Raw genomic sequence first — 126290 nt, forward strand, 5'->3', positions numbered from 1 at the left:
TGAGGGGCAGGAAAGAATCAGAGGCACAGGGACACCCCGGCCCAAACCATCACCACTGAAGCTCCTGGGTTATGTTCCTAAATCATTTTAAACCAGTCAAACCTGCATGGATCCACTAAACTGCCAATTCCACCCCAAAAGAGGTGCTTGGACACCTGCTGGAGCCTCTGACCCCAACCAGGGCAAGTGTGGAGACCCTCCAGGGTTCAGCTTTTCCTTGGATCTGCACTTGCAGGGGTGTGTTTCTACTTTGCACATCAAACACCTACACAAGTCAGGCTAATGGCATTTGAGTTTTAACTCCATGAATAACAACTCCATGGAACACAACACTTCAGTGGCCACAGCTGGAGACCAGGGGTAGCTCCTGCTGTGAGGAAACCACATTTTCCAGGTTTTTTTCACAGCTCTCAGCAGGACTTGGCATGATCCACATCACTGGAACCATGTAAGGAAGAGGCTTCTTTACCTCCTGCCTGATGAAGGCCAACTATTAACTGAAAAACAGCACAGAGGGGAGTGTGAACAGCCCAGGGGGAGCAGTTTGATCTGTTTCACCTCTGCAATTAACCCCCAATTAACGACTGACCCCTGTTTTATCACCTTCCCTCAGATAATCACATCCTCAAGCGTTCTAAAAAACCAAACCACCCCTAACCCTGCCCACTGCAGAATCAGGACTGAGAGGTTCCTCAAAGATACAGAGGAGGGGGCATCTGATCTCCCCACACCCCCAGCAGAACCCCTGGCCCATCAGAGACCCTCCCCACGCTTGTTCCCAACAAAGCACAAGGTAACAGAGCATCCAAACCCTCTCCCAGAACTTCTTCAGATGGACACACTGCTCACCACTGGCTTTGCCACATCCAGTGTTTCCAGCTGTTCCTCCCCCTGGCACTCCCTGACCTTTCCCAAAGACAACACGTGGCACAGAACCACAATTTACACAGCACTTTGATAGGGATTTCTTGTGTTTTTTAAAATCTGGTGCCTCCTCCTCTGCCCAAAACCAAGCACAGCCTGATGCTCATTTTGGGGAGGGGAGAGGTGGAAACCTCACCTGAGTCATCCAAACTGACTTGAAAGAAGAGAGCAGGAACACCTTGAATAATAGCATCCCTTTATTTGCTGACACCATTACAAAAACTGATTACATTAGCAACCCAAAAAAAAAGAAAAAAAAAAAAAAGAAAAAAAAAAAGGAGTGTTTACTTGAGGTTGAAGTCAGAGGCAGCTAATCCCAAAAATGTAATTAAGTAAAACAGTGTACAACATCAGTATTAAAATGTCATTTCCCATCGGTGACTTTACCACGTTGGAGTTTTCTGAACAAGTTTTATTGAGCAAAATAAGATAAAAGATTATGTGTTTACTGTCTCTCCAGGAATGTAAAGGTCTAATTATCCAAACAGGTTTGTTTTTATTATAAAACTAAACTCTGGAGGTGTCTACAGAGTTGGGGTTTTTTTCTTTAAATCAGTAGTCTAACAAGGATTAGAAAAGACAAAACTCTGTTCAGTGTTTCTGACAAAGTAGAAAGGGTGAAAACATAAATAAGGCTTTAATTTGGCAAAATATAATACAATGCCTTCTGCTATCCTCAAATGAACGATTCCCCCGTGATTTCACTCTGCAAGAGAAACACAAATCACCAGGTCAGAGGAGCAGCCTCCCAAGGAGGGTTACAGCAGTTCCTCACTCCAGCACCTTGCCTGCATTTCCTTGGTGCCAGCCCATGAGGAAGCCCAGGGGAATGAGCCTGGGGGGTGGAGGCTGAGCAGGAACAGCCTCCCAGAGCAGAGGCCAAGGTGCAGCAGCCCCTCCCTCCCTCCCTCCTGGACACCCAGGTGCCCTCTGCCAGCTCTGCTGCCCCTGCTTTACAAAGGCAGGAGCACAAAAAGCTCCTGAATCAGGAATGCAACAAATCCCAACCTCAGCAGATGAAAGGGAGCTCTGACACTCCTCAGTGCTGCTTCCCAAGAGAAACAGCTCCCAGTTCAGACCCAAATCTGCATCAGCTTCCTTAAAAAGTTCAGTGTTTGAGCCTATCCATCCTTCAGCTGACTCTGGGTTATTTAACTTTATCTACAACTCCCTGAAAGGTGGCTGTGCTCAGCTGGGGCTGGGCTCTTTCTCCAGGCAGCACAGACAGAACCAGAGCACACAGCCTCGAGCTGCACCAAGGGAATACAGGTTGGATATCAGCAAAGTGTTTCACAGAAAGGGTGATAAAGTTCTGGAATGGCTGCCCAGGGAGGTGGTGGAGTCCCCATCCCTGGGTGTGTTTAACAAAGCCTGGATGTGGCACTGGGGGCCAGGGTTCAGCTGAGGTGTTGGGGCTGGGATGGGCTGGATGATCCTGAAGGTCTCTCCCAACCCAGGGATTCTGGGAATTCTGTGAATCACCAGGTTTCCAAGCTGGCTGAGTACTAAAATTAAAGCCTTGTCCACGTGTCTGTAACTGCTCAAGAGCTCATGGCAGGCTGGTGCTCAGACACTCCCAGCCACTGCTGTGGGTTATTTTATATCCTCCATCCCAAAGCAATCAGAGCAATGGCTGGTGGAGCAAACAAAGAGGAAAAAAGGCTCTGGGAGAACAAAACTTGGGGCATCCTGCTGCAGGAAGTAGCAGGGAGGGGTGGAATTACCTCCTACAAGAGGGACAGAAGATCAGTCTCAGCTAACTGACATGTGCATGCAGAGAGGAACGAATCCAGGGCCTACCAGGAGCTTTTTATGATTTGCATGTGGAGTTTGGATGAGTATTAGGAAAAGATTCTTCACTGCAAGTGTTAGCAGGGTCAGGCATTAGAACAGGGCAGTGATGGAATCTCCATCCCTGGATGTGGCACATGGGGACATGGACAGTGCTGGCCTTGGGAGAACTGGGGAAAGGCTGCACTCAGTCTCAGAAGGCTTTTCCAACCATAGCAATTCACTGATTGTAAAAAGTCTCATATTCTGACATGGGAGTTGTTCATTTGAACAAAGTCCCACCATAACACACCAGTGGCCTTCCCAGCAGCTGAACTGGGGGGGCACTGTCCACACCCACCTGGCTGTAGTGTCCTCATCCCTTTGACAGCATTTGGCTTACTGACACAAGCAGCTTCTTGAGGTGACCCACATCCTGGGTAAGATTCACCACCACATTTCTCCTTTTATCACTCAAATCCTGAAAGAAGGAAAAAAAAAAAAGAAAATCATCAAAAACTCATTTACAATCTAATTACCAAGAAAGCCCAGAATTAGATCCTCTGTATAAAATTACAACTCGTGGTGCAGAAGGGAACAATTCTTGTCAGGCAGAGGGTTATGGCCACATTTAAGGAGAACATGGTTCAAAGTCAAGGAGTCCTTTCCTGTTCCAGGGAACCACCTGCACATCCAGCTCCTACCCTCCCTGCCTGGGGCTCCAGCCCTCCCTGCTCCCAGGAGCTGTGCAGAGATCCTCAGCTGATCCAGCCTCACCTCAAAGGTTATTTCCCCACCAGCCTGGCTGAACCCCCACAGATGTGGTTTATCACACAGGCCAGGGTGCACAGCTGATGCCTCAGGTTTGAGCTTTTCTGTTTTTCACATTCTGTGCTGCTTTAGTGTGGGGGTCTGGGCTTCATATTATGGGATGGTGAGCTCTGTGCACAGAGCAGGGAGACAAAACAATTCCTGCTCCAGCTGGGCACCAAGGACAAATGATCCAAATCTCAGCCCAGGAGCACAAACCCCGTGGGCTGGAGAAGGATGGGACTGCCTGGGCTAAAGCTGGGCTGGGACAATGAACTGCAAGGTGCAAATGGAGCAGAACTGATCAAAGTGAGAGACCCTGTGACCAGTTGTCCATTTTGTGACCATTTTGATTCATCCTGGGTGCAGCCCTGGCTGGGCTCTGGTGCTGCCCAGGGTGGATCCATGGAGGCCTTTTAATAAATCCCTGCTTTATTCTTTAGCTCAGTCCAGTCTCTGCTCTAGCTCAGCCCCCACAAGGCATCACAGGCACAACTCCTGAGCCCAGAGCTGGAGCAGCAGAACTCCTGCACCACCAGGCCTGGGTGTGACTGAGGAGCTGAGGGATGTGTCCTCAGCAGTGCCCAACAGCCCAGCCCAAGGCAGCTCCAGCTGTGACACAGCATTTGGAACAGCTGCCTGGAGATCCACACCCTTCCCCACCCACAGCCATCCCATGGATTCACCCTCTGCTCCAAACCTCTGGGAAATTCCCACTTGGCTTCACACAACAGTCCAAGCACCAGAAAACACAGAGAAAAGGAAAAATGAAAGCTACCAGGAGCTAGAAAGTTTCCTGTGCTGAAATGAAAATGCTGAGCTTGTGTTTTGAAACAAAAATAAAAGCCTTTTGTTTTTTTCCTAAGAATTCAACAGTTTCTTAATCAGGAAGTGTCACAGCTGAAGATGGACTCTCCCCCTCCTGCCTCCCTGCCTGTCAGCCTGGGCTAACAGTGCTGTGTAATCCCTGTTTTATTCTATATTTATTGATTAATTAACCCCTGTTTTATTATATTTATTGATTAACTCCTCCAGAGATGCACAGAGCACTCCACATCCAACACACCCACCTTACTGCTCCTTATTCAGCTCAGAACACAGACATGCAGATCACCTGCAGGAGAGCTTTTCCTTGAAATTGAACAGCCCAAAATCAGCAACTGTGCCATGGTGTCAGCAATGCAGAAGTACCCAATTCTCCACAGGGGCACAGAGGGGTTTGCAGGCTCTCAGCATCCACCAGCCCAGCTCTGGTGTTACCCACAGAATGAGACTGATGCATAATGGGGGTGCAAATCTCTCCCCAGAGCTCCAGGGAAATTAGAGGGAGTTCAGAGAGGGCCATTTTCCCTGCTCCCATTTGGCTGGAAATGCAAAATGAGCAGTAAATCAAACTCAAGCACCTGCACCATTACAGGAACAACTCCAGGCTCAGACAAGAGAACAAAACAATCTACAGCAAAGCTCTTACTCCTCTGCAACTGGTAAACATTTTTCTACTGTAAAAAAATCATTGGGATCTGCATTAGGGTCGCCTTAACCTGTTTTACCCTTATTAAAGAAGAAAATCAGGTCTGTCAGGGCTGAGACTTGGCTTAGCAGTCTCACACTGACTGGTGGAAGTGGAAAGGTAAAGGCAATTAGCAGCCCAAGAGATGAATTAATCCAGCTCTGAGCAGCAGTGAGGCTGCCTGGGCAGCAGCACAGAAGCAGCAGGAGCAAGGAAGGACCCAGAGCATTCCAGCCCCCCTCTGGGAACAGCTCCTCCCTCCCTCCCTCCCTCATTTACTGCATCTCCCTTCTGTTCTGTGACCTCACTAATCTCAGGCAGTGCTCACTCATGAATTATAGACACATCCCCAATCCTCCTGGGGCCAATCCTGACTAGATCCCAATGGATCTGGGCTCAGCACAGTCCTCCAGCAGCTCCTGCTAACCCAGAGTGCACAGCTGCCTCCCACTGCTGAGCCCCAGCCCTGTGCTCGCCATGACTTGGGGGAAAGAGGGGGAATTTAGGTCACATAAACAGAATAAATCCTTCCCTGGGAGGGTGGGGAGGCCCTGGCACAGGGTGCCCAGAGAAGCTGTGGCTGCCCCTGGATCCCTGGAAGTGTTCCAGGCCAGGCTGGACAGGGCTTGGAACAACCTGGGACAGTGGCAGGTGTCCCCACCTCCAGCAGGGGGTGGAACTGGAAGGTCCCTTCCAACCCAAACCATTCTGGGATTCTGTGATCCACTTCTCTGGGAGATGAGGATGAGGAGAGGAAGAGGATGGTAGTGGGGAAGGCCCTGTGATTTCAGACCCAGCAGCTACAAGAGGAGCTGAACAGTCTGGACAGATTCCCCTTGGCTGTTTGACACATCTGGCATTCCCAGTTCCCAGAGATGGACTGCTCTGCACTGAGATTTGGGGGGAGAAGCACATCAGATTGCACATAAGCCTCAGATCAAGCTCAGTGCCTAAGCAAGCTGCTGAATATAAATGACTTCCTTAAAGCACACTAAAAGCCCCCTTTAGTCATCAGCTGGTCCCAGAAGTGACAAAGCAGCTGATTAGAAACCCCAAATGCTCTATTTTTAAACAGAAAGCAAAGCAGGCTAAAGAAAACACTCTGAGTGTGTTTGAGGGTTTATGCAAGTATCATTTCTCAATTTTGTGGGTTGGTTCCAGCACCCAGAAGGAACAAATATGTTCATTTTCGAGCATGTGTTTTCAGGTCCTTAGTGAAAAAGAAAAAAAGAAAGAGGCACTGTTGCTAGGTGGAAGTGGCTGGAAGACTTTCTTTTTTGATCTCAGAGCTATTTTCAGCTGGGTTTTTAGGTTTCTGGGGAGACAGTTTCCTTTTCTCCCCTCAAAAAGAGGAAAAAAAAAAAAAGCAGCAGAAAAGGCTTGGAGAAAAGATAATGTTCTAATTCCAGCCTCTGCCAATGGCTACCTGTCAAGAGTGCTGCTTAGACAATTAATGTATTTTTACTAATGAAGGCTTAATTGCAGGTTTATTAGGACTGTTTTTCCACACTCCTCTTTAGAACAAAGCCATGGATATTCTGGCAGAAACCTGGGCTCCACCATGTGCAGCAAGAGCAGAGCAATGGGAGAGCCACAGGGGTTTTGGGAGGTAAGGCAATTAACCCAAACAAGCACTTTTGGGCCACCACAGGGCACATCTAGTGACAGCCCAGCTCAGGAGGGCTGCCAGAGCCACCAGCCACAGATGCCATGGCTGATGGCACTGCTGTCCCCATGCAGCACAGGGATAAGCCATGAAGGGACAGCACAGAGAGCTGGGGAGTGGCTTGAGGAGGGCTTTTCTCCAGCCTGCTGCAGACAGGGACACAGCACCTGACTGGCACTGATGCCTCAGGTTTAGCTTTTCTGTTTTTCACATTCTGTGCTGCTTTAGTGTGAGAGTCTGGGCTTCTCATCAGGGGATGGTGAGCTCTGTGCACAGAGCAGGGAGACAAAACAATTCCTGCTCCAGCTGGGCACCAAGGACAAATGAGCCAAATCTCAGCCCAGGAGCACAAACCCCGTGGGCTGGAGAAGGATGGGACTGCCTGGGCTAAAGCTGGGATGGGACAATGAACTGCAAGGTGCAAATGGAGCAGAGCTGATCCCAGGGAGAGACCCCGTAACCAGCTGTGCATTTTGGGGCCATTTTGGTTCATCTTGGGTGCAGCCCTGGCTGGACTCTGGTGCTGCCCAAGGTGGATCCATGGAGGCCTTTCAATAAATCTCTTCTTTATTCTTTAGCTCAGTCCAGGCTCTGCTCTAGGTCAGCCTTCTCAAGGCATCAGCACCAAAACCCCTGGTCTCCCCTGGGAGCACAGGGAGGGCTCAGCAGCCTCCCATCCTCCAGGAATCAGCTCCCAGGGTTGGCACATCTGAAATCTCACAGGCCCAGCTGCATCTCTGGCTCAGCCACAGCAAGCCCAGCACAGGGGTCCATCAGCATCCATGAGTGATGAGCCTGGAAAAGCCATTCCATTCCTCCTAATGACTACAAAGGCTTTCCTGCAGCTCTCCTCAGAGCACCCCGAGCTTCCTCTCACAGCAGATGAAGCCACTTAGGTTCAGCAGCTAAAAGGAGCAGATATCAATTATTTGTGCTATCAGCAAGAGCTCCTCTGCCCCTCAAATGACAGCAGGTCCTTCCACTCAGAAGAAAATGGGGAATGAGCTCCACTGACACCACTGAGCTGGGAAAGAATCTCCTTCAGCCTTCCCAACTGCCCTCTGGAAAGCTGTTCCAGGGCTGGTGTGAAAGCTCCTTTGGCCAGAGATGAAAAAAGCCACTGCCAAAGCCCCAGGCCAGCCCCCTGTGCAGGTGGTGTCTTTAGGGCAATGCTCTGAGGACCAGCTCCACAGCCAGCCATGCTCACAGCACCCCACAGGCTCAGGGGAGCCAGCTGCCCCAGTTCCAGACCCTAAAGGTGGAATGTCACTGCTGGAGGATCCAGGAACACCAGCAGCCTGCAGAATCACCCACCCACAGCACTCAGGCCTGAAGCTCATCTTAGCAACATTTTGCTGCTGGGCCACATCAAGGTCAACACAAATTCCCAGGAGCAGCTGAAATCAAGTTCTGGCTCTTGGCCACAGCTGCAGAGGAGCAGAAGGAACCATGTTCTGGCAAGAGAATCTCTGCCTGAGTGTTACAGGTTGTGCAAGACTGCCTTTCTTTGGCATTACTGATATCAGAAGGGCCAACCCAACAGTGTTTTCAGCCCAGTTAGTCATCAGCTGAGTTATTTTTGGCTTCCCTTTTCCCTTCTTGAAGGGACAAGTCTGGGGATCTCCCCACTTTTGCCCAAACCAAACCAAAAACCCAGCAAAAGCCCAGAATACCTCCCCTCCCTCCTTGTAAATCTGAGGCACAGGAAGGAGGGCACGATCCAGACAGCAGCAAAATTCCCAGTGAATCCTTGACACCCTGGCAAGCTGGAGCACTGGATAAAGCCCCAATCACCCAAACATCCTGTTCCTCTGCTGGGCCTCACTTCCCAAAGTTGCCACTTGGAGATTTGAGTGGCCCCTGAGCACGAGCTCCAGGAATCACTCACCGAGTCTGTGCAAACGTCGCTGTTTTCAATAACATTGGCATCCCCAAAAACCTTCCCAATTTCTCTCTCCAGAGCTGCCAAAGACTCCTGGGCCTGTAAGGGAAAGACAGGATAAAAAAAAGACATATTAAAAAAAAAAAAAAGGAAGAATCAGGATGGCACAACAATTAGCAAAGCCCCATCTCCCTGAGAGCACCAGAGACACAGGAAATCACTGCTCAGGAGGAAATCTCTTTTATGCCAGATTTGCTCCAGGGACCAGCCCATTTGCCAAGACTGACATGTCTCCTCACAATCAGCATGCTGCATTGTCAGCCTGTCTGCATCTGAGAGCAATCCTACAGGGAAGCTTTAACAGTCTCACATCAGGTTATTAGGTAAAAAATCATGCAGTAAATTTCACAAGAGCAGGAGTGCAGGTCTCCAAAATCCTAACCCCAGCTCTGTATTTATGTAGGATACACCATGAACCATGGACATCAGCACAGCTGGCTTTGTATGTCAACACCCAACACAACCACCCAGAGCAAAATGTTTTAAATTCTTTATTTCAGCAGGTTTTCTTTAGCTTCTCACCTCCTCCAGTGCTTTTGTGATCACCTATCCCTGTCCAGGACAAAATATGCTCCCCCAACAGCATCTCCCACTCCAGCCCTGGAAGAACTCAGCCCAGTTTGATACTATGCTGGAGGAACAAGGTGCTGCAGAGCCTGGAGCCAGAGCCCAGCACTCCACAGGCTACTCCTGACTCCATTTACCAATTCTCCCATGACACCTTTGCTTCTGGAGTGACAGCACTGAGACCTCTCATGCTTCAAGATTTTCCACTCCAACCCATCTTGTCATTGAGGAAAAGCACAGGAAACCCACCTGTTTGTCCCATCACACTTGCACAGATCCAGCTTTCAGGATTTGCAGTCTCCTGGGTTACAGTGGCTATGTCACCACATGCAAAGGGGCAGATGCTCTGTAAAGCAGTTTGCAGCCCTCTGCCATCTGAGACTGGATTTAAAAACCTGCAGTGTGGGTGGAGGGCTGTGGGATGGGCTTTTTGTTAGGCTGGGGTTTCTTTTAAATAAAGAATTATTTGTCAGCCCCAAATCCCCACTTGTACCTATTGGCATAAAATTATCAGGAACAGGGGAGTCTCTCAAGAAGGATGATTAAACAGAGCTTTTAGCTGCAGGTTTATCCTCTCATTTTATCATTATCATTTTAGCTGCAGTTTCATGCATTTCTGACCTGCAGGTAGAGCTCTTACAGTCCCTGCCAGTGGAGCAAGACACCCCACCAGCTCCAATCAAGTTCCAAATCATCATTTCCAGCACTGCAAAACTACAGACATTGAGGGGTTCTGCTAACATTTATATGTGCAACTGCTAAGGGTCTCTGCTTACCTTGGGCAAGTCACCAGCTACTTTTTCTCTCTCATTTTGATCAACTTTGAGTTTTGATAGTGTTTCATTTAGCTGTGTTTTCAGCTGCAAAAGAGTAACCAAGCAAATCAGTTCCACTCACACACACAGATCTCCTCTGTCTGTCCCAGGGATTAACCCAGTGCACATGGACTGCAAAGGGAGTCAGAGTTACTAACAATTACTGCACACAGGGGATTAGTGGACATGTATGATGAGGTTTACCAGGACAGTCAAGGAAGAGAGACTCCATCTGTAAAGATAAAGGTAAAGAATGGAAACTGCAGAAGACAAAAACGTGGTTGGCATTGGCTTCCTTAGGAGTGGTTTCAACTTTGCACCTCCATTCCAGGGGGAGCATCAGCCTCTCCAGCATCCTTATCAAGGGAGTCAGCCCAGACTCCAACTTAATTCACAGCAAATATGCAAAAATGAAGATTGTCATCTTGCTAGAGCAGGCTAAACAGTCTCTCTACTGCTGAATAAACTAAAAAGCTCTACTTATCATCTTAATAAAGCACCACTTACTACAACTCTGTTGACTTAACCAGTCTGTTAATGGCACATCAAGGCATGAATCACTGACAGGGGGATATTAACTTGTCGATTGTGTTTAGATTCAATCCAAAACAGTGAAACTATTTCAGTCAAGAGGGATGAATACTTTGTACTGGCTGCAGTCAGTACTTAAACTGCAGCCTTTCCAAAGGATACACAGTTTTTTAAAGGATATTTTGATTGCTCTTCAATACAGCACACAGAACCAGCCAGAGCACTTGAGGCTTGAGCCTCAAACAGAAGTGCTAACAAGGAGCTCGAGTGCCAATTTTGTTGGATTTGTGCCTCTGAAGTGTGCTGTGCTAATGTTCACTATTCCTGCTGTCAATCTTCCTGGAAGCCAGCAGGAGATTAAAGGAGGGAACAATGGGCTACTCAGAGCCCTGGATTTTTACTGACTCCAAACCTACACACTGTGTTTGTCTCACCCTTGCAAGGCTTCCCCCTTTGGAGCACCTGGGCTGGTGAATGCTGGGCTTACCCATTTTGAGGAAGCTCCTCTACAGTTTCACTTTTTCCTTGCTTCCCTTTTAAATAGTGGGGAACCCATTCTGAAATGCCACAATTTCTACTCCTCAGCCTCCTGCAGAAGCCACTCACACACACTCAGGACAGCATTCCTGAGCCAGCTGCATGGAGGTGGCTCTTTAACACATCCTCTCACTCCCACCAGCACAGCACCATCACATTGCACTCAAGCTGCCCTAGCAGGGAGCTCAGCTTTTTAAGCTTTTGTTGTGCAAAGACATAATAAATTGTTGCCTCAAAGAGGTTGGTGTTTACTGATTAACTCCCAGATATGCATTCAATTCCCATTTTCCCTGCTTTCAGAAGGAGAGGCTTTGCTTGCTGAGGGTACCATTAACTTAAGCACATTGTTACTGTGGTGGTGGTGGTGATTTAGAAAAATCAACTATTTCAGCCCAGCTACATCAGTGGCAGCAGCCTGGTTGTCCCATCATCCCACAGACACGGTGACAGGGAGAACCCTCCCTAATTCTGGCTCAAAAGCAGGAAAGCACTGGCCAAACACAAGCAGAGGAAGGCTCTGACTGCTCCTGCAGCCTTAAAAAACAGGTCACTGAAACAAGTGAGAAGGGAAAGGGCTCAAAATGGAAAACCATGCATCCTTAGGTCTATGCTGTTAATCCAAGTCCTTCTTGAGAAAGCTGCTAGAGGAGCATTATTGGCTGGAAGCATTTCTAGCCAAACAGGCTGTAACACATGCAAGCACCAAGCCAGCACAGCCATTCAGCCACAGCAGGGTGTCAGCAGCTGAATGGCTGAATACTCTGAATTCATCCAACTTTGGGTCTGGCCAATTTCTGTTCATACAGAGCAGGATGGAAAAGGCTCTGCAGAGTCAGAGCAGGGATAGCACTGCTGCATCCTCAAAAGCTTTGGGTGGAAAAAAAAACCACCAGAAGAGAATAATCCTTCAGTTAAACTGATGAGAGCACCACTTTTGTTGCTCCAAGGACATTACACTTGCTGCTGCAGATGCCTACACTGCAAATCTTCTCAAGAAGTTTCAGGGATGAAAGTCTTACAGACTTTGGGAAAAAGTCTTAAGAACCAGACATGCTATTGTTAGGAGCAGAGAAAAGAGACAAATTGTAAAAGTCAGACTACATAAATGATTTCAATGGACAAAAATATCAGGCTGAAGAGGTTAGCAGAACAGACAGGATTTGAAATAAGTCTCCACTTCAGACGTATGCTGGGAGCCTCGTTTGTGCCCAACAAGCTTCTTACCAAATTTAACTCTTCATTCTGTCTTACTGCTTCAGAATATGAATCATCAAGTTTTTTCTGCAATTCAGTCAAGAGATCTTTGAGCTGAAATGAAGTTTAGAGTTTTAGGATTTGTCTCCTTAGTATGCCCGTTCTCTTCTGCTCAGTTATTAGTGTGCTGCTCTACCCTAAGGTCACAAGCACACAAATTCCTCAGCCACAGGGGCTAAGCACTAGGTTAGTTTGCCAGCCAACTGGTAACCAAAAGAAAAAAAAAAAAAATAGTACAGCTTGGACAATGATGTTTACCTCTCTGACTTCTGAAACATAAGTGGATCGTTCTATTTCTGCCTTTTCTAGTTCACTTTCCAAATGTTCTCTCTCTTTTTTAAGCTAGAAACAGAAAAACAGAGTTAAAACAGATGTTTCCAGTGCTTTCTTGCAGTATCATTTGCTTGATTTATAATTGGCTGTAAATTCCTATCAGATACTCCACGATGCTTTGAGAGCATTTCAAGCCCAGCGATCGCACAGATTTAAACGTCAGATTGCAGATTTAAACATCAAAAATAAGATAAAAAGAGAAAGAATCAAGCCCATGATTGTCAACAAGCAGTGAACTGTCTCCCAAGAAAGAGCCCCAGTGGGTGAGTACAGAAGTAAAAACCAGAACAACTTTCCAGCTTCTCTGCTTTTTAAAAACCCTGCCCCAAAGGCTCAGCTTAAACTGCAGCACGGGCTGGGAGAAGTTCAGATTTACAGCACAAGCCCAAACTGTATTTCAACAACCTAAAGCTTCAAAGACAAGAAGAAAAAACCACCTGCACCTACAGTTTCAACTTCTTTGTTTTCTTCCTTTAACCTCTCCACCTCGTGCTGCAAAGAAGTGACCACGGAACGCACCTGCAGTTTGGGGGAAAAATAAAGATATTTAGTTGGGTTGGTCTGAGACAAACTCTGCATCAATACACAAGGTTGTAGAAATGATCTATAATCCTTTATCCTAAATATCTAAACATTTTATCCTAAAAATACGAGGGATGAAATCAGAGTGGCTGAATAAAATAAGATGCTCACTGAAATAATTCAATTTACTGAGTCTACACCATTCCTACCTATTCCCAGCCCAAGTTCTTTGACATACTTAGAGCCCACGTGCCTGAAAGATTTGAAATAGAAGCACTAATCCAGCTGTCCATTAGCCATGGTAAGGAAAATATCCTTCCCAGACTGGAAGTATTCAGCATCCATGTACCCAAACCCAGCATTTTTAGCCTTTTTTGGGGCTGTGTAAGTGCAGCAGATGGCAGCACATCTATAGTTCCAGATCTGACAGCCTTTATAAGCCCCTCAAACAAAATGTTTATAAATCATCTGTTTGCTGCCAGGCTCACACAGTGCCACTCAAATTTACTAAACAGAGATACTTTAGAAATTACTTAAAAAAAAAAAAAGCTGTTTGACCTACTTTATTTCTAGATTAGAAAATAAACATAAAAGCTCTTTTTCTTCCCATTTTTGCTATCAACAGAGCCTTCCTAAAAGGAAAGCTTTGCAGGCAATTTCAAGTGTAATTAGTTGACCATAATGGATTGGGCAGCACTTTAACAGCTTTCAGAAAACTGTTATGACTCTATGATACTTCAATTTTAGCACAGAGTCCATGTCTGCTCACAAATATACTCAGAAAAAAACCCTATGTGCTCAATAAAAACAGAGTCCAAGTTACCAGGGTCAGAAAAATATATATTCTTAGGCACATTAATGGGACACTTGTACAGTCAATCTTTGGCTTCCTATCCCATCAGCATTAATATTATTATTTATTATTTGGCTGCTTCCTGCAGCATCTGCAAAGGACTCCCCATCCCTGGAATTATCCAAGGCCAGGCTGGACAGGGCTTGGAGCAGCCTGGGATAGTGGAAGGTGTCCCTGCCATGGCAGGGGGTGGAACTGGATGAGCTTTAAGGTCCTTCCAACCCAAACCATTCTGGGATTCTGTGACTGTGACACAGATTTATCATAATGGTCAAAGACTTTATACCTGTGCTGTTTGTTTTTCTTGCTTCTGTAAAAATGGCAGCAGAAATAGTGACATAAATCTAAAGATATCAACAAATCCTCCATTTTTCAGTCTCCTTAGTGGAAATACATTCCTTCAAAAGAGAAAACCCAGCCTTTACATGAAGCTAAGTATCACAGCACCAAAAATACCACTGATGTGAGGAATCACTCCTATTATACTTGTTGCAGGCTTCACCTTTTTCATCCCCTGGCCATGCACACATCAAACCAGGCAGCCAGGGCTGTTCCACACCTGCCTTCACAGAGCTCAGACACTCTCTGTGACTTCAAGCAGAGCCTGCCTGGCTGCTGAGGGAAAAAAAAAACAACTTCAGAAATACCTGTTTAAGTTCCTTCTGTGATTCTTCAACTTTTATCTTCCATTTGCTTTCTTCCTCTTCCACACTCCTCTGTAGCCTTTGTAAAATCCCCTCCTAAGAAGAGAGAGGGATTTGAAAGCTCAGAGCAGAAGAAAGGCAGCTGGAACATCACAGAGGTGACCAGGCATCCCACTTACTGTCTCTGCCAGAACAGATTTGTATTTCTCACACTCCAGCTGCAGCAGGATGTGCATTTCCTCAGCCTCCTTCAACTTCTGCTCCATAGCCTGGCAAAGGAGGAAAGGCACCACAAGAGTCACATCTCAGTGGATGCATTTCAGTTCTATCCATCTTATTTCAACAAGCTGCTATCACTCCTGGGCAGGTCTGTCTTTCCAACCCATGAAAAAACAACAGCAAGTGCAGTGTTCACCTACAACTCTCAATACTCAGTCACAAACTTTGAGTTAGTGTAAAAAAACCCCATTACTTAAAAAAAAAAGAGAATGGGGATCTTCATGATCAACTCACAATTCCACAAGGTACTTAGCAAAGATGCAAATACATTTCTGTAAATATCTGAACAGCAGGATGCCCAGAGAAGCTGTGGCTGACTCAACTCTGGAAGTGTTCAAGGCCAGGCTGGATGAGGCTTGAAGAACTTGGGCTAGTGACTGGCAACCCTGGCCAAGGCACAGGGGCTGCAACTGGATGATCTTTAACCCAAACCATTCTAGAATTAATATAAAGCAATTTTCTTGTGCCTTGTCTGAGAACCTGAATTTCCCAACCCACAGCACAATTTGTAAGATTTATCCTGGACAAATCCTTTATGCCACACACCAGCTGTCCATCTTTTGTGCCTACCTTGACATCTTCAGATCCTGAAGCCTCTCTTAGGTATTCTTTAGCCATCTTTTCAAACCCACATATCCACTCACTGTGGCTCTGTTGGGAAATCATTCAGTTAAGGCTGAGAGAGCTCTCCCCAGGCCATGTCCCTCCCCACTGCTGAGGGAGCAGGGTCCCAGTGTCCCAGGAGCTCACACACAGCCCCATGGTTGTTGTTCAGCCAGTGCCACACAGAGCTGGCAGCAGCCCAGGAGCACGAGGTGATGAGACACACACACAGCTCAGGGGGGCCTGGATGAGCTGAAATGCAGCTGGGTGACAGAGGACTCCCTGCAAGTGTCAGGGCTCTGCAGAAGCATTTGAGGATTCAAAGGAATCTTTCCCCAAATCCCTGAGCACTTCAAGCAGCTGCTGGGTAACTCTAGGAAGGGTGTTTTATAACCTTACAGAAAGTCCTTTCATCAGGGCACGCACTTTAGCACATTTGGGAACAATTTTCAATATGAATATTCCAAACCTCTAGGGGTTATAAATGAAATGCACCCATGTTTCCAGACTCACTTGATGCCCATCTGAACCCCATGAATCCAGGGCATTTTCCCTGAAAAATCACTGAAATTCACCAAAAATCACTGAGAGCCACCAAAAATATAAAACATAAAATTGGAAATCAGTGCTTGAGAAGAAAATAAAACCCCTCTAAATTGTATTAACTGTCACTGAGGCACTGCAGCTCCTCTGGAGAGGCTGGGAATACAGAGATCCCCATTGTGCCAGTGAGCAAACACAACAGGCATTACCCACCCCTGAAAATTTACTATCTCAGTGAGACACTGAATAACACAGACAGGTAAATCAGATGTTGGGGCAGAAAAACCACAAGATAATAACCTTTATTTTGCTCTTTTAACACTTCTTGAAGCAACCCATCCACAGCTTTGCTTCCCTGTGCAAGTACAGGCATCACCAGCGAGAGACACTCTCACCCCACTGCAAAAACCTTGGGACAGAGGGGCTGTGAGCAAACACTGCAGGACTGCCCAGCCCAGCAGGAGCAGAGCTCCCTGACCCCAGCAGGAGGTTAAGAAGATCTCCTTCTCTTACCATGTTGGAAGGAAGAGAGACTTTGGGGAAGAGCTTCTGGAGGAGCTGGCGCGTCTCCACCTCGGCAGCTTCCAAGTGCTGCTGCTTCTCCTAAAGCAAGAGGAGGGCACAGGTGACACTGGGCACCACACTCACCGACCTGGCAACAGCCTCTCCTCTGCCTACAGCAATTTACTTAACCCAGGAAGTCTTTTTCTAAGTGAGAAAGGAGCTATAGTCTCTAAAATTGCAGTAAATTGCTTCAGTAATGGGCCCCAAATTGCTTCAGAATTTGGCCTTTGCATTTGTTCTCGCTTAAGCTTTTATTTTCTGAAGTTCTCCTCCAATCTAGCCTGTTTGTACAGAAATTACACCATTGTTCACTTGTCCACAACACAAACTGCACTGTGCTGAGTAACTGCACCCACAGATTGCACCAGCCCTGCCACTGAAGTTAAGTGAGCTCAAAATCAAATAGTTTAGTAAATCAACTATTTTTATTTTCTAACCTGTACTTTTAAAATAATTTTTGGTGTGAAAAAAATCACCGTAAGATAATGTCATCACTTTGGAAACAGAGAATTAAAATCAAAAGGAAACTTTGTGTTAATGCACATTTGAACCAGGCCAAGAAAGGAAGACTTCAAAACATTACTTTTAAATACTCAAGAGGAAGCCACTTACACCCTCTTTTCCCAACCCTGGATGCAATGGGAGATAATTATTAGAGCTGTGTGACAATCTCCAGGTGGTTTTTGTTAGTGCTCTGCAAATATAAATACCCAGAGCCACAGGCACCACAGATCTGCCCTTCCATGTATTTAACATCAAAAGCAGAGCAGCCACAGGACATGTGCTCACTGGGCTTGTGGCAGATTGGGTTAGTTTAGCCATACAACACTCAGGCTCTCATTGAAACTTAAATGTAGAAAGCCTGAAAGACTGCACAGAAGGGCAGCTTTGAGGCAAAATCCTCCACTGATATTTGGGGTTGTTTTTCCCTTTGACATCAGTGCTGCTGCCTGGCTGCTCTGAGTTCCTCTGCTGCAAGGGATCGGTGCTGTGAGCAGGGTGAGATTCAGAGACAGAAACAGACAGGAGACATTAGGTGGTGAGGCTGTGCTGGGTGTTAGTTGGCAGCAATTTAGGAGCCACCAGGAAGGGGCTAAAGGCTGTTTGCTGAAGTCTTCCAGCTGCAGGAGAAAGCAGGCAAGCGTTAGCACACAGTGAGAGCAGGGACAGGCTCCTGCCAGCACAGCACAGGCTCCAGAACAGACACACAACCCCAAACCAGAGCTCCTCTGCTCCTGGCTGCCTGACTGCTGCTCTTAGGGTTAGCTGGATGCTTTTTTTTTTTTTTTGAGTTCTGCACAGTGGCAATGAACACTGAATCAGGCCCATGGCAAACACAAGTTCCTGTCAGAGCAAATCACATCCCATATCATTTTGAACATTGGTCCAATGTTCCCTGTCAAGCTTCACATCTTGCTTTCAAGGAGGAAATTCACAGCTGCGGTGAGAATTTGCTGAGAAGCTCCCAGATTTTTTAATAATAATAATTTAGTCCTGGTTCTTCCCAGGTCCAACAGATTGGTTCAAGCACAGCCAAAGCCCAGTAGAAGAAAGCAGGTTGCTCACCAGCACAGCTTTTCATCTGGAGCTCCCCACAAATCAAAACCAATTCACGACAGCTCTAACAATTATGCAAACAGAAATCAAAAGTCAGCATGCCCACAAACTAACCATTAAAAAAAACAAACAACCTAAAGACAACAGGAAGAAGCAGAGGTGAAAGTATATGAATGATCACTCAGAAGAGATTATACTTAAACTGCAGTAAAAGTTAAATGTCTCCATTTCACTTAAAGAACCAGCTGCAGATCTGCTTCTAGCTTAATGCATCATTTCTAGCAGTCAACATTACAACCTTGGCAGTCTTGTTCACTTTGTCCTGCAGCAATTTTTCAGTTGATGCCAATGCTTCCATTGCTTCCCAGTTTTTCTCCCGAAGGTCCTAATCATTTTTAGAAAGAATGATTTCAGTTCAGCCAATATTCAAACTGTTTGTGCTTTTACTTCAGAGAAATATTTCACGTTACATTCCACCATTTGCATTTAAATGCTGGTTACTGCAAGGTGATTCTGCTGGGGAGTATATGACATACACTAGCAAAAACAAGTGTGATGTTCAAAGAGTCTGAATGAAAAGTGGGGGAGAAAAAAAGCCAATTTCTGCCCAACCTGTCCCCGTGTCCACAAGTGATGCAAGTGTTACTGCAGAGCATTATCACTACAGCGACCCCACACTTTGACTGCATTTGTAAGAAGAAAGAGGGAAGTTTTCAAAAGTAGTGAGGAACACAGACACCAAACCACAGATTACACAACAGAGTGTTAGGCATGTTGCAGTGCAGAACCCAGCATGGACCCAGGAGACATGGAGGTGTGCACATTTACACCCCTGATCCTGCAACCTGACCTCAGCCCAAACCCCGGCGCTGATTTCGGGAACGCACAGCTCAGGGTTTGCAGCTCTCTCCACTGCTCCCACAGAGAACTGGTTTGGTGCTCAGCAGCCCTCCTGGGAGGCTCTGGGATTTCAGAAGAGGTGAGCACATCCCAGATCCACGTGGGAAGGCCACGGTGCCACCCTCCTGTGTCTTTCTTGGCGAGGTCATCAAACGTGTACTCCACAAGATGTCAACACAAGCAGTGAGAGCCTGAGAGCTCTTCTAAGAGCAGCCTCACAGCTCCTCTCTAGGAAGGATGGTGGGGTCTTGCAGCAAGGAGATTACAGTGCTTGGGATTTAGATTTCATTTCTCCCAACCCTCAGAGCAAATCTCCTTTAGCAAAGGGTTATTTTGGAAGGGTTGCATTTTGAATTCATCAGAAGCCTAGCAAGCACCTACACTAGTTTTACTTTACCACTTCTATTAGCCCACAGTCCTAAGGGCTGTTCACAGGATATAAACACAACGTTGGATAAAACTGAGAAAAAGCTGGGACCTACAGGCCTGGTCTGCCTTTAGCAGCAGCCAGACTTTGCCTGCAGCACAAAGGGAATTGAGACCTTGTGAATCTGCAGGAAACAAACCTTCTGTTCCACCTTTCCAGCTCATCTGTCTGCTGAGACTACTTAGCCTCTTTCTCTTCACTTTGTTTCTGCTCTTAAACAGCACTCCCTGCTCAAAAGTTCTCAGTATTTTCCTTAGATTGTCTGACTATCAAAAAATAAAGCTTATTGCCTGGTATTCATTGGATTTTACAGGGTATCAAAGAGAGATAGGTGAGATAAACACCCTGTATTTTAACTTTCTTCCATATAACATAAAAGATAACACTCCCCTGCCCTGCACAGGTAATGCATTACAAGGAAGTAACTCCACAGCTCTGTGATGGAAGATACAATCTTTAATTCCATCCACAAAGAACCCAGACTGCACCATCAGCAGCTGTTGTGCAGGAAGGCTCAGTCCTTCACTTCCTTTGGAAGATCAGGATTAGCCACTCTTAGGAAAGGGAAGAGCCAGATCTGAGCACCCTGAAGGTACTGCCTGCCCCATGTCCCCACACAAGGACCAGAACTCTGTCAGAGCACAGCACCTTTCCTCCTCCCACCCTCCCTGCCCTTGGCAAAGGACATATTTCTGAACAGGGTTAACCAGGTTTGAATCCAAAGCCAAGAACTTGCTGTGGGATGTGTCCCCTAGCAAATCTCCTTCCTCTCATGCAATCAACAAATCGTCCAGGAGCTGACACAACTCTGAGCAGTGAAGTCAGGTGTGCTGAGTCACTCCCAAGAGGACAGGACACAATACAGCTGTCAGAAACACTCTCTGCAAAATGCCCCAGGCCTCAAGGAGTGCTGGGAACACAGGTTTGGTTGTTTTGGGGGGTTTTCTGGAGTGGTGAGGGAAGAATTTCCTTACGTTGTTCTTTTTCCTCTGCTGCTCAAAAGCATTTCTCTGAGAGGCGAGCTCGCTCTGGAGATTGGCAATTTCCTTCTCCTTGCCTGCAACCCTGAATTAACAAAGGGAACCACAAACAAGTCAGGAGACATTGAAGAAATTCCCAGTGAAGCACTGACACCCTTTCCCACACACTCACTTGCCTTCCCTTCCCTTTTCAGCTCTCTCTGAAAAGCTGTTTTTACTGACTTGGCAGTGAAATTTGCTTCCCACTGCTCCCTGAAGCACTCAGCCTGAGCAAACCCATTGTAAAGCTGTTGTTTGCCTACAACAGGCATCTGCACACATTTAGCAAGGCCATGGAAAGGCAACACATTAGCTGAGGGTAGAGTCAGCCAGCCCTCGCCAGTACAACACCACAGAACAGGCACTGCCTGCTGGATGAGAGTGTTCCCTTTCAAGCACCTAATCCACAATTTGTAAGTCATTTAACTTGAAAGACAAATAATTCAGCCAGCCAAAAATGCATGACAGTGGCAATTTGCTTAGCACAATATAGCATTAGCTTCCACATAGTTATTTAATGTACTTCAGCCCCAGATTAGAACACACTTTTACCCCTGAGGTTTTCCCTGGAAGAGATTTCCAGATGATTTTGTAATAGGAACAACCCTCTGCTAAGCTAAAGTTCCAAGAAAAAAGCCTGTCACTTTGCTTGAAACACCAACATTTAACTCTTCAGCCATAAGCTGAGCTGGCATGCATTCAAAATAACATCAATCAAGGCTTGCTTCTATGGTGGGCACAACATATTGCCAGCACTGTCTGTCTGCAGGAGATTACACCTGAGGATTAGCAGTGTGAGCAGAATCTCCCATGCTCAACTTCTATTAGACAGTAATTTAATTTATTTCTTTTTTTACTGGCCACTTCACATCGTCTGATATTGTACATTTGGCATTTATTTCTAAATTTCCTGAGCAATTAAGTGAACTGAATCAATTCTCTAATGCATTCAACAACCTGGCAGTACTCACACTTGTAGAAGCTCCTCGCTTTGGACAGCCAGAGATGCCTACAAAGAGATCAGAGATGTGTTAGGAGCAGAGCAGCAGCAGAGACCAGGATCTGCCTTGTTCACAGGCACTGCTGCAACACCACAAAGCTGCACTCTGGGCCTTTGAGGGAATCCTGTGCAGCCTCCTCTGGCCAGGAACACAGCAGGCATAAGAGGGCTGTAAATCCATATGATAAAAGGAAGCAGGAACAGAAATGCAACAGCCAGAAAAGCTGGCTCAGTACAACCCAACCCCACAGGTGCCCCTGGATTCCCATGGGCAGTACAACTCCTGGTTTTCCATGCAAGCTACCACCACCCACTTCTGACTTCTCTCAGTAACACTGCAATTGGAAGCTGTACCTGTTTGCAGTTCTCCTGCTTTAATTCCTGTATCTGAGCTTTGAAAGATTCATTTTCTTTTTGCACATCCTGTCGAAAGAAAAAAGGCAACATATACTCATGTATAAATAGAGATATCATATATTTAGAGATATACACTCACATATATATACTCTGTATATATATAGAGATATACACACTCCTCAAGACAAGGTGCTTCTATCAAAACTTTACCTGTAGCTGTTTTACTTGGTTTGCAATTTCTCTCTCTTTTTCTTCCACCATAGCTTTCAACTTCTTCATTTGTTCTTCTTCCCCTTTCAACCTGCAGAGATGGTTTAGAAAGTAAGGAGAAAGGGTTAAAGTAGGGGAAAAAATGCTAAAGAATTTATGCTAAAAAGGGACAGCCACTTAAGGTGGGGCAGTTTGAAGATAAATACATTTTGTGTGTTGAGGCTGCCTCAGGTACCACACACCGGCTATACCAGAGCTCTGCTGGGAGAGCAGCACAGCCCAGGAGCTGCTTTGCAGACAGATCCCTTTCTGGCACAGTCTCATACAACCTTCCTCTGACTTGCAGCAGCCAGACAAAGCAGAGGAAAGCCTGGCAGCATTTCTCCACAAAACAGGAGCTGGAGAATTGGCTATTGCATCTCAGCCTGAAAATGGCACAAACCGGATCTGTTCACTGCTGCCACCGACTGAGCCACAGGCACTGCAACCTCCAACAGCTGAACAGCAGGAGGAATTAGCACCAGACATGAGAAGCAGAGCAATTCCACTGGTTAACAGAGCCCTGGGTGCACATTCCCAGTGTGAGAGCAGCACAGCTCAGGGCAGGACACCAGGCATGGCAGCAGCCACGGGCACTAACAGCTTATTTTAGCAAAGCCCATGAAATTCCTGACAGCAATTCAAACATTCCAGCTGAAGATAAATTCAATGCATATTCCCAGCAGGCACTTGAGGAAGTGCTACTCTGCATACTCACAGGTTCTCCATGTCCTGGACTTGAGATGCAGCAGGTACCTGAAAAAGGAATTCCCAGTCTCATTTTGATGTCACAGTTTTAAAATTCACAGCACCTCTTTGCACGAGAAGGGGCAACACACAGCTTGCAAGACACTTGCCAAAGAAATACCAGGAATTTTGCATCAGGCATTGCTCCAAGAATATGTAATCACATAATGGATTTCAGAAACAGAGCTTACACCAAACTTCACACCAGCCAATTGCTCTCCATTCCCTCTTCCCCCTGGGATAAATGCCTGTGTCTAGACATCCACCCAAAGTAAAAGTTCAACTCAGTCTCCTCCTTTTACCATCAACAAAAATCCAAACTGAGCCAGAATACCACGTTATTGGAAAAATTCTTCCATTAAGTAACACTTGGCTTCGAGGTTGTCCAGTTGTCTGCTCTCAAGTCCAGTGCAGGAAATCAAAATCAAAAATATTCCAGCCCCAGGGAAAGGCAGGAAAGAGTCACAACACAGCCTGACCACTTCAAGAGATGCTGTTACATTCAGTTACAGCCAAAGCTCCTGCATCACCAGAGCCCTGCAGAGATGCTGCTTCAGCCTGGCAAGGAGGTGGCTGGGACACAGCTGGGGCTGTCTGTGAGCTCCAAGGCTTTCAGACCACCAAAGCTCCTCTTTATGCACGGTATCATCCCAGTAAAAACCTCCCAGAACTTGCTAGCCATGTAAAACCTGTTTTGGATGAACACAGCTGCACTAGTGGGCTCTCTGCATTATAAACAGCTCAGTCAAGTTGGATTTGAAACATCTCGAAGTTGAAGCCAATGCAAATCCTCTGTGTGAGGTAGAGGAGAAAAAACAGATTCCTGTTCAACCAAGCAGCACTCCCCAACCACATCCACTCTGCAGGCTGTACCTGTTGGAGTTGTTGGAGGTTCTGCTGCTCCAGCTCCTGAACCTTACTGGTTAATAGTGCAATTGTATCCTTCTGACCCTTTGGAGAGATAAAAGGCAAAGTTAGATGTGTGGCTTTATTTTTCCCAGCCAGACAAGCTGCAACAGAACTTATTTCCCTTCAGAATATTAAAGCATCTTACCTGCAGACATTCTCCTTTCTTAACAATCTCTTTCTCCTTCTCTTCCAATAAGGCCTCCATGGTTTTCACCTGCTTTTCCTTCCCCTTCAACCTGTGCCATTGAACACAGACAAACACAGCATAAACCCTTTGCTCTTTCATCCCCCTGGAAATAAAACATCCTACGATTTATAGCACCTAACAAAAGCACATCTGTGATCAAAGGCACGAGCACAATTCACCTACTAAAAAGCAATGTGGGAGCACTTCCACTTCAGCCTGGGTTAGCAGGAGATGCCCTTGATCAGTGGCACTGCTCATTAGGTGAAAGCAAACTCTGTGCTGACACATTGCAGGGGTTTCACAAATGTGTGCTCTCCTTATCCAAAAACATTTCCCTGCCCCTCCCCAGCTGGGGATACAAGGGACTGACTGCTCTTTCCCCACCCCTGCAGCTCAGGTGTTACCAAAGCAGGTTTTCCACTGTGCCTTGCCTACATCCCTCCATCCTGACTTGAATTTAAGGGGTCAGTAAGGGGTGCACAGGGCAGACCAGAATTAACAACTGCACTTACAGAGTCTGAAGTTCTTTGACTTGTGATGTTATTGTCACCTAAAGAAAACAATCAGCACTTCAGTTCAATGCACATAAAAAAGGCACACAAATGCTAAAAACTCTATGAAGAAACACAGGGGAAAACTATCAGACATTTTCAAAAGAGGCACCATTCATTGCAGTAAGCATAAATGCACTTTTTTTAATTACAAGGCACCAAGTGTCTCCAACTATTCACATTCCCCACATTGAAAATGTGACTTCCAGAGCAGCAAAGGAAACAGTGCAAATGGGAACAACAAGCAGGGCCACAGGAGACACAGAGGAAGAAGCAGAGAGTGACTGTGACCACCACCTCACTGGCAACTACAGCTCCAACCACAGAGACCATCCCTGGCCACTGAAAGCTTTGCATCAGGAAGAGCTTTTTGGGTGCTCTCTGAAAAGTCAGCACTCCTTTAAATTCCCGTTCTAAGGCTGAATATGGAGATGTAAGATTTAGTGGGAATGTTACTTTTGAATGCTGTGTGAAAGCCTGACAGTGGTTATCTGTCAATCCTCTACCACAACACAGCAGGAGTTTCAGACATTCCCAAAAATCTCTCTTCTGCTTGCAGGAGACCAAAAGGTGCACAGATACATCACCTTTGGAGCAAGACCCCTCACAGAGCAAATCTAAACTGCATTTCTGCAGTTTTTTTCTGGGCTCTGACAGTTCCAGGGAAGGAAATAAACACAAATAACTCCCTCAGTTCCTGGATATTTGCTTTGGAGGAAAAGCCCAAGACAGAAACACATTCTGTGAAGCTTTGCCTAAAAAGGACAAAACTCAAACACTGAGAAGGGGGTGACATGTTGGAATGTAGCTAGAGGGACTGAAAAGAGTGCAGCCCAAAATCACAACCCACACAAACAAGCACACTGCCTGACAGCACAATGTCAGAGCTGCCTGCAGAATGGGCTCCCTAAGGAAACGTGGGCTTCCCTTGCTTTGGATGCCAGACAGCAATCATGCCAAAAAAGCCCATTCTCCTCCATCCCTGCATTCCTGTTTGCTTAAGTAAAACTGACTGTGCCAAGATTGAACTCTTTTTGGGCACTGGGGAAAAAAAACAACACAAGTTGTTAGGTTTACCTGGGCCTGTAGTATTGCTCCAGCAACACAGAAAGACCAGAAGAGGAGCAGTAACTTCAGCACTTGAGATTTCCAAGTTGCCAGCCCCCAAGGATGCCCCAGGGTTTCATGTTTACTACAGGGACAGTGTGCCCAGGCAGAGCTGATGTTGCAATGCATTAAACTAGAGCAATTCTTGTCAAATTTCATACTAACAGCCCAAAAAGCTCAGGCTTCCAGAGGTGTGTGGTTTCTGAAGGATATCATTAATTATCCTACATTTTTATGGCTTTATATCCAAGAACAGTGTAGCTCCAGCATGAAAAAGTTCCTTACCCAAGGACATTCAGCAGTGAAACAGAACACACTAGAACAGAAACAGTGAGCAGCACATCCAAGGCAAGGCTGGTTCACACTGCTGCCACTAAAGTATTTTATATTTTACCTGTTTTTCCATCTCAAGCTGGGAATTTCCTACTTCTTCTTTCAGAGCCTCTATTTCCTGTGTCAAAGCCTTTTCAATGACAAAACAAGACAGGGTTGGACAATGGAAACACAAAAACACCACAAAAATGGATGCTACAGATTGATCACTGTAGAATGCCATGCAGTAACAGACAAATGTGGTTGTGGCACCAACACACAAAGGACTTGCAGGGATTGCACAGGGATACCTGAACAGTCTTCTCCTTGTTTGCTACTTTTAGGATTTCAGCTTGTAGGAGTTCTTCCACTGATTTTATTTTTCCATCCTTCTCGTGGATCCTTAAAAAGAGCACAGAAACAAAAGCTGGCTGAAAAAAAATGTGCTGCTTAAGCAAATAAATAAAATTTGGTTCTGCTATCACATCACATCCCATCACCAGCCTGAGGGATCCACAGTGGGACCAGGCAGGAGGAACAAATAGGGAGAATAAGACTGGGACTAGTACAGAATCAGCTGGCTTTACATGACAAGCAGTTCATGTGCTAAATCAATACTGTAACAGTCAAAAAATTCAAATTCAGATATCAAGAGTGCCTGGAATGACACACACTTAAAATCAGCCTTCACTGGACATTCCAGCAAAATATTTATCAACTTAAAACACACAGGGGACAATCCCACTCCTTTTCAAGTGCCTACTGAACAAAAATGACTATCTAACAAATCAGAGCAATTCTTCACCTAGTCAAAGCCAGGTTTATGAAATTAACTGCTCAGCAGAGCAGCAACTGGATTTCCAGCAGGTATTGATCTGGTGTGACATGTTTCAGAAATGGAAATGCTTCCTGCCACACACACACTTCACCCAGCCAAAAGCCAATTATTTCAGGGAAGCAATACACTTGTAGTCATGGAACAAAGACAGAGAGAATTAATCAGAAATTAAATCTGAGCAGTAACTTACACTTTCTGCAGTTCCTCCACCAGTGATTGGAAGGAAACCTGTTAAAAACAGAGCTTCATCTTAGGAAAAAGAGCACACAGCAAAACAATCTGTGAATGTTGAGGGGTGAGGATAGAGAGCTGGAGCTCTCTGGCTCTGGATGAACTATGGAGCAGCCTAATATTTTATTTATCTGGCTGCCCCTGAGAAAATTGAGTATCCAGCTCCTGGCAAACCAGTAATACTCAGCTTGCTGCAAGTTCCAGGAAAACAAAAGCAAACCCACACCACCTTTACCAGGAGAGGGTGAGGTTCAGGACCATCATTTCATCAGCTGCCTTTCAATACTGACACTGCTGCACATCTCTAGAGGGTCACTGGGCCTCCCCTCTTCCACACCTGATTTTCTAGGAACTAATTGCCCTCCTGAGGTGTCCAGGCAGAGCTGGATGTCAGGGAAAGGCACTTCCTGACCAGCCCATCAAAAGTGACAACACTGTGACAGTGTCACTGAGCAGACACAGGGAGAAGGGGGACAAGTGACACCTGCAGAGTGTGGATTGACACTGGGAAGCTCAAACATTCATCATGAAGATGAGGCACTACAAGCTGCCTGCCAGCCATGCCTGCTGCTCCAGGCTTCTGCAAAAGGAGATCCACAGCCCCTTCAGAGCATGGCAAACTCACAGAATTCACAGAATCACTGGGTTGGAAGAGACCTTGAAGATCACTGAGTCCAACAGCTCACTCAGCCCTGGCACCCAGTGCCACATCCAGGCTTTGTTAAACACACCCAGGGATGGGGACTCCACCACCTCCCTGGGCAGCCATTCCAGAACTTTCTCACCCTTTCTGTGAAAAACTTTCTCCTGCCATCCAACCTGGATTTCCCTTGGTGCAGCTCAAGGCTGTGTGCTCTGGTTGTGTCAGTGCTGCCTGGAGAAAGAGCCCAGCCCCAGCTGAGCACAGCCACCTTTCAGGAGCTGCAGAGTGATGAGGGCACCCCTGAGTCTCCTTTCCTCCAGGCTGAGCACCCCCAGCTCCCTCAGCTGTTCCTCACAGGGTTTGTGTTCCAAGCTCCTCACCAGCCCAGCTGCCCTCAGACTCAAACCAACCCCAGGCAGCACTGACTGGATCCTGAACATCTGCCCTGCTTCTGCCACTTCTGCAAAGGGAAGATTTGACAGAAGCATCAGCTCCCAGACCAACGCTGAAAGAAAACAGGATGCTTTGCCAACAGGCTTCAAAGGCATCTCCACCTTCTTCCCTTGACTTTTGCAACCACAGCAAGATTCTTTCAGATTTAGTTTAGGTGTAATAAAAGTTTTAGATGAAAAGTACTACCTGCTCTGATTGCTGAATTTGCAGGCTTTGAAGTTCTTTTCTCAGAGATGAATTCTCCGTTCTCAGGGCCTTTGAAAGCAGACACAGAGATAATGAAAGCCTCATTTGTGGGGGAAAAAAGTGTTAAGCTTGACAGAAAAGTAATTTCTTTTAGAATAAGTGAAAGACTTTGAAAGTCTGGAAGAGACCCCCCTCTGCAGGTGTTGGAGCCAAAGTATTCAACAGAATAATTATTCACCATGGATAACTTGGAGTGGACACCAATTTATAGGAAATTGGGGCAAGGTGGGAGTGCTCTAAGTGAGCAGAGAGGTCAGAAAAACAAATGTAACAAATCATATTACAGCCCATCTTTTGTACAGCCCATTTATTTATTTGTATTTCCATAATACTGGGATTCTCCCACAGACAGGCTTCTCACCCCTCTGGGAATATAAATAAAAATTATATAACACCATGAGCTTTAACAGTCTAGATCCTACTCTAGAGTCAATAATAACATCCAAAATATGTCAGAATTCAAAGATGCCTTTGTACAAAACAGCACTGCAAGAATAAAAATCACATCATCTAAACATCACTGCTTAGCATTATTAAAAAATTGTAAAATATTATTTCAAACAAATAACTTGCAAAATTCCACCATCCCTGGAGGGATTTCAAAGCCACGTGGGTGTGGCACTTGGGGATGTGGTTTGGCAGTGCTGGGGATGGCTGGACTGGATCTCAGAGGGTTTTTCAGCCTCAAGGAGTCTCTGGGGTGCTCACAGCTTTGGCTGCTCTGTAACCTCAGAGTTTACAACCCCTCCCCAGCACAGGGCTGGCAGCAATGCCCCTGGAATTCAAACACCTTAAGGAAGGGAACATTGTCTTGGCTGTGCCCAGGTGGACACAGCTTTCCAGCAAGAGCCAGCTCCAAACAGACAGGGATTTCTGTACTGCCTCTCCAGGCTTTTCATCACTGCCTTCTTTATAAATCAACAGGAAGGAAATAACTTTATCACCATCCCAGAAATGTCACTAGTTCATAATCCACTTAACCCTTCAGATTATCAACTAAAACCAAACAAAAAGGAGATTTATAATACCAAGTTTTTACAAAACACCCTTACCCAAGGGGAGATTTGTTGGAGATTAAACCAAATGTACACCTCTAGAAATATACTCCCATTATTCCAAAGGGCATTTTAGCAAAATCTGCCCTAGACTAAGCAGAGAGAAGCTTTATTTACTTATATTTCACTTATTTATTTATTCTACTCCACTGATGCTCGTGCTTAGTCTGTCTTACAGAAAAGGTTTCAACCTCATCTTCACAAGGTGCTTTTCCTGTTCAGAAGGAATTCAGACTCAACTATGAGCACTCCAACATTCACTTTGCACAAGAGCACTTAATCTCTGTTTCCCCATCAAAAGATAATAAAGAGGGATTTTACCTTCAGCTCCTCCTCTTTAGTAGCCACCTGGATGAGTCCTGCCTCAAGCAGTTCTTCAACTGTCTTGATTTTATCATCCCTCTCTCTCATGCTGAAAAAGCAAGAGTGAAAATTAAGGAAAAAGTGAGTTTAACTTTGAAGGCAGTTAGCTAGCAACAGTAACCTTACTGCCACCAAAATAATTATTTTAGCTTTGGATTCAAAACCAAGTTTCTTACCTTTTTTCCATCTGCTCTATCAAGTCTTTATTTGTCTATGAAGAAGAAAAAAAATAAGGCCATGATTAATTGGATCAATAATGGTTTGGGATTTAAAAACCAAATAATTGGAAAGCACCAACTCAACCAGAAGCTTGTTACAACACTAATCCAGAAAAGAAAACAAAGTAGGGAGAGAAAGTCCTCATGGCATGGGTCTAATACTAATGCTGGGAAAAAAAAAAATCAATCTTTCAGTGGAGGGACAGATCCAGCCCAAATGCCTTGATGGTTTTACACTGCTGGACTTGCAGCCAGCTCAGTACCTGAGAAATCTGCCCCTTCTGAGCATTGATCAGAACCACAAGCTCCACCTGAGGCTCACTCAGCAGAACATTTATCATTCCTCAACACCACACTGTGAGAAACCAGGTGGGAAACATAAACCAGCCTGCAAGCAAAATCACCTCCAGTCCTTCAGCCAGGACAGCAGATCAGGCAGAGCCAGGGGAGCAGGGGCTGCAGGTCTGGGTCTCCACCAGGGGAAAGGGAGCAGTTCCAGAAGGGAGCTCCTGACTAGCAGGAGTACAGGAGAAGTTTCCTGTCCTGCCAGTGTTTTTCCAGTGTTTCAGGAATTTTCTCATTCCACAATGTGCAAAGTCAGGGATGTTCATATGGATCTCCCAGAGAACACCCCAAAGGAGATGGAGCTGAACAACACAACAGCTTTGAACCTGCAGCATCCTGTGACCACCACTGCAGCAGGTGAGTCACAGGAAAAAACAGAGCAGGAGGCAAAAGACATCACAAGGTAAAGAGTTTTCTACTTCCAAGGGTCAGAGTGGTTGCAGAAAAAAGTTCTTGCTTGTGTTAAGCTATATGAGTCTTCAGGAGTGGGGAAAAAAAAAAAATCCAGATTTTGTTTGGACACTATTGACTAGGTCTACAAGGCAGCCACAACTGCCTTACTTGACTCTCCACAGAAGAGAAAATACCTAAATAAGCATCAGGTTTTGCCATCAACCAGCTCGGCCTACAGCCAGGTTAAGAAAAAAACACTGAAGAAATTAAAAGGACTGAAGATATTTGATAAAAGCTCAGCAAACACTGGCTGTACCTGCTCAGACAGGAGAGTCTGCAGCTTCTGAACTTCAGCTTGCAGAGCTGTGTTTTGATCCTTCAGAACCTGGAAGAAAATTGAGGCATTTTATCAGTTCAGAACTGCAGAGCCTAAATACAGCTTTTCAATAATGGAAAGAGGCAATTAAATAGCACAGAAGTCATTACAGAGAGTTCTGTGGAAGCTTCAAGACTACAAAGAGTCCTTTCCTTCTCTGTCTTGCTTTTCTGTATTAAGGACAAAAGTATTGTCCTTGTGTCCCATGAGAAATTCAGCTGTTACCATCTTTACTCCCTGGCAGAGAATCAGACAGTACCAAATGTGAGAAGCTCAGAAAAAACACATTTTCCTCCTAAAGCAGCACCAGCATTGTGTCAAGATTTAATAACTACCTCTTACAAAACCCTCAGCTGCTGAAGCAAATCATGCAAGATCCCTTTTCTGAGTTCCCTTCAGCTGCCTCAGTGCACAGCAAGGACTTGGCAGTCCAGCAGCAGAGAGGTTTGCACAGCTCCCACACCTGGTCCCACTGGGAAGAGGTGGATGGGCAGGACAAACAGACTCTGCCTCTCCTCCTGCATTCCTGCTCCATACAATGGTCACAGCAGCCCTTAACAGACAATGTTTTAAAATCCTCCTCTATTATTGCTTTTTGTCTTTTTGAAGATCTGCTTGGTGCTGCTTTACAAAAGTGAAAAGCAGGACATGCTCTGCACTCCAACCCTAAAATCTTACAGGGAAAACACAAGCAGGAAAGGACAGCAACAGTGAGGATGAAATGCATTGCTCTGGTTGGAACTTGGCTTTTCCCTCTTTCATGTGCCTGGGAAAAAAGCAGCACTTCCTTAGGTGGAAGCATTTAGAACAGCACTGGTCTGGTTTCTGTTTGGGATCAAAGAGAGGAGGAAGGAGAGAGCAGCAGGGCACATAATCTTCATGCTGAGAGCACACTGTGGATTTCTGCACCATCACAATGCTGATGATCTGCATTCAGCTCTCTATTCACCTCCCAGGAACTGCTAGAACTGCCTGCAGGTGATTTTTGCCATTACTTTAGCACTGAACTGATTACAGCACATAACCATTCACCACACCTCTAAGGCCTTTTTCCTGGGAACAGTTACTACAGAAACCATCACACTAAAAGGATGCTCCTATTCCTTCTCACATTCATTTTCACCTCTCCTTCCATTTATAATGTTCCACCACACAAAGCCCTGAGAGTGGCACTAACTTGAGACTTGCCCACTTCCCCCAGCCTGCACCTCTTCCCACACTGCTTATGCACCTGTGACCCAGCACACAAGAGTCAGTCAACAGCTTTATTCCAAAAATCAACTGAAATTGTACTTTGTTTCCTATTTCATTAACTGAACAAACTCCTTCCCTCTTCTCCTCTGACAGCTTAGAGAAACTACAGAGCCTTGGCAAGGGACTCTCATCAAAACCTCTTTGAAAGTGGCACTTAAATACAAGAATCAAGTTTACTGCCTGCTTCAAAGAGCCCCAGGAGATTCCAGAGGCTTCTCCAACAAAAGCATCCTGCCTCTGCCACTGCCCACTCACTCTGCTCCTCACCAGCAAACTCACCAAGGTGACAGTGGCAGCTTCAGAAGGAGTGACCTCACACCAGAAACATCAGAGGAGCAGCAGCACCCACCACTGGCTTTAAAGCAGTTCAAGGGATGGAGTCAGCACCTCTCTCTCTGTTTCTAACAGCCCAGGTTCAGAAGAAAAAGGCCAAGGTGGCAGAGGGCAAGGAGGAATTAAGCTGCTCTCTGCACACACCACCCAGAAACAAGCAGCAGCTTTGCTGTGCAGACCCCAGATGTCAGAACAAAAGCTTCAGCAGCTGAGCTGCAGCCTTATGAGAAAATGTGCAAAGAGGCAGAGTTAAAATAAACATTTTCACATCTGCCTGGCAGAAAACAGAGGCTTGGCATGATCATCCAAGCAGCAGAAGCTCCAAACAAAAGCACCAAGGCCTTGAAAGGCACATTTGCAGGTGGAATGCAGGGAAATCACAACAGTTTTTACAGTCCAACCTCCTCTTGCAGAATTCAAAGCCCTCTCTCTCCACAACTCAGACACTGCACTTAACTTGTGCTGTCCCACCTCTCACTCTGCTGTGACATCCCACATTGCTCCTGCCTTACATACACAACACCGTAATTTACCTCAGCACCCAAAGGTCAGTTTAATTTCATTGTTCTGCAGCTGCTCCACAATCTCTGAAGACTGCAAAACTTACTGAAAACCAGCACAAAAACACCTGTTCTGTATCTTACCTTGAATTCTTCCTTTGTGTTTGAAATCTGAGCAAGTTCTTCTCGAAGCTGATCTTCAAGAGTTCTTATTTTGTCATCTTTTATGTGAATGCTGAGACACAGAAGAACAGTTAAACATGTTTCCCCATCCAAGTCTTACAAAAAGCAAGACTGAAAAGAACATAAAAGACTGATAAACATTGTTTATCAAATCCCAGAGCTATTTACCTTTTCTGCATCCTTTCCAGCTCATGTGCAGCAGCAGCCTAGATTATAAAGAGGATTAACACAGACTTAGGATACATCACATGATTCAATCAACCTTTCATTCCACAATATTAAAAAGCTAGAACAAGTCATTTGGCCTCCCAGCACATGACTGAAATCAAGAGTGAAAGGGGTAAGCTTGTCTTCATGTACTTTTACAGCACCAATCTACAAGCATGCAATTATACAAAGGGAAAACCATCTCCAAGAGATTCATTTGACAACTGGGATTATCTCTAATTAAACACTTCATTTCCACTTCTGTAATGAACAGGCCACAGAGCAGCAATACAGGGACAGCATTTTGTTTGGCTCTAAAAACATCTCTGTGGTGAGGCAGGGGGAGGTGTGGGCTTTGGGGTTTTTTTGGGGGGGATGTTTGTGAATCTTGTATGCCAATGCCAGGCCTGCATATTCACAGGCAGCTGTGCTCACTCCTGTGAAGTGTCCTGCACTCTGCATGCCTGAAAATCTGAACCAACCAAGCCAAATGCTTCAGTAACTTGGATATCCAAGTACAAGACTCTGCTGGTGAAGGAGGGGGAAGAATTAGGCCGGCCAGCAGCTCTAAGAACTGCAGGGAATCAGATCTGAGCCCAATCCGGAAGCCTCACACCATTAAGGTGCTTAAGCAGAGCTTGCTTAAAGCCAACAGATCTGCATTTGCATTTATGACAGAACAGGTACTGGGAGGGAGGAAAAACAAACCAACTGTTTTACCTGTTCATTTGTCAGAGCCTGTAACTTCTGTACTTCTGATTTCAGGGACAGGTTCATGTTCTGTAAGACCTGAAGGAAGGGAAAAAAAGAAATGTATTTTCAGTTCATACACAGAGTGTCTTTCACTCTCCAGGGTGAAGTTTCAGGGGATCTTTTGAAGGAAAATCCTCAAGTTTCCTTATCAATAGTTTTCCCAGCATCTAGCATTGGCCTTGCCTAGCAGAGCAGACTTGTTTCTAGAGGCTGTTTCCAGACCCAAGGACAGCAGCCTTGGGGGCTTCATTTTGTCCATGCAGCCAGATCAGCTGGCATTTGCACAGGATTTTACTGTACCTTGAGCTCTTCCTCCTTGCTGGTTAAGTTGGCACGTTCATTGCCCAATGAGTCCTCCATCTGCTTGATCTGTTTGTCCTTCTCTGCAATCCTGCACAAGGAGGGAACAGTGACAGATCAGCACAGAAGATGTGGATGGAAGTGGTGCAGGAAGCATCAGGCTAAACCCAAAAACCACCCTGGCCCTTCAGTCCAGCTCCTGCTCCAAATCCTGCTGACTGTACACTTTGGGTCCAAAAGCTTTTCCATTTTAAATGCTGTCTGCTTGCCAAAAAATTTATGAGACATTTCCTAGCTCTGAAACACAACCAGTACCCCATCTCCCAGAGGGAGAAGCCTCCTGGCACAGCCCCACAGCCCAAATAACAACAATTCCCAGAGTCACGCACATTCCTGCACGCTGCACTGACCCTGCACACCGGCAGGGATCCACAACAGAGGAGATGCTGCTTTCTCTGGAGCTCAGGGCTACAGCAAAACTCCAAACCTGAGGCCAGGCAGGGAAGGGAAATCTGTAGGAAGCTGTTTCCCAGCTCCCAAGGTGGTCTCATGAGTTAAAAGCTCAGACAGCAACATTTCCTTCAGCAGTGCCTCCCATACGCTCTGCACAGGAGCAGAGGGAAGGTGGCAGCAACACCTCCCAAATCCCAAAATCCCAGAGGAAATGGATGCTCACACTTTGTGAAGTTCTTCTGCCAGGACTGAAGCTGAGGTCTGCAGGAGGGAAAAAAAAGAAAAGAAAAATAAGTGGAAGTAAAGCAAATCAAAGAATCCCCAACTGCACTGAGGCAGGAATAGCAATTGTCTGGTTCTTTTAAAATGGCACAGGATGCTTCCAAATATTTCCTGGCTAAGGAACACTGAAGGAACACCAGCACACAGCAATGGTCCTTCCCCTCTGGCCTGGTGCAACATGAAGGGAAAAATGACCCCTGTATTTGTCCTTCACTAGATTCAAACAAGCCATGGGGCTCAACAGCACTTCCCTCCCAGGAACTGAGTGATTTATGGGATATTCTGCTGACAAACCACTCAAATGAAAAAAAAAAAAAAAAAAAAAAGTTTAAAAATAGGGAAAAAAAGGGGAAAAAAAGAAAAAATAGGAAAATAGGAAAAATAGGAAAAAATAAATAAATAGGAGAAAAAATAAATAGGAAAAATTAGAAAAAATAAGGGGAAAAAGGGAAAAATAAATAGGAAAAAAAATAGGAAAAAAAGGGAAAAAAACAGGAAAAAAATAATAGGGAAAAAAATAATAGGGAAAAAAATAATAGGGAAAAAAATAATAGGGAAAAAATAATAGGGAAAAAAATAATAGGGAAAAAAATAATAGGGAAAAAATAATAGGGAAAAAAATAATAGGGAAAAAATAATAGGGAAAAAAATAATAGGGAAAAAAATACGAAAATAGGAAAAAATTAGGAAAAAATAATAAAAAAAGGAAAAAACAATTAAAAACAATAAAAACCAATAGGAAAAAACAGTAGGGAAAAAATAGGAAAAAACAATAGAAAAAAACAATAGGAAAAAAACAATATGAAAAAACAATAGGAAAATAACAATAGAAAAAAAACAGAAAAAAACCAGGAAAAAAACCAGGAAAAAAAAAAAACAGGAAAAAAAAAAACCAGGAAAAAAAAAAACAGGAAAAAATAATAAAAAATAATAGGAAAAAATAATAATAGGAAAAAATAATAATAGGAAAAAATAATAATAGGAAAAAATAATAATAGGAAAAAATAATAATAGGAAAAAATAATAATAGGAAAAAATAATAATAGGAAAAAATAATAATAGGAAAAATAATAATAGGAAAAAATAATAATAGGAAAAAATAATAATAGGAAAAAAATAACAATAGGAAAAAAATAACAATAGGAAAAAAATAATAATAGGAAAAAAATAATAGGAAATCATGCACAGTGCATCAGGAGCTGTGTTGTGGACAGAAACAACACCACAAATTCAGCAGGTGGCATTTTTCCCTCTGGAAAAAGCCTGTCCCTAGCTGTCACACACCACAGGGCAAGAGAGACCCATCACACTGGTTTTGAAGGGACCTCTGCAGACTGTGGTAGCCCTTCCATGCTCACAATTCCAGTCCCTGTTCATAACAAAGAGTTTCATCACCCCTGATATCCAGAGCAGGATGCAGCCCCAACTCCCTTCTCCAAAGTGTTATTTTCACCCCCACTGTGCATGGTGGAAAAACATCCCTGAGTTTTCATGGCCAGGTGAGGCTACCTGGGGAAAGCACACACTGCCAGCACCCTCCCTGTGTAACTCACAGCTAAAAAGTCAAATTTCCCTAGGAATTTATTTCCAAAGCCCTTGAAGGGATGAGAGGAGCAGGCCAGGAAGATGCAGGAAATCTACAGTGGCTCTTCCCTCACTGCTCTCCCCACCCAATGGGTTAAAGCACTTCAAGCAAAGCCAGATTTTCAGCCTGATGTTGAATTTAATCAAATTCCATCAAGCACATCCACAATTAAAAGAAGGCAGCATCCAGCAGCATCCAACTGCAGGAACAGCCTCCACTTGTGCCCCCAAAGCCTTTCTGAGCTGATTTCTGTGACCTTCTTCTACATGGAGGCAACTCCAGTGATCCTGAGGCTTTACATAGTGTTTACAACAGAAATAATGTCTCAAAGAAACTAATCAAACCAAAATGTTAAAGATTAAATAACTGAGAAAGGCATTGTGCAGGTTTGGTGGGGTTTTGGTGTGATTTTTATTTTTTCTTTTTTTCTTCTGCACAGAAATCAGCACTAAAATGAAGAGACAGCTTGATACAGGAGCTACCACAAGGGAAAAAGCACAATCAGGTGGTTCACAGGAGGACTGCAGACAGAAAAGACCACAAGAACCACCAGACAGAACTGTAGACATGCAAAGCTACAGGACAAAAAACACTGAAAAAAGGTACTATACCCTTTGGTTATAAATGAAAGCCATTATGGGAGGAAATAAGTGGATTCCCTCCCCCCCCCCCAAAAAAAAAAAGCCTAAAGTTTTAAAACAGTTTAAAGAACATTAGAAAAGAGGATGCTAACAAGTCTCTGCTTTCAGCATTACATCTCATACCCAGCTAGAAAAAGTCTTACTTTGAATGAAAGTTCACAAGTCATGACTACAAAAGAGAGTCTGAGAACATGCTGTACCTGGGCTGCCATTTGTGAATGAAACTTCTGAAGCTGAGCATTCAAAGCATCATTCTGCTCTATCAGCTCCTTGTAAGAGAGCACAGAAAGAAAAGCAGGCTGAGATCTGCAGCTACTCCACTTCTGCTAGGATTAGCTTTTAGCCATGATTATGTTAGTAAGAACAGTTCAGCATTTACATGTCAGACACTTTACAAAAGATGCTCTTTCTTCTCCCCACTACAACCAACCAGTTGGAGTGGAAGCCCCAGAACCTGCTCTGTATCAAGGAAAAACATTCCCTGCTCCACCATAACCCATCTGGTTTCCCTGAAGCCCTCAAAGGTGATGTCCACCATGCCTCCCACCACCTGATGTCAGGAGGAGGGAGATCACACAAAAATTCAAGGTTTGCTGCTGTGCCAGGGTGCTCCCCACACCATGGATCATTTCACAGCTTGGCAAATGGGGTCAGCACCTTTTCTTGACTTGCCCCAAGTGTGAGGTGGCCCCACACCTCCTCAAATCACCACACACAACGTCTCACTCCATAAACAGAATTTTTTCATCCTTTATTCAGTGGGAAAGCTTCACTAAAGCAACATTTCAGGGATATTTCTGTGTTTCCACAGACACAAAGTGAAAGGGAAAACCCCAAACCCTTGAAACACTTGAGGAATAGTACCTGCACCTGCATTTGCATGGAGTCCTCCTCAGAAGCTCTCTTTTGCTCAGCCTCCAATAACTGCAGCATCCTCTGCTCCAGCTGCTGTTTTGACACCATTGTATCAGTAAGTTTACTGTGCAAGCTCTGGATTTCATTGTCTTTGGCCACAAGCTTATTCTGCACATCTGTAGCAGAAATGTCAGGATTTTAATTCAGAAGTCAATATTTAACTCTGGGGGAAATCATTTTCACTGTAAATGGGGAGGCTGATTAGGAGCCTCACTCCAAGGCTCAGCTCCCCCATCAGCATTCAGACTCCCTGGGATCCCAAAACACCTTCCCCAGGGGTGCTGAAGCAGGGCTGAGCTTTATTTAAGACATTTACCCAATAATGCCCTTTTTTCACAAATGGCAACAGCCAGTTCACTGCAGTAAGCATTATTTGGGAATTTTGTGATACTTGCCTTGTTGTGCTGCTTCATGTTCTGCTGTTCTTTTCCTGAGATAAGCCTGGATTTCTTCCCATCTTCTCTCTGCTTCCTGCTGCTGGACCTTCACATTGAAGAAAGAGTTGATGAGAAGAATTTAATTAATTTCTTAACCTTTAATTTCTTTTTGAAGCATTCAGAGTGCATCTACTCAGTGCAAGTCCCAAAACATATGGCAATGAAGTGAAATTGTTTCTTGTTTCCATAAGGGCACATCAGAGAGACAGAGTGCTCTGTAATCCTCCTCCTAGACTAGTTCAGCCTATTAATTTGAAAGGCAAATTGTGAACAGGATTTCATTACAGGCTCTTAACAGAATGGTTTCTGTAATATGAAAATGCAGCATCTTTGCCCTGATAGCTCAGAATTAACACCAGAAGCCAGACCAGCCAAGCATCACATAAATCTGCATTCAGTAATTAAAACATCTCAACTCTAGGTACCAATTCTCCACCTGCCAGGGCAAAAGGCAGGGAGAACTTCTGGTATGTAAGATTTAATTGCAAATATTAAAGAAATCATGAGCTCTGGATAGACATTCTCACCTGAAAACACTTTCTCTTCTAAAAAAAAAAATCAAAATACCTTTTTTCCCAAAGAAACAGAAAGAGATTTATCTAGAAGCCTGTCCACTTACATTTTAACTCTTTAAAAAGTATATCTATTTTAATAATTAGGCATACATTTAATCAAAAGCATGTAGTTTCAAATTAAAACCACACAAGGACAGTGCCATCTGGATGGATGGCTCTGAAGCACCAACTCCTGTTGGAACTGCACTCTCACAGAAAGCAAAGTAAAAAGCTTAACTGGTGATGCTGAAAAGATATTTACCTGGGAGGTAAGTTTCACTTCCCAGGGCTGTCTGTAATCACTCAAAACCCAGTGCACTGAATAAAACCACTAAACAAAGCCCTAGGCTGGCTGAGCCCAGCTGAAACAAGCAGCTCAAGCAATTCCCACCCGCCTCACATCCCAGCTCAGATAAAACCCTGAGCACAGCCTGACAGGCAGAGCCAACCCCAGGCACCTTGAGCTGAGCCACTGCCTGCTCTGCATTCTTCTTCTGGAGCTCCTCTTGCTGCAGTTTGCTGCTCTTCTCCCCCAGCTCGTTCATCAGCCTGGCGTAGTCCTGGCGCAGCTTGTTCAGCTCTGCCGACTGCCTGCAAACAAACAAACAAACATTGCCACACGTTTGCTACTCAAATGTCAACAGCAAGACACTCATTTGCAACCAAAGGGGGGGTTTGGGGTGTTTTCCCCCTCTGAAATGGTTTTATCCTAGGAAAGGGATGAGGGTCAGGTACTCCTGGCCACAGCAGCATAACCATCCAGGTGAGCAGCACAAGGCAGGGTCAGGAATTAAAGGTCAGCAATGAGCCACAAGCAGCAGCACAAGTCAGTAGGCACAAGGCAGGGTCAGGAATTAAAGGTCAGCAATGAGCCACAAGCAGCAGCTCCTGGAAGAGCTCTGCAAGCTGCCTGGCAAGATTTGGGCAGGCTGATGTCAACTAAAGTGGCTCAGCATGAGAAAAGGTCTCACATTGAAATTCACACTCTTTTCCTCTTCCCATAAAGGATTATTGATCCTTGCTGGCTGAGGACTGTTCCTCCTGGACTAACTGCACACTTTTCTTCAGAATATTTGTTGCTTCCTGGCCTTGACCTGACTATTAACTTATGGAGGTTATCTGATGCACTTTCTCAGCTGGGAGAGAAGATGAATTTGTTCAGCCCAAGGGAAGAATTTTAAGAGGTTCACCTTTGTGCCTAAGCAAGTAAAAAGCATTTCATTTTTATCTCAGGTTTGCTTGAATTAAACCCTTTTCAGGATAACTGTCTGAAAGATAATGATGCTTCATTTAAATGAACAGGACACATAAAATGAAGGGGTTCCACACCCTTCTCTGAGCACTTGACATTCAGTAATAAATAGCTGAGAGAGGAGAAACTGTGTCAGTTTTGTCTTCTACACTACACACCTTAACCAGGGTGCTCAGCTTTTACCTGCACAATGCACAAACTCCTCCCTGCCAGCTCAGGGGCAGCCCAAGTCATAACCCCCAAAAGACAATCTTTGTTTCTCCAAACATTTGCAACACCAGCAAATAAACCCAAGTGCCACCCCAGCAGCATCAGTACCTGCAGGGTATTGATATGTAAGTTTAGAGCTGCTGTTCTCCCAAGAGGCCACAACCAGCACCTCTCTCCCAAAGCCCCAGGGGAAGGATACACACCCTGCCAAAAACACCAGAGGTGTCTGAGCACTGCTGCACTTCTTTCTCTTAAAGCCTCAGCAGCACAGCCTAAAAGCTCAGGCTTCAAGTTGGGGAAAAAAAAAAAAAAGCAATTATTTGTTCTGAAAGCCCTGGCTCAATGCAAACACCAGCAGCTACCTGTCCAGCCCAAAATATTTGTGTTCCCAGCTTAACCACTCATTCAGAGACAGCCAAGGACTTGGAAACAAAAGAAGCAGAAGCCAGAACAACTCTTCAGGGGAGGCTCAAAAACACACAGAGCTCCAAAGAGCTGCCAACATACTTGCTCTCCATTTGATTGGTGGAAGTGCTGACAGCATCTCTCAGGATACCATTTTCCTGCTTCAGGTGGCTTATTTCTGCCTCCATCTGCTCACGGAGCTGCTGGAACTGATGGGGAAAAGAAAGATCAATTCTGGAAAAGATTAAGCTAAGGAGCAATAAAAACAAAAGAAACCAGCTTGTACAAGTAGGGAAGATATCACAATAATTTCAGTAAATAAAACTAAGTGGATTTTTTGGGAGAGGGGGAGCTTTGCTCCCTCCTCACACACCAGTTCTTAAATTAAACTGTGCTACTGAGACCCTCATGCTCATATCAAAGCAAAGGTTTCCTTTTATATCAGTGCATCAATCTATTTATCAAGGCCTTTTTTATTGTTTAAAAGGCTACATAAGTGTTACTCTGAATACCAATTGTTCAGCTACATAACCTGAGATATTTATCAATAACTGGATACCAATATATCACTTTTCCAAAGGGAAATAAAACAAACATGCTGTGAATTACCATTAGACAATCCTCCTTTGCTGTTCCTTTCAAAAAACCAGGAAAAGTAAAAAGAAACTAACAATACACAGATTACAGCATGCAAACTGCAAAAGGCTAGTCCTCATCTAATATTCTGATTTTCAGCAAGGTTCCAAAGCTGAGGCAGAAAGAAGCCCTGATAATCTAAGGTTCAGAATAGTGTCAACAAAGTCAAAAGACAGGATTTAAAGAGAAAAAATGGACTCTGCATATGCAGACACAGCAAAGCTGGTCTTGGAGCCCAAAGGTCTGCTCTGAAAATCCTTGAGCACACACAACACTCTTCCTTTATCAGTGCCAGTCTGTAGATATGTAGATATGGCTGACACCATTCCAGGAGCCAGTTTCATCAAGTGGATGATTCATCAGTGAGCCTTTCTCACACTAGAAAATCCAAATAAATGTTTGTGTAACAACCCAGCAGCAGGGAGCAGTCCCTCGTAGGGCAGCCACCTCCAGTTCTGCCCCAACAAACATGACAAGCTGAGCCTTGGACATTTATTGGGGGGTTTCTTTCCCCTGCCTGTTTTGTTTTTTAAGGCCAACAAGATCCCAAGAGAAGCAGGGGCACAAACCCCACCCAGCTGGAAGCTGTGACCATTTTCAGCTCCTCTGCCATGCTGCAGCACATCAGCAGAGGGAGCAGGACCAGAGCACTGGATCTTTTGTATTTCCTTTCTCCAGCTCAGCCTGGGACAGCAGTTTTTGCTGAAGTCTCCCAGGTGTGCCCAGGGATCCTTCCCCCCTTTCCCAGCCAGCAGCAAGACCCTCTCCTTGTCCAATTATCTACACAGAGATGCTGCTCTCCAAAGGGCCATGACAGAAGATACAATTCTGAAGTTGGGAAGTTCACATGTTGAGCTTAATGCTGTGACATTGATACAGCAAGAACAACTAGAATGAAATCTAAGCATAAGATGGGCCATTTTCCTTAGAAAAATCTCAGTTAAACTTTTAAATCTGATGAAACAAACCCTTCTAAGGTCACTCTACTATAAAGCAACTACAATGGAAAGTAACAAGGGTCTTAAAAAAACACAAGTGGCTGCTCTGCAAATATTTCAAGCAAAGCACTCCCTCAGGCAAAGATATTTCATGTGTATTATGCCATGTTGTCACTCTGTACTATTATCTTAGAGACATTTATCTGCTGGTAAATGATCATCAGCATTAGTGGCTCCCTTAAGCTGAGTATTTCAATTAGACCTTACATTTTAATTGAATAACATTTCAGCAGAACACCAGGAAGGAAAAGTCACCAGATCAGGGAGCAGCTGCCTGGCCAGTGCTGGGCTTTACACACCTCAAAAGCCACCTGTGAGAACTCCCTTTCCTTCAAAGCAGGAATCCACCCCAAAGTTGTGCAGTCATTTCTCAGCAGTTGTGCATGAGCACCAACTCCAGGAGTTTCTGCAAAGCATTTACCTTTATCTTCATCTGCTGAGACTCCTGGTAGCTGACGTGGATCTTGCTCTGGAAGGTTCCGTGCTCCTTCTCCAGCGCGTTGATGCGCTCGCGCATCTTGGCCGTGAGCAAACCACTCCTCTCCTTCTCTGCCACCAGCTCCTGGGGTGGGAAGTGACAGCAAAAGGGAAACAAGTCACCCACAGCTGCTTTCTTAAGGCTAAGAGTCTTTAAGATCACTAAAAATAGAGCAAGTGTGCATCAAACAGAAGTTGTTGGAGTTCTGGATGCCGAGAATTTCAGACTCGCTGGGCTGACAGACTGACTCCCAGGAGAGCACTACAAAATTTGACCTGAGGCTGTGGAGAAGGCTTCCAAAATTGATTGATAAAACTGGGATTATGGGTGTGGAGTTAGGTTAGAAGTGTGTAATATCACAGGGTAGAAAACTTAAGAGTTTAGCGTTTTAAAATATAGTAATATATATAGAGTAAGATAGAAGTTTTAAGGCAGAAGCTGATCCTTCTTCTTTACTTTCTTCCTTCTTCACCTTCTTCTGTACCTTCTTCTTCCTTCCTTCTGTACCTTCTTCTTCCTTCTTCTTCATGGGTTTGGGTGGTATTTTGTAATTGGACAGAGAAGTCCACAGTGCGGACGTGGAGGGATTAGTTATTAGATTAAAAGTGAAAATAATTTAAGTGTCATTTCTTAATTAGATAGTTTAGCCTTAAAAAAACCTTATAGCAAAAGATTGTTAACCATTTTATACCTAGTTAGTGAAGAACTGCAGAACTCACTACTTGTGAAACTGTAACATAAATAAGAAGTTATAAACATCAAAGTCTGAACACAAACTATGGTCTGGAGTACCTTCAATTCCAACCTCAACAAGAGAAAAAGAAGGCAAAACCCAACATTTATTGGTGTAAGGATTGAACTCACAACCTTTCTGAAGTCAGCATCTTCATTCAGCAAATTTACAGAATCAAACCAAACTCCCAAAACCTGATCCTGTATCATCATAAATCTCACGTTTATTAAAAAGTTTGCCAATTTAAACACTGGTCTTGTGCTGTCTCAGAAGAGATGGGAGTCTTATTTCTATCAAATCTGGCTAAATCAGAGTCCTAACAACTAAAACCACAGATATCACAGAGGACAAAGCTTAGACTTTCATCGAAGTTTAGCAAAAGGAAGAACACAGGTAAAGCACCATGGCAAAATAGAGCACTTTAGAGCAAAATAAATGCTTTGCAGCAGGTTGTAAAGCCAACAGCTTTGCCACAGGAGATGGGCTATTAGTGCACTACAAAGGCCAGAGAAGCCCTGAATCCCACCAGCATGATGCCACATTATAGCTTTCAGATGAAAATACACATTGCTTTTTAATCTTTTATTAGCCAGTAATTCAACCCAGACACCTGAGAAATCCACAGAGCTGCTCCTCTGCAATATAAATACACTTGCTGTAGTAAGCAAAACCATTAAGTGCAGCTTTCAGCAGCTGCCATCACACAAATAGGAATTTGTACCACCCAAGCTTCAGGTGTTTTCAGCCACACAACTCCTAACACTGCCAGGGAGTCCTGACACAATTTAAATGCTCTAAATTATTAGCCTGAATACCCTCCATCTCTTTGGAGTAATTACAGTCTTTTTCACCTTTTAGCTTGAATAAAAGCTATTCTGTCTTGTAAATCAAACTCCAAGTTCTAAGACACTTCTGCAAATACAGTACAGACAGGTTGAAACAAATCTTTCTTCATTTTTTTTTAAACCAAGATGCAATTAAAAGGGCACCAGGACACACAGCAGCCCCCTCTATCCCTGCACCAATCCCACCATTCACTTGTAGCTCTCAATAACCCAGCTACCCTGCCAGGGCAGAACCAGAGATCCTGGGAAGATTAACTTTTCCCTAGTTTGTGTTTTGCCAAATACCTCTGAGTCTTGAGGTACTCAGCTCTTGCTCTCATTTATCCTCTCCAGGTATTATCATTATCAAGATCCCTGCAGGAATCACTCTGCACCTGAAAGCACCTTTAGCTTTTGACAGTGCTTTCAGAGAAACACATTAACTGGGAGATAAGAGCTCTTATCAGTCAAGCTGAGCTTTATCCCTTGTTTGTCCTGATACCTCAGCATTGCAGCAACTTTGCTTTTATTCATTTTCTCCCAGCTTTTCCCTTCCCCAGTTCAGATGGGAAAAGCCCCTGATGACTCCTACCTCTCTACAGCTCCTGCCTCTCCTTCACAAGCACCACGTTGCAGATGTTTTTTCCCCAACCACATCTGCACTTCCCACACTCAGAAACCTTCATCCATTTCCTCTGCTCCTTCAGCAGCAGATCCCTCTCTCCAATTTTATTCTGCAGTCCTGAGCCAGCTTCTTTTTTCCCCTCCAAACACATCCCAAGCCCCTTCTCTCTCTAGTTAGACACTGACTATCCCAAACCTACCCCTTGATCCCACCTGTAAACAGCTGTGCCCTGCCAGGAGCTCACACAACACCCACTCCCTTCTTCCTCTCCCATCTCCCAACTCCTGCATCCTCTGGCCACTCTGCTCCCACCTTTGGCCACCCAGCTTTCTGTGCCCAAATCATGTCCCACAACATGGTCTTCCTGAGTCTAATGCTCATGTGCTTCCAGACCAGCCAAAACACACAAATCTTTCTCCCAAGACTACAAAATTCAGTTCATATCTGCCTCATTATTTGGTCTACTGTAACTGTTTTCCTATGCAACATTCATAAAAGAGTAATTTTCATAAAGCAGTTTTGGCAGTGATGTATCAGCATCCCTCTAAGTCCAAAGCAGTCAGAGCTGCACCTCCAGGGGCTGAGCAGGCATTCTGCACTTTCTGTATCTTCCTTCTTGAAGAAAACCAATGATTGTTGTGCCTAGAAACACACAGGCATGTGAATGCTACACTATGGACCAAATTAAAACTGTGGTGCAGGAAAGACATTTCATATCTGCATCCACAGAAAGTCTCATAGTGGTGAAGGAAGTGCTTTTAAAGTCACCATTTGAAAAGAAAAACAGGCTCAGCTTACAAGTCTCAGTAAATTGAACTCCCTGGAAAAACTACTGGAAAGTAACTGCATAAATACATTGTAAAATCAAGTGTAGTGTCTTGGTAAGCTTTTTCAGTAAAAATAAATATTCTATCTTTTGGCTTAGCTGAGTGAACCAGCATTTGCTGGCTGCTAGTCCTCCAAACCCCTGCTCCTCTCTACACCCATGAACACCTCAGTATTTACCTGGGAGAGCTGCTTGCACTGCTCCTTTGCCACAGCTGCCTCCTCCTTCATTGCTGCAAGCATCTTCTCCTTGTCCTGGAGCTGGTGCAGAGCTGCAGCTGTCTCAGCCTTGCTGGCCTGCAGCAGGATGACATAAAAACAACCACAAGTAGTGGCACAGCACACTAAAAGGCAGCAGAGCAAACCTGAGAGGAGGAAACACTCCCTCCTGCTCCCAAATTTTCCATCTGCACTTTGGTGCATGTGGCACCACAGTTCTGCCACTATGGATTCACCAGGCAAAGAAATGCATTTAGAAAGCATGGAAAGCAATTAAGAGGGTAAATGGGCTCTTAAGGTGCTTCCCATTGGAAGAGAGCTGCAGTGGGGAAAACAAAGAACAGCCATTAAGAGAAATAATGGGAAAAGATGCAGAGATGCTGAATCAGTCAATCACTGTGGTTGGAAGGACTTCCAAGATCAGCTGGTCCAGCCCACGCTCAGGGCAGGTATAATCCAACAAATGTAATTGCTTGAAATATCTCACCACAAAGGGAAAAGGAAACACTGATCTGGTGTCTCCTTCCACTTCCCAGGAGAGCCTCCAGCTGATGTAGTTACATTTCTGCTGGCACACTGACACAAAAAGTTTCAGAGATACTCCAGGGAACAGACCTAGAGGAACAATCCCCATGGTCCTGCTACTTGCATACTGGTCCTACAAATGAAATAAATGTAATAAAGAGCACAAATCCTATGTGCTTGTGCTCAGATTTGACTCAGGGAAGTGTGATGGTTGTGCAGTCTCAGGCCTTGCAGGTTTCAAGCCCAGACTGGATAAAGCCCTGAGCAGCCTGTGCTGACCTCAGAGCTATGCTGCTTTGAGCAGGAGGCTGGACTCCTTGGACTTCACTCACTGAAGTCTGATAATTGAAGAAGGAAAGAAGTGTCAGTCCCATAAATGGATGCTGAATTTGTTTGGAAATTCTCCTTTAGTGGTAATGTGCATGCCTGCAGTACAAGCACACTGTCAGGGACTTGCATGAGCTACAGAGAACACAATTCACACTTCCACCTACAGAAACCCACTTTTTTTGTTGGCTATAAACCCAGGAACTAGTTTTCATCCTAAAGGTTCAGCTTTAACACCATACCTCCCTTTTAAACAAATAAAAAAAGAAAACCAGAGCAAGCAGGGTGGCTGCTCAAACAGGCAACACCATTCCAAGGGCAGCACTACTGGGTTTTGTCTTTGGAGGCTTTCAAGATGCAACTGGACAAATCCCTGAGCAAATTGCTCAGAATTCAGTGCTGGACCTGTTCTGAGCAGGCAGCTGGACTGCAGAGCCTCCTGAAGCCCCTCCCAGGCCAAACTGTGCTGTTGTTCTGATATATTGCATTAACTGGACTGACACGGAGCCAGTTCTGCATTTCTGCCCTGGTACCATGTCTGCAGAGGAGCACAGGATTGCAAGAGCTCAAGTGTGACACACAGGATGTGACAAGCACAAAGTGACACCCACAGTGAGTCATGGCAGGGAGGAGTAGGTGTGTGCCCAGCAACAGGACACGGCCACAACATAAAACACAATTTGCACCTCAACGTGACCAAGAGCTGCTTTCCCTGGAGGATGGCACAGACCTGGACCAGCTGCCCAGGGAAAGGGTGGAGTTTCCCTCTCTGGAGACATTCCAAATCCACATGGACACATTCCTGTGTCACCTGCTCCAGGTGACCTTGCCTTGGCCAAGGGATTGGACTGGATGGCCCCCAGAGCTCCCTTCCACCCCAAGGATTGCAAGATTCTGTATTGATAAGATATTGCTGGGCACCATTCTCTTCTGTCTCAACTACAAGAATTAAAAAGAACTGCCAAGCACTGGCACAAGATTGCCCAGAGGGGTTTTGCAGCCACTCCCTGAAGGCTTCAAGATATCCAGCCTGGATAAAGCCCTGAGCAGCATGGGCTGACCTCAGGAGCTGGTCCTGCTTCCAGTAGGAGGCTGGACCACTCCAAACCCCTCGAGGTCCCTTCCAAACCTGAACTGCCCTACAGTCCTATGAAAAATATCCAAAGAAGTCAAACTACATTGTACAGACCTGCAAAACACAGAATTAGCTGATCAAGTGCACAGCCACAGCAGCTTGTTCTGAACTCCACCCATAGCTTATCCTATTTACACATTTGGGAAAGATCACTCCCAAAAGTCACCAGCCATCCCTCCTCCCTGTGCCACCACACACGAGGCAGCAGCAGCATTCCTGCTTTATTCCTTGCTCTCCATGGCCATTCCTGCTCTTCCCAAGTGGCCAGAGCCAGCCCTGGCATGGCAGATGGCAGCCCAAAGGCAGCTGACAGCTCCCTGCTGCATGCCAGGCAAGCACAGAGCAGCTGGAGAGAGCCTCCCAAAGGCAGACTGGCAGACCACACTGACAGAGCTCCTCTGACAGCACCCCTTCCAACCTCTGCTTGTTTAATCAGTTTTGTCTTCCCCCCACACTCCACAGTCATTCACCTTTTGCAAGAAATCATGAATGGCACCAGATTTTTCCTTTAACACCTCCACTACACAACGGGCCTCGTCTTCAGAGAAGATCATATTCTTCATGGACGTTACAAAATCCTTGAATTTTACTTCAGCATTCTCTGCAACACAGAAGGGAGGATTTATTTACTTTGGACTCCATACAGAATTATTTATTTTGCCTTGAAACAGCATGTGATGGGGTATCATTATGCATTATATTTAATTCCAGTCTGAAATGCCAAGAAGCAAGAGGTCATGAACATTCAGCAAAAACAACATCTCTCCAATTTCAACCTGATAACAATCTGCCAGCTGATAGTTTTGGGAAAAGAGAAAATCCCACCACTCTGTTTGCACAGTTGGTAACGTTTATAGTGTTGCTAGCAAGAAGACAAAGCATAACACAGATTTTGGAGGAGAAAAATAGCATCAATGTGAAAAATTCAAGAGTCCTTTCCAGTGTATCATGACAGTAATTTAAACTGAGCTCTCAATTTGGAGGACAGCCTGGCTGCACAAGCAATAGACACATGAAAAGTTAATTAATTAAAAAACTGGCACATTTTGGATTACAATATATGGAAGACAAAAATATTAACTTCCAAATTTAGATTGAGGGACCTGCTGCAAGAAGAGTTCAGCAGCAGGAAGATAAATCAGTAAGCTCCCTCTTAATGTCTGACCAAGTGTTTAAAGAGACACATACAAGGAAAGACAATTCAACAGAAACAAAACTGTTTTCTCTAACAAAAACACTGCTCACAAACAGGCTGCTCACAGACAGGTCATTAGGTGGCCCTCTGACTCCAGGAAATGGGAGCACAAGACCAAGGCACCCCATATCCCTGTCAAATATTCACCAAAAAGTGTGTGAAGGGATGGGAAGAATTAAAAAAAGCACAAGTTTAGAAGTGATGTTTGGTCAGAAATTGTCCCATAGATCATGGAGACAGGTCTGGTCACCACAGGTGTGAAACATGCCCCTGAAATCAAGTTAACACATCAAACCCAGAGATCTGTCTGAGAAATAAATGAAGAACAGAAAACCAGCAGTGACTCTATGCCCTAAAAGAAATTACCAAGCATAAAAATCACTGAATGCCAGAGCATGGGGAGGGAGTGCTGAGGAATTCTAGCACACTCTGTCCTAGTCCTAAACCCAAGTGAGCCTTCACTTCAGCTCACATCAGTGCTGCACTGACATCACCAGTGATGCTGCTACCAGGAATATGCCAAGACCCTGAGACCACAGCCCAGGAACTGATCCCAGCTGGGCCAGGAGCAGCCCCAGCCCTGTGCTCCCTGAAGGCACAGAGACCTTGCCCTTGCATCCAAGGAGCTTACAATTAGAGCAGGGCAAGATTTCTATATTGGGAGGGCAAATCCCAGCTGACACAGGAGAATTAGGAGGTCATGGAGAAGGTCACAGCGTGCTGAGGAAATGAGAAGGGACAGGAGCACGTGAGGGGCTCTGATGCTGCAGGACAGTAACGTGCAGCCACTGAGCCAGCAGCACAACAGGAGCCTCAGGAATGTGGGAATCCAGTTAAAGAGCTGCCAGGAAGCTTTGGAGGGGGTATTTTAGAAGACAAGACTAAAAACAGAGGTTCCAAAGAATGAAGTGAGTGACCAGACAGTGCTGAAGAATGACCCTTGTGCCCAGACCTGAGCTGGGTGTCACTGCTCAGCTGCCTGGCTTCTCTCTGGCTGCTCACAAACTTCAGGACTCACCTTGTGGCTCAATGAGTTTGTCAGGCTTTGAGATGGTCAGAGGCCTATTTAAAGGTTCAGGGTAGAACACAATGCTCATTAATCACTCCAGGCATTTGTGGGAGAGTTTGAAGGAAGTTCTCCAGTCCCAAGCAATTCCAACTGCATGAAGGGAAAATTTGGAGTCTCCCTGGAAACTGCAAGACTCTCTCCACTGACAATCTGCTTCAGGTCACTCTGTATTGCACTGGGTCAGCCTCAGATAGCTCCATGAACAGCCCTAGAGCATGCAAGCTGCCTTTCCAGCCTCCAGCAGACTCCAAGAGCTTGTGCTGAACGCCCTGGGTTTGGAGTCCATCCCTGTGAGCAATGCCTGAACTCTCCACTGTGAACTCCCTCGCTGCATCTGTGTGGTCTGTGAGCACCCCTTTGCTCACTGGGGACACAAAAGCCCAGTCAGAGCTGAAAGGATTCAGATGGCACAGAGCCCTTTCCACAGTGCCAAAGACAAGGCACAAACGAGCACACACAAGAAGAGCATCCTGCAAAAACATCTTCCTCAAATCCCTTCTTCACATTACATCAGAGAGGATCCCCCTCCCCACACGTCTTCCCTGCTGAAGTTGGCAAGCAGGCTATGCCAGAAACAGACTGAAATATCAGTTCCTTACCTTTATCTGTTTCATTCTTCAGTTTCTTGCCACTGCTCTTCTGGATGCCCTCATTCACATTGTGTTTTACGACTTCAACCGGCTCACGCTTTTCCAAAGTGCCTGAGTCAGAATTATCCATCAAAGGAATATAAGTAGTTGCTTGAATAAGAGGTTCATCCACCAAAACTGTAATCATAAGTCCACATGATGGGTTAAAGCTTTGTAATAATTGACACCAACATTTTTAGAAAAGGTGCCACAACATTAAGAGTTGAAGTAAAGCATCTCTAACCTCAACAGTTAATTATACTCTCCATTTCTATTATCCATCACAGTTTAACTCATTAAAGCTCTTCAGGTAAGTCCATTAAATAAAGGTCTCTAATGCATAGTAATTTAATAGCTTCAATTAAATTTCTACTTCCAAAGCTGTCTTTTAGCATTTTAACAAGAAAAGAACTTTCACATTTGACTTTCATTTCACTTTAGTAAGAAAGTTGCACGTGGCATCAATGGTTTTACTTGTGGCTGTGGAGGAAATCATTCAGCATCCCTAAAATATGAATAAAGCCTTTTGTCCCTATTCTGCTAAAAGCTGGCACTTCATTGCCAGCATTTTCATGGATTACATCACCTGTGAACTCAGCCACTTAGGCAGAACATGCAGCAGGGGCAGCGCTCGAGCTTATTTTGCATGCAGACTCCATTGCACTTAATGAAGATCTCTCATCTGTCAGAGCAGGTTTGGGCATCATTAACATGCAGAGAGGTGCTCAGAGGCACTGCCTGACCTCAGCCCTCCACTCCCACACCACTGGATCACCGTGGTGAGGAGCAGCCTCTGTCCAGAGAGCTCCTCAGCAGAGACAAAAGCAGGCGAGGGGAGAGCAGGAGTGACGGAGCTGGGGCCAGAGGCACAGCCAGAGCTGCAGCTGCTGCTTGCCCAGCTCCTGCTCCACGCTGCCTGCAGGATGCCAGAGGCTGTGCATGGGCCAGCAGGCAAATCACTGCCCCAGCCAGCCCAGACTGCAGGGCTGATGGACAACAGATGCCAGGCAGCAGCACAGAGAGAGGAGGAACTGGGTGGGATGCAGGGTGTTGGGCATCACTGCAGAACAAGGATGCACTCCTGGCTGCCACAGAGCCAGTTATGGAACACTCCTAAATTCTGGCTCTGTAAAAGGAGGAGAATAGGCCAGATGGACCTTTTTGTGTCACCTGGTGTCTCTCCACTTAAGCAGGCAGCAAACACCTGCAGGTACACTGCAAGCTCAGAAGTGAGGAGAGCTCTCCTCCAGCAAAACAACCACCAGCTGCTCTCCTCATATTTTGCCTTCCTCTCCTTATGAGCTTCCCTTCCTTTCAACACCTATTTAATATCAGTGAGACATTTTGCAGTATGAAATCCCCACAGTCATGTCTTGGCGTCCACCACAGCTCATTTTTACTCTGTCATTTTGGAGAGGTGGCTTGAAAAGAAAACAGTTTGCATTCAAATAATGCATGAGCTATTGCCCTGTAGCACTAACAGCTCAGCTTTGCTACAGCTGAGCTGGTACTGACATTTCCTGCCATGTACAGACAAGTTTGTGCCCCTAAAAAAGTGCAATGCACCCAATTCCATCAGGAAAAGCACAAGAACATCCATAAAAGGTGATCCCACCCTGAGTTCCCCATCACTAGGTTTTTCCCAGGAATCATTTAGGAGTTGTTCAGTTACACAGGAACCCTACAGAGCCTGGAACTCCATCCTGGACTGAACAGGGCCCACAACAGATCTGCACCCTGATAACCTGACCAAAGCATAAAGGAAACAGTGGGCAACAGTGTCTCCTCCAGGAGCAGCCCACCAGCTCCCAACTCCACAGCTGCCCCAGCAGAGAAGAGTCTTGAGAAGATAACAAGGTGGCCTCACAGAACTTCATGGTCACCCTGTGTCCAAAAGCCAGACACAACAGCAGTCATTGTAAAAAATTAAAAAAAAAAAAAAGAGAAAAACACACAGACACAGAGGCACAGTGAGCCAGGAGGACACAAGAAGCAGCATCTTGGCAGAGAACAAGGGATGACAACAGTGAAGGCCTTGACAGCAAAGATGAACAGTTTCTGTTGGAGCAAGAGCCAGCCAACAAAAGGACAATAAGAGAGGAATGTGGTCAAAGCAACTGGCTGAAAAAACTGCAATCTTGTTTGGGGCAATGACTGCAGCAGCTCCAGACATGCCTTGCTCAGAGCAACTCCGAGTCTGCTCATTACTCCTGATTCAAGTGTGGATGTTGGGATCCAAGAGAGCTCAGAAAGGTCCACAACATTCATTATCCCATGCTCAGTGGAACCAGATGTTCATAAAATTTAACAGGATCTCGAGCTCAGCAATCTTTCCTACCTGGAATTTCTGCTTTTTCAAATCAAGAGTTACTGTTCTGTGAGTTCCTTTTCCAAAGGAAGAGGAACTAAAGCATGGATGGCAACAAGGTTTAACAGTCAGGTTTATCTGAGCAATGTCACAGACTGGATTCTTACCATTATCAACTTTCTGCTTCTTTGCAGAAACCTTCTTCTTCCCCGACACATTTTCTTGCTTTATCTCCTGGTGGAGCAGCACTGGCTCTTGCTTTTTGGCAGGAGATACAACAGAATCAGTCTTACTATCTTGATCATCTGCAACAGACAATTGAGACAATATATGCTCTTCTGTATATTCTCAGCATCACCTTTCAATCAGCAGCTCTGTAATAACCAAATTCTCCAATCCCAGGAAAACAAACTCCCATCTTTTAAATCAGAACACAAATTCATCCCCATATACATACACACACAGACTCACACACACACACAATTCCCAGATCAGGTGAGACCCCAAAGCAACAGGAAGGTTTAGCAGAGAGTCAAGAGCTACAGCACTCAGTGATTTTTAAGACAGGAATCTCATGTGCAAGCAGAACACACAGCAGTGCAAGGAACAGTTTAACAACTCCAATCCAGATTTCACTGTGACAGAGCAGACAGCACATATTACCCATATTATTTTCTTATTTAGAAGTGTACATTTCCCCTCCATGAACCCACTTGAGCATTTTAAACACACACCCCCAATAGCTACTGGGACTGTGAGAAGCAGAAAATAAGTGTTTCCCATTAAGGAACTGTTCTTTTTAAAAGCAGTTTCTAGTGAGAAATTTTTTTATCATTTTGGACAGCCTGTGCTATATTAAGATTCTTGTCAGAGCTGACACGCACAGCACAGGGCTCTGGTGTCAGCTCCTGTAATCAAGGAGAAGAGCTCGTTGTGGCTGCCCTCAGAACTGTGCTTGCAGACCACATTTGAACTGTGCCACAGAGATTTGCAGAGAACACCCACAAACAAGATTGGATACTTTCTCTGTTGGTAGTGGGTGGGCCTTTTTTCTCCGTTTTTTGGGGGCTTTTTTTCAGAAAAAGAAAAAAATCTACCACATCAAGCAGCAATGTCATTCTTTTTCCTCACTCCCTGTGCAGATCTGCTGTGCCTGCATCTCACAAGGGGATCTGCAAATATCTTGGGTTTCATTTATTTCTAGAACTGGGTATTTTTATTCTTTTTTCACTCCTATTCCTAGTCAAGGCAACTACATGGAGACATATCCTGCTGAGGATATGGTCAAGACAGTCAGAAGTGATTGTGATGAGCTTTTGGTCTGTTCCAGGTTGGCTATTTCAGTCACAACAGCTAGACCAGTTTTAGTATCAGCTCCATTCAGTTAAAGAGGTGTAGCAGGTGGGCAGCAATGAATCAACCACCAATCCATGAATCAGCCACCAAACACCTCTCTGTGCATTAAGCCTGCACTTAGAGTGATTTATTTTGCAGACTGCTATGAGGTTTCTTGAGATGCCCTCCCTTATCAGAGCAACCACTCCTAGGATTCTGCTTATTCACAGCCTGGCTCAGAATGCACACAGCAAAAATATCTCCTGACTTCTCTCAGGTAATCAAAATTTTGATTGAGAGCAAAGCAGCCAAACCACAGAGCCAAGCAGAGGAACAAGCTACTCTGTTTCACTTCATCTTTAGTAGAAGAAAGCAAGGATGGGAGGAGGAAAACCAGAGCACTGCTGCCAGATGAAAAACAGGGGGGAAAAAAGCAATAGCTCATAAAAAAGGAGAAGGTTAGAAGGGAGCTTTGCCCCATAGAGATCAGGCAGAACAGTTGTGAGAGACACTCTGTGGCCTTGCAAAAAGCAGAACACGGTTTTGGCGTTCTGTGCAAGAAGCATATGCAACATCAGATACCCATTCCATTTTTCTGCTTCTTCTGCCCAGGCTTCTTCTTAGCTGCTGTTGGTTCAGATGGTGGAGTGGGCTGTTTTGTAACAGGGACTGGATCTACTTTCTTGCCTGAAGACTTGGATCCTTCCGAGTCCTTAGTTACGTGATCATCTTGGTTGGCCTTGTGCTTCTTCTCCTTCTTCTTCCGCTCCCTGAGGCCGGCGGGGGCCTCGGTGCCACCCGAGGGGACAGCAGGGACAGGCTCCTCATCCGTGCTCAGGGCATCAGACAGCTTAAAGTCCCGAGGGGCACTCTCTGAGTCAGACTCGTGGATGGTCCCGTTCTGAGCCTCTTTCTTCTTGTTCTTCTTCTTCTCGGTTTTCTTTTTGTCGGCCTTGCTGGGTGGGAACTTCAGGTCCCGTCTCTGTTTGGCGAGGACCTCATCGTATAAAGTCTCTTTCATGAAAAGCCAGAAGAAGAGGAAGATGACTGTAATAACCACAGAAGGAATGAGGATGATGAAGTAGGTAGACTCGTAAAACTCCATTGTGCTTTTTCTTAGCTATGATTTCTTAAAAACCTAAAGGAAAGGAAAGGAAAAAAAAAAAAAAGAAGAAAAATTAGGTTTTGAACAGGTTTTCCCTCAGTGTTATTTCCTCCACCAATTATAATAATAAAAGAAGATTTCTCCTTGTTATAGAGCAGCCTCAAAGTAGCTTTAATAAAATTACCAAACTACATCATCCATGGAACAGCTCCTGGAATCATTTACCACTTGCTTCAAAGTTGTTGGCCTGGGTAGAAGAAGTGCAGTTTGCCAGACTGCTGATCTGGGGAGAGAATAATTCCCTTCCCTTGCTTTACTTCATCCTCCTCACTCTTCCTTCCCACGTGACTTCCATAAAGTTAAAGCTTTTGATTTCAGAAATACATGAGACAGCATTTCCAGAGGCTGTGAAATAAAGACCAGTAAGTATATGCAGAACTCTACTTTTTTTCTTTTTCTCTTTCATAAATCAAATATAATGAATTAAGATTCTTATCCTGGCAAGCAGGAGTTAAATTTCACCTTCCTTTTGTTCCTATATTTATGACAGCTTCAGAAGTGGAATGAGGAGAAGACAGGAGAGAGCCCTGAATTTCAGTCAGCCATAAAGAATCAGGTATTTTCAAAACTGCTTTTTGAAGTCTAAAACCCAGCTTTACACTCAGGAAAATTCCATACATTTATGGGGAAACAGGAAGATCTGTTACTTATTTTGAACATGTGATGGTATAAAAGTTCCAGGGCACTTACACAGACCAGATGATTCCAGGATAATTTGCTGAAAACAGTATTTTTGCCCCAAACATTACATTTATTTTCTTTCTAAAAAAGCAGGAACCACAGAGTTAAAGAAAAAGTCAGAACAAGGTTTAAAAACCTAACTTTGGGGTCAAAAGAAGCCAGATTTTCCCATTCCACAACTGATTGCTATAAACAGACCTGGATTTTTGCAGGAAGAATCCAAATCTTCTCCAGACTGCTTGCTCCAAGAAGGAAAATAAACCCCCCCCCAAAAAAAAAAAACCCAAAAAAAACCAACCACTACCTAATACTGAAAAAAAAAAATCCACACTTAATCCAAACTAATTAGGTAAGTGTAATTCCCAAGCCACCAACTCAGTTTAAAACCCATCATGGGAAGCACATGCCACAACTCCATTTTCCTCTACACAAGAAAAAATGACTGTTCAACTCCAGAGTCCCTTGGGACACCCATCCTCCTGGGAATGAAAGGCAAGGGATTTAACCCAGGTTGTTCAGAATATTTCCACTGCTGCTTGAAAAATGAAAACAGATGTGTCTACCCAGGGCACAGGGGATAAAATCCATGGAGAAGCTGTATGGTGCAGGGAGAGGGCAGGCTCTCCTTGCCTCTGGGCAGGAGATTTACTCATTTCAAGTTGTTTTACCTCAATCCCTGACTGGTTTGGAAGCTGCTGTCACAAACTGGCTTGTGCCATCCTGCCACACTGCAGAGAGCTCGGTGTGGAGTCTGGCTCTGGCTCAAGAGGGGAGAGCTGTTCTATAGAATAATTTCTGGACAGAGAGGAATTCCTGTGATAATATATTTGTACAGTGCATTGAGCAGCACAGAAAGCAAGGCTTGGGAACTCTAATTTGGCTATTAAGTTATCCAAATAAAAGACTAACACTTCAATACACTAATTATTCATCAGTTGTCTTAACGTTAAGTCTCCTCCCAGTTTGTATTTATTTTCTGCATGCACACAGCTCACTGAAAATTACAGGGTCTAAAATTACATCCAGCACAAAGTTTTGGAAGGGCTGAGAGGGATGGGAAGAAAAGCTTGTCTTTTGGGGGAAAAAAAGAGCACAGATGCTCAAAACTAAGCTGGAGCTTTCAAAATGATTAATTACAGCTCCTTGATAAACCCAGCTCCCTGCACTAAGTGATCTAATATTAGTCATCTCTTGAAGGAAGCAGATCTTGAAAATTTGTCTCAGCCAAAGTCAATATCAAATGCTTACGGGGAAAAGCTAATCCCCAAAGTAAATATGTAATTAAGCAGATTTTTCACAAGTGTAATTAAGTTGATCATTACAATACATTACTGCAGCAGCTACAGTAGCTGAGCACAAGGAGCCCAGCACAGCCCAGCTCATGACACCAGCACACAGCCAGCCATGAACTCATGGCATGGACAGGCACACCCTACACATTTCCCAGCATCTGACACCAGATGCTCAGGGCAAAGCACAGGCTCAGGGTAACACTCTGGTAAAGAGCTTCAAGGCTCTTCAAGAGGGTCAGGAGGGCACGATGGCCATCCAGGCAGGACATGCTGCACAAAGTGATGGCTGCTGCAAGACCAGAGAGGAGAGACACACTGAAAAGCTACAGCTGCTTCCAGAGGAGCCATAAATCCATCATGACAACAGCTAGTCTGGGTGGGGAATGTGTGCTGGACTAGCTGGGCTCTGATCTCAGAGCTGGACAAGCTCTGCTGAGCCTCTGTCCCCCGCCCTGCTACCCCCTCCCTGCACTTCCCCAAGAACAGGATCATCTCCCAGATCTGGAGCATGACACTGCAGTGATGAGCTCCAGAGCTCCAGTCCTACTCCTGTCCCCCTCCTGCTCCCTGCACTTCCCCAAGAACAGGATCATCTCCCAGATCTGGAGCATGACCCTGCAGTGATGAGCTCCAGAGCTCCATTTCTGCTCCTGTCCCCCTCCTGCTCCCTGCACTTCCCCAAGAACGGGATCATCTCCCAGATCTGGAGCATGACCCTGCAGTGATGAGGTACAGAGCTCCATTTCTGCTCCTGTCCCCCTCCTGCTCCCTGCACTTCCCCAAGAACAGGATCATCTCCCAGATCTGGAGCATGACACTGCAGTGATGAGCTCCAGAGCTCCATTTCTGCTCCTGTCCCCCTCCTGCTCCCTGCAATTCCCCAAAAATGGGATCATCTCCCAGATATGGAACATGCAGTGAGGAGCTCCAGAGCTCCATTCCTGCTCCTGTACCCCTCCTGCTCCCTGAGCTTCCCCAAGAACAGGATCATCTCCCAAATCTGGAGCATGCAGTGATGAGCTCCAGAGCCTCCCCAGGCTCCATCCCTGCTCCTGTCCCCCTCCTGCTCATCAGGGCAAAGCCAAACACGAGCCACACAGACCTTTCCAACCCAAACACTGATCAGAGGAAGACCTCTGAATTTCTGATCAGATCTGACCTCTGAATTGCATCCACAAATCCAGTTTTTCACATAGAAGCACAGTTAAAAAAAAAAAAAAAACTAAATCTAAATAAAAGTCTCAGGGTGTTAACTAGAATTGATTAAGCACACAGGAACAGCAAGCAAAAGCTCTGCTCTGATGGCCATACACTAATTTCTCATCTCAGCCCAGCAAGGGTATTTAAAACTCATCTCAGGAGGATCCCACTGCTGCTGGCTCTATGCAGAATGACAAAACAACATCCATCACACCACCCCCTGTCAAAATGTCTTTATAAAGTGGCATCCTTGCCATGGGGTAAATTGGCAGTGTTTTGGCTCACACACAGCTTCCAGTTGTCCACTGACAATCTACAATTACTAACAGTTCCATCATTTCCACTTGTATTTCTGTATTACACTGAGAAGCCATCTAGGAAAAACCAGAACCAATCTATAGGGGGGAAAAAATTCTATGCCATGCAGAAAGAAACAGGATGAAGAATTCTATTAAAGCAGAAAAAAGCAAATGCTGCATTGACACACCTTCACCTACCAGCTCAACTGCTCCATTTAGTTTTACCATCCTGATTAGGAGACACACTCAAAAAAAAAGCATTTCCCCCCCAGAAGTGCTGCAATGGGACTTTCATCACTTGCAGTTCTGAAGTCTCCAGGGTGGCTGCACCAGCTCCCCACCCACCCAAACCCACAATCCCAGGCAAGGCACTCCCCGCAGCAATCACACTGCACTCCCCCTCCCTACTGCCTACAGAGGCACAGCAACTATAGCTACACTTAAATTTCAAACTATTTGGTTAAATACTCACCTTCCATCTGTATTTGATACTCAACCTGCTCTTGCTCACGTTTCTCAGAGTCCAGCACCCGTGCCAGGCTCCCCCCTTGCAGACATGCTCCCGTCTCACCCCTAAATTCCAGACCTCACAACATCCCTTCAGTCATTCTGAAAAAGGGGAACAAGCTGCATCTGTCCCAGGCCGTGCACAGACCCAGTTACTGTTCCCATCCTGCCTTTAACAAAAGAATTGCACTTTTGTTCCCTACACAGAGCCCGTGCCACAGAAAAATAACTATTTCTGAACTCCAGTGCGCTATTACTGCCTGCACCTGACTTCTCCTGCCAGTTCATGCTGCCCTGGATTTCCTAACCCACCCTCTGCCTTTTTGAATTTAAATCTCAAGTTTCACCCTGTGCAGATACCACATTTCACAGGATATTCATTCAGTTTAGGTCCAGGGGATTAACTTACTTGAGAAGATAGAAATAAATTATAGCTCCATCTGGCTAATGAGTCACTCATAGCTTAGCCCCAGCACATGAGAAGCACAGCTTCTATAAAAGCTTGGGTCCCAAAATGCACATAATCTTCAGGGATTTGTGCCTCTTTGAAAAACTAACATTAAAGGGGGGGAAATACAGGTACCAAGGTGCCTTTTTTTCAATACTAAGTAGTTTAAGAGATACCATGTATGATTTAGCCAAGGCAACAGCTTCTTTAATTGGGATATTTCTCTGGGATTTTCTCAAGCTGGCAAGCAGACTCACATCCAACAGTCACTAGGAACACAGCAAGAAGTCTCAGAGCTGTATCTGGATTCAATAAATTCCTCAAACAGATAACATTATTTTTGTTCTCCCTATTCTGCACGCAGTTTGGAACACGCTCCATATCAGGCAGCTGCAAAGAGGATCCTCTTGGAAACAGCTTCACTCCCAAGCCCTCCTCCCCCAGAGCTTTTCCAGAGATGATGCCCAGCAACTTGGGCAATTAAACCCAGATCTGCCACAGGCAAGGTATGAAATTAAACAAGAAGTTCAGCCACTCCATGCCTATTCCACATTCCTACAGCAAGAGCAACCAGCTCTCTGTGACTTGTTTGTATTACCTGACTAAAGCACTGCTGGGCTCAAGCTCTAGGGAGGGGGGCTGCCAGAAAAACCTCAGGGTAGTTCATTTAACATCAGTGTTGGTACTGCATATGGGAAAACTGCAGAATTATAGCTTAGGTTGGTTTAGTTTTGGGTTTTTCAAACAGCACTGTGTGTTACTGAAAAAACAAGATGGGTTTTTCATGTCTCAAGACAGGACACAAAAGACAGCAGAGCTGCTGTGATGTGACACAAAGAGCTGTGGGAACAGGCAGGGATTTTAGCCATCAAACTTGCTTGAGTTCATTAACACCTGGCTAACTTCAGCAGGTGAGCCACACTGGGAAGGAAGGAGCCCCTGCAGTGCTCAGCACTCCCAAAAACACCCAGTGCAGAGAACACCAGCAAGGAGCTGGCTGCACCCAAGCAGTTTTTACACAGGAGAATTAAGGTATTGCACATAAACCTCACCTGACACCTACATAAAGGAAAGGCACAGCTTCCAGCAAGATCACACACAATCTTCTCCCAGGTCTCTTTAAACTTGCACAGTTTAAAGTCATGCATGAGGCATTCAGCAGCCAGAAAAGCTGAAGGTTCAGATGGACCTGGGAGTTTTGATCCCAGTGGCAAATCAGAAAATTACAGAAGAGAGTCATAGAATATCCTGAGTTGGAAGCTGGACCCACAAGGATCAGAGTTCAACTCCTCATAGACACCCCAACAATCCCACCCTGTGCCTGAGAGTGTGTTCCAAACACTCCAGGAGCTCTGGCAGCCTTGGGGCTGTGTCCATTCCCTGGGGAGCCTGGGCAGTGCCAGCACCCTCTGGGGGAAGAACCTTTCCTGGTATCCAACCTAAACCTGCCCTGACACAGCTCCAGCTGTTCCCTCAGGTCCTGTTGCTGCTCAGGAAGAAGAGTTCAGCATCTGCCCCTCCACTTCCCCTTGTGAGGAAGCTGCAGGCCAGGATGAAGTCTGTCCTCAGTTCATCCCCTCCAGGCTGAACAAGCCAGGTGACCTTGGTCACTCCTCTCATGGCTTCCCCTCTAGACCCTTCCATGGCCCTTGGGTACTCTCCAGTACCTTTCTAACCTTCTTATATTGTGGCATCCACATTACTCAGGGTAAAATTTAACCTACATATTTATATTCTTTTTAAAGAATATAGTTTTATATCTCTATTCCCATGCTCTGTTTACACCAATCCCCCCAAACCCATGACTGGGGGGGAAGCATAATAAACAGCATTTCAAGCTTTGAATTTTTCATTTCAATTCTTGCCCTGACAGCAGGATTTGTGCAGCCACAGGAAAAAGCTGCAGACACTCAAAAACACCAACTGAGCCATTCAGGTGTTAAAACTACTCTTCCCAAGAAGGAGACCTGTTCAAGAGAAGCTCAACAGTGCTTGACACCCCCTCCAAGGTGCTGACAGCAAGAGCAGAGCAAAACTTGTCAATAAATCTTGCTCTCCACTTTATTTCACTGATACAATTAAGCCATTTGCAGAGCACAAGCTCAGTGCTTCAAATACCCTCTAGGTAAATATTTTCCATTCCAAACATGCCACTGTTTGTACCATCTGTTGGGCTCTGTCTGCTCTCAGTCGCTTGATGTTAGTTAACACAGACAAGCTCTTTATTAAATTCCAGAAAGAGTAGCTTTGCTTCAACAAAAGCCTTTACTTTCAGAGGGTTTTTTCTGATACAGCTTCAGAGCCAACACCTGACAAAATGCAGCAGCAGCACCGAGAGGAAGCCGGGAGCACAATAAGGCTGCACCACCTCGCCACCAGCACCAGCAGATGTCCTTGATCTTGTCCCAGTGCCGGCAGCAGGGAGCACCCAGGTACCTCCCACAAGAGGTTTCCATCACAGCCTGGCTGTTTGGGCAAGTTCCTACAAGATAAGGCAGGGCAGGGATTCACCAGGAGGCAGCTGACGCCCTGAAACCACCTGGGCTGGAGGATAAAGCCCAGCACTGGAATTAGCACCGGTGAAAGTGCAGCGAGCAAGCTGGGTTTAGCAGGGGATAAATGCACACACACCTGCTGCTGGCACAGCGCAGGGAAAACCAGGCTCTGCATTCCTCACACTGATATCCCAAACTGCACAGAGCCTGGCACAGCAGAACTCCACTGGGCTCACTAAAGCATGGGCACAAATACACTGATATCAGCAAAAATGTGGCCAGAGGGACCAGGGCTGGCATTGTCCCCTGTGCAGCACCTGCAGTCCTAGGGGCAGTTTTGGGCCCCTCATGAAAATAAAGATGTTGAGGAGCTGGAGCTTGTCTAGAAATGGGAACAGAGCTGGGGAAGGGTTTGGAGCACCAGGGACAGCTGAGGGAGTTCAGCCTGAAAAAAAGGAGGTTCAGGGGGGACCTTCTCACTCTCCACAACTCCCTGACAGGAGGGGGCAGCCAGGGGGGCTCAGGCTCTGCTCCCACAGAACAAGGGACAGGACAAGAGGAAACGGCCTCAAGTTGTACCAGAGGAGGTTCAGTGTGGATATTAGGGAAAATTTCTTCAGTGAAAGGGTGGTCAGGCACTGGCACAGCTGCCAAGGGCGTGGGTGGAGTCCCCATCCCTGGAGGGATTTAAAAACTGTGTGGATGTGGCACTTGGGGACATGGGTTAGTGGTGGCCTTGGCAGTGCTGAAGGAATGGTTGGACTTGATCTTACAAGGCTCTTCCAACCTAAAGGAGTCTATACTGCTCAGCACAGCAAAGTTTTAGGAAACCAAAACATTTCTTGCAGTATTTGTGAGGGGATGTTACTTGGAATAAAAATCAGTGTGCATCAAGACCAGCAAAAAATGTCCTTGGCTCCACCACACTCCAGAAACTGCAAGATTCCCCTTTAAATCACTAGCAGCTAACACACACCCCCCCTACAATCCCCAGAGTTAGACGATAACAAATTATCTTTACACTACCTTTTTCCAAAGTGCCTGTGAGGAATCAAAGGTTTCTTTCTTCCAGCAGGAATTACTCAGCAAGTCTGCATCTTCCCATCGCTACTTCCAAGGAGTCCCTGAGGCTCCCCCAGCTCCTTCCTTCACACATTCATGTACAGACATGCTCTGCCCACACCACCATGAACTATTTGAGAGGCATTTAAACACCCAAGCAGCCAGCTCAGGCTTTTGGGTAAGCATTTCCCCTTTCCCTGCTCTCCACGCAGGCAGGGACCAGATCAGACATTTGCTCTTCAATCACCCCCTGCTTTCGTGCACAGGGAACTGGGAAGTGATACTCCTCAAAATAGGAAGGCATAAAAAAAAAGATCAGAGAATTTTCTCAAAATAATACTACAAATAAGAGCCAAATCTAGCAGACTTATGGCCAAAGCTGAGCTTAGGTTCCCTGTCTGAGCAGCAGTTCCATCTGTCGTGTAGTTTTTGAGCATCAAGGGATCTCCTGCAACATGAGCCCGTCCAAAAGCACAAACCTGGTACGGATTCGAGCCAGGACTCTCGGGTCAGACAGGCAAAAGCATTAAACACACACAACCACACCCTGAAATCTGCTTCTGCCCAGCACCTGGACAGGAGGGAGGGACCAGGCCACACCTGTTTTTATTCTAATTAGCTGTCTGGGAAGTTCACAGGGGTTTGTACAATCCAGGCTGCCGTGACACTTCACAGCAGCTCAGCTTTACCACACACAAAAGCCATTGACACAGCTTTTAAGTGCTGTGCACCTCAACAAAGGCCTTAAGACAGCTATTGTGGTCTAGTGTATAAATAGACATCAACAAGATAATCTTCACCTTGGACCCACAGAAAGCCTCAGGGAGCAGCTACCAGCCCCTAAAAAGCCAGGGCAGGTACAATACAGGTCTGAGCCCAGCTGGGTTTGCTCACTCTAACACAGCTTAATCCCTTTCTGACGCAGGAAGAAGTTGCATTACTGTAAGTGTGTTCATTCTGCACCTACCCCTGGCATGCTCTATTACTTTAACTCAATTAAAACAAGGTCTGAAGCACCCATGGGAATGATGCACTTGACCACCCTCTGGTATAAACGAGGCAGAGCCCCAAATCCCAAGTAAAACAAACAAACAAAAAAAAAATTAGGTAATCTCCTGAGACATTTAGGGCTGCTACATCCCTTTCATCTCCTTACATCCAAGTGTGGAAGGAGATTCTTGGCTGTGAGGGTGGTGAGGCCCTGGCACAGGTTACCCAAAGAAGCTGTGACTGCCCCATCCCTGAAGTGTTCAAGTACAGTTTGGATGGGGCTTAGAGCAGCCTGGTCTACTGAAGGTGTCCCTGCCCATGGCATGGGGTAGAAATCAGATGGTTTTTAAGGTCCCTTCCAAACCCAAATCATTCCATGATCCTATGACAGAGGAAAGCAGGTATGAGCAGTGGCTTCTCAGTACTCAAATTCCTCTCATACCTTCACAGCAATCTGCAAAGAGAAAACAGCTGGAACGAAACATTCTCCCCTTCCCAGAGTATACAGCAAATATAACTATATAAATATACATTCCTGTATTATGAATTCTTGTTAATATTTTAAAAAATAAATGTAAAATAAGAGGAGACAGAAACAAAAGAAGCAAAGGCCTTTAGTCCAGCTTTTTTTTTTTTTTTTGCCTTAGCAGATTCTGTGAAAGTATGAATGGCATCCGAGCACTGGGAATCTAATGCTCATTCAAAAAAACAACCCAGGTTTTTCTACACAAGAGCTGCAAAGAGTCAAGGAGAAAACTCGAGTGGATTACCTGCCTGTGCATCCAAGGAGAGGTAAAACCCCTTTTCTGCACATCCCCAGCAGCAGAGTTTTCCCTCCCTGGGCAGGCACAAGCTGTTCTCCATCTGAATTCAGGGCAGAGCAGCCGCCCTCGGCGCCACAGCGACAGGAAAACCACGACAGATTGCTAAAGAGGATGGCATCTTGTTTATGGGCTGTGTTTCTGAAGTTTGGACATAACTGAGAAGAGATCAGTCTTAATTTATTGCTCGATTCTCTGGATTTCTACCCAACTTTGCCCTTAGCTATACTCACCAGGCAGCTTTTTATCTTATTCACTGGAATTCCTCCACGCACACACAAGGAAGTTTTCAACCTACCACTTGTTCTGCAACTCTTCAGACCACCTGGTGCTAAAGTTTTTCTCCCCAGTTTCTCACTAAGGCAGCCACAGCAACAGAGAAGAAAAAATATCCTCAATATAAGCCTTCAAGGGCAAGCAGGTCACTCAGAGCAGCTTTAGCAGGTCCCTGTAAGTTGGATTTATTAACCTCTGTACCCCCAAACCCTGAGGGTGCAGAGGCTGCCAGAACTACCCCAAATTGAGCCATGCACAGCCCAACAGTGTCACTGCTGCTTTCACCAAGTTTCCACCCACACTGAATGAGGGCTCACAGGAGCTCTGGGAAGGAGGAATGTGTGCATCAAGGTGATGGCACAAGAGGAAGACAAGAAACCTCAAAATAAATGAATTTGGAAAATTTCCTATAGCAATGTATCACCAAAGGTCTTCCTGCAAGAATATATTAAATTCATCTAAGAATACTAATCTTGTTCATAATAAAGTTTCTTTCCACTACAAAAATAAATCACACAAAAGATATTCTTAGTCTGAACACCATAAAAGTGACTTTATCCAGACTTATTTTTGAATGTATATTAAAGGGATAAGAACAGAATTCTTCTGCCAACAAAGACAGGTATTAACCTAAGAGAATCTATTTAGCTTCAGACTTCTTAACCAGACAAGATTTTACTCAAGTGTGCACACGCTGTCCTTTACCCTGTTGCGAAAGGAACAAAAGAAGAGGAAATGACTAATCAAAGCAGCAGCACATTAATATATTTTGGTATGTGGAAAGGGAAAATTGTAGCTGGTATTTTTAACATTCCCAACAGGAGAATGCAGGGCCATGCATACACCAGCCGTGGTGGCTCAGCAGCTCCCAGGAGGGGAAAATAAAAAAAAAAAAGAAAAAAAGTGAAGTTGTGTCCCAAAGAGGAGTTCTATATTTTCCATTTTTCAGTATGAGCTCTGCTGGAATGAGAGCCTGGAAAGGAGGCATGGCTGGGGTCAGCAGCAAGGCCTGAGTGATAACAAGTGCACTTTGCCTGAACTGCAGGGAAAGCCCAGCCTGGAGAAGTGCTCTGGAGGGAAAAGGTGAGAGTTTCTTGGAGCACTGCCACCAGCAAACACTCCTGTAAATCCCACTGCCAGCCTGCTCTGCTGGCTGCCCTCATCCACAAGCTGACAGGAGACAGGGCAAGAAAAGTGTCCCAGGTGGCATCCAGCAAGCCACAGCTCACCCATGTGCCACCCATCCCACACCATGCCAAGCTCAATTCCCCCTCAAAGCTCTCCATTCCTTGCAGGAGCAAAGCACAGCATCTTCACATCTTTCCAGCCAAACCACTGATGTCCCAGTTCAACTGGATTTAACAGCTGGGTTTTAATCCCACACTCCCCCCTCCAGGGGAAGTTCTTTGGGGCAGCCACGGTAACAGGCTTGCTCAGAGCAACAGGGCAGGAGCCTGACTACTGTGATAAACCCAAAATTAGAGCTTCCAAACCCCTTCCTAAAAGGGATCAAAACCAATCAGTCCAGCAACAGCCTGGCACAGCCATTTGTGCAGTGGGATGGCACAGCACAAAAGCTTTGCTCGCTCAGGAAGAGGAGCTGGACTGCTGCCTGTCTGTCCAGCTCCAATTGTTCCCACACTTGATAATTAAGGGCTACAATTCACCCTTTTTCCAATGCCAAACCCCAAAAGGCTCCTAACAAAACCATTCTAAATGGCAAGAGACTGTAATCATTCAGATTCCCTCTCCTTGCTCCAACACTGCTGGATGCAAGGAGACACAGAGAAACTAATATTTAATGTTCTTGCAGAGAGATTTGTGCTCAGCCTCCCCATAACACAGCCACAAGCCTGAAGCTTAAGCAGGTCTTTACCCTGGTATCACAAAATGACAGCCCCAGTCATTCCAGCAACAAGATTTTCCCATTATTTCTGTTCAGTGTGCTGTTCCACACAGCTATACAAAGAGGTTGGACCACTGACAAAAAAAAAAAAGCTTCGTTAACCTCTCAGTGACTCAACAATCCTATTGTTGAACAGCAATGGACAAAAGGAGAAGCCAGCAGCAGACAGATGCTCTCATCTATCCAAATTCCTAGAGGAAAATGAAATTGAGCTGTGCTGGGAACAGGCTGCAAGGCAGAGGAGAGTTGTTAGCTCAGAGAGAAATCAAAACTTCAGTGATTGTGAATTACATCAGGTCTATATGCTTTCATGTGGTTTCTTCTAACTACCTGGAGTCTCAAGACATTATTTATTGCACACATTATGTCTAAGCAGTTGAGTGATTTCAGTTGTCTCTAAAGAGAAAACTGCTGTCAATGTGGCACAGATGTAGCTAAATGAGAGCATCAGAAGGCAGCAAGTGAAACAAGATTGCTGTACCCCATCATCAGACTGAGTCTTGATAATTCTTCAGCTGCAAACTGAGAGGAATCAACAGGGAAGTTCTTTCTTCTTTGTCACCACACACAGTACAATAAAAGAATGGGGGGAAAAGTATCCACCAGTTAAACAACCAAAGTTCACAGAGTGATAATAAATTCCCCAATGTGCCAAGAGTTTAGAAGTCAGGGGCATGCAGTTAATTTCTCAACACCAAGATTTTAAAAGGGCAGCTTCAGTTTAGGTTGGGTGACTGAAGGAACAGAGACTAAACACAGAGAAGTCAAAGTTCCTGTAAGCAGACAGAGGCATCATAAAGGAAATTATCACCAACATGCACAACTACCAAAGTAGAATTTAGGGAGTACTACGAGGCTGGAATTGCCTCCTCTTCAGCCCACGCAGCCTGCCAAGCACTGCATCAGCAGGTCTATTTTTACTTTTAAATACTCTACACCACAGTGGTGGGTCAGAAAGACACAAAAACCCTGGAAAATCCCAACAGCCAGGCTTGAGCAGGCATTACTTGCTACCCTCCCTTCCTCTGGAGGAACAGCTCTGCTGCCCTGAGCTGCACCCCAGGAACAGGACCCTGCCCAGCTTCCTCTGCTCCCACCTTGCAGGGAGGGGCTGAAGCCAGAGGACAATGCTGGCATGGGAACAAATGGGCAGCAAAGGGCCATGGCTGCATTTTGGCTGCAAGTTGGGAAAACACTCTCAATCCTCAATCCAACAAGGTGCTCAGTGCTGTAATGGTCAATCTGCAGCCTCTGCATGGAGCAGGGGCACTGTGTTTTATTTCATCCTTTTGCTGGTAGCAATCAATGAGTTTTAATCCATAGTCACATTAGGAATGATACCTCTAAAGAGGGGTGGATTTCATTTCAACTGAGCATTAAATTTAAAATCATTTGCCAGATTAAAGCACTCTATTTACAAACCCCCTGAACACAGGGAATGTTTAGAGGTATGATTGGACCACAGAAGGTCCTCCTGGTGATGGGGCTTCCTACAGCACTGATATTTTGACTTTTTGCTCCAGCAGAAATTTGCACCAGCTGAAGGCTGAACAAACTTCCACAGTAGATATGAATTACTCTGACTGCTCCATAGCAAAGCTGTCCTTCAACATTTATCCTAAAGCACATTATTATGCAGGCATAAAGACAGCACTTTATATCCAAGCCAGATCCCTCATGCTGTAGAATATGGTGCTGTTAATACTGTTAGAAACAAAGTTTCAAAATGGTTTAGGAACAAAAGAGGCTTTAGAAGCAATCCCTGCAGCACTGGCACCATACAAGTTGCAGCAGTGCATTTCAAAGTACAAACTGCATCATGAGCTGGAACTTCTAACTCTGTTTGAAAGCACAACATGAAATTTTAGAAATTGCTGCTGAACTGTGGTCATTTCCCTGCTGAGGCAGGTGAAGTGTTAAGGCCTTTTTCTGCTCTCCTTTGAGACACTGCACGTATCTCATTTGTCAAGGGCAGCACTAAGAGCTCAGCTCATCATCATCCAAAACACCTCCTGCACTACAACAGGAGTTTCACTGGCCACAGCTCCACTGAGATGCCATCCTTCAGCTTCCACAACAAGGAGATGTGCTCCTGAACAGCACAAAGCTTCTTTTCCCCTTGTTAACCTCTCTGGGCTTCACTGCCCAGTCTGCTGCAGGTACTCACAGCAAGAAATGAGACACAGCTGGTGTCACCTCACAGTGCCATCACCCACACCCTTTAGGCTCTGGCAGGCAGCTTAGGGAAGGTCACATGCTCTCAGCAATCAGTGCAGTGTTTCAGCAGACCCCAAGGCAATACTTGCCTCTTAAAACACCCAGAGGAGGGGACCAGACTCCCCTCCAGCAGCAGGGAAAAGGCTCCAGCTCCTCCCCAGACTTGCTTAACGCTTGAATCACACCTGAGCCACACAGTGAAGGAGCTTTCTTTTACCACCTCCCTCATGCAGCTGTTGATGCCCCAGGGGAGTGAGGCTGAGGGTTGCTAATGCTCCTCTGAGCAGCAGCAGCCCAGAGGATGCTGCAACCCTCCTTACTGGTCCCAGTTCCACAGTCCAGTCCACTGCAAACCCCACATACAGTGCAATTTTGAGAGCTGGACAACACTGCACGAGAACCCTGCAAAAAGTGTGTTCAAAGCACATCTCTGAAGTTTTCCTGGTGCTTTCCACTTGTCACCACAAGGACCAAGACTGCAGGAGTCTCCTAAAGAAACTGGAAACAGTAAAATGCATATTTGAAGAGTTTTTGAGTTCAAGTCAAGAACCCAACAGCCCAGAGTTCTGACCCCAAAACAGCTTCCTAACACAAGCACACACACCCACCCCAACGTGCTCAGCACTGATCTGAACTCAAGAACATGCCAGGTTGTTAAAAAGGACTAAAAATGCTCAGCAACAGAAATGCAGAGTAATTGAGGTCATTTCTCTCACGCTTCTCTGGGTTCTCACTCCCTTTGCTTTGCTGTCCCACAATCTGCTCCTCCTTTGGTGTGCAAGAATTGAACAAACACTTCATTGCAACCACACAGATCTAAACCTACGTGCCTCCAACTTAATTTATCTCTCAAACTATTACTCCAGTAGCCTGTGATGCCAAGCAGGGATTAAAAAATCTACTTAGAAATAGGTACACCAGACCTGAAACCAAAAAATTCTTTAGGCACACAAACAGCATAGGAGAAGAGGTAGAAACTTGGAAGTGGAGGGTGGGGGGCTGAAAAGGCAGGATTGTAATGGAAACATCTGATCAAGAATTTTCACAAGCCTTTAAAACTTCTGAAACCCAACCCCTTCACCAGCACTTCTCACATGCCTCAGACTGCAGACCATGTTATGCAAGTTCTAATTGTGCCTCCACAGCCCTCCCTCCCTCCCACGGGCTCTGCACCCCAGCAAATCCCTGTGTGGAAGTACACTGAGGCAGAGAAGAACCCTCCCACACCTGGCCTGGGGTGCTGCCACCTGTGCAAAGAAAGCCTGGCCTTGTTGGGCATCTTGAACCAGGCTCTAACCCCTTTAAAGCTGCTAAAAAACCCTCTGGCTTTACACACACAAACCAAGCTGTAAAAAGGTTCACTAAATTTAGCATGCAATCCAATCCTAGTGGTAGTGTAGCACAGGCTGAAGATATGGAAGTGACCTTAGGTGAAGGCAACAAGGAAAAAACTCAGTACTCCCATTGAGCTGCCGTGGGAAAGCCCAGAGAACTCAATAAAATCCTAATAAAACCTCCATAAATCCTCCAGGCAGCTTGGTGGTTTCCAAGGCTTTGAGATGCCACCTCCACCTCTCTTTTGGACAATGCTGCTCATTGTCCACATTGGGGACAGGCTTGGGAGGAACCTTCTCAGCACAATTCTCCATGAGCTTGGAGAAGTAAAGCTTGATGGAGCTCCACCACCACTGCTGTAAACACAAAACCAGGCAGCAGGAAGAGAAAAAGCAGCTCAGACCTTTGTCTTTCCATCACAGCTGGAGCCACACGTGCTGCCAACAGGTGTTGAACCAAGCAAAGGTCAGCAGGTGTGACAGGAGATACAGCACTGACTGTAAACTCCATTTTCTGCCAGTTCCCAACACCACAGCCCCTGAGAAGTGCAGACACTGCCTGCTCCAAGGACAGGACACAGAGTCTCCCTGGAGAACAGCAAGCTAAAGGAGGCAAAGGAGTTCCCACCTAGTCCTGGGGGAAAGGGCCCTTCCTGGCACAACACCCTAAACCCCAATCACTTCCCAGATGTGAAAATGCCCTGTAAAAGCTCCAGTGGCTATGAGCTGCTGTAGCCATGGTGATGCTCTCAGGTACACCTGGAGCTGAAGCAGAGAGGAGCAGCAGAGATGCTGCAGCTGGTTTCATGTACCTGTTTTCAGGTCCTCAGACAGAATTAAAGGCAATGCCCAGGTGAAAGCCAAGCTGGGATGTCCACTTGCAACAGTAAGTGATGGTTTAGAGGGCAAAGCAGCACTAAACACCAAGGGAGCCTTTCAAACCAGTTTGGGAGGCAAGAAACAACATCACTAACACTATCCCTGGCCTCCCACCCACACCAGAGAGGACACCCTGAAAGGAAGGGGCACATGGGAACAGTCCTGGTTGCTGCAGTTCCATGTCCCATCACAGAATGGTTTGGCTGGAAGGGACCTTAAAGATCATCCCATTCCAACCCCCTGCCATGGAGCAACTATCCCAGGTTGCTCCAAGCCCTGCCCAGTCTGGCCTTGGACACTTCCAGGGATCCAGAGGCAGTCACAGCTGCTCTGGGCAACCTGTGCCAGGGCCTCCCCACCTGCACAGGGAATAATTCCTTCCTAATATCTAATCTAAATCTCTTCTCTCTTTGTTTAAATCCATCCCCCCTTTTCCTGTCACCATCTGACAATGCAGCTCACCCACCAGCTGACTGCCAGGGGTTCAGGTCACAGATGGGACCAAGACAAAGGCACCACCAGCTGCTCTGCTGGTGACCTCCTGGCATCTTCACCTGCAGGTGCTTCACCTGTGCTTTCCCTTCTGTACAATGGGCAGGTAAGTGCCATGCCAGAGCCTGGCAGCAGCACAAGGCAGGTGCCAGATGGAGAAACACCCATGTGAGCCAAATGCCAGACAGCAGCTTAAACACTCCTGCCATGCAGCACTTCCCACCCAAGGCCTGGGAACCATTCACTTCCTCCAATAAATTGGACTTTTTAATTTGTTGTCATCAAGTGCAGACTTTCCAACTCAAAACCCCACAGCAAATTGGCTGGGAAAGAAAAGTAGTCATGGCCAGTGGTCAGATCAAACCAGTAATAATGAAATTAGGAGCAGACTGATATTATAGGTTCTCTTATGAGTCAGTCATGATCCAGTCCAGTCCTGGTGAGCTCCCTGAAGAGCTGCACCTTGTGCAATAGCTTAGTCATCATCTTCCTTGACAGCTACGCACTTACAAACACATTTTGAGTCCACTCACATTTTCCCAGGAAAATTTTCCTCTCTGCCCTACTACAGGCAGGACAGAGCAGAGCAGTGCCAGCCTAGGAGTGGGCAGCTTGTCCCTTGCAGGGGAGGAGATAAAACTTTTATCTCCCAGACTCAACAACTTCCTTCCTGTGTGGTAGCAGGCGGACAAAAGACACCTTTTCACACCACAGAAAGGAATGAGATGTACTAAAATTTGTCACAACCCTGAAATAAAATACCCTGCTTACCATTTTCAGGCCATACAGGAGAGTGTAAAACAGAATTAAGCCAGCATTTCTCCTACAAGGAACTTGCAGGGTGGGATTTGGAAGCAAAAGAATAAGGAGCCCAAAATAACTCTGGTTGAGTTTATATTGCTCTGGCAGCTAAGCAAAAGTTGATAACACTGGACTGAGGTACTTCCCCTCTGCAGGATGAGAGCTGGATTGTTTTTGGAAGCACCATGAATCACGGGCATAAATATACCAGGCTTTAAGAGCCTCTGACACCCACGTAATTCTGAACTCCAGCTTGATTTTCCCTGGGTCATTCAACACATGCTCGGCGAGCTGGACACCAGACAGGCAGGCTGAGAAGGTCACCTGTTCAATTAATAGGTGTAAACCCAAAATCAGAACTTGTTTTTTGCTGGATAACATGAACACACCTCTTCTGAGAGAAAAAGAGCCTTCCCTGATGCTCCTCCATTAGTCATTCAACTGCAACTTGAAGGAAAACAGGAGTTTTGCTCTATTTCCTCAACTTCACAGCATAAAAGGGCTTAAAGATGCTTCCTGCAGCAGGGGAGCTGTGATGCAGCAGCTCCAGCAGTGCAGTGATTTGCAGGATTGCCTGGCTGTGAGCAGATCCAGACAAGGAAGCCAGGCAGAGGGATCAGCCAGAAGGAAGAGTGTCCAATGGAAAAAGAGAAAAAAGCCCTGCAAGAAGAGCTGTTCCCTGTGTTTCACTACCACTGAAAATCCTGCCCACCTGAAAGCAAAGAGCTGTAAATGCAAGCAGAGGACAACACTATTTATAATAGGGATTATCAGTGCAACAAAAGGAGTAGCTTGTCCACATGACTGAATTACAGACACTTTCTCCAAGATACAATGCAGCCCCAGTGATGCACAAGCAATGATGAGCTTTCATCTGAAACAGAAAAAATGTTATTCCTCTGAATTTTCATGGGAAGAAAAGGGGAAGAAACTACTTTTACTTCTCTTCAGTAACAGCAGTTTAGAGCTGTGGATTGTGGTAAGTAAGCAGAGTGGTCACAAAGCACAAACAAAACCAGAGCATTGCAGAAAAGAAGGAGGAGAGCTGGAAAGAAATAACTCTGATTACCCCACAAACCTTACAGCTCCTTTCCCTCCCACCCCACACTCATTCCACAGCAAAACTCAAGGCTTGAAGCACCCAAAAAGCTTGAAACTACTTTAAGCCACAAAGCTTGAAACTACTTCTCTGCACCACATAGTGGCAAGGAGATAATGTTCTTTATCTGTGTTAGTGCAGTTAGAGATTGTTTCCAGAGTTTTCATGTAATGGACACCATTCATTTTTTCCCTGTTTTCTACAGTATCTAAGAGACTTTAAAAAAAACTCCTCACCTCTAGTTAAATTGGAAGCATTAAAAAGGATCATGAGATTTGCATTCTTTAGCACTTCAGATTATTAGAGTTTCCACTGCCATGACTTCCCCTTCCAACTCCACACCCAAGCTCCAATTAAAGAATCTTCGTACTTGGGTGGACTTTGGTATTTCTTGTACCAGGACACTGGAGCATCCAGGCTGACAAGATGGCCAAGGCAGAAGAATTTATGCACTCCCAGGAGATCTTGTTTAATTTTGCTTTATGGAGAGGTCCTGCACCAAGCCTGCCCTCTGCCCAGGACCTATATTTAGGGACTGAGCTGACCCGACAGTGCCCCTGTAAGCTCATTTATTGAGATTCACTTATTCATTCTAATATAATCTAATTAGATGCAGCAGTCCTGTACACAGGCATGGCAGTGACCAGGAGAGGACGAGTTCAAACACAGGGAACCCAGCCTAGGTGCTACTTAGTTCTCACAGAGAGGGGAAAAAAAACCTCTTGCAGAGGAATGGCAGGAATTACAGATGGCTGTGCACTATCTCAGAGCAGCACCTGGATCCACTCTGCTTCTTCCCTCCACCAGGTAAAAAACAATTCCTCAGCTGGAAGCAGCAGGGTCCAGATCAATCCATGGTGCTTATCCATGAAAGGGCTGCTGCTCCTGCTCTGACATCTAAAATGGGGGCAAAAAAAAAAAAAAAAAAAAAAAAAGCAGGAATCAGTCTCTAAGGCAGTGCCCACGCCAGCAGGCACAGATGTGTTCCCAAACTGCAGACCACAGGCATCAGCCTGGAAAAAGTGCCAAAGAGTCCACATTGTAAGAAAATACTTTAAAGGCTCCATTCTGGCAAGAAATAGGATGTTTTCAAAGCTCCCAAGTACCCTCTCTCCTGCCACCAGCTGTAGCTCAGGCATGCGAACAGGAAGAAGCTTTTACATTTCTAAAAACACAAATAAATACTTCTTTTTTAAAAAAAAGTCTCCATGTGTTTTATTTGCTTGGACATCTTGTATAACATGAGAGGAGAAGCAGATTCCTAGGAGTCATGGGCTGGTAATTCTCCAATTTATCATCTCCATAGTTTATGCACAGTCATTAACAAGAAGTGATTTGTCTGGGACAGATTTAGCCCAGCAACTCCCCGTCTCATTAGCCTGAAACAATCACCCGAGGAATGTCAAAAAGTTTGTGAGCTTAGTGCAGCAATCTGCCCCCTCCAAAATATCCCTTCTTTTAAAAATAGCCCAATCCTGTTGCTTTGCCAATGCAGAGCAGGAAGTGCTGAACACAGATGCATACAATTCCCTTTATATTAAAAAGGTTCTGATGGGTAAAGGCAAAAGGTTGTCACTGACAAGGAAATCCTGAGAATATCGATAAGACAACAACTCAAGGAGACTTAAAGACTTCGACTTGTTTAACCTATGAAAACAAGGGGTCAAGAGGGGATCCAGTTGCTCTAATTACATCAGGGAGGGAAAACAGTCATTTAAACCAAATGGAAACACTAGAACCAAAAACAAATCACACAAACAGGCCACGAGCACCGAGAGGATGGAAATTCAGCAACTGCTCGAGACTTCAAGGAGGTTCTCCAACAGCTCTCCTGCAAAGATGGAGAAAGAATAAACTGATCAAGTTTCACCTTGGAAGCAGTTGTTTTATGAAAGGCATCCACAGCACGGATGGTGCTAAAAACAGGGAAACTAAACTTGATTTGGGTTGCTGCCACAGCTTTTAGAGTGAAGAGCAGGATGAAGAATTACCTCCTCCTGCTGCCACTCTGCCTTCTGCTTCCTCCCCATCCCTGCAGGACAGCACAGGGGGCATTCACACTATTTACTCAGGCACATCACTGGGCTATGACCAGGGAACTAAACTTGGGAGCTGAAGCCTCACAAAGTCAATGGTGAGAGGTGGGTGCCTTGGCAGCAGCACGGGAAGGGATTAGGAGCAACCAAGTTTGATGCTTAAAATAAAACACATGTCCTGTCCCCTGTGTCCTCACACTTTAGGGTCTTGAGTGTAGCTTAAACACAGACCTGGCCATCACCTCTGAAATTCACAGGGAATTCCAGTTCCTAAGGGATTTTTTCAGCCCTAGGTTTACAGCACCTAGGGTCAAGAATGATTAGACATTTTCAAGCCATAACCACCAAATCTCCAACAGCAAGAGCAGATGACGCAAATGAAAGCTGTAACAGAGCTAACCAAGCAACACCACAGCTTTACACAGGCTTGAGTAAGTCCTTCCCTTTTCTTCAAGGGGTTTCAGAAACAAAGTAGTCATCAGGTCTGTGACGGTGGGTAAAGGATAAAATCAAAATCTGTGTCCTTCAGATCCTACTGCTGCTATTTCTGAGAGCAGCTAGAAGAGGTGGTAGGAAAAAAACTACCAAAAGAGATATTTGGTAATAACTCTACCAGAGAATTAGTGTTTCTTTCCAATCCCCAACCTTTCACTGCTGCAGTTACACACAAAAGTTATTTTAATCACAGTATGCAGAAAGCAGCATCAGCATATGAGGCAACAGAAAAAATATGTGGTAAAGCGAGTTGCATGGCCTGTTGGAGGGCAGAAATTACAGCACAGTTACAGGCAAGAGGTCCACGAGGCAGAGAAATGCTTCCAGCCCAAACCACACAGGAGGATGATAGTGATCCACAGAGAGAAAAGGCAAGGAAAAACATCTGAAAGTAGGTGGAACACAGGAACTGAATCCCTTCTCAACTTTTGCAGCAACCAGTTCAGACTGCCCACTGAGAGATTTTTGCCTTGTCATAGGTAAAGAGATATTAAAAAAATGGTTATGTCAACTAAATGCATTTGTGTCGGTGGACAGAGGCAGCAATAGAAATACTAAAGGAACATGGGGAAAAAAGGGAGAATTTTAAACAGAAAAGAGCTACAGTGGGGTATCAGCTCAGCTCCTCTTCCACAAAGTGAGAAATTATCTTCGAGGTTTTCTAACAGCGACCGCAAAATACAGAGCACTACCTTAGCGGGGGTGTGGGGGGAAAAAAGGTCATAAAATGACAAACCTAAAGCACACGGGTGGATGCACATCACTGGAGAGCAGAACTTGTCACTGTCTAATGCAGAAAAGACACTAAGCTAAGTTATTCTTAATAACCACCTACTCAATTAAAATACTTCATCAGCTGAAGGCAGCCGGGTACAAAAGGTGCAGCTTTGGCACCTTAACTCCTCTTTCCTTCTCCGTAACTCGCAGGCTGGAAGAAGGGAGTCAGCCGTGAGCAGAGGAGAGGAGATGGGGGCATCAACACCTCCAGGGTTAACAGAGCTGCACACAACACGTACCGGGGCTGGACCGAAGGGCACGGGCAACCTCAGGAATGAAACACCACTGACAACATCACCTGCGAGGGTGGGGAGCAGCATTTGCCAGCATCTGACACCCGCACGGCCACCCGAGGCGGCCCGGATCGCGGTAATGAAGCGCAATGCTCCTTAAAGCTCCTACGGCCACCCGGGCGCTGCAGCAGCAGCCGCCTCTGGCCAAACCTCACCCGGGGCTCCGACAGCCCCGGGGAACGCTCCAAACCCCATTGCGGGCGGCAATTGTCGCCCAGCCGCCCCTCGGCGGGCGGTTTAACGCAGCGGGCTCCGGGAGCACCGCGGACACGGCGTGCTTGCCCCGCTTCACCCGGCTCCGGGGAGATGCGCTCGGGAAGCACCGGAGCCCCACCGGAGCCCCCCGAACCCCGCCGGCCCCAGGGCAGCGGCCTCTCCCCGCCGTGGGGCCGCGCCCGGACCACCCCCCCCGGCCGGGCCGCAGCCCCGGGCCCGCCGCGGCCTGGGCCCGCCGCCCCTCGCCGGGAGGGCCCGGCCCCGCTGAGGCCCGCGGCGCTCCCCGGGCGGGACTCACCGAGACGGCGGCGGGCAGGGCTGGGCCGTGCCGGGCCGGTGCTGCGCGGCGCGGGCGGCAGGAAGGGGAGGAGGCGGCCCCGCACGTCCGCCGCGCCTGCGGCCGCCCCCCCGCGCGTTAAAGGCACCGGCACCGCCCCGGCCGGGAGCCCCCGGCACCGCCCGGCCCTGCCCGGCACCGACCGCGGCCGCAGCCCAGCCGCGGGGGAGCCCCGGGAGCGGGGAGCGCCCGCCCGGCTTTGCCACGTGTGTGGGTGCATCACCCGCAGCCCGTCGTGCGCTGGGGGATCGCCCCCCGAGCTCCCCACGTGCGGATCCCTCACCTCGTCCTGAGGCTCGCCCACCCACGTTATCCCCACGCGGGGATCACCCACCCACGTTATCCCCACGCGGGGATCCCCGGGGATCACCCACCGAGGCTTCCCCCATACGGGGATCCCAGGGATCACCCGAGACTCCCCCCACACGGGGATCCCCGGGATCACCCACCCACGTTATCCCCACGCGGAGATCCCCGGAATCACCCACCGAGGCTCCCGCCATACGGGGATCCCCAAAGACCACCCACCGAGGCTCCCCCAACGCAGACATCCCAGGGATCACCCACCGAGGCTCCCCCCATGCGGAGATCCCCAGGGACCACTCACCCACGCGGGGATCCCACCACCCCCTGCATCCTCCATACTGCAATCTCTCACTTGTTCCCGAGGATCGCCTACCTAGACTTCCGCCAGGCAGGGATCCCCAGGGATCTCCCCACCACACCCCACCCACGGACAGGGATCCCCCACTCAGACCCCCCCGGAGGGATCCTCCCATGCAGGTTTCCCACACGCAGGGAACACATCCACGCAAACCCCACCCGAGCGTGGGAATCACCTCCCGCACGCAGGTCAGGTTTCCCCAGGTATCTCCCCACCCGTGTGCGGGGCCATTCTCCGCAGACCTGCCCGATGCAGGGATCCCACTGCCCGGGCTCACCGGGCACAGGGATCGCCCATCCAGCCCCCCAGTTCCAGCCAGTTCCCACCATTCCCTCTCCACCCCCTTTCCCGGAGCTGATACAGGTGCGGGATCCCAGGGGCCCAAGGCCAGCAGAGCACGCCCCAGAGCCTCCTCCAGGACATGAAAGAGACCAGACACCTCCTCATGACCAGGAACAGGGCTTGTCCTTCAATTTCCCTTAAATGTCTTAAAAGTGCCCGGCAGCCCTGCCTGCAGCACAGACATACCAGGGGCTTATTCAGTGACATCCCAGCAAGCTGCGGAGTCTGCAGGGAGGGAGATTAACTGGACTTTTTCGGCTCTGACTTCTTAGAGCCCCAAGTTCTTCTTCCTTTTGACGTGGATCCTTCCCAGGGCAGATTGCTTTCTCCTGCCGGAGCTCAGCGGCTGACCACGGCTCTGTGGGTACCCACGGGGATGGAAACTGTTGCTTTCTCAGTTACTTGGGGACAGCGAAACAGCCCAAGAAGCCACCGAGGGCACCAGTCCAGCTCCATCGCTGGAGGAATGACATTAACCCTCAGCTTCCCGGAATCCCAAACACGTTGGGGAAAACACAAGAAAATGCAGATTTTTTGGCTCAGCAGCACGGCTGAGCCAGGGGTGGCTGCGGGGAAGTTCTGGGGCTGCTCAGGTATCCCCAGGGTGGGATTGCAGCCGGCAGAAGGGAGTTAGCCCAGCAGGGGTGCTGGCATCACCCCAGGGCTTTGCACCCTCCCATCATTTCTTCTGACCTCCGGCAACGAGGAGCCTGCTTCGACTTCCAGGCCCTGTTGCTCAGAGCAAGCCATTTGTTTATTTGTCCCACAGCATCTTTGAGAAATCACCCGCTCCGCAGCACTCGCTATCAAAGCGGGATTCGCACGGAGCTGCGGGGAGAGCTCAGCATTCCCCTCCTGGCCAGCCGAGCGTGGCACTCAGCTGCAATCCCGCCGCATTCCCAAACTCTCCGGAGCAGACAAAGGCATGAGGTGGATGCTGATTGAGGGAAGCTGTGCTTTTGCCTGGGAGGTGGAGCGGGCCCGGAGGGGTGCCCACGGGGGTGTGGAGGCGGCCGGACACTTGGGATGGGTGACCAGCCATCAGCTGGCCAGGCAGCGTTTTGCTGCTTCATCCCGGAGCTTCCCTGGCTCAGCACATCCCAGCCGGTCACTCGGCTGCTGAGAGCAGCACATGATCCAGCCAAAGGCAGCATCCCCACCCTGAGCTTCCAAGGTGAGAATTTAAAGCCAAATCTTCCTAATATTAACCATTCCAGGACTGGTGGCAGGGCTCGGCAGCAGCAGATTCTGCAGATGTTTAATTGCTTTTGTGCACATTAGAGTTTTCCAGCTGGGATCAGAGCAAACCACGGCCTCCCAGGAATGGGATTTGCTGCCTCACGGTGGATGAGGGTCCTGCCAACAGATAAAGACTGGGGGCACGAGTCTGGGAAGGGCATTGGAGGGAGAGAGCTGGAATGCTGGCAATGGAAGAGCAGAGAGTGCAAATCCAGCTGCTACAGCTACACAAGGGACAGGCAGCGATCTCTGCTCTCTGTGACAGTGACAGGACCTGAGGGCACAGCTGGAGCTGTGCCAACAGAGGTTTAGGTTGGATATCAGGGAAAGGTTCTTCCCCCAGAGGGTGCTGGCACTGCCCAGGCTCCCCAGGGAATGGGCACAGCCCCGAGGCTGCCAGAGCTCCAGGAGAGCTTGGACAGCACTGCCAGGGATGCCCAGGGTGGGATTGTTGGGGTGTCTGTGCAGGGCCAGCAGTCAGACTCATGATCCTTGTGTGTCCCTTCCAACTCAGGATATTCTCTGATTCTATGATTCAGAACTTTCTCCTCTTCTTCCTTCCAAGATTCAGAGTTGATTTCCTTGCTGGGTGGTCACTGCTTGCTCTGAAGGATTTCAGCTGAGAACATTCCACTTCCTACCAGCTCAGAAGTCTCTGGTCCTTCACATCTTACAGATTTGCCACAATACCACAGCATAAAGGACCTGAAAATGCTTTAAAATCCCATGTCAGATACCATTACCCAAAACATAAACTATCTCAGTTGTGTGGATTGGGAAACCTGGTGGAAAACCTCACCAGAGAGCCAGCCCTGTGCCAGGCAGCCAGGCAGGCAAATGGTGCTGAATGTCCTGACTGCAGGGAGGAAATAATGCAAATTTTAAAAAAGCCACTGAAATCCCACTCACATTAGGCAGCCACTCATGGGCAAAAAGAAAAGGTTTTAAAATTCTGCAGGAGCCCCAGTTCATTAGTTTTGTCAGGAATTTTGCTGTCTCAGATCACAGGGAAAAAGCCCTCAGATCTGTGGGCTCAGAGGAAGCCCAAGAGAAAGGCAAGCTATGCACTGAGCAGGGCTGTAAGTCATGGGGGCTGATTATTGTTAATTTAGCATTTTATATAAGAATGTGAGAGATCCTTATCAAAGCCTGAAACAAACGCCCTGCATGTTTCAACACCTCACTGAATCCAGCTAGGGGGAAAAAAAAAAAGACCAAATGCTGGATTTTCTCTCTCTCTTTGCATTAAAATTTTTTTATACTATTTATAAGCATGAATCCCTGCAATAGACAGGAAGTGGAAATTAATAGATTATATGCTCATGTGCCAAAAAACATTTCAATTGCTGCTAAAGAAGATCACAAAAATGACTACAATTTTCTTCTCAGAGTAGTCAACTAGGAGTAACTCCATTGTGGAAACTTGAGCTATATGGAAAAAGATGTTTGATCCAATTAATCTGTAAGGGAATAAAAATAAATCTGTCCTAAGCAGCATCTGTCAGCAGAAATGACACTGGAAATTCTTGCAAGAAGAGTAAAAGCTTATAATAAAAAAACAACAACCTAAACCATGACATTGTATGTGAGCAGGATGAAAATCCATCAGGCTACTTCCAGTCTCCACACAATCCCCACACTACCACAATGTAGATTTGCTGTTAATTAAATTGGGATGGTCACATTTTGTACTGCTGGAAATGCAGTTAATTAAGTGAATTGTTCAAAACTGTTTCAGAGCTCACTGGAAAAAAAAATTTATTTAAAAACTACAGTAACCTTCCCTATTTGGATTTCATCATTGTAGCAGAGTACTGAAAAGCCCAAAATTTGGTTTAAAACTGGACTACTCAATTTTATCATATTCAAAGTATGAGCAGCACAATTAGAGACACCCAGAGAGCTGAGTGCCCACCTCAGTGACTGACAGCTTCAGAGTGATCACACTGAAATCATGATTTCTGCCAGTTTCCCTTGAGGCTCTTCAGTCCCCACCTCCCAGCACAGGCTCGACACCAGCCACTCCCAGTTTGCAAAGTAAAGCAGAAATCAAAATGGGAAAATCCCTCTCCTGCCCTCCCCAGGCTGCTGTTCCTGCTCCAGACACCCAAACCAGACCCTGAAATGCTGTGGTTTACACCCAGCTCAGCAGCAGGAATTGCTGCCTGATGCTGTAAGTGCTGCATCCCATCCAGCTCTCCCAACTGCACAACCTCCCCTAAATGCCCCAGGACAGAGCCCTCCCAACCATCCTGTGTACTCACACATGCCAGCAGAACAAAACAAGCACCTAAATCCCTGCAAATCAGGGCCTGCCATCACTCTGAATAATCCCTACTCAGTTTCAAGTCAATTATTATTCCTACACATGCATCATATGGCTTTAATTATCTTTTTTTTTTTCCCCAAAAAAAAGTTTAATTTTGACCAATAAGCAACAGCTTTAACTGGAAGCCCTCACTGTAAAAGAAAACTTATTTGCTGTGACTGCAGCAGGTCATCAGGTCTGGGCCACAGAGGTGGAATTTAATTTCTAATCTGGAGATCTCAAGCCTTTGGTATCAGATAGAGCTAAAGGGATCACAGGGAAGCTGGACAGAAAAGCAGCTTTCCAAGCAGCACAATAATAACCATGCTTTGAATTCCCATGAGAATGCTATTTCAAAGCAAGTTCCAAATTGTCTTCTTTTTTGGTGGCATCCTAGCAGAAGATGATTTTTTAAGAGTGGACATTGTTAAGTAAAGCAAATGCAGAAATGACACAGAAAACACCTTGTCTCCTGTAAAACACTGCCTGTGTGGTGGAGCAGTGACAGCCCAAACCCTTTTCTCCCATTCATCATTCACAGCACCTGCTCATTATTTATGCTGTTCTACATTAATCTAGGGCAGGTTTAAATGAATACTCTTCTTCATCAATTCCTATGGAATGAAGGTGTTTTCCTTTGCAAAGAAGAACCTTTGCAACACCAACACAACGTGTCCCTCCTCAGCACCTGAAACGTAGCAGGATGGACAGCAAACAGAATATGAAGTGAGAAATGGGGAGAGTGGGATTTGCAGGGTCCTCAGGACGAAGGAGGAATTGAGACTCTGACTCCATGTTCTTAGAAGGCTAATTTATTATTTTATGTACTTATATTAGATTAAAGAAGGCTATACTAAAACTATACTAAAGAATAGAGAAAGGATACAGACAAAAGGCTTAACAAGATACTAATGAAAAACTCATGACCCTCTCCAGAGAGTCTGACACCATTGGACCACGATTGGTCATTAAATAAAAACAATTCACATGTTGGATAAACAATCTCCAACCACATTCCAAAGCAGCAAACAGGAGAGAAAAATGAGATAATATTGTTTTCCTTTTTCTCTGAGGCTTCTCAGCTTCCCAGAGAAGAAATCCTGGCGAAGGGATTTTTCAGAAAATATGACAGTGACAGGGGAGAAAAAAAAAGAAATGCAGAGTCAGACAGACCTCATGCTCTGAGGGCTCCTTCAGCCTGAGGATCAGGTGTCCCAGGGCTGGAGCAGTTTGCAAGGCTGGCTCAGCATGTTTTCCTCTGCAGCCGGGGAAGGACATTGACTGAGCTCTGCGAGGCACGGCAGGAACAGCACGTGTCAGGCTGTGACAAACTTCTAAGGGAACGTGCAGCAAACACCCTGCAAGCCTGTCTGGAGAAATCAAAGAGCACAGGGGCCATCCCAGCTGCTCTTGCCACCACAGAGTAGGTTAATATGGAAGTGTTTTGTCTGAGGTTTCACAGGGGATGCATCCGCCTGCCTGGAGCAATAAGTGTCACACCAAGGTCCCCAGTTTGCCATCCCTGGTGGTGACACACACCTGTGTCCCAAGAGTGGCTGGAGACTTGGAAATGTTCACAAACCCTTAGGTCTGAGGACACATCCTGTTCTCTGGTGCCCCAGGAGATCCAGAAATTCCCCATGTTGCAAACTCACCGTGCATCCCTCTGCATGCTTCTATTTTAGCTCACACCTAAAATGACCAAATATTCTTCTCTTCACTTATATATCTGATTTTTTTTTTTAACATAGTAATAAGCCTATCACTAGTGAACCTACAGCTGCCCACATTGTACCTAGACTTCTAAGGTATCTAAGGGTTTCTGTCATACTGTTCATAAGGCCTGGGGAGCAGAAAGGGTTAAGAACCAACTCAGATTCTCTAGGGAAAACAGAAAGGCACCAGAAAAGCCAATTCAACTGATTTTACCCAAAGGGACAAAAGGAGGTTTAGTAGATCCTTTATAAAATGTCAGAGAGAAAAGCTTTATTTTCCCACAGGGAAAAACATACCCATTAACAAATTAGGTGAAAGCTGAGTGAGATGTAAAAGGTCTGAAATTCCTCAATGCCTTTAAACTGTCTGTCTTCACACACTTCATTTACTTTGGACAGCAGCACTGCCCATGCCAATTTGGGAGCAAAGGGAACTGTGAAAGTACCTGTGGATGAATATATTTTTAATGTTAATAAGCAAATCTTAATTGATCTGAGCAACACTATCTGGGTTTTAGAGAACAACCAACTCCCAAACTCAAGCCCATCTGGGTTCCTCGTTTTCCTCACTGAGCAAACCTTCACAACTCTACCTGAGTGGAAACAGGTTTCAGGGGAGCTACTCTTGTATTTATGAGTTGGGTAAATGCCCATTGAAGGGAGGCCAAAGCAATCACAGCATTTAATTATTCCTGACATGACACAGGGAAAAAAAAGAGGAAAAAAATAACACCTTTGTAATGAAGGGCACTGTGACAAGTGAGCTTCCTCCACAACCTGTAGATACCAAAAATACACAAAAATATTCCCTATAGTATCCTGGAAAATATGGGGAAAATTAACTCATATTCCACATCCAGAGGCTGACCATAAAAGCCAAATGCTGTTGGAGGGAAACTGCAAAGACAGCAAGGAGGAGGGAGGAAGAGCCAAATGGAGTGATGAAGCTGCAACAAAAGGGATCTCAGGCTGAGCTCCTGCTTGGCTGGGATGAGCATGGAAATGAGATGAAGTGCAGGAGCATGAGGCAGCAGAGCTGGGCACAGACTCCTCCATCACAGCTAAACTAACAGCATTTATCAGCAGAGCACGGGTGAGGGGCTGGAGTGACAGAAACAGGACGGTGTTAACAGTTAATTATGTGTGTTAAAAGTACAGAACCATCAAGGCAGGGGATTGGAGCTTCTGCTGACATCTGGCAGCGTTTTGGGGAAGCTTTGTTTCTCCTGAGGTCCTCCTTGATTCAGGAGCACTGATTTGCTGAGGTTAATTGGAGGAATAGGTAATGAGAACTGACTAATCACCGAGCTGTGTGCCCTGCAGACTCACTCCAGTGTCAGTCATTCTATCCTGCTGATCGCTCAGCCAAAACTCAGTTTTAGGGGGACTTCAGTGATTGGTCAGCACCCTTCTTTGACTCGTTGTATTTACATTTAGTTGTACAATAAGCTGATAAGAGCTGTGGTGGTGTCACAGCTCAGCTGACACAGCAGTGAAGGCATCACAGCACATGCTCTAATTCCTGGAGAGCTTGCACTGAAGGTCTGGACATGCTAATGTCACTGCTGGTGTCTCCAATGTGACTGTGACCCTTGCAAAGTGAATTAGCAGAGCTCTGCCAGCATCTGCTGCGTGCACACCTCTCCTTTTCTGTGCAAACACACAGGACTGCTATTACTATATTGTTTTTCCAGATAAGGCTTAAAGGATCAGTCTTTAATTGCAGCAGTGAGTTCAAGGTATGAGACACAGTGTTTGCATTAGAGAGATTTGTCACAAAACTTGGAGGGAAACAGCAGCACTCAGATGATCCATCACACACTCACCTCATTTAAATGCAATTCAATTTAGCCAGACCCTTTGGCACAAAAGTGGGAAGGATGACTTAACAAAAAGCACAGAAGAATACTTCTGACCCCAGGTGTCAGCTGGATTTGTGTGTGACATTCACAGAGGAGCTGTCCAAGAAAGCCTGCAGCCATTCATTGCTAGGCTGCAATTAAGGTGGCAGCCAATGTTTAAAACCCTCCTCATCCCATTCCCCCCTTTTCTGGCCACATTTTAAATACAACACAGAATGAAAAATAAAAATAGACTGCTGTGCCCTGCCCCACATGAGACTGGGCCAAGATGAGTGGATTTCTATGCAAACAACATAGAGAATTCCTTCCTTTAATCAGTTTGCTTCCTGTCACAGATAGGAAAATTAAATGAAGTTAACTGTACAGTTTTCAAGTCACCATTCAGCCTTTCAGTTGAGACAGATGACTCCTACTTACAGTGCTTCTTCCTCTGGCATTCAGTGGAAAATCTGGCAATCCTCTCTGGGTCTGGTTCTCAGCACTTCTCTGACATGGGGGCAATTAGTGTCTCCATTGCACATAATAGAGCTGTAGAAGCCAGGAAAAAAAATGGCTCTTTTCTAGCCAGTCTACCCCTTTCCCATCTGACAGAAGTGATTTTCTTCCCTGATCCCAAAGCCAACACATCCTGGTCTTCACCATGGCAGGCACGGCACACAAATGCTCAGAGTCCCCTAATGTTTGCAAAAAGTATCAAATTCCCCCATTTCTGTCCTTCTCAGGGAGTAGGAGAGCCCCAGTTGGAGCAGGGCAAAGAGGCAGCCCCACCTTTGTGTGATTGGGGCTGCATCACCTGATCCAGGGAGGGCCACACAGCACTAGGGGGTAAATGGGAAATTCCAGCCCTTCCCACCACCCAGCAAACCTGGGAAATGACACTGGGAGTGTGGCTCAACTCCGAGCCATTGTCACCTCACTTCTGCCAGAGGGTTACTCCTGATTTACACAGGTAAAGTTAGACCCAGATATCAACTCTAATGGACCTGATTCTGCTCATGTTTACACCAGCACAACCTGATGGTGATGATAAGTAATTCACAATTAAAAGCCAAATTACTCACTATTACTCGGTGAGTAGTCATGGCAACTTCTTTCCTTCCCCAGCAATAAATCCAGTATCTGCTGATACTGCCAGGCACTGATCAGGTCTGGAATGGAGTATTATGGGACAGATAAGTATGAGGGATGATGGTCACACTTGTCAGACCAAAGGCACTCCAGCATCTCTCTCTGAGTTGCCTTTTGGGCTGCAGGCATTTCTCGAGAGCTTTTCCAGCTCCATGCAGATCCTTTGCTCGCACTGATTTGACTGCAGCTCACCTGCTCCCCTCCCCACCTGACCCTCTCCAAGGTCCCCCTTAGCACCTCACTCTATTTACATCCCTGCCATGATGGGAATCGAGGCACAGGCACCAAAACAAGGCTAAACCACCCAGAAGGAACAACCTCCACAACAAGACTTGGATCCTGCTGTTGACAGAGGAGTGCTGGCTCCTGGACTAATTACAAAGTGCTGAATTTGGAGACATCTTGTGCATAATATATTGATTTTTTTTTCCCCCTGGAACACGGTCCAGCTCTTAGTTGCTCTTCTACATGCTCCAAAGGCAGAGCTTTAATGCTGCAGGGCAGCAAGGGCATCAGGAGATGGAAGCTACACCTGAGGCAAGCTCCACTCTTCTGAGACAATTACAGCTATAAAGGTTTAGCATAAAGCTCAGGAGAGCAGAAAGCAGAACACTGTCAGTCACAAGCTTTTAATTCTGAAACTGGCTCCTAAAAAAGATAAGATAAAGCCAAACCAGATTAACCAACTTCAAAGCAAGCAGCAAGGCATTTAGGGCATGCTAGAATAGAATGCAGCTAGCTGTGCAGAGCACTAATGAATTAAACTGGTAGAGGTTCCTTAATGACTTGCTCCTTGAACCTTCCAGGGTTTTGGAAGTCTCCTGTGATTAGTGCCATCCCCTAATGAGATTCCAGCATCCAGGTGATGCAGCAGTGCCTGCTACAGAAATGATGAAGAGGCTGATGGAGGTGAGCTAGCAGGAGCTCTGTGGAACAGCCTTCCCCAATTAGTTATCCAAGGAAGAGTGATATTGAATGGCTCTTACAAAGGACACACAAAGCACTTATTGTTGAGCTAATCATCAGCTTTCTAAGTCAAATTAACCAATTTGCTAATTAAGGCTCACGACAATTCATCACGACAGTAACTCTGCAGTGCAGTGATTCATCAGCCGGTCACCGAGCTGGGGAAGGGCTCCTCCAGCGGCTCCTGCCCTCCTGCCGCCACTCACCCGGGCCGGATCGGGACCCCTGCTGCTCCCCAAAGGAGTTTAAAAGGTGGGGGGAAAGAGAATGGGAGAAAAAGAAGAGAGGGAGAGGGGAAAAAAGGGGGTAGGTGGAACCCCAGGCAGTTTGAAAGAGAAAAAATCTTGTTTAAAATTGGCACAGGAAAAATAGTTGCCTTTTACAAGATTATTTGATTTGGATGATTTGAAATTAAGCAGGTAGGTCTTATGAGTTCTAAGTAGTACATTTTGCATTAACATCTGTCCAGCTCATGGCAGGGGTCAGTCTGCTGCTGAAGAAGGAAGGAGCAGAGAGGGAATGATGCCTCTGCTGACTGAGAAGGAGAGACACAGAAGTTGGGAGCAGCCCAGGGATTCAGCTCACTGGAGTATTGCTCTCTGGACCTCCCACCACCTGGGCCTTCACTCCCTGGGGCTCCCAGCACTGCACACCCCCCTCATGGAGCCTCCCCCACTGCAGTTTCCCAGCTTGGAAGAGGAGGCTGCGGGCACAGAGCCCTCCTGAGGCACAGCCATACCTGCCCTCCTTTGGGCAATGGCCAGAAGTCCCTTCCCTACAGCAAAGCAACCCTGAAAGCTTGAATTGCACACACAGAGTGACTCTTGGATCCTCAGAGGCTCTCTCAGCTTTCTAAACACCTTCCCTTCTTCAAATGGGTCAATAATCTTTCACTCATTTAACCTGAGACACCAAACTCCATCACTCACCCAAAATCTCAACACTTCCTTGTGCCCCTGCCATTTGTCCTTATTCAAGGCAAGAAACAACACCAGTATCAAGAGATTTGTATTTTATGATCCTCTCTGATGTAGCCTCACTCACTTGGACACCATCATTTGACCTTCTGTATCTCAGGTTCACAAAATGCAGACAAATCAATTCCCAGGGGCTTCAGGATGAGCACATCTCCTCTCCAGGGGGTTCTGCAATGAAGGATTAATTAGCTGAGGAAATTCACAGCACTGCAGCTGCAATGCTACAGGCAGGGCCAAGCAGGGGAGCCCCAGGAGCACCCCCAGCTTCCCAACTGGAGCACAGCAATAGTGTCACACACTGGGGGAGCAGCAGCCTCCTGGCCCCCTGAGATGTCACTGCAAGGGCAATGCTCAGAACAACCCCTGTGCTCAGTTCAATGATTTCTGTGGGCAGGACAGGCCCACAGGGCTCTCAGGGAGCAGCTGGGAGGGCTGGACTGGCACTGCAGAGCCTACAAGCCCTCAGTCCTCATCCTGTTGTGCCCATAAAGGCAGCTGAGACCATGGAGCTGTCTGCAAGCACCTCAATCACCTGCCAGGCCTAAATGGGACATTTCAGATTTAACCATCCTCAGCTGGCCCAAGCTAGCTCCACCAGCCTCCCTAATTCAAAGTACAAACTATCTGAGTGCTCTCCTTGCTTTGCTGCCTGATTTGCCTCCAGGGCAGGCTGTGTGATGTAAACCAACCTGCTTGAGGCTGGATTTTTCTGGAGCTGGGAGGATTTGGCACCTTTTATTACTCACTTGTGAGTCCCAGAAATACCACAAACAAGCCCAGCAGGCTGGCTGAGGAGGGAAGGATGATCATGTATGCTCTGTTCCTTGGATAAAGGGCATTAATCTAAGCCTTTGCACCTCTGGGGCAGTGAGAAGAGCCTGGCAGCACCTCCCAAGGACCTGCTGCATGTCTGAGCTTTGACATCTCCTTCCAAAGGGTTTCTTCAGCTCAGCTTGCTGTTTGTAAGCAAATCTCACTGCAAAGTCCTGTCTGGCAGAGCAGCAGGTGCAGTGATCACAACATCCACCAGCCCAGGCAGGCACAGGGATGGTTCCCAGCTGTGCCTCCACAGAAATCCATCCATCCATCCATCCATCCATCCATCCATCCATCACCACGCAGCAACAGGACAGGAGAGAAGGAACAAGTCAGACAGCAACTGCTGGCATCAACTCAAGTGGCACCCAAGCCAAACTGTGTCAGCAGTGTGAGTCTCCCACAGCATCCAGCAGCCATGAGCTCCTTCCTGGGAACGTGCTGCCTCACACCAGGACATGGGAAAAGGGAATGGCCCTAAATCATCACTCACAGAGGGCAGAAGTACACTCCAGAGGGGAAATGCCTGCACAGGGAGGTCAGTGAATGTAGAGTAAAGGTTTCTCCCTGTCCCCTCCTAAGCAATGTTAACCCAACTGAGAATAAACCAATTCATCCCAATGCCTTCAGTTTGAAGTTTACACTTTTGGCTGCAGGGGGGCTCCTCTCAAAGGAACAGATGTGCCTCATTGCACTGGATGAGGCAGGTGGGAGAAATTAAGGGGCACATAACACTTGTTAAAAAGAATCATCTGGGACTGTCTAAACTACATTTACTACTACTAACTACAAGGTCCAACTTATTTCTTTTCAACCCTGCAGAGGAAAGAAGGCTCAGAGGCACAGGTAGTTTTTGGGCTTCTGGAAAGCACATGAGAAGAGCACCCTGATTTCTCTAATCCTGCAGGATAGGACAAACCCTCTCAGACAATGGTGCAGGCAGACCAGAGGCTCCAAGGCTGATTGAGGAGGGTAAAGCTCCCAGCTGTGATGGGCTCTGCTCCCTGACAAGCCACACGTGGTCCTGGTGCTGTTCCCTGGGGGTTAAAAGCAGGAGCGGAGCAGGGCTGGGGGCTTTGTGTCGGTGGCTGTACCCATGGAAGGCGTATCACCGCTGGAGCGGTACCTGGAGAGCTGCAGCGGGCAGGTAAGGGAGGAAGGAAAGAATCAAGCGAGGAGGGTAAAAAAAGAGAATAAAGCTAAACAAAAACAACTGCGTTGGCCGGGAATCGAACCCGGGTCAACTGCTTGGAAGGCAGCTATGCTCACCACTATACCACCAACGCTGCGATGCATCGAGATTGGCAGCCGCACCTCAACTGCATTGTTACCGCATTCCTGCCGGGTGACCCCAAATTCCACGGTCCCGGGGGGTTCCTGCAGTCCCGGAGCTGCCGGGAGCCTGGAGGAGCTCTCTGGAGCGGGAGGTCGCTTGCACTCCTTGCTAAGAGGGATGATGCGGCCACGTTCAAACCCTTGTGGTGGGATGCTGCCTGCCAGGGTCAGCTCGGGTGCTGGTGTGAGTGGGCACTGAGACGGCAGCAGGCTCCCATCTCCTCCTTCTGGTTAGTAAATGTCTGCAAAAATTAATTATTTCGGTATTTGGAATGGTTGTCCTCTACCCACTGTAAACCACGCTAAGTCTCATCATTCCCTTTTCTCCTCCCCCAGCCAGCCCAGTACTATGTGCTCTTCAGAGGGCTGAGGAAGCTTTCCAAAGAAACACTTGAATAAAAATGCTGTTCTGTTTAAGGAGCCTTGTGCAAATGCTTAAATTCCTAATTTTCAACCGGCAAAGCTGTTGTAAAACAGTGTAATTCAAAGCAAAAGCAAAGTGTGTTGGTTTAGTTCGACTCATCCTGATCTCAGGTGGTTGTAGGAACAACCGGGAGTGGGCTGGACTCCACAGCTGAGTATCTTCATTACTCAAGGAACAAAACTTCTTTACATCCTGTTGTAAACCAATTTTCAGCTCAGAAAACAGGCTTAGCACGAGCTGCTTAAATCCAGAGACCATCCTGTGGCAGGGGGTAAAGCCCTCTGAATGTGCCTTCACAAAGTCTATCATGTGGTAATGTATTATACAGCTTTTTATATTTCACATTTGCTGGTACCCTTGATAATAGCAGATGTGTGATATCACTGCAGGGAGGGGGAAAAAATAATACAAGTATTTTGCTTAAGGCAGCTGGGTTTGATTTGTGTCTACCTGAGTTGCAGGGATTTCTGCAGTGGAAGTGAAAAAGGCTGTTTCCCCTCAAGCTGCCCCAAATTGAGGGAATCTCAGACAGGATCTGAGAGTGAAATCTCCTCCCTGGAGCTGCTGGGAGGTGGCCAAAGCTATGCAGTTGGTGGGGCCTTGGTGAAGTTAATTAACCCAGAGTCTATAGCAATAACCCTTGGCAGCCAGCCCAATGCAAACATGGTCTTGTGCCCCTTTCGCAGCCTCTGAGCATCTGTCTGACAAGAAAGAAATATTCCCCAGCACTTAACCCTGTCAGGGCTTTTCCTCAGACCTCTTAGGTGCAAACCTCTTCAGAAAGGAAAATTTGCTTTCTGTTTCTACCTGCTCTAAGCAATTTACTCTACTTTTTGAAAATTTCACAGCTGTGTGATACTTCCAGCCTTGTGTACCACTCATTTCTCCATCAGCTTGTTTAAGATATGTCACAAACTGGCTTTGGTTGTTTGTTTGTGGGTGGTTTTTTTACTGTTATGTTCATTCCTTGATGCCCATTAGTATGATGTGAGTAGTCTCACAGGGAGCTTTTGTATCATTTTCTCTGCATTGTGGTTCCTACACAGCCTTCCTAATGAGCTCCTCTGCAGCTAATCTTAGTGCACTGGAGTTCTTGCTGATACTGTGACTTCCTTCCCTTGCTCCTGCCTTGAAAAATAACTATTTAAAATAGATGTAATTTTGTGATAATATTTTACTTGTAACTGTTAATTACATATTTGACCCCTTTTTTCTAAAGGGTAAAGGAGTACATAGATTTATTCAACAGCACTCTGCCCTACCAGATCTTCTGTGGGGCTCTGCATTTAGAAGTCAGTTTTAAAAGCAGTTTTAATTGTGGGTGTTGGCAATGCTTTCCTGATTGCAGCTGTATTTAGGCTAGTGAGGGTCCTCTGGGAGGATTTGTCACTTTGTCAGAGTTTTCCAAGTGTCTGCAGGCAGATATACTGCAAAGTAGGAGCAGAGGTGTCCCCATGTGCATGGCTGGGTTGCCAAGTGAGCTGACTAGAAGAGAGCAGCACTAGCTCAGGGCTGGGAAGCACTGATCTGGAAATCCTGCTCCCACTGGAGGTCAGGCACTTGCTGCCAACTCCAGGGCCTCACTCTCATGCACCACTCCCTGTTCTGCTTTGTGCTTGGACTTTTCAAATCCTTCTGGCTCTTGAACCTAAAAATGCCTGATTAAACACACAACCTCTTGTATGGATTCTTTAGTCCAAGCTGTCACCTGCTGTGGATGTTGGCAGAAACTGCCTTCAAAAAGAGGCTTATGCAGCAATGGAGAGGGAATAAATCCTGTCCTGAAACTCTTTCCTCATTTGCATGATGTTGCTTTTAAAACAGCTTTTAATAATAAATAGTTGATAAAGAAAGACATCAGTATGAAAGAGCTTACTTGCAAGTGTGTTGTGTGCTTGGTTCTGCTGACTGTGGTGAGGCTTTTTTTAGTCCCATCTTCTCATCTATAGCTTCACTCAGGCTGGTAGCTTCCAGGAGCTGAGGAATTAATTGCTGCTGGTTCTGTGAGCTGCTGCCCTCTGTTGCACAAAGCAAAGCTGACACTGTCCCCTGCTAGCAGGGAGAGGAAATGGAATAATATACAGAATGGGAGATCAAGTCAGCCAGAAAATGCTGTCTGTCTTCCTTGGAAAAACTCACGAGTGTGATAACGTGGTTTTGTGCATGACTGAGGTGTGACAGTGGCTGTGGAGGGTGAAGTGCCACTGTTGTACCTGCCTTTCTCAATCTGAGCAATCCCAGGAGCTCTCTAGAGTGCCCATGGACTGTGGTGAAAAATGCATTATACAAGCTACCTGGATTTTTATACATTCACAGATAAGCAAAGGACACACTTTCAGCCTTAAAACTAGTCTTTGCTAAAATAAATATTGGGGGAAAATTATGGAAACTTCCTCATTGAAGATTAATCTTAATTTACTCTCCCTGTTACAGTAACTATTTTAATACAAGACCCTTAATGGCACTTTTTCTTAATTCAAGGATGACTTCTCCACTAGTCCTCATCTGTTCACTCCTATGAGCCCTTATGATTTAGAACTTCCAATTCAAGCATCTTCCCAGTTAAGTCAGTCCAAGGAGCTCCACAGAGACTTCTCCTCCGTGGACCTCAGCTTTCTCCCAGATGTCACCCAAGACAACAAAGAACAAAACCTCTCTGAGGATGGTCATGAAACCCAAAAACAGCTTGATGGGTCACTACCAAGTAAGGAGGACAGTGGTGTTTTCATGGATGAGAGCAGCTTGTCACATCCAGGTGAAGCTCAGCCATCTCCTGAAGCACCTGGCGTGTGTCCTCCCCTGACTCCGATGACTCCGATCACCCCGGCGACATCTGCTTCAGAAAGTTCTGGAATAGTGCCCCAGCTGCAGTAAGTTATGTGTTATTTATGTAGCACACACACCACAGTCAGAGTTTGGCTTAAACTGCAAGGTGTTACTCTAACTTTTTACTTGGAGAATGTAGCAAGCATGGCTTGGTCTTCAATAAGCAAAAAAACTACAGGAGTAGTTTTGTAGGAGTTGATTTTTTTTTCTCCTCTTGAAGGGGAGAGGTGGAGAAAATGAACTGACAATAATGGATAAAAATATGAAGATATTTGAGAAGGAAGATTTCCTCCAGGAAGGAGAATGTGAAGGATGACAGCAGACTCCAGGGGTTTTAAGATGTCACTCTGCTTTTTCAAAAGGAGAAACAGAACTGAGTGTGAGAACCTCTGGCCTCATTAAAAGATGCTGTCCTGTCTAGGATAGAGCAACTCTGGAATAGTTGATACCTGTAGAAAATAACCCACTCCTGCCTACCTTAGGTGCTGTAGTAACTCTAAATAGTCAGTAATGGTTCAATCCAAAGCTGGGAAAGGCTTCAGTGATGCAGTTTTTGGAAGACATGCAAACTTACAATTCAGAGACTAAAAATTTCACACTTTGTTCTAGCTCAAAGTGCAGTTTTGGATTGAATTACTTAAGTTTTGCCAGAAGTAGCTTAATGCTTGAGTGGGGAAGAGACAGGCAGGCAATAAGTTGATGGCAATTATTAATTGGAATGTGACTGTACTGCTGGGGGTGCCTCTGCAGTGGCTGGGTTTTGCAATGAGAGAATTCCTCCTTCATTCCTCAGGAATATTGTGTCAACTGTAAACTTGGCTTGTAAACTGGATCTGAAGAACATAGCTCTGCATGCCAGAAATGCAGAGTATAACCCAAAGGTAACTCTTGGACTCAAAGCTTTACCCTCACTTCCCTTTCCCTGTGCTGATGGATCCCAGTGGTCCTGTGACTGTGGTCTTAACTCTCCTGCTGCTAAGTGGGTGGGAAAGAAACACTTAAAAAGCAAATATGTGTTATGACAAGCTTTAAGAGTGTTAATTGTTGCAAGACTGAACAGAAATACAGCTTAATCCCTGTCAGGTTTTCCTTTGGATTTGCAGAGGTTTGCTGCTGTGATCATGAGAATCAGGGAACCACGAACAACAGCCCTCATCTTCAGTTCAGGGAAAATGGTCTGCACAGGAGCAAAAAGGTATTTTTCTGGTTTTTCCCTTCCCTCTAAAGGTCTGGGCCTTGCAGCTATGCATGTATTCTGACAGAGAATGTCTGAAAAGTCTTGCTTAAAACATCTAGCAAAGATCTAATTGTAAGAAAAGGGAAGCACTGATATTGAAAATGTTGCTTTCTTCATGATGGCACCTTAGCAATTTCTGAACTGTGTACTTCAGTCCCTGAATTTAGATTGAGCTGAGCAGACATCAGTAGAAAAGCTGCTAAAATTCCCAGATATTATTAAGGGATTATTTGCATTTCTCACTGATTTTTTAAAAGTGTTTAGGACATAACTTGTGTCTGTGTTCACCAGTCAACACATCTGCCTCTAGAGGAAATGGGAATTGGGGAAAGCAAAAGTTTATTTCTGTACTCTGAAGCTTTTTTTCCCTGAAGTTCAGCAGAGACTGCCTTGGTTTTTATATCCCAAATCAGACAATTAGAATTAATTAACTCATGCTTAAGAGACCTCTTCTCCAGCCCCTACCACCACCCCAGGTAGGGGATTGTACTGGTGCCTACAGTCTCACTCCTGGATCAGCACTGAGCTGTTTAGAGGAACTGAGAAACCTCTCAAAAGGGGAACTGCTGAGTGATGAAACATCTCCAGTGGGTTCAACCAGACCACAGGAAGGTGAATGAACAAGTGCCTTACTCCTTTTAGCTCCCTGCAGCAGTTCTGGGGATGGAGCCTTGCTATTTTGAGTAGCAGGATCTCTTTTTCTGGAGTGCAGATTAGCACAGTGGTGGCTATAAACTGAATTCCACCTCAAGAGCAGAGGAAAGCACAAATAAAAGTTGGTTTTTCCCCTTTGCTTTTCCTTCAGTGAAAAGCCCCATCCCTGGAAGTGTTCCAGACCAAGTTGGATGGGGCTTGGAGCACCCTGGAGGAGTGGAAGGTGTCCCTGCTCATGGCAGGGGGTGGAACAAGATGGGCTTTAAGGTCTCTTCCAGCCCCAGCCATTCTGGGATTCTGTGATCTGAGGGCTGTTTGGAGATTACAATAAAGGTTTCTTCCCTTAGTGAAGAGCAGTCAAGGCTGGCAGCCAGGAAATACGCACGGGTGGTGCAGAAGCTCGGCTTCCCTGCCAAGTTCTTGGACTTCAAGATCCAGAATATGGTGGGGAGCTGTGATGTGAGGTTTCCCATCCGCCTGGAAGGCTTGGTTCTCACCCACCAGCAGTTCAGCAGGTAGGAGGAGATCAAGTACAGCCCTGTGCACCTGGCAGCAGGGCCTGAGGCCACCTGAGCCTGGTCTGTGGCCTTTGATGCCTTGAGAAGGCTGCCCTAGAACAGAGACTGGACAGAGTTAAAGAATAAAGTAGGGATTTATTAGGAGGCCTCAATGGATCCACCTTGGGCAGCACAAGAGCCCAGCCAGGGCTACAGCCAAGATGGTCCCAAAATGCATGACCAGTCACCGGGTCTCTCACTTTGATCAGTTCTGCTCCATTTGCATCTTGGAGTTCATTGTCCAATTACAGCTCCAGCCCATCAAGTCCCATCCTTCTTGTTTTTCTGTCTTCAGCCCACGGTGTTTGTGCTCTTGGGCCTGAGATTTGGATCATTTGTCCTTGGTCTCCAGCTGGAGCAGGAATTGTTTTGTCTCTCTGCTCTGTGCACAGAGCTCACCATCCCCTGATATGAAGCCCAGACCCTCACACTAAAGCAGCACAGAATGTGAAAAATAGAAACTCTAAAACCTGAGGCATCAGCTTCATTGTGGGTTTTAATACCAAGGTATTAACTACCTCTTAACTCCCAGCAAAGCAAATTCCTGTCTGCAGGGATAAGGTTTCCAACCTTCAGGCATGAAGCCAAACTGCAGTTGCAAAATACAGAATTGTAGGTATACTGTGTTTTTCTGGGATATTGTTTTGGTTCTGTTTGGATGTTCTTTAGCCAAGAATTGAAAGTAAAGCTGTAGCTGAGTGAGGGCATGTTGTACCTGTGAGATCAGCTTGTTCAAAACTAGATATTGCCATCAGGAAAGGATGGTTTCAGCACTGACAAAGCCAAATTTCGTGCCTTTTATTAGCACTGCATCTAACAGTTTGCATTTCATTTAGGAACTAGGTATATATTAAATATTTACATTGGCTGCTATCTTGTCTCAGTTGCACAGGATGCTTCCTGATAAGGGCTCTTTGCAGACTAGGAAGGATTTACTGTGAGGGTGGGGAGGCCCTGGCACAGGGTGCCCAGAGAAGCTGGGGCTGCCCCTGGATCCCTGGAAGTATCAAGGCCAGGCTGGATGGGGCTTGGATCAACCTGGGATAGTGGAAGGTGTCTTTGCCCATGGCAGGGGGTGGAATGAGGTGATTTTTAAGCCAGGCCTTTCCAAGCCAGGCCATTTGTGGTTTGAGGACTGTTTGAAGATTACATTAAAGGTTCCAAGGTTATGACAAATCAGAAGTGGCTCACAAGTCTTTAAAAGTCAGCATGAAGATCCCCTACCAGCTCCAGCTGGGTTTAACAGGCTTCTCTTCAAGATGTCCAAAACCTGACCTGGCTTACTCAGGGCAGCTAGATAAAATCAGTGTGGTTAATTACCCTATTGCTACTGTAATTAAAGAGCACTTTATTCATACAGCACTGAAACAGCATTTGCATTTTACTGATCTCACCTGCTTGCTTTGAACAGCTATGAACCTGAACTATTCCCTGGCCTGGTTTATAGGATGGTCAAGCCAAGGATAGTGCTGCTTATCTTTGTGTCTGGGAAAGTTGTACTGACTGGTAAGTGCTGCCTCTCTGTGTCTCTACCCACTGCTTCACTTTCTAAGAGCATTTAAATTAAACATTAACTAAAAATCAGTATCTTGCCACAGTAAAGCCACTCAGGGATCTTTTTAATGGCTGCTGCAGCTTTTTTTTTTATCTGTGTTTTCTGCAGATAACATCAGTATTGTTGCACTAGAATCTTGTATTGTTTCATATACAGAGTCTCAGATTTCCATGTTAAGTATTTTTTTAATTCAAAGCCTGATGCCACGTGCCAATGCAGAGGATGCCAACAGGATGCTGACATGCCAGCAACTACTCAGGCACTTAAATAGGAACCTCACAATAAGCAATTTAAAATTGCTTGGACAGGAAACAAACTTCTTAAAACACTTTACTGACAACATTTAGTAGGGATTATCAGAGGAAAGGGTGGAGATCTTAGAGCTTGTTCCAGACTGTTTGGCAAAAAAATTGTGAGGCAAAGGCCTTGCTGAGTCAGTGTGCTCAGCAGATATCTGTACCTCAGATCCCAGGTGACTTTTACAAAAAAGGTCAATTCCTGAGCTCCTGGCACATCCTTTTGGTGAAGCTCATGAAAATGCTTCTATTCAGATGTACTGAAAGGTGAATGGTGCTTGTTCCCAGAAGCTCTGAATGTGGTATTCATATTTACAACACAGCTTTGGGACATGGAGAGGGAGACAAGAGAAGTGCCTGCCTTAGCCTGAGATTCTCACAACCATTAATCAGGAATGAGCTTAGCCAACTGAAGGATGGGGCACTCAGGACAAAGCTTAAATGCTTCCCCCTCCAATGTCCACGATTTTCTTAGGTCCACTAAAATTATATATACTGGTCAGTTCCATTCCACTGATGCTTGCATTTTTTGGGGTACACTAATTGTAATGGCCTTGCTGCACACTCAGTCCTTTGCTGTGAGTCCTGGGCCCAGCTGTAATGACAAAACTGAATTTGCTGAGATGTGAGGAGGGTTTTTCTCCCTAACCAAGAAAGTAACTTTACTTTTGAAAGTAGAAGTTGTGGTAAGGCAGAAGAATTGTTCGTGTCCAAAGGAGGACATAAGAAAAGGTTTACACATTCAACCTAAGCAGGGCTTAATTCCACTTTTAGTTCATTTAAATGCAGTTTTCTTCTGGCTGATGTTTGTTGGACCAGCATGAGTAGTGTGGCTGGCAGGGAATGTTCCTGCCTACTGCAATGCAGTTTGTGTGCAAAACTTGGTATTAAAGATTTGTTTACAGTACCACGGAAAAGGATTTGAAATCAAAGCTGTCCTAACACACAGCTTAAAATTAAAATTGCTTCTCAGAGCTGGAGAAGGAGAGTTCTCAAACTGTGGAACAACTCCCAGTATGAAATAAAAGCTTTTCAATTCTTCTTTCTACCTTTCCACTCACCTCATGAACAGGCAGAGCTGTTATTCTTAAGCAGATAACACCATGATGGTGCTCAGTTGTTTTTTCCCTTCTTCAAAGCCAATATTTTGCACCTGTCAAGAGCAGAAAATTGCTGGTTTGGTTCCACAGTCTTAGTCGTAAAGCTAAGCAAGCTAGGAATTGTTCTTTGAGGTGGCAGATAGACATTCTGCCTTTACTAGTAAGGTGCTTTCAGTCTCCTGGGTGTCTTTGTGGTTTGTAATCTTACTGGGTTTAAACTGCATTTAGTTTAAGTTCAGCACTCTGTTTATTCATGGTTTTTTTTTTTTTTTTTCCTTAAATGTCCATTTAGGAGCAAAAGACCGTTCTGAAATCTATGAGGCATTTGAGAACATCTACCCCATTTTAAGAGGTTTCAAGAAACCATCATGACACAGCTCCCAAAGCAATGCAGAATAACCCCTGGGCTTGTGTTGCTGTGCATGGAGCAGAACCAAGGGCATTCCTGGACCCATCTGTGGATTATTAAGCAAATGATTCATTTCTGAATGCCATATATGCTGATGTCTTTCTATAGCTTGTGAAACGTTCTTTTCTTTCAGATTATCTCTCTGTAATCCACCTGAGTTCTGACAATTTCTGTCGAGTTAAAACACTTGATAAATGGATGCACTTTTAATAGAATGTATGCTAAGGTGGCACTTAAAAATATTTTGTAATAGAAGCCATGTGTCTCTTTCCCTGTTGAACAGGTGAATCCACACTGCACTTCAAATTGGCTTAATCGGGATCCTCAGCTCTAAGTGTCCTGAATTGCTCCTGCAGTGTTGAATTTCATGTTTAAGCTCAACATGTATTATTGTCTATAGCATGGCTTACAAAATCCTGTATGAGTTGATTTTGGTGTTTAGAAGACAAGTGCTGGAATCACTCAGATCCCACTGGCTGGGTAAACTCTTGTGTGTGAGGGTACAGGATTTTCTTTCCCAGAGAAGACGTTCCAGATCCTGACTGGGATATAGCAAGAAAATCTGTGTGTGGAGGGATGCAACTAATTAAATTATCTAATTTGACATGGGACAAGTTAGATTTTAACCAAATGGTACCCACTTGTATGACTCCCTCAGACGATGGGAGTTTGGTGCAGACAAAAACATGTTGGTTTGGAACTCTGTTAAAAACGAATTTGAGGAAAACACAAAAAGTCTTGGATGCTCATGACTTAATTTTCTGTGCTATTTAACCAGAGTTCAGCCAATGGCAGTAATTTGGTACTTTTGGAGCAAAAGCAATGAGGTTTCCTGTACTTGGTTTGAACTCAAGCCTTTCTTTTCAGAAAGTGTCCTGCTCAGTGTGGTGGAGGGAGCAGGAACAGTGCAAAGCTGGTCCCATGGCTGCTCTGGAAAGCCCCTGGAAGCAAGCCAGAACAGTTCTGCTGTGTCCTTCCTTCCTGAAGGTGTTGGTACCTGTCTGCAAACACCACTAGAGGTTGCTCTTAGATGACTTAAGCGTAACCCAGGAAAAAATCCTCCTCCGTCCTTGCTGGAAATACTCAGCTCAACTCAGAACAGGGTCCTGCTGGGCTGAGGTTTTGCTGCCACAAAAGTTTATTTCTGATTCGGTGAGGGTGTGACTTCATCTTCTGTATCTGTTTTGTGTCTCTCACAAGTGGTTTTATATCTATCTCCCTGCAAACTTTGAAAAACTTTGTGCACTTCCTCGTGATAAGCTGGTCTTAGCTGTTATCAGTTTCTCTGTCAAACTGTGGATTTCCACACTCAAATCTATTTTAAACACGGGCTTACTTTGCTGTTTGCTTTCTAACGTTGGAGACTTTCCACAGCCATAGGCTGGACTTTTATTTGCACTGTAGCTGCAGTAGCAGCTGATGAGCTTCAGTTAGAATAATCTTTTGTAAGTGAAAAGGCCCTGGTTTTATTGAGGTGTTGGGGGGAGAAAAAAGTTTATCTAAGATGAGCCCTCTTCGAGAAATCACGTTTTTCTTAAGAGCTTGCCACATGATTTCAGTGGTAAAATTAGTGTTCTTTAGAAGTACAGATAAAGCCTTAGAGATAAGAAATGGGCTCTGTGCCTTTTCACTGAGCTACTGATTAAGTTAATGTTTGCTATGGTAACTCTTGTCTTAAAAACAACAATCTTGGTATCTTGATTCTACCTTCACAGTGCTGTTCCTGCTTAGTGTTTGATAACACTGGGAAGGGGGGAAATGTAGGCTGGGAATTGCTCTTAAAAAAAAAAAAACATAGGCTAATGTGTTGATGTGTTGTTGCAGTTGTGGTTTTTTGGGGGGAAGAGGTGTATGGGGATATTGCTGAAGTTATTCTGTCTTCTGTGGACTCTGTCTCCTCTAATTGCCTGCAGACAGAAGAGGAAATTACTTCAAACTGAGAGTAGGTTCCTATTGGGAAATATTAGTTAGCAGGAAAAACTTTTTTACTCAGAAAATGGGTGGGGAGGCCCTGGCACATGGTGCCCAGAGAAGCTGGGGCTGCCCCTGGATCCCTGGAAGTGTCCAAGGCCAGGCTCGACAGGGCTTGGAGCAGCCTGGGACAGTGGAAGAGGTTCCTTTTGAGGTTAGGAGCTTGGAACTGGTTGATTTTTAAGGTCCCTTCTCCTCAACCCTCCTTCATCCTGTGTATTTAACTCCCCATATTGCTCCAGCATAGAGGCTGGGTTGAGGCAACCTCCCTCTGCGCCGGTTTCAGGATGTGCATCGGAATTTGCAGCTTGGAGGAAAGCGATTTTGAAGCTACCGTAAATACACGGCCGTGCTTTCGCTGGGAGCCGCAGTCCCCACAGCAGCGTTACTGCCAGGTTATGCTACTGCTACCCGCTGTGAAGCCCCACGAACCGGAATACAACAGCCCCATCGCTCTGGGCTGATCCCAGCGGTGCTCCCTTTCCTCCTGCAGAAGGCAAAGGGCGCAGTTTCTATTAAAAATCAGGATTTTCCCGGCGGAGTGCGGTCCATCCCGCGCCCTCCCCCGCTCCCGCCCGCCGCCTCAGCGCCCCTTCCCACAATGCCCTGCCCGGCAACAGCGTCCCACGTGACCCGCGGCCCCAACATGGCGGCTCCCAGCGGCCGCCGGCCGCAGCCCGCGGGGCCGGGCGGGGGCAGCGCGGCCGGGCCCGGGGCTCTGCGGGGCGCCGAGGAGGACGCCGAGGGTCTCTACGTGGCGGTGGAGCGGTGCCCGCTCTGCAACACCACGCGGCGCCGCCTCACCTGCGCCAAGTGCGTGCAGAGCGGCGACTTCGTCTTCTTCGACGGGCGCGACTCCGAGAGGTACCGGCGGCGCTGAGGGGAGCGGGGCGGGCTCTCCCTGCCCTGCTGCGGGTCCCTGTGCCTCGGGGCCGGCCGTGGGGGCCGGGTTGTGCCCCTTCCCCGCTGTCCCGGGGCTCGGGGGGCTCAGGGTGTGGGTGGGGAATGCTCCGGGGGCCGCCGGGCCCATCCCGGAGCTGCGGGGGGGGACGATACAGCAGCACCATCGGTACGAGCCTTGAAATAATAATATTTTTAATAATAAAGGAGTCACCCCGAGTTTTACTCGGTCAGGTGCAGATGTGTCCGTGTCGATGTAGCCACAGAAGCTCCAGACAGTTCAGGGCACAGAGAGCCGTGCAGTGTTATTTCAACCGGGTTACCTCTTTTCGTCAACACTCCTTGAAATAGTAGTTTTCTAAATCGTTAAGCAAAATTAGGAAGGTGTATAAGAAAGAAAATAAACGTTTTCTTGTGTGCCTACCCATAAATGTGGACAAAAAAGTATCCGCTTGAGTTGTTGGTGTGCCATGCTGCTCCTTTTGGAGCGCTGGCTCTCCCTGGATGAGCGCTGTGCCCATAAACAAATTTCCTCATGGAATGACTCAGATGGCTCCTCCAGCGCTGCTGTCCATCCCAGATTCTTCAAAAGTCCCCAGGGCCATGTCTGGAACGGCTCTGATTCTTGGCTGGCACCGTGTTCCTGGTCCCTCGTTAGCAGCTGTTGGGAGCGATTCCTGGGGCTATTTTGGGAAGCAGCCATCGGTGTGTGGGGTGGCCGTGTCCTCGCTCCAAAGGCTCCTTGTGTCCCCAGGAACAAGGGGACAGTGGTGCCTTTCACCCACCAACATCCACGGGAGTGGGGAAATGCTGTCAGCCAGTGAGTCAGCTTGCAGAACTCAGACTTTAGTCTGTCACTAAAGTCTGTCTGTCTGTTCCCTTTTTTAATGTAAAAAAGCTAAGTTGGAGAACCACAAACTAGATTTAGCCTGTCTAAAATAGGTGGAAAACGTGTAGTTGTGTGAGACTGCTTGGGATTTTCTGCAGATTCTATTAAAAGGTTGGATATGGAGCTTGGAATATAAACCAAGTTTGGTTTTTTTTCCTGTCTCTTTTGCAGCCTTAAGTTTTTGGCTAAATGTCAGGTTTAATTATAGGAATTCAATTCTAGCCTTTGTTAGAGTTGAAGCCCTGTTGTTTTGTATTAACCAAGGCTTAAGAAGTCTCTGCCCATCAGGAAAATGAAGTCATAAAGAAGCAGCTTTAGCCCAAGTACCAGAAGCAGCAGTGTAAGAGAAAACCCTCTTTATCTTCTCACATGAGACAGGATCAGCTTTTCTGTCTGACAGTTGTCACTGCATCCTCCTGAGAAGCTTTCACTGCCCCATTTGTCTGTGGCTGGAAAGGTTCCTGTATATTTACCCTGTGTTTTTTAACTGCAAGGATTAAATCTCTACTTATTTCATTTTTTCCCCCTTCTCTGCCTGGACATCATAGTTCCATCTCTGGGGGTCACTGCTGTTGTATTAACCTGGGGCCTCCTTACACACTCCATTTCCCCAGGCTTTGTTTCTCCTGCTGCTCAGAACTTTTCCATGAATTAATTGCAGTAGTGCAATTCATTAGAAATGGCAAATTTATTTTAATGAATTAAAGGTACAGCACATCTGTGTGAATAACACAGTGTTAACAACCTAAATATCCTCAGTGGCTGCAGGAACTCTGTGTAGGGACAAAAGCTTGGGGTTTTGAGGATAATGGGATTATGTTTAAACTGTGCCTGAAATGTTTTGTTTGCATTCTCTAATTAATATTTGGAATGACTGATTTAAGAGTGGGGAGAGGTCAGTTTTCTTTGTTTTCTCTTTGTGGGTGTCTCTGAATTTCTTGTGATGAGAGCCCTGGGAGAGGGGGAGATGTTTGAAATGGTGCCCAGTCAGCAGCAGGGCAGAGCCGTGCAGGGACAGGTGCAGTTCACTGGGTGCCTTTGCTGGTGTTTACAGCCATCGTTGTTTATTTATTTATTTTATGCCTTCTAGTAGTGCCTGGGTTAATTTTAGATCAGCCACTGCTGGAGGAGTGTCATGGCAAGGGCTTTGCTGAGTGGCTCAGTGTGAGAAATTCAGAATGTGGAAGTGTTTGGGGGCACTTGGGCCTCCCATTTGTCTTTTTGAAGTGTTACAGATGGGGGAAAAGGATCATTATCTTCCTGGTTAAATAGAGAGAAACCAAGCATTACTCCTTGTATCCAACAGTGGTTTATTTTTAGAATTTTCTTGTGAATTTTCCTTATATGAAGACAAACAGTTTCATGTTCTAATTATTTCAGATTTCATGGGACTATTTTGTGAGCTAAGTTTTAGAAGAGCTACAGTAAAAGTTTTTCATCTGTCTGGCAAAAATCACACCCCATATCTGTGAGGGGGAGAGGAACTGTTAAGATTAATTACTTAAGGAGAGCTACAATTAAGGATGAGTAGTCCAGAAGTCCTCCAGTAGAACAGTCACTGCCATCCTTCCTTTCATGAGTAATGTGTTGTGTATTCAAAAGCCAAGCTGGCATCTTGATGTTGGTCTCAGCTCAGAGGTTCTTCCTCCTCCTGGGAGTGTCCTCCAGCCTGTTGTGTGCATAAATTCTCAGAGTGTGATTCCCAGACTGCTGAATTGCTTTGCTTTGTGTATCTGCAGATGGCAAAAGCCAAAGATGGTGTAATTGTGATGTCTGGGCCTGGCTAATTTCTCCAAGCTATGGGTTCTGGTGAGGAATAGTGATTTTTTTCAGCAGGGGAGTTATAGTGAATTTAGTGCCCTCAGCTCCTTCAGCATTAATCAACTCCTGTAGATTAGGAAGCCCCTCTTTCTGGTTGCTTCTCTCTAATCATGAACATGTGGAAATAAGCCAGGCAACCACAGAAGATCTCACCTTAATGTGATAAGACTTGAGGAAAGAGAAACATTTCATGGGTAATTCAAGATGTTCTCTCCTCTCAGTTTACATTTTATGGGAGTTCCTATAATAATTCATCCCAAGTTTTGTTTCTTTGCCAAATTGAAAGGCTAAAGATATATAAAGAAGAAGGAGTTGCAGGATGCAGTGCAGTTGAAATCAGAGCTATATAAAGCAGTGGAAATGTTTGCTTAGGAAGAAGCTGCTGGAGGGTTTGGTAGGAGCTGTTTGACATCGCTGCCGAAGCGCGTGGTGAGCTGGGATTTCTACAGCCTTCCACAAATACTTCTGTCTTCCCTCCACAGCCAGAACTTCATTTATTCCTCTGTTCTTTGACAGATCATTCAGCTTTTTGCTGCTGTGATGGACAGGAATTGGGTGATTCTGTTCAGTCAGGGTCTGTGCCCATGAATCCAGCTCAGGAACCAAGAATTGCCAGATTACCCCAGTGCTCTCCCTGGGTCCCAGCTGAGCTCTGTGTTTCTGGGCCAGGGGATTTTTGGTGGCAGCCAAAGGTCTCCTGCTCCGTGGTAAACAGGAGGCTCATGCAGGGCTTTTTGTCATTTCCAGGGTGACTCCTGGGGTGAGGACACACAGGAAGAGGGGATGAGCTGGGCTGAGCAGCTGGGCTCCAGTTGCACCACATTCCTCCAGCTCACGTGTGGCCTCTGGCTTTTGTGCCAAGCACCTGCATTTGGTTTTGGTTTGTTTTGGAAGGAAAACAGATTCTTTTGCTTGACTACAAAAGCAGCAGCCAGTGGTTTTGTTGTTTTAATGCTAATGTCATGTGGGAGGGTGGTTACACATGCTCTGAATCCAAAGGTAGTCACCAAGCTTTCAGATTTCAGCACTTGAAGGAAAAAAGTGAAGCATTTTGAAGTTTTACCTGAAATCAAATCCATAGAGTAACAGAGAGGGAAATTCAAGATGTCATCCTATCAAGGCTTAGTGTACTATTCTTTCTAAATAAAGCATAAATGTGCACAAAATGAAGGTAAAATCATAAAATCACATTGTTTGGGTTGGAAGGGACCTTAAGGACCATCTAGTTCCAACCCCTGTCATGGGCAGGGGCACCTTCATGCCCCATCCTGCCTTTCCTTGAACACTTCCAGGGATGGAGCATCTGCAAATATCACAGCTCTGGTAGGATGAAATCATCAATTCTATGTGTTGCAGAAAAACATGGAATGAATTGTGGAACAATAAGGGGGGCAGAATGTGGCTTTTCTGTATACTCAAAGGATGAAAACACAGGATGATGAGTCCTGCAAAAATTCCTTTCTGATCAGTTCCCATATCCTGGAGTCCAGTGGAGCTGGAGCAGCTGAAGCAGAAATTTGGGTCATGGGCTATGTGAGATAGTACTATTAATTTATCCAGTGACTGAAGGTTTTTAAAGTATTCCATGTTTTTTGTTACATACAAAATACTGCTCTTGCTAAGCTATAAATCTAGAAACAGCAGTAATTTGCTATTTGTTTGATAGTTCAACACTCTGATGTTTCTCCAGCTTAGAGGCTCTGTTGCAATTCCAGTGAGACTCATGCTCTAGAATTCTGCAAGAGTTTTGCACATTTAGCCATTAACTTCCCCAGATCAAGACAGATAGCTGAGGTTTGGAGAATCCCCAAGCTTCATTTTTATTATCTTTTTCAGACAACTTACAGTGCTGTAATTGTGCAAAATATCAATAAAAGAATTTAATCTCTTCCAGGTTTTCAGACAAGAAAGAAAGGCTGATGCATCTTAAAACCAAACAGAGAGAATTCCAAAAACAGTAAGTTGTATTTATTAAATTGATATAAAAGCTAAGAGATCTCATAAAAGGAAACAGTCTCTTTTAACACACTGTTGCTGCAGACAGATGAAGTCTAGATAGTCATAAAACTTTCAATCATGTTTTTTCCTCTAGTGTTTTGAAGGCCATGGAAGGGAAAGAAATAACTGATCAGCTGGTGAGTTGCTCCGAGTGTCCCATGGTTTTTAAACTCTCTGAATTCCTCGATCTCATAGTTTAAAGTTACAGTTTACCTTGAGGGCTGCTTTCCCTTAGAGCCTGTTGTAAGCAAAACTGGAATGGGCTCTGCCAGCAGAGTGTTCCAAGCTGTCTGAATTTTTCATCTCTCACTAGATATTTGTTCAATAACTTATTTTACCAATGGACTTTATACTAAGCACTCGTTTTGTTTGTGGCATTCTTCTGTGCACAAAACACTGCATGAAATATTTAGTTGTTTGATCCATTCAAGAGCATCCTGCTACTTTTTGCACTAAAGCTGCTGGCTTTGCTGTTAATCATTAGTTCAGCATGTTTGAAGTCGTTTGTGCCCTAGAGTTGCTGAATGTTCTTTTTCAGAGATGGAAAATAATGTCTTGCAAGATGAGGATTGAGCAGCTGAAACAGACCATTTGCAAAGAAAATGATGAAATGACAAGACGTGAGTAATGCCTGTGCTTTTGTGATGTGGAAAAACTCCCTGTGCCTTAGAATGAAAAATCAATTGAGGTGAATTTGAGCGTTAGTTTTTTAAAAATGGTGAATTTCCAAACAGTCGCTTCCTAAATCAACTTGAAGGCAAATCACTGAGTGGATTTTGGCCTTTTTATGCTTGGGTTTTAATTAGCAAACAGCAGACATTATTCAGCTGGATGGAGATGGTTTTGCAGCAGCTTTAAGAGTTAGCAGCCTGTGACTCTGGCTGTGTCCCTAGAGATGGCTTTATTCAGTGTAGTGTTTCTGATCACTTCCTCTTGATAAGGAGGAGCAAACAGCTCTGCAGCTGTCACAGATTTCCTGAAACTGCTGAATTTTAACCCACACCTGCCTGAAAATCCTAAAATCCTACTTGAGCAAGAGTCACTGAAATTAAGGTGTAGGCTGCATTCAGAAACTTCAGTTTTTGAAACCCATTAGATTGTTTTACACTAAATTTGCAGGGTCATTTTCAGAAGAGAATATGCAGCTCTCCTTACAAGCTATGTGCAAGGGAAGCAGAGGAAGCATATTCAGAAGCATATTGATTGAATCTGGGATATTTTTATGGCTTGAAATTCAAGAGGAGCCATACAGAGAGTGGAAGAAGAGGCAGAACCTGAGAAAAGTGATAAAGGATTAGCACAGGCTTGGGGTGAAAAATCAAAAAGGCTGAGATGCAAAATTATTTTCAATTAAAAAGGAGGATGGATAGTAACAATAATAAATGGATGATAAAGAAAAGGTGAGGGAGCAGGAAAGTGTGTTAGTTAACAGGAAGGAGAGCAATAACAGTGCAGAGAAGTCTGAGGCATCCATTCAGTGCTGCCTTTGCTTCATCTTCCTGCAAAGGAATGGGATCAGCTGCTTAGCCAGGTTAAATTTGACTTCATGAAAGGACTGCAGGCTAAGGAAAGGAAACATACAGCTACACATTAATTTGCTTTATGGAAACCAAGGAACAAGCTGAGGTGCTCTGTGGAGCACTTGGGAACATGTGAGGGAGTGAGGGTGTGTGAGGAAGCTGAGAACAGTACCTGCTTTCAAAGGGTGCAGCAAGGCAGAACCTCAAAGTGATGGCACAGGCATCCTGTCACAGACCTAGGGGGCTCTGCTGATAACTGACAGGTAAGGTGGGTAAAAATAGCCATCACTTAGTTATGGTATTCTTGTCAAATCCATGTTTTGTTATTTGTGTCATGATATCCATGTCAAATCAACCCCTCATCTGGGGATCCAGAGGAGCAGTGGAGGATGAAGCAGAAGCTGCACGTTACTTGGATTTGGGCACTGCCTGAAACTTGCTCACTGTCTTGTGAGCAAACAAAATTTGCCCTGGGTGTAACCCCTGCAAGGTCATCACAAAAGGTTAGAAAAGCTTCATTCAAAGAGTGGTGGCACTGGTCAGGCTGAGGAGGTGAGACAGGTGGAGCTCAGCAGGAGCCAGTTCCTGGCCCAGTTCCCGTCAGTATTTCCCATAATAGCTCAGTAGAATAGAGGGTGGGATGGAGGAAGCCAGGCTGGATGGTGAAATGACTTCTGTGGAGACCAGGACCAAGTTCAGAATCATGCAGATAAATAGACAGCATCATCTGAAAAGGACAAAATCAGGGTACACATTATTGTAAAGAGAAACATAAACCCAGAATGGGGGATGGTGGTGAGATTTGGCAGGAAGGGATCTGCGGAATTGCAAATTAAATAAAAATTATCAATCTTGTGCTGCTCCAGAAAGGTTCAGGCCTCTTTCTGGGTAACTAAATATAAGTGCTGTATTTAAGATGGAGGCAGTTATCCTGCTGTGCCAGGTATGGTATCGCTGTTGCTTCAGTGGAAGCCTGGTGTCCAATTTAAACAATTTAAGAAAGATACAGATCTTCTGAGGAAAGTCTGAGCATTGGAAATTAAATAGAACAGCTAAGAAAATTCTTGTTTGGTTTAGAGAGGAGGAAGTTGAAGAAAAACAAGCTTTTCAGTGGGTAGAAGATTATTGTTATGGAGATTAGATTATGACTTTTTGTCTTTTGCCTGTGAAGAAAGGAGAAGAGGAAATCAATGTGACTTTAAGGAATTAGTCACTCTTCTCAAAATGCTCTGCTCTGGAGGTGGCAGAGTGTTAGGACCAACCAGGGAGTTGAGTTCTCCATTTCCCCACTCTTCTGTGGAATTTATTATCTGCAACTTCTGCAACTTCTCTTGATTCACAGTGAGTTTGATTAGATGTAACCTAAAAACTGAGCTGACTATTGCCCAACTAACCTATTAGCACAGTTGCTTTTGGAGAGAGACCAAAAATTCTTGCTGTGAGTAGCCAACAGATCAGGATCCAACTTGGTCACTTTTGGTCCACATTAAAAAGTGTGAAAAGGTTGTTTCTCTGCTCTTGGATGTGGCATAGTTTAATTTTCTGAAATAAAAACCATTTCTAGAACACTGGGTTCCTGCTTTTGGAGTTGACTCTCCTGGAGACCTCAGTAATTGGTGGTGCTTAAAATAATGTTTTAAAATCTGTGTGTTTGCCTTCTTTCTGTGCAGAACAGTTCAAGGAGACAGGCTTGCAAATCCCTGGCAGAGCTCTCTGGGCAGAGATCAGTGTGCCTGGGCTTGCATTTATCAGGCAGTGCAGGTGTGTGGGACACAGTGGTCCTGAAATACTCCTGGGCACAAATTTTTAATCACCTCATGAAGCAGAGTTGCTGTGCAGAGGGCAGGACAGTTGTCTGTGCACTGGGACTGCTGAAGAGGAAATTTCAGTGCAGTGTCTCCCCTGCTCCCAAATAATTGCTGTTGGACCTGCAGGGAAGGGAGTTCACTCTGAAAAAGTAGCCTTTCAAGTCAAATATGAATGTGAAAATTGAACAGCTGGACCTTTTCCTCCTTGTCCTGTCTCCTGTTCTTTTTGCAAAGGGAGAGTTTGGGAATATGACTTCAAGTGTTAATTGATTTTCTGTTGATGTTACAGGACTGCTTAAAGGAAAAAGGAATTACAGCTGACACATAGGGATTCTGGCATTGCTCAGAGAAAAGTGCATTTTTCTACTGCCCCTCTAACAGGGGTCATTTATTTATATTATATAAACCTGAGGATTATTAGTTCTTATCTTCATGGAGGAGCTTTTCTCACCTCCTTTAATTTGGGACTTTGCATCTCCCACATACCAGATCTTCCTTCCTACCAGACACACCATGGATTGCAGCAGATCAGATGACTGGAAATAATTCCTGATGTTCAGAGAGAGCAGCCTCTGTGTCTGCAGGGGTGGGCACACTTCAAACTAGGGCACAGGGAGAGTTTTAAACATGTATTTCAGGAGAGCACAAGAAATCTTCCCCTGTGCTTTTAAAAGACAGAGGTGGCTGACTCTTATTACTGCAGGCACTGATTTTATATCTGAATTAGCAGATTTTGGATCATCAAGGTTGCAAAAGGCCTCTAAGATCATCAGGCTCAGCCTTGGATGCTTCAAGATGCTCTTGCAGGCTGTTTTTCCAAGCCTCAGCGTGCCTCACACATGGAGTGAATCCAGGCAGTTGCAGCACTTCAGCCCATGAGCACAATTCCCATTTGTGAGTGGAAAGGGAGATAGCCGGTGTTCCCTGTGGGAACAAGGAGCCTGCACTGTTGGGATCCAAGTGCTGTGAGAGCACATCCATGAGAGAATCCCAAATAACCCACACTACCAGCAGCACAGGTGCCAGGACTGGTGAATGAAGATGCTATCTGCACTTGATTTTGGCTGCAAGCAGGGCAGGGCTTCTTTGGCCAGCACGATGCAAACATGTACAGTCAGGCTATTTCTGTCAGAATGATTATCTCAGGAGTTTAATTAAACTGGGAAATCTTGGCTTTTGTGCTCCAAATCCAGAAATAGCTGGGTAAAAGATAGGGAAAGAATAATCTCAGTTGCAGTCTCTTTGGAGATCTCCAGAGGAGATTAAAAAGTTGTGCCACTGAGCAGCTGGAAGAAGTTAATAGTTGAGCAGGGTTTTCTGTTTCAAGCTGCCATAGATCTTGTTTTCCATAAATATTAATAAAGCTTTTCTCAAGCTTTTCCTACAAGCACTTCCCAGCTCCTTTTCCAAGGGATAACATCTGCTGCTGTTCTCACAGACACAGAGGGGCTGCTGAGGATTAAAGAGGAGAACCAGAAGCATTATCGCAGGGCTCAGAGGCACCAGGAGAAGAAGGAGAAGATCCAGAAGCACAACAGGAAGCTGGGAGACCTGGTGGAGAAAAAAACCTACGACCTGAAAACGCAGTACGAGCACCTGGCCAACCTGCGGCGCGCGCACATCCTGGAGCTGACCTCCGTCATCTTCCCCATGGAAGAGGTGAAGACAAGCATGAGGTATGGCAGGCTTGTCCTTTTGGGATCATTGTGCTTGGTTTTAGGCACCCAGAAGGGAGTTTTGTCAATCTGAGGTAGGTGGGTCTGGTTCCCTTAGGGTCTGTGGGGAGGAGGAGGAGGAGTTGTGTTCTCACCCACAGACAGAGGTCCAGGATGGAAGAATCTGAATCTGGAGGTGTTTGCATCTCCCCACTGAGAGAAATGAGCTGCATGTCCAGGAAATTTTATATTTTAAACTTCCTTAAAATATGGATTCCCCAGCCCTAGAAGTGTTCAGGGCCAGGCTGGGCAGGGCTTGGAGCAGTCTGGTCTAGTAGAAGGTGTCCCTGCCCATGGCAGGGGTGGAATGAGATGAGGTGTCCCTTCCAACCCAAACCTTTCTAAGATTCTACAAAAACAGGTATTAAAAATCCAGAGAAAATGAAAGTAGTTTTGGGAATGAAGAGTTTTGCAGAAGTGGTCCACAAGGTCCTTTCCAACTCAAACCATTCCTGGATTCTACAAAAACAGCCAAATAAAAAACCCCAGAACAAATGAAAGTAGTTTTGGGAGTGAGGACTTTTACAGGAGCGTTGCTACAAGCACTTTGCCTTGAGTGAAACCTGGCTCAGTGCCTGCCAAGTGTGTGTTTGATTCCATTCCCAACCACTTCTTTCCAACTCCTCTGGGCCCTGCAGGGACCCAGCAGACGTGTCCTCAGAGAGTGACAATGCCATGACCTCCAGCACTGTGAGCAAGCTGGCAGAGGCACGGAGGACCACGTACCTGTCCGGGAGGTGGGTGTGTGATGACCACAACGGGGACACCAGCATCAGCATCACGGGGCCCTGGATCATCCTCCCCAACAACGGGGACTACTCTGCTTACTACAACTGGGTGGAGGAGAAGAAGACTACACAGGGACCTGGTAAGGGGCAAGGCCTGGTTTTAGGCAACTGGGAGAGTTTGGGTGCCAGCAGAAGGCACTGAGGAGCACTAGACTGGTCCATTTGTTCTCAGCCTGAGCCAGAAATAAATGCCAGAATAGGGATTTTAGGAGAAGATTCCCTGCCCAGTTGGAACTGGGCGGTCTTTAAAGTCCCTTCCAACCCAAACCATTCTGTGATTTTATGACTAGTCTGCTGAAATCTTCTTTTGCCTGAAATGCTCACTGGGATGCACAGCACAGTGAAATAGAGAAAGTTAATTATTCACAGTTTTGACACAGTTCACATGTCATCATCTTAACAGGAATTCCAAGAATTACTATTTTCTTCCAGCTTCTGACAGATTTCACTGGAAATGATTGCTAGATTCAGGCTGTTCTCCATACTTAGAAATGACATATTCCAGAGGAGACTCCAGGAACATATTAACACACCCACCAAGACTTCATTTAAAACAAGGATTTCATGTTGTTTTTATTTCTTTCAGATATGGAACATAATAACCCTGCTCATACCATCAGTGCTGCATTGTGCTATGCAACTCAGCTCGTTAACACTTTGTCTCTCATACTTGATGTAAATCTTCCCAAGAAGCTCTGCAACAGGCAAGTGAAAACACAGCAGGGCAATCTGTGACCTTAGATTAGTTTGAGGAATAAAGTCATGAATTGGAACAGCTTTTGATAACATAGGTGGCTTGTGGATTTTTGTGCTGTTTAAGGGGAGGGCTAGCAGGATTTTAGACCACAGTTAACAGTCCCTCCCTCCTTTTTTACTTCCTGAGAGGGAGACCAGCCATCAGAGTTGAAAATAACACCTCTCTAATGGACATATTCAGCATGCTCAAATGAGAGATGAAATATGGCAGTGCACAAATGGCACTTTTCATTTCATTGGATCCCACTGTGCTTCACAAAATCCCAGCCCAGTCCAGCAGCTCTTGAACAGCTCTGCTGCCTCCTGTGCTGTAGGACAAGTGCTGTAATATGGCATGGCAGCAGTGTCATTCCCAATGGCATAAAAAAACCTAGGAGTAAAGCCCATAAGGGATGAAGAGCACTGTTGGAGTTTGGTGTCTGTGTGGAGCAGCTGGAATCTGCACAGAAGGAGCTGCAGACCTGCTCAGACTCCCAGAGGTCCCAGATGTGCTACTGAGATTCTTTTAAGTGCTTTAAAATAGTGGTTGCCAAAGTGAGGGCACAAAAGTTGTCTAGAGTTTCAGCTTTTTTTTCCCACCCTGTGGCTTGGGGAGTGGAGGAGTTGGAACCAGATGATCTGAAAGTCCCTTCCAACCCAAACCATTCTGTGGTTCTCTGATTTTGGGTGTTTCTCTGTTTGGGTGTTCAGCCCCCACAGAAGGAAAAGGTTGGGAACAGGAAATGATGCAAGACTTTCAGGGAGATCTGAAACAGTTTGGCTCAGGTGGATCTGAGTTCCCTACAGTTCACACCACCTGTCCTGTGGAAACTGGTGAGGCCAGGGCAAGCAGAGCTTGTTGATAAAATGCTCACAGTCCTGCTAGGTTTAAAATTAATCTCCTCAGCACTCTAGAACTGGCTGTAGACTTTGAGCAAGTGCTTGCTGGGAGGATTTTTACTCCAGGACTTGTTAGGAAGCCAGGGCATGGAATGCTGATGCCTCCAGTACGTGTATTTTCAGAGCATTTTGTTTTCTGTGTGTTTTTGTGTGTGTGTGGTGTTTTAACAGTGAATTCTGTGGAGAGAATCTCAGCAGACACAGGTTCACACGGGCAGTGAAGAAGCTGAATGCTAATATCCTTCACCTCTGCTTCTCTCAGGTAGGGGGATGCACATTTCATATCTTTAAATTGCTTTTGAAATATCAGCTGTGCCTGCTGGTTTCCTTCAGGACCTGATCATGTTTGGTTTTTTTTTCCCTTCTCCATGTCAGCATGTAAATTTAGATCTGTTGCACCCCCTGCATACCCTCAGGAACCTCATGTACCTGGTCAGCCCAGACACCGAGAACTTGGGCAGGTAAGAAAAGCAAAATATGAACTCTCCTGTGGCTGAATCCCTTTGGAATTGATGCCTTTGCCTTGTGACTTGTGAGAGAAATTCTCTTCTGTGCCTATAGATCAGTCCTCAGCACAGAAATCAGGGCGAGGAGGAAAGACTGGACAGAAAAGGGGGCTCCTGAGAAGGGAGTTAAATTTCACAGACGTGTTTGCTGTGCTTCTGCCTATGGCAGGCTCAGCTGGAGGCTTTGAGCTGATGATGGACTCATTTCCCCTACACCCAGGAGCAGGAACTCCTTCCCTCCAGGGAACAGCAACACAAATGCCAGGCAGCTTTGCCCTGCTCCAAGTGTGACCCTGCCCACGCCTTGCCAACATGCAAATTCCTGAGAGCATCCAGAAATACAAACCCTGAAAAGAATCCCAGGCAAGCCTTTCCCAGAATGCTTCCAGTCAATGAACTGCCTAGACCAAAGCTGACCCTTTAAATAATACTCATTTATATGTAAATTAAGATTAAAGACAACTGTTCTCTTAGCTTAGAACGTGATGAAAAGAACATCAGTTCTGGCACGCACGCACCGGGTTTAGTAATTTATTTCTTTTTTTTACAAGTTAAATATAAGAAAGCAAACAACACTGATTTCCCCATTGGGATAACCCAGACAGACACAAGTCACTTGTGCCCAAGACAGTCTGCAAATATTTGTTTGATGTGCCTGGTGTTTTATTCCCCCCTTAAACACAGTGAGTGATGTTCTGAAATCTGCTTTTCTGCTTTGTTCTCTTGTACGGATCTGGTTTTATTCAAAAACCTGCAGTGCCACTAAGAGGAGCTGCCTGTTCCCACTTCCTTGTGTTCTCTGGATACATCCCTACTGAGTCAGCCCACAGACATGGGGAGCAAAATCTTTGTAAAAGATTTTGGACAAAAAATCTGTGCTTGCTGCCTGAAATAGAGTGCTGGAAATAGCCAGAGGATGGAGAGCTGTGTCCTCAAAGGAAAGGAGCTGCTCTGAAGGGTGCAGGGGCTGCAGTGGGCACCTGTGCAGGTGTCACAGAGCTTCCCATGCATCAGCTGGGTGTAGAGAGTAAAAGAAGGGGTTACAGGGAGCTGGATAAAATACCCTCCAGGCTGCTGGATGGCTTTACAGACACCACTGGGAGCAGAGAGTCTGAGCTGATTGAAATGAGGCACATGGACTTAGCAGAGACATTAATTACCCACAGGAATGAAGGTGGGGATTCTGTTTCCTTCTGTCATCCTCTCAAGGCTGGATGAGTTTCTGGGATGGATGCTGTCATCAGGCAGGAGTTGCTGGGCTCAGGACAGGGAGAAGGGTGGGACTCAGTGGCCTTTGTTAGAGAGGAGGTCACTTGAGATGATCTAATGGTCCCTTCTGGCCTCAACCCTGATGACTCCTTCTTGTGTTGCCTTGTTAAGCAGAAGGCTTTGCCAGGAGGCAGCGCTCCCACTGCTTTCCAGATTATGAAAGAGGAGTGTTTGCCTTTAATTTCTCAGCTGGCTGCAAAGTTTGCAACAACCAGCTCTCTTTGTTTTCCTTTAGGTACCTAAGCCTGTGGTTGCCTGACAATCTCCTTTATATGCTGCTGTTTTCATATGCTTATAATTTTACCAAGCTTTAATTATCTGGATTAATATTTCCCATGACAAATCACTGCTTAAGGCTCCTTCTCCCACCAAGGCTGGATAAACTCTTGCCTGTGTTCAATGGTTACTGTGTTTAATGGTGGGACTCAGTGATCTTGGGGGTCTTTTCCAATCTAAATGATTCCATGATTCCATCAAATTCCTGCTCATGTTCACAGGGCAGTTTTGTGGCTTGGAGTGAACTCTGTCAGGGACTCTGCTTGCTGTGGGGAATCCACCTTTTTCCATGGAATACAGGCAGCCCAAAGCATTGGGATGGGGCAGGATGCAATCGCCTCTCCCACCAGGCAGTGGCAGCAGGGAACTCTGAGTCACAGCACAGCTGGGACCCTGCAGGACCCGGGGGATCCAGCCCCTGGCCCTGCTCAGAGCATCTCCCTGCCCAGGAAAGGCTGAGGGAGCTGGGGCTGTCCCAGCTGAGAGGGGCCCTCAGCCCTGTGTGTCCCTGTCTGCAGGGAGGGCTCAGAGACAGAGCAGGCTCTGCTCCAGGGGCCCAGCAATGCACCAGAGGAACAAGCAGGCACTGATGCTCACAAGTTCCACCTGAACGTGAGGAACGTGTGCAGTGACCGAGCCCTGAGCAGAGACCAGTGAGGGTGTGGAGCCTCCCTCACTGGGGACATTCCAGAGCCATCTGTGACCCATTCCAGACCCAATCCTGTGCCCTGGGATGATCCTGCTGGAGCAGGGAGATGAGACCAGATGAGCCACTGTGGTGACTTCCAACCTGAGCCACTCTGTGATTCTGTGTGATGGGGTTGGAATCTCTCCAGGGGAGACCCCTCAGCCTCTCTGGGCAGCCTGATCCAGTGTCTGGCCAACCTCAGAGTGAGAAAGAGCTTGAGGTGTTGCTCGGGGCAGAGGGGGAAGTCTCACTGATGAAACTCTGAAGTTTCTCTGGTTGTGCCAGACCTGGGAGTTGCAGGGTACAGCCTGAGAGAGCTGAGCTCTCTTGGCCTGGCCAGGGCTGGTATTAGAAATTAAAGCTGCTCCACATCAAGCCAAGATTCCCACCAGTGGAGCCCTGAGTTATCACCAGTAGCTTTCTCTGCTGTGTGTGTTTCTCTGTCCCTGCCAGAGCAGAACTGCTCTCCCACCGTTCCTGCTCCGTGGTCTGGAACCCTGTCCCTTCCTGGGCCAAGTGTTGGTGTTCCGTCCAAGGGGGTGACACCGAGTTCCCTCTGCCAGCTGATGGAGGCAGGGCACTTGATCTCTGCTGTGCCCTGGCAGAGCAGGCTGCAGTGGGGTGGCAGGACAGAGGCACTGATGGCACCGTGTCCCCCGCGCAGGTCCGGCCCCTTCGAGATCAGCGCCGACCTGGAGGACTCCATGGAGTTCGTGGAGCCCAGCGCGGCGGGCGAGACGGACGAGAGCGGCGACGAGCACGTGAGCGACGAGGAGACGGACCTGGGCACGGACTGGGAGAACCTGCCCAGCCCCAGGTTCTGTGACATCCCCTCGCAGCAGGTGGAGATGCTGCAGAGCCAGAGCACCCAGGCGTCCCAGCCCATCGCCAGCAGCAGCGCGGGCGGGATGATCTCGTCCGCCGCCGCCTCGGTCACCTCGTGGCTCAAGGCCTACACCGGGCACCGCTAGCGGGCACGGGGGGCTGTGCCAGGAACCCCTCCCCAGCTGGGCTGTAGTCAACCTTTACCTATTCAGTTAAGTAGTGCCTGGAACAAAGGAAAGGTCAGACTTCCGTTTTGTAAACCGGAGAAAACCTTTTTATTTCCCCGAGATGACTGTGACGGCCCCGTTTTGTAAATTAGCTCCGTGCTCCCGACGGATCCTGAGGGCACTGAGGGCACTTCGTGTCTTGGTTCTGTCTGCATCGAGGATTGGCAAAGGACCCAGCGACCTCCAGCTCTACTTTCTGAAGAAGAAACAGATTTTGGAGTGTTTGGATCGGGTGAGCGCAGGGAAGGCTGCTCAGGGCGCGGTCTGGACACTGGTGCAAATGCAGTTCCCACTTTCTTAACTCCTTACAGGGTTTTCCTTTTTGTGTGTGTGTGTTTTAAATCTGTCTTGCATAATGCAAAAATGCGTATTTCTAAATTTTTTTCATTCAGGACATGAAAATTATGCATTTTTAACATGTTTTCTAATCTCTGTTGCCATATTTTTAATACAAACGATCAGCATGGACAGGGAATTCACACAGCAAATTGCTCTTGGTTTAGATTTGGTTGTGAATCTTTACCCAGTTTTGCCATAGAAAACTGGCTTGTTTCATGCTGTTTCCACTGGCAGGTGTAGAAGTTTTGTGTTGTGCTGAGGCACACAGGCTCTGTACTCTTAATACCATACACCAAAGAAACACTGGACATTCTCTTGCTAGACCCACATTGGATGCTGATACAGAATTGCATTGTTGCAATAATATCCATCGGTTACCACACCATGTTGCCACTTTTTAGCATTAGAAAAAACCCATTTCAAGCCAGTTTGGTGAAGTCACGTGCTCTCCACACTACAAGTGTTTTTAACTCTATTTTATTGTTTGTTCATGGTGGGGTTTGTTGTTTACTGACTGCCAAGAAGTTGGTTTTTGGTTTGGTTCCCCTGGCACAGCTGGCTCGTGGAACCCCAGGAGGTGGGTGCTGAATGGTGACTTGGTGAGCAAGGGCTCCTCCTCTTCCTCTGCCTTGCAGGATGGGACACCCACGGGTGGTGTGCTCAGCAGAGCTTCCAACGTTTACATTTAGAGCTGGGACAGTTCCTCCACAGGGCCAGCCTAGGAAGAGCCTCCTGCCCTCCCTCCACGAGGGAGGACTTCTGCCACTGCCCCTCAGCTCGTGGGGACACAGCTCCTGAGGAGGAGGTGGTGACAAAGGCCACATCCCTGCCTGATCCCAGCTCCAGGGCTGGCTTTCCCAGCCACCTCACAGGATGTTTTGTGGTGGATTCCTCTCTCCCTCTCCAGGCTGGCCAGTGCTGCCCCTGTCCCCACCCAAGAGGGGTGAGAAGCCAGGTGTGACAGTGACACCCGTGTGCCACCCACCCCTCCACGGCAGCTGCTTCTCTTTAGCCCTGAGCTGGGCATCTGTTGTCAGTAGTTTCTTCTCATTTTTCTTTTTCTCTTATTTTTTTTTTTAAACCAAAGACCCTTAACTCCACGCGTTGTCAGACAATGCCAGCCTCTCCTGCCACTCCTCTGCTCCAAGAGTTGGGTTTGTTTTAGGAGAGCAGCCCAGGCCCCTGGGCTGCTGCAGCTGATGGGGGCCAGTGCCCCCAGCCCTGCTGCCAGGCTGGGCTCTCTTGGCTCACAGCACTTTAGCACTCACAGCTCTGAGCAACCAGCACACGCCAGTATTGGAAACTGGGCTCACAGCCCAGCCCCTTCTGCTTCCCCATGGAGTTTGCACTGGACCCCACCATCTAAATACCTTTTTTTTGTTGTTTTGTAATAGGCATTTCAGTCCCTTTTTCATTGCTGCCTTTGTGCTTTGAGCCCTGGAAGGTCGGGCCATGACTCAGCTTTGTGCACTGTCACTGAACTTGGGGACAGAAAATCCAACACAATAACTTTTCTAAGCCATATTCTTCCTATCCATGTTTTCCAGAATAATTTATTTGCAACCGTGTCATACTCTGAGAGTGCACAAGGGCACCGTGAGGGTGTTCAAATGTGTTGGGGTGGGGCTTTTCATGGAACCTTTTTTTGTAACAAAACACAAGGTTGTGGTGGTTTTTTTCAAAGTGTTTTGCACATGTGTAGCTGAGGAAGAATTGTGTGTGTCCAAACCTTGAGTGCAATCACCAGGATTCGTTTCCCAGGTTATTTGGGGGGGGTGAGGGAGGGAGGGAGGGCAGGAATATCCATAATTATAAATATTTGAAGGCAGCCAGCTGAGAGTTTACAAAACTTTTTGTGTAGCATGAACACGGGAATTTCAGTTCAGGCCAGGACTGCTGGTGGTGACCAGTGACCTGGGGTGGCCAATTTGGGCTGCCAAGGAAGAGCCTGATTGCAGGGCCCCAGCCCTGTGCTGAAAGTCAGGTGCCTGTGCAGGGTCTCAGGTGGGACACCCGGGGTGGCTTTTTCACCTGGGGAAACTCACGGCCCCCCTCTCACAACTTCCAGACTTAAGATGTAACTAAACACAAATGGTTTGGTTTTTTTGGTTTTTGTTTTGTTTTTTGTTTTTTTTTTTTTCTTCTAAATTTTATTGTATTATTGCAATAAATCTTTAACAGTAATTTTTTTAAAGTTGTATATTTATGACTGTTACTTCTGTGGGGTTTGTTTTTCACCGTGCTGGGCAAAGTACACAAGAATTTCCAGCCTTGGAAGCATCACAAGGACCAGACCTGTTACAGTGCAATCAGTCATACAGCAGTGGAATAAGCAATACCCATTCTAAAAAAATACTCTTACATAAAATAACTGCATCTCCGTGGGAGCAGGGGGTGGAGTCCTGCACAACACACACACACACACATCCCTCTATGTACATGTAAACCTCTTGGGTGAGCCTGGCTCGGGGCTGCTCCAGTGCTGGGGATGTTTCTGCAGGTGCTGGATTCCCTCTGCATGCAAAGCTCCTCACTACAAGCTCATTTCAGGATGCAGGAAGGTGTCTTGAAGGATGGAGTTATTCAAGTGAAGCAGTGTCAGAGTGACAGGGATGGGAAAGGGTCCAGCAGGCTCTGCCCACAGGCTCTGGTGGTTCACAGGCTGCTGTGAACAGACAATGGAGAAGAACCAACCCCTCCCACTCCATTTCTTGTGACACATGGGATGGGGAGGACTGATGGCCCTGTGATTCCTGGCTGCTGGACACTCAGGAGTGGGAGCAGCAGCCAGCTGGGGCTGCTGCACACAGAGCTGGGCAGTTCATGGCCTTGGTCCCAGCACAGTCAGGTCATGGCCAGGGCAAAGCTGAGTCTGGGCCTGAGCTCAGCCCCTGCAGACAAGGCTCAGGCCACTTCTGCTTCAGCAGGAGCAGCAGGAGCAGCTTCTGTCCTCTGCCCACTCTGGTTGGTGGCAGGAGGGCAGCTGATAATGGCCTCACCTGTCCCTACACCAGGACTGCCTGGACCAGCCAAAGGCAGGTGGGAAGGGGAAACAGCCCCAGCTGAGGCTTCAGCACCATTCCCACTGTGCAAGAAATGGGAGTTCAGCCTCAGGTTGGATCTGCCAGTGCAGTTTTGTGCAGCTGTGAAATCCTAGAATGGTTTGGGTTGGAAGAGACCTCAAAGATCACCTTGTTCCACCCCCTGCCATGGACAGGGACACCTCCCACTGTCCCACGTTGCTCCAAGCCCTGTCCAACCTGGCCTTGGACACTTCCAGGGGCAGCCACAGCTTTTCTGGGCACCCTGTGCCAGGGCCTGCCCACCCTCTCAGCCAGGAATTCCCAGTTCCCAATCTCCCATCCATCCCTGCCCTCTGGCAGTGGGAGCCATTCCCTGTGTCCTGTCCCTCCATCCCTTGTCCCCAGTCCCTCTCCAGCTCTCCTGGAGCCCCTTCAGGCCCTGCCAGGGGCTCTGAGCTCTCCCTGGAGCCTTCTCCTCTCCAGGTGAGCACCCCCAGCTCTCCCAGCCTGGCTCCAGCCCTGGAGCTGTTCCATGGCCTTCCCGACAGCTCCAGGGGCTGGCAGGGGGCAGATGCTCCGGACCTGGGTCCAACACAAGGAACTGAGCTCTGCTGCAGCATCCCAGGATTTCTCCACAGGGAACAGGGCCCAGCAAAGGAAAAAGCTGCTGCAGAAACAGCCAGGATGGAGCAAGAGCCCAACCACAAGGCTCAGCCACAGGCAGCTTTTGCAGTGCTGTCCATGCCAGGAGAGCCCCAGAGCTTGATGAAAACTGGAAGCTTATGGACAATGGAAATGTTATTACAACTTCTTTGCAGGCCTATCTGGAAATTCAGTCCAGACACTCCAAATGCTCCCAGGCAAGGAAGTCAAGCACATGGTGCAGTCCTTCATCCTCAGTTCTAAACACTGAACTTTGTAAATCCAACACTGGATTTTATTTTTTTTTTTAATTGCTTCTTAGGAAAAAAACCCAAAACCCCAACATTCATCAGACCTTGGCTTCTCCCTGAACCATCCCTTAAGGAAACAGAAATCTGCATTTTACAATGTTACAGGAAAAAAAAAAAGCCTGCAGGCAGCTCAGCATGGCAACACTCAGAACCAACCCATTGCTGGATGTAAAAGCTTGCTCTGTGAAACAATTTTCAACAGCAATGCTGTGCAGGAGGGACAGTTCCAGCAGACAATGTAATAAATGATGTATAAACCAGCCCACGCTCCCCAGCCAGCCTGGGGGGAGGGCAGGGATGGGGCAGGGGAGACAGCAAGTTGTCCTCTGGCTTTACCTGCTCCAAGAACAAAATAGCCTCGTGATATTATTTTATCCTCATTTTTCCCCTTGTTCAACAAAGGTGACCAAAATCTCACACCCTGTTCCAAATAAAATGACCTCACTGGCCCCTTATCTAATTACAAAATATTTTCCTCTGCCACTCCATTCCAGCCTTGCAGGGACTTTCCTCGCTGCTGTCAGCCTCAAGTTTTCCAGAGCCTTGGGTGGGGGAGCAGGAAAGCAGCTTCTTTCCCTTTTCCCCTCATCAGAATGAAGCTGAAGGCTTTTGATGGCTTTGGCAAAACAACAGCCTGGGGGTTCTTGTGCTGCTGGTCCAGGTGCAGCTGAGGGAGCAGATGGAAGTTTGGGTGAAGCCTGAGCCCCGTTAGGGGATGAAGTCAGGGGTTAAGGAGGGATCCTGCTTTTCCTCTCCCTCTTCCCAGCCGGTTACAAGGTGGCCACACCCTTCTTTTAGATTCCTAATTTCATTCCTCCTGGTTATCATCATGTCTGCAGTGCAGGGAGGCTGAGCAGCTCCGGGAGGGGTGGATGACACCCGGTGGGTGGCAGGAGCAGGTGAAGGCAAAATATAAAACCAGCACATCCTTTAAACTTCCCTGAAAAGCCCGAGCTCACCAAACCCACATTTCAGGCTGTCAGGGCTTGATTTTCCTTCTCCCACTGTTAAAGGAAAGAACAAAAGCCTTCAAACCCTTTTGTCCTCCTCATGCTCTGAAACCAGGCGAGGCACTCCCTGTGAGCCCGGGGCAGGTGGAGGTGGCTGGCTCAGCCTGGCCCCCACAGCCAGCAGTTTTCCACACCTTGATCCAGCACCAAAGGACAGAGAACAGGATGAGCCAGGTGCAGGGCCACCCCATGCCTGCCCTTTCCAGCAGCTCCTTGGGGTTTGCAGGGCAGAGGTGAGCCCCATGGGAAGGTGGCAGCAGCCCTTCTTGTACCAGGTCAGAGATTTGGAATGGTGAGAGCCAGGAGTGCGTCTGTGCCCTGAGAAG

The 126290-nt window shown here is 46.3% G+C and overlaps 3 protein-coding genes and 1 non-coding gene across 19 annotated transcripts; 2 read left to right on the forward strand and 2 right to left on the reverse strand.

Moving 5' to 3' along the window:
* Positions 1-1103: 1103 nt before the first annotated feature.
* Positions 1104-79415, reverse strand: KTN1 (kinectin 1). 16 transcript variants are annotated; one of them, XM_059850578.1, is made up of 44 exons: positions 79355-79415; positions 55858-56413; positions 54108-54245; positions 51603-51770; positions 49210-49340; positions 46714-46830; positions 43470-43610; positions 41517-41623; positions 40006-40138; positions 38952-39039; positions 38506-38672; positions 37842-37910; positions 35357-35394; positions 34681-34771; positions 34348-34416; positions 33589-33626; positions 33382-33472; positions 31091-31159; positions 29995-30029; positions 29777-29867; positions 28341-28409; positions 27018-27055; positions 26301-26391; positions 26072-26140; positions 24532-24569; positions 23978-24068; positions 23797-23874; positions 22895-22932; positions 22138-22228; positions 21925-21993; positions 21542-21579; positions 20526-20616; positions 18523-18609; positions 16617-16706; positions 15528-15608; positions 14858-14947; positions 14682-14774; positions 13107-13178; positions 12585-12668; positions 12297-12380; positions 9966-10049; positions 8569-8661; positions 3056-3175; positions 1104-1630 (listed from the first exon to the last, which is right to left on the reverse strand). In XM_059850578.1, the coding sequence occupies exons 2-43, from the start codon at positions 56378-56380 to the stop codon at positions 3071-3073; spliced, it is 4068 nt and encodes a 1355-aa protein (XP_059706561.1). In that variant the 5' UTR covers positions 56381-56413; positions 79355-79415; the 3' UTR covers positions 1104-1630; positions 3056-3070. The 16 variants fall into 16 exon arrangements, with proteins under 16 accessions (XP_059706561.1, XP_059706563.1, XP_059706562.1 ...); XM_059850580.1 differs by lacking the exon at positions 79355-79415 and having other exon boundaries at positions 51603-51704; XM_059850579.1 differs by lacking the exon at positions 79355-79415 and having other exon boundaries at positions 38512-38672.
* A 13091-nt stretch (positions 79416-92506) lies between these two features.
* Positions 92507-101766, forward strand: TBPL2 (TATA-box binding protein like 2). Its single transcript, XM_059848203.1, has 7 exons — positions 92507-92557; positions 95651-96039; positions 96789-96876; positions 97099-97190; positions 98234-98401; positions 99855-99949; positions 101687-101766. The coding sequence occupies exons 1-7, from the start codon at positions 92507-92509 to the stop codon at positions 101764-101766; spliced, it is 963 nt and encodes a 320-aa protein (XP_059704186.1).
* Positions 92625-92696, reverse strand: TRNAG-UCC (transfer RNA glycine (anticodon UCC)). The gene has a single exon. It is a non-coding gene; the product is annotated as a tRNA-Gly (tRNA).
* Positions 101767-104420: 2654 nt separating the features above from the next.
* ATG14 (autophagy related 14) lies at positions 104421-121127 on the forward strand. The gene is made up of 10 exons (XM_059850607.1): positions 104421-104638; positions 109279-109341; positions 109477-109519; positions 109921-110002; positions 114149-114386; positions 115064-115293; positions 115800-115917; positions 117020-117110; positions 117224-117309; positions 120252-121127. The coding sequence occupies exons 1-10, from the start codon at positions 104421-104423 to the stop codon at positions 120556-120558; spliced, it is 1476 nt and encodes a 491-aa protein (XP_059706590.1). The 3' UTR covers positions 120559-121127.
* Positions 121128-126290: the final 5163 nt, after the last annotated feature.

This window comes from Haemorhous mexicanus, chromosome 6 (assembly GCF_027477595.1).
Source record: "Haemorhous mexicanus isolate bHaeMex1 chromosome 6, bHaeMex1.pri, whole genome shotgun sequence".
NCBI lineage: Eukaryota > Metazoa > Chordata > Aves > Passeriformes > Fringillidae > Haemorhous > Haemorhous mexicanus.

What these genes read in the sequence shown, in the direction of transcription:
- ATG14 (XM_059850607.1), top strand. Translation starts at nt 104,421, where the DNA reads ATGGCGGCTCCCAGCGGCCGCCGGCCGCAGCCCGCGGGGCCGGGCGGG. An exon ending in CAGAGAGAATTCCAAAAACA is followed by an intron (nt 109,342 to 109,476) that starts GTAAGTTGTATT and finishes TTTTTCCTCTAG; the next exon opens with TGTTTTGAAGGCCATGGAAG. An exon ending in AAGAAATAACTGATCAGCTG is followed by an intron (nt 109,520 to 109,920) that starts GTGAGTTGCTCC and finishes GTTCTTTTTCAG; the next exon opens with AGATGGAAAATAATGTCTTG.
- KTN1 (XM_059850578.1), bottom strand. Translation starts at nt 56,380, where the DNA reads ATGGAGTTTTACGAGTCTACCTACTTCATCATCCTCATTCCTTCTGTG. An exon ending in ACATGAAGCAGCACAACAAG is followed by an intron (nt 38,673 to 38,951) that starts GCAAGTATCACA and finishes TTTCTGCTACAG; the next exon opens with ATGTGCAGAATAAGCTTGTG. An exon ending in AGCAGGAGAACTGCAAACAG is followed by an intron (nt 21,580 to 21,924) that starts GTACAGCTTCCA and finishes ATCTCTTTGTAG; the next exon opens with GCATCTCTGGCTGTCCAAAG.
- TBPL2 (XM_059848203.1), top strand. Translation starts at nt 92,507, where the DNA reads ATGGAAGGCGTATCACCGCTGGAGCGGTACCTGGAGAGCTGCAGCGGG. An exon ending in GTCTGCACAGGAGCAAAAAG is followed by an intron (nt 97,191 to 98,233) that starts GTATTTTTCTGG and finishes TTCTTCCCTTAG; the next exon opens with TGAAGAGCAGTCAAGGCTGG. An exon ending in TGGGAAAGTTGTACTGACTG is followed by an intron (nt 99,950 to 101,686) that starts GTAAGTGCTGCC and finishes ATGTCCATTTAG; the next exon opens with GAGCAAAAGACCGTTCTGAA.